Source organism: Aquila chrysaetos, chromosome 18 (assembly GCF_900496995.4).
Source record: "Aquila chrysaetos chrysaetos chromosome 18, bAquChr1.4, whole genome shotgun sequence".
Classification (NCBI taxonomy): Eukaryota; Metazoa; Chordata; class Aves; order Accipitriformes; family Accipitridae; genus Aquila; species Aquila chrysaetos.
The window spans coordinates 25743294-25873033 of record NC_044021.1 but is presented as its reverse complement, the minus strand read 5'-3'; the positions used below and the strand labels follow the sequence as shown (position 1 = coordinate 25873033).

General features: G+C 40.2%; 2 protein-coding genes and 1 long non-coding RNA gene across 11 annotated transcripts; 1 reads left to right on the top strand and 2 right to left on the bottom strand.

Annotated features, from left to right (window-relative positions):
• Positions 1-20237: 20237 nt before the first annotated feature.
• Positions 20238-26038, bottom strand: LOC115353151. 2 transcript variants are annotated; one of them, XR_003927449.1, is made up of 3 exons: positions 25667-26038; positions 24823-24933; positions 20238-23537 (listed from the first exon to the last, which is right to left on the bottom strand). It is a non-coding gene; the product is annotated as an uncharacterized LOC115353151 (long non-coding RNA). The 2 variants fall into 2 exon arrangements; XR_003927448.1 differs by having other exon boundaries at positions 20238-21575.
• Positions 26039-26434: 396 nt separating this feature from the next.
• On the top strand, positions 26435-90407 carry RECK (reversion inducing cysteine rich protein with kazal motifs). 3 transcript variants are annotated; one of them, XM_030041599.2, is made up of 22 exons: positions 26435-26603; positions 30321-30379; positions 38018-38092; positions 41534-41570; positions 50162-50247; positions 52612-52659; positions 53678-53719; positions 62485-62518; positions 63442-63639; positions 64042-64309; positions 65719-65898; positions 66849-67061; positions 67818-67954; positions 70203-70343; positions 72991-73179; positions 78278-78400; positions 78924-79095; positions 81128-81320; positions 83532-83742; positions 85096-85169; positions 86819-86974; positions 89155-90407. In XM_030041599.2, exons 1-22 carry the CDS (start codon positions 26525-26527, stop codon positions 89368-89370), a joined length of 2931 nt encoding a protein of 976 aa, XP_029897459.1. In that variant the 5' UTR covers positions 26435-26524; the 3' UTR covers positions 89371-90407. The 3 variants fall into 3 exon arrangements, with proteins under 3 accessions (XP_029897459.1, XP_029897457.1, XP_029897458.1); XM_030041597.2 differs by lacking the exon at positions 53678-53719; XM_030041598.2 differs by lacking the exons at positions 26435-26603; positions 53678-53719 and adding an exon at positions 31334-31367 and having other exon boundaries at positions 30320-30379.
• Positions 90408-107896: 17489 nt separating this feature from the next.
• On the bottom strand, positions 107897-129528 carry ADNP2 (ADNP homeobox 2). Of its 6 annotated transcripts, none has more exons than XM_030041589.2 (6): positions 129475-129498; positions 123639-123813; positions 123305-123465; positions 121613-121732; positions 117384-117473; positions 107897-113449 (listed from the first exon to the last, which is right to left on the bottom strand). In XM_030041589.2, the coding sequence occupies exons 4-6, from the start codon at positions 121718-121720 to the stop codon at positions 110270-110272; spliced, it is 3378 nt and encodes a 1125-aa protein (XP_029897449.1). In that variant the 5' UTR covers positions 121721-121732; positions 123305-123465; positions 123639-123813; positions 129475-129498; the 3' UTR covers positions 107897-110269. The 6 variants fall into 6 exon arrangements, with proteins under 6 accessions (XP_029897449.1, XP_040974213.1, XP_040974212.1 ...); XM_041118279.1 differs by lacking the exon at positions 129475-129498 and adding an exon at positions 115279-115328 and having other exon boundaries at positions 123639-125242; XM_041118278.1 differs by lacking the exon at positions 129475-129498 and having other exon boundaries at positions 107897-112143; positions 112177-113449; positions 123639-125241.
• Positions 129529-129740: the final 212 nt, after the last annotated feature.

The window sequence follows — 129740 nt, the reverse complement described above, 5'->3', positions numbered from 1 at the left end:
CAGTTACCTCAAGTAACTTGGATGTGAGGATGTTTTAAGACCATTTTAGAGGAGATGTGAATTCAGGAGGTCTGCATGCTAGTTTGGATTACAAGTCAGTGTAAAGAGTGGCAGACTCTCAGCTGGTAGGTTTTGCCTGATAGAAATTGTTTTTTTAAAGTGGGGTTTTAAAGTGTTGAAATAGGTTCTTTTTAATATCTGCTGCACCGAAGTAATGAGTATTTTGTGTAGGCGCAGCATAACTAAAGAGTGTATAAACAAACCACTTTTATGCAGTACCAAGTAAGAATTGCAGTCTTCTTTTTATGAATTTTTGTCAAGTGGGTAACTGCTGTACAGGAATGTATCAGGTAATTCTAGTACAGCGTAAGGGTGGTCCTGGTAGAAAATAGATTCCTTTTAAATAGGAAATTAAAAATTCCAAAGTTCTTATTCAATGCTCTTACTAGCTTGCTTTATCTATCAAGGCGTGATGTTTTAACTGGTATTAACAGCAGGGAAGCGCATGGGCACGGGCAGGTTTTGTAGGGGAACGCTCTACAGCATCGCTCTGTTACAGATGTCTGGGTGACCGCTTGTGTGGTGGGATTCTGCGGGAGGGCTCCTGGTGAGCGACAGGGCTTCGGTCTTTCATCGGTTGAGAGACGTGTGGAAGGTACGTCGGTTTGTTTGCACTGCTTGGAGAATGTTTTTGTCTGAGAATTTGTGTAAGTGTTCATCATTTCATTGGAGAAGAGTTAACTAAAATCTTACCCTGCAGATCCCCTTGCTGACGTGATGGACTGCTGTGGTTTTATGAGTCTCGTAATTCTGGCTTGGAGCGGCTGGAGTTGTTCCCAAGTCCCCCAGGTTGGAAAAAAAATGTAGGCGCAGCATTTCCTTTGTTAAGTTGACTAGACTGCAAATAAAGTGTCCAGAAGTCCCTGGGAAACCCACAGCCTTGAGTCTTCCTGAGAGTTTCTTAAAAATAAGATTTAAATCCCTAGTCTCTGAGATGTAATGGTACCTGAAATCAGTACCTCCCTTTTGAAGAGAAAAAAGCCAGAGCAAGCTGTGCTGATAGGGTCCTGTGCAGAATTGCAGTGTTTATGGGAATTAAAATAGGTATATGGAGATGAAGATTCAACATCCTTGAGATGTGTTTCTGATCAGCTCAATTATGAAACTGAAAAGAGCTCTGCAATTGCCAGTGGCTGGAAGTTTGTGGAAGCTGTTGAAGAATTGGGCACATAAGTTGATATTCATTTTTAATTTTACATAATATCAAATACATTTGTGTAGGTTTTTAAATGAGGGGAGAAGGGGTTGGAAATACGCCTTTCAGTCCGAGGAGGGTGCAGGACTTACGGGATGTGTAGGGGAGGAGCGAAGGGTGGGGAAGGGGAGAGGTTCGAGTGATCGGGAGAGGAGCGAGGGTGGGAAAATAGAGGGATAACGGGATAAAAAGGGTCGGTCGCGTGTAAGCGGAGTTGGCCGGTCAGCGTGCCGTTCTGGCCGTCTTCCCTTACCTTCTTTTTAAATCCCTTTCTGCATCTTCCCCCGAGGGAGGGACTCGGTTCTGGGGACGCGGGGGTGTCCGAGGGCAGCGGCTGGAGCCGGACCACGGGCAGGGGTCCCGCGTGTCCGTGGTGCGGCGACGGGAGAGACCGGGGTCAGCAGACCCGAGCGCCGGCAGCTGGAGCGGGACCGGGGGTCCAGGGGGGGGGTCTGCATCCCTAGCGCCAGTGACCGGAGCCAGCGCGGCTCTGGCTGCCGGCAGCTGGAGTGGGACTGCGGCCCCAAGCACCAGCGACTGGGGAGACTGGGATTCCGGGGCAGCTACTGGGCGGACTGTGTCCGAGGCCAGCTGCGGGGGGGACGCTCCCCGTACATACGTGTTCCCACCGACCGACCTCCATCCTGCTCAGCCGGACACAGGAGGAGGAGGAGGATGAGGCCGCTGGCTCCTACGGGTGCTCTGGGTGGCCAGCCGCGTACACGCATGCGTGTGTTGCGTACGTGTCCTCTGGGCGTATGCCTACTGGGAGTACGTTTTCAGCCTCGGTACTCGTTTTAAGGAAAACGCTCTTCACCAGGAGGGCGCTTAAGCACAGGAGTAGGTTGCTCAGAGCAATTCTGGACTGTTCACCCTTGGGGACTTTCAAAATTTGACTGAATGAGATTCTGAGCAATGTGGTTTCGTTGGGTTACTCATAGAGGGCATGGGGGATGGACAGAGAGGTGTCAGGCTCTGTTGGCCACCAAAAATTGTTTGGCGTACTGCTGGTGCGAGTATAGGCTCTCGGTCTCCTTGAAGAACCTGGTGAAGACATAGCAGAGCGCGTGCTAGTCCGCGTCTGAAACTTTTTGTGACTGTTGCCAGTTATCCCACGTCTTAAAGATCAGCGTGTTGCCACCAGCCTGAGTTCATCTAGCGTACTGAGAGTCTGTGGTCGGCCAAGGGCAAAGCAGTCACTGGGATGAGACACCGAAAGTCATGACACCGAGAAAACCACGTGGCGTGTTGTCCTTGTCAGACACAAAGTCTGGGTCAGGGTTAGTTCACATGTGGTGTTCTGCTCGGGTGGCGGCTGCAAGTACCGAGCCTAAGGTCCTCTCATCCCCATCACGTTGCCCTTCGTTGGCTGGTGACCATGCTTGGAGTTGATAGATTATTCATACGGCAGGTGCCACCTGTAACAAGTGTTAACAGCAATTAACCTGCTGTTAACAAATTAACCTGCTGGTGTAGACTTACTCACAGTTATTTGTTTTGCATGAGTATTAGTGGCCCAGTGCAGTTCTTGAGATTACATGCCTGCCTTTTGTAGCTTGGGCAATAGAAGCTTGTACTTCCAGAACTGGAGGTTGCTATTTTGATTCTTGGCATTGGTCATCTGCCCACAGGGACTAACATACTTAGAAAACATCTACTTTATTGTGTTTTTAAGTTAAACATCTAAAATCTACAAGACAGAAGCAGTAACAGTCTTAAGAAAAGATGAGGTAAAGGGAAAATTGGTGATAAATTCCAAGTTGACTTGGAGTTGTTACAGCTTACCTATTGCTCTGGACATCCCCACTTTAAAATTTGTATTCATGCATTTTTCCACAAGTCATATATTCCCATTCCCTTCTACACTGTGGGCCTGGGAAACTCATGAGTATAGTCCCAGCGGTCAAATTCTTTATCGGTTCAGGAACAGAGTAAGGAATGGCAACATAAGAAGTCTTTGATACCACAGTTGCTGCCTAATTCTTACATATTTCCAAAGAGTGGAATCCAGCTGTGCTTTCTTCCATTAATGCCCCACTGTGGCATGGGCTCTCTGACCTACATCTCCTTCCTAAAGAGAAGCTTTTTGAAGCTTTGTTATCTTCTTTCTTATTCCACGAAGATTGACTTTTGACGCTATTTGACAATAGCTTCTGGTGAAGGGTCAGTGAGATTCAGTCCCTGAACCTCTCTAGGCAATTCTTCATGAAAGTGAACTGCCTTTTTCATACCTTTTTTCAGGAAACTGCTTTGCCTATGCTTGTTTTGCAAAGACACTGCTTCCCACGCTAGATGTTAGAAGGCTTTGTGGTTTTGTATTGGCAGACCTGAGCCCTTACAGAGAACCTCATTTCCATCTACCCAGGTCTGAAAGATCCATGGACTGTTAGTCTCTTCACTGCAATAATATTGTCAAACTGCTGATTTCAGTTTCTTACAAAGGCTCCTTCTGCTAAGGCTCACGTGATCGCAGTGCCTTACAGCCTCTTCGGGGCTGCTCTGCACGTCGTAGCTGGTGCCGTAGATAAGCACTCCCCAGTTCTTAAAACACTCGGAATAGTATTGAACTTGAAGAAGGAGGGGGAATATTGTGAAAAAGAAAGTTTTACAACATTTCTTTGTTAACTTCATCAGGTGGCGTTGTCGGTACGTGCGGTATGCTCGCAGCCCTCTCTTCTAAAGTCCAAATCTTCTGGTTCTGTGGTGAAGAGGATTCTCCAGAAGGGGAAGTGGGTGCTTTGCTCCCTTTATTGTTGCCACAGTTGCACGTAGGAAGCTTGAAGTACAATACTGAGGGAACTTGTATGGTAAAATTTATCTGAGTGCTTGCTTACAGATAATCTCAGTGTAACAGTACAAACAGGTAACACATTTTGGAGAAAAGTTCCAGGTAAGTAACCTGGCTTTGTTCATCGTTCTACTAGTCTTTGGGTTCTAATGCAAATGAAAAATGATATAGTTTAGGCTCTTAATGATTTCTTCCTCCGTAACGATGTGTGGCTGCAGCCATTTTTCCAGTTTCCTGTAGCCAGATGTATGTTTCGTTGTTTCCTCTTCCGAAGATGTTGCATTCTGGAGCTGAAAATAATTTCAAATTGTTTTAAAAAGAAAGAATTTATGCTAAAGGCAGTATATTCAATACATTTATTTTAAATTAGAAACAGATGGTTTCTTTAGACCATTTGAAACCTGGCTCAAGTTAAAGAAACTTCTTTAATATGCAGTTCAACTGATAAATGTTTAAGTACTACTGTTTTTCATGTCACATCACTCTCATTTTTAGAAGGTGAATGGCAGCTTGGGTCTTTTTTCATCCATCTTCCCAGCAGGATCTTCTCTGCTGGGAATAATTAAATTGGTGTTTCTGTGTTGTGTTTTGAGTGTATTTAGTGTTGTAGTATGAAGAAAGACAATTCCAGCTCTTATCTTGCTTGTTTCCCCCCTCTTTTTTAGTTAATGCAAAATTCTGCTTGCTAGCGTGCGTGTCGAGTCACTCGTGCTCGGCTCGCTCCCTGTCTCCCCGCAGAAGAGACGGCACCGGTTGCATTTCCTGCTCCGTGTGAGAAATCCGCTTGGAAAGTTGGGGGACAGTTGGATTGGTTTAGTTCACTTGAAAAGGTAATCTTTCTCTGCAATTTCTTGAGCAACTCTCTTGCTTTTCTGCCAGTCTGGCTCTTGGAGACTTTCTTCATAAGTAACCTTTAGTGAGAAGCTTTATCCCAGCAGTAGGTCTCCCTCTCCCTGCAGTCCTCCCTTCAGTGTTGATCGGTTTTGACTGGCATCAGCAGCTGCATTGTAAAAGGACTTTGGCCCCTTGGCATAAAAAAAAATGTGGGTTTTTTTTTTAAATAGAATGTAATTTTTAAAAGCAAATCCTCCCAGTCCCAGCTATTTTTCTCCAGGCCTTTTCAACCCAAAGGAAATGTCAGGCTGCGCTTTCCAGCTGCCGTGCGTCTAACTGCTGCTTGCGCTGTTGGACATTTGGTTGAGAACAGGTAATGTCATCAAGAGTTGCCACTGCCCGGCATCCGTTTCAGGAGCAAATCTGTCTTCGTGTATGACAGCCCTCTAAAAATACGCTATACTGCCTTGGTGACAGTGGTAAAGCGATGAAGGAGGGTTGTAAGTGGGAGCGCCTGTCAGGCCGGAGGGCTTCCCATCCATCCCCTTGGATGCGGGGGGGAGAATTTTCATGCACCATTCGTGACATGAGCTCTCTCACTTGTGCACCCCTTCACACAGAACACTTCACAGGCGATTTTTGCTTTGGCAAAAGTAGACTTTTGTAATGGTTTATGATATCACCCTCGGAAGTATCTAAACACTAGCTAGATATAATTTCTTTACTGAAATGGCTTGGGAGAAAAAGGAAGGAGGGTTACAAGACTAGGCTCCTTCAGTGTTATCTTGAGTAAAAACAATCATTATCATGTCATCCCTTTTTTAACTGTAAAAAGACTAAAGCCTTTCTGGTTGGATTTCTTAAAATCTATTCTTTAAAGAATACCTTCTTTACAGCAGCCCTTAAGAAAGCCAAAAAGATAAAAAAATAATCAAATCCAAAGACAAGTGATGGCACTTTGACGTATTAGCTCATTACCTTCAATACACATCAACATGAGTTTCCTTCAGTGTCCATCTGTTGGACTTGATTAAGAAGGCAGCTGTGCCCTGAGGTAAATATAAAACCTATGAGATACTGTAATCTTTCTAGATCTAAATTAGTTTGAGTTTCTCATTTCGAGGTTGATGCAGTCCTGGGTTACAATAATACTTACACATGAAGACTGAGCTCCTGCAGATTCCATATTTGATCAGAAAGCCAGGAGATTTAGAAGAAGCTGGGAGATTATTTTTTTTTTTCCTGCACTCCTGAGGGTTTTAGCTGCATCCATATGCCTTACCTAAGCGGTATTGCAAAAATTAGCTGCTCTGCCCAAGGCATAGACAGACATGCACTTGTGAAGCAGCAGTAGCGTTTAAGGAGCTTCCAGGAGTAGCTCTATGTTACTGATTCCTTTCCGAAGACATAACTGCTCAGCAGTGGTCTAGTCACGGGGGTTTTCATGTGTTTTGGTGTGTTTTGTTTTTCCTTTATAGTCTTAAGCACTGTTGAAGGTGATTTATATAGGCCACACAGTTCAGGAAGCTGTCGTCTCTTGAGATCATCTGTTTACCATGTCTAAGCTGGAGTACCGTAACTTCATAAATGATTACAGATGTTTTACATACGAGTGACTGATTAGGTTATGAATCAGTCCCTCAAATACAGACTCGTGTGCTTTTTCTGGCAGCCCCTTTCAAACTGTCTCCGTAGGTGAATCCCGACACTCGGGAAGCAGGAGCTCCACGTCCTCGCAGTGTACGTGATCGTGGGCCTGAAAGAGGTGGCGAGGCTGAAGGGACATCGGCTCATCCAGTATTCACAAAGGAAATACTTTGAAGAATCGATGGAAGAAATCAAAGCTTGATTATCGAGCAAAGTTGTTTGTGCCAGGCCCTACTCAAAGAAACGCATTGGAAAATTTCCATAAAAGCAAGGAAAGGGTATTTAAAATCAGAGATGATCATGGAGAGGAAAGGAGGTGAGATAGCTGGCCGTCACTTGGTGTTGCGTAGGCACAATTTAGTATGGCCTGATGGCTTTTTACCCAGGCAAGTATCTCCAATACCCTATTCAAAACAGCCCTGAGACGGTGACACACAGACTGAGAAATGAAGTCGTCTTCCTTCAGGAAGGCTTGGGAGTCACCTGACAAGCTAAAAATAATTATGGAAAGAAAAGCATCATAGCAAGGAACATGATGCAGGTATTTTTGAAGCTCTCGATAAAGAAATGGCTGTGCAAGACCACAAACGTGGTCTTATGCAATAAAAATTCAAAAGATGTGAAAATGATAAATTAAATCAAGGATGAAAAATCAAGGCTAAGAAAGTGAGAAAGAAAGAAACCAAGCTGTATCGCTAGCAGTTCTCATGCCATCTGTGCATATTGAGGAGGTGCTAGACAGGATTTTGCTGATGCATCCTATTTTGAAGGCGATGTCAAAGATAACGCAAGTATTGCATTGTCTGTAGTGTTATTTTTGTTCTTTCATACAGAAAATCATCCCAGAATCAGTTTGTTTTCATATGGGCTTTAAACAACAACAACCAAAAGACCCCAAAACATGGACTGTTGTAGTCTAAGCAGCTAGAACACCGAGATACAGAGAAAGCACAGCTGTCCAGTGGAGAAAAGAGTAGTGAAACGATAACCACTGAAGGAAAACACGCTCCTTATCTAGGAGGAAAACCATGATTCTTTTTATGTGTCAGCCATCTCCAGCATAGTGAAAGGACATAAAGCAAGCTGGAAAATACTGATGTAGTCGATCATGTTTCTGCTGTGAATGTAGGGGATAAGTTATCCCTGATTATTCCATTCTGCAAAGGTCATCTTGCTGATGGCTTAAGGGAGCGAGAAAAAGCAGTGAGCTTTGGCGTCCTAGTCTGTTGTGATGAGGCTTCTTCTCTTGCTTTCACAGAAAAGCAACCGATAGCTTTATCTTGTAGCAAGTACTACTACCGGACAGCTCTAACCTTTCTGTTAGCAGACACAGTCCATGTTTTAGTCTCCCACTGCGCGCTTCGATTCGCCCCGCAGTTACTTAGAAAAGGACCACCGTTAATTCATCTGGTACAAATACACAGCGCAAGTAGTTTATCAGGCAATGTGAAGACTGTATCCGTAGGTAGCACAGAGATTCACTGCAGTCGGGAAAATTCCAGCATTGCTAGTGTTTCCAGACTGCCCACCCTAACAGATTTACCTTCCTGACTTGAAAAAGTAGGTTTTCCATTCAAGTGTGGTTTTATGCATGTGCAGTCATGTCACGCTGCAGTTAGCAAAGCTACGCTTGGATCTCTTGGGAAGGAGGAGCTTTTTCTGCCAGAAGCTCTACAATTACTGGTGTTTCCCTAGGTTTACAGCAGGTTACTTTCCCGTCTTGTTCCAAGAGTCCAGGAATGATGATGCATTGAGAAATGGAAGTTTGTTTATTTTTCAGAAACGCTTGTATTTTACTCATCGTCCCCTAGGTTCAGCTGCGGGCATGCCTGATACTTCTCGCACGTTTTTGCTCTTGTCCTCAAAGTCACCATTTTGTAAACAGCATGGACATTCGGGATATTTTAATATATTCAAGTTCATTACTGAAGCGATCTTCAAAAGCTAACTCTGGTGTTTCACTGTGACAGGAGAGTGTCTGGATTCTCCTTCCACTTTCAGGCATTCATTTTCCACTGTTTTATATAGTTTGAGTCCACTTACAGAATTTAAGTACCTAAGTTATACACCTAGAGTAGGTTCAGTAGCCTAAACAAAGGCTTCAACTGCCGTAACGACGTCCTGGGGTATCTCACGCGTTTACTGAGCAGGCTGGTACAACACAAAGGCAACGGAGACGCGCATCTTGCTGCAGTGACAGCTGGCGTGCCCCAGAGCGTCTAAAATGGCATTACCAGTTGTGTTTAGACTGAAAGCTGTCCTTAGAGTGGGATGATGTGAAAGTGTGTATGTATGAGATTACAGTCTTCCGATATCTACGTGTATAAAGGGAGCAACTGGCCTTCTGGTAATTGCAATAGAAATTTATCAATTTTGGTTTTAGTTATTGTTTTGTTTGCTTCATAGGTGCCTTCCCCCCCCCCGCCCCCCCGTTTGAGGAAACGCCTAAAATGAGCCAAATATCGTCATTATTCTGTATGCTTGCTTGATAATGTCAATTCCTGTTCATGACAACAAGAAATCACCCTATAATGCTGATCTTTTCTGATCTGCTGTTCTGTATGTTACCTACCTTTGATTGTATGCTGCTCTATGGGTTTACTCCTTAAGTTGAAACAAAAATAGTAGGCTGTGGGATATCTTTTTTTAATAAAGATTAACTCTGGGGGCTCTTTCAGCTTCATTTAAATAATAATTTTTAAATATTCTCTGCTTTGAAGATCAGTGTTGGACAGACGTGACTGATCAGAATCAAGGCAGCAGGAAGAAAAACGTTCTGTTTCCTTTACGAGAAAAGGGAATGCACTTCCACGGATGAACTGAACAGAATGACCTTTTGAATTAAGACTTCTGTCCGAAACAGTAGGCCCGTCCTGTGGGGAGAGCAAATCTACAGATCGGAAATTACTTTCATCTTACTTGTGGTTAGACTGACGCTGGTACTTTAAGTTGCTCTTGTGCAGGGAAGAGCTTCTGATGTTGGATGCAAATAACTTATATACTCAATATAAGAAGGACATCAAACCGTTGGAGTGTGTCCAGAGGAGGGTGACCAAGATGGTGAAGGGTCTTGAGGGCAAGACTTGAGGAGAGGCTGAGGTCACTTGGCTTGTTCAGCTTAGAGAAGAGAAGGCTGAGGGGTGACCTCATCGCTGAGGGGTGACCTCATCGCAGCCTACAACTTCCTCAAGGGGGCCATCAGAGGGGGAGGTGCTGATCTCCTCTCTCTGGTGACCAGCGATAGGACACGAGGAAACGGAATGAAGCTGCGTCAGGGGAAGTTCAGGCTGGACATTAGGAAAAGGTTCCACTTGAGAGGGTGGTCGGCCCCTGGAACAGGCTGCCCAGGGAAGTGGGGACGATGCTCTTAGTCGTATGGTTTAGTTTTAGGTAATCCTGCGAGGAGCCAGGAGTTGGACTCGGTGATCCTTATGGGTCCCTTCCAACTGGAGGTATTCTATGATTCTACTTGTGGCACCCTTTTTGAAGCATGAGCACAAAAACAGACCAGTGAGGAGTGAGGTTAAAGACCCTCTGTGCTCCCATAGCTCACAAATATCTATAGTGTTCTAATTCAGTTTTCATTTTGTAGTGAGAACTAAGTTTTTAATAGAATATGCAAGGGAAAACCCATTTGTAATTTAATCAGTCTGTCCAAACTCTGCTGGTGTATAGCTAGATATTTCCCGCTGGTATAAAGGTAGATATTTTTGCTTATAAAAACTTGATATGCATTTTTTTCTACAGCTGAAGCTGTTAAATCCATGCTGTTTGAATGCATTTGTGAGGTGAGTTCATGTTGTTGTCAGAATTGCTGCTTGGTTCAGCAGTATTTTGTTTCAGTGATCCTGAACGGCGACGCATATGTTTTCCAGAAAAGATGTCTTACTGTTTTGGAATATGGAGAAATGACACGGAGGCCTGCATCCTCGGAAAGTGAGGTTGTTGCACGTTGTTATGGAAATCTCCGTAATTGGAAGATGGGTGAAAAGCCATTACTTCCAAGGTACGAGGGCTTTAGTTTCTGTTATTTTGGTTAATGTATTTAATAAACAGATTAGTAAATATGAAACTACTTTTCATGTTTATTGTGTAATTACTAATCTATCTGGATACAGCAAGCATTTTGACATGGTTACTATATGATTTATTGCTTTCATGCTGGTTTTTGGTATTTGGATTCTGGTTTTGTTGCAACTGACGGTGCTATTCAGATCAAAATGGGACACTTCCTTGCCAAAAAACCTTATCTGCAAAGACGAAGAACTATTCTACGCAGGGGATCACAAGCATTCAGTTCTTGTAAAGTATTTTTATTAGTCTCAGTCTAATTCTTCATTGCACTACGCAGGCTTTAAGTTTGGCATTTCTTCCACTCAGTTTTGTTTGTGTCTTATTTACTGACATATTAAAAAAAAGTTTACAGAGAAGGAGGAGTCACTTAACTGACCAAGGAATCAGGTTGTGGCTAAAAACGTTTTTCCTTTCTTTTCCTTTTTTTTTTTTTTTTTAAATGCCTTTATTCTCCTCGCTGCGATACCTGCAATTTTCTTTTCTGTCAATGTGCTTAATAAAAAATTGGAACAATTTACATTTTCTTCTTTGACTGCCATGTTCAGACAACACGTGTTTGTTGCCTCTGTTCTGTTTTTTCTGTTTCCTTAGTCTCAAAGGCATGAGCTTGACAGTCACGTAGGTAGATTGATTTGGTACCTGGAAGGAATGAGACAGGCTGCTATGTAATGATGTCTGCCTCTGTTTTATGCAGCTACTTCATGTTAAAGTGCAATTAATCAGAGGCAATTAATTTCTTTGCAATAAGTTGTAAAGCTTCTACAAACTGTAATACCTCTATGGACTTGGCAGAAAATCTGAGTTAGGTGAAGTAAAAGCAGGTATGAAAACTGGTCATAAGGTTTCTTTTTTTCAGTATCTGATGCAATACAATTCAGTACAGATACTTTTCTTGTTTGTCATAAGCCCTGTTGTAGTGCTGCTACTTCTGTCATTTTCGGCTATCACAGCCTGTCACAAAATTGGTCAGACCCAAATGCATCAGTTATATGTGCACGTTGATGCTGAGCATGTAAAATAAAATATTACTTTTCCAAATATTGCATTTAACACTCATTGCAAAATCTAATTGATTTGGAAAATAAGGTTTTCTTAATACTGAGGGCGGAGGAGGGGGCAATTGTAAGTGATGCCAGTCAAGAATTCTGAAACTCTTTACAAAAGCTGCTCTTCATTTCTATGATTTCTTGATTTTAACTGAAAAAAAATCTCCCCCGTGTTTAGGAATTGCTGGATTATTCTTGCACCTCAGGAAGTGGCTCAGCACTGCTGTTGTTACTGCAAAACGCTAGTACATGTAGGTAGGTCAAGAGTTAAGCGTGACTTACAGCAAAAATGTAAAAGCACCAAATCAAAACTCATTGTCAAAACTTACATTGTACTTGTGAATCATTCACATCTGAATTTAAAACCTTTACAAGTCTTGTTACATAAGATTATTCTACCTTTCAGTAATTTGATACACATTTTCTTCATTGGAAGGAAGGTCGGATTTGATAGTTACTCAGCTGGTTTTAGTGATCTGCCTACGTATGGTACCAAAACAACCGTGCTATTTCACATTTAAAGGTGATGAATTGGAAAGTTATAATAATGATTGTTTGCCTGCCTTCCATATTCTATGCATCTATACCGCAGGTGAAGTAAAACTGTAATTTAGTGTTAGAAACCATCTCTGTTTCTCAAGTCATCTTCTAATTTTAAAGTATGCAGTGGTGTATCGCTGTAGATACACTGGAGGCAATTACTAAAATTGCAATACATTGCGTGATTGAGTTGTATTTAGTTCATTGAGGTAGAAGGTGGAGCTAGTCTGGGTGACCGATGAAAGAATTTTTCTGTTGGGCTTTTGGCTGGCTTGTTTATTTTTCTCATCAACAAATGATGCATGTCGTTTTTTCATTCTTCTGAGTCTGGTTAGGGAACCACTCCACTCCTTTAGCTTCCCATTTGGACCTATGAGAATAAGAATATATTTGCTGGAACCTCAATTAATTATTGTTCTGCTGCAATGGAATTAAAGATTTTGGGAAAGATCGGCACTGTTGGAAGAGGGAGAATGAGAAAGAACAGTTGTCAGCTCTGCTTTCCCTACTGAAGATCAAAGACACAAGATAGCACTAAATCTTTTAACTGAGAGTGGAAGTCTACTATCTTTATTCTTCCCCCAAACTTAACATTTTTGCTTTAAGCATCAGAGAGACATCATTTCTTAAGAACTGAACAGCAGTGAATTTGTTTGCAAAAATCTATTGCAATGTTGCAGCTAGATGGTCTGCTACCCAGAAGACTCACTGCACCACTTCAAAATCCTGAGACTATCTCCCATCTTTAATCTTCTTATAAATGCTAAAAAGCTGCAGAGAATAACAACCAAAGTCCTTAATACACACCTACTTAAACTGTGTCCAGTTCTGAAAAGAAGTATGTATTGTTATTCAACGACTTGATTTTTTTTTTTTATTTTTTTTTTTTTTATTTTTTTTTTTTTTTTTTTTTTATTTTTTTTTTTTTTTTTTTTTTTTTTTTTTTTTTTTTTTTTTTTTTTTTTTTTTTTAAGAAAAGGCCACACTGGAGAAGTCTGGAAAGCTCAGTGGTAAGGAGAGAATGTTGCTTTTTTCTTACAAGCCTGTAATTTTGCAGATAGTTATCTCTCTGGTTTTGTTTGCTGTTTCTTAAAGAGAGGTTAGAAAAGAGCATGATCTATATGTTACAGAAGCTTTTAATTTCCTTTTTTTTAAACTAAATTAATAAAACATTCAGGCTCCCTTATATGTTATGGGACTGGAGAAAAGTGTCCATTACAAATCTGTCTAAAATTATCGTTTTCATAGTTTATTCATCTACTTAAATCCTGATCAAAACCAATTTTACTTAAGTTGGTGAAACAGAAAAGTAGTCTTTAGAATAAGATCTAGGAGGAATTGATCTCCCTTAATAGAATACAATTCTTACTGATCAGTGAGTTCACAGTCATTGGCACAAAAAAGGTGGTTTGATAAGAAAAGGGGATTGTGTTTTGATTTTTTTCTTTTCTTAAAAAAAAAAACCAAACCAACTGGAGTTAATTAGTAGCTCTACTGATAGATTTACTGATCCGGTCCCACCATATCAATTTTCAAATGCAAGCATAATAACACAAGTTAATGAGAAGAATTTCCTTTTTGTTTTAGGGTTCATTGCATCAGATATGACATCAAGAAATTCCAGTAGAAATTCAGCCTTGCTACCACAAACATGAGTCACTGTATAACTACCTGCAGTGACACACTCTCAGGACTGTCAGCCTGCAGCTGATAATTTATTGTTGTTTAGATTTTATACTTTTTGTTGCAAGTGGTCTTGTATATCTATACATTAAAATATTTGGGTCAGAATGTAAACCAGCAACAGCACATAGGCATTAAAAAGTAAAAATATCTTTGTTAAGGATTGTGATGCTGCATTGCTGATCTCAGTAAAGAATTTTCAAATAACCTCTTTTATAACAAATTCTGGATTAAAAATAACCTGTTCTCCTTGTCATTAGTAGATCTGCCACGTGGTTGAATGAGGAAAATGTAGCATTTATTGGACAATAAATGTGTTGCATACAAAACACTGTATAATATTTAGTCTCAGGAATATCAATCTGATCAGAAGTCCTACTCTGTTAATCCTCACAATTGATAACGTGTGGTTCATGATTTATTCACTTGTACACAGAAAATGTTAGATAGGATAGAAAGACTGTGATGAAAAATATGTAGTGTCTGTTTGGTTGCATTGTACTTCACAAAAGAATGTTATGTCTTTTAATTACCAGTGCTGATAGTTGAGGTGATTATAAAATCAATGATCCAGAAGCCAGGCATAAACCTAGCAAGGATAACTTCTCAATAAATTATAAATATTACTAGAAAGGATTCTTAATCTAAACTCCCTTTATTCTAACATTTTTTCGAAGCCTTCCTGATTTTTGCCACTTGACATTTAAGTTTAAATAATAAAATAATTGAACAATCGTCTTAACAGTTAATTTAAATAATAAGTATTTTAATACTTTTGTAATGATTAGTAGAAATATTCAATAAAATATTATTTAATTTTGTAATATCCTACATTAAAAAGTATAAACTAGTGCACATCTATTCATAAGTGTGCAAAACTAATTCTTTTATATCTTTTGGGATCCAGGTCATTTTATTTAGCTATGTATTTTCTGCACTGTGCTTTCTCAGATAGACCCGTGCTGTATGTTCTTCTGGAGAAAATAGTTCTATAACTATATTTAAGCACAGATTTTGCCAAGATTTACTGTTGTCAGTCATACACTCAAGCATCTGCAGTAGCAATAGAGAAAGGAAGGTATATATAACTAATTTTCTTGGAATTAATTCTGCAGGGTTATTTCTTTCTTCTGTCACAGTATCTAGAACTCCTTTGGACAGACTGTTTTTATCAGCTTTTTTCCCAAACCCCTTGTATTCTGGAGCAGGGAGCAGCGGCGTTAAGAGGCTGCTGCAGTGGCTGGCGGTGAACACAGCGCGGCAGCGTGAGAGGGCTCGCGCCCAGGGAAAGCCGGTCGCGGGAACTTCCAGTGACTGTTGAATGAGCTTTTTACAAAATTTAAGTTGACTTGATGAGATCTACCAATTAATTTCACAAGAGCAAACAGAACTTCTCCTAGATCTACATAATAAGTGAAGTAAAAAGACCCCCTCGTTTTCCGTCTCCTTTGAAGCATTTGAGGCCACAACTCCGATGATGTGTTATCCCAGTTTGCTTCTACCATATCTTAAAATATAGGAATGTGTCACACAGAAAATGGATCGAACAGGCATGCAATGGGGAGTTTGAACTTCGTGCTAGAAAGAGGTGAAATCCGGGAGGTTTTGAATGCGGGAGATGAGTCTTGACATTTAGAAAACGTTCTCAAATGCAGTGTTTCCTAGAGCTGACACATTTTGTTTGTTGCTGTCTGTTGGGGTGAACAGGTCTTATTCTGAGGTTGAAAACGTCACTTTTGGTTTTTAATCCCCAGAAAGGCTGAAAAATTTTCGACAGCTTCCTTCGCTAGGTTTCTCTTCTAGAGCACGCTTACAGGCAGTGGCTCGCAAAGGTCCAGCCCGAACAAGGGTGCTTGCAGCTCCTTCGCGTTTGGTTTTGAGCACCTTCAGGTCTGCCCTTTGCAGCCAAAAGCCCTTTCCAGCAGTCTCTGCCCTGCTAGTGAAGGCCCCCTTCATTTCTGAGACATAGCCTGGAGGTCCACGTGAAGAATCGGAGAAAAATAGGCCCAAAAAAGATTCTGGAAATCATCAAACCTTTCACATTCCTCCAAAGCGAGATAAACCATATCCACGTGCTTGGCAAACATTTGCCTAGGCTATTTCTGAAAGATTTGCCGGGCTGTTTCTGGTGCATATGCTACAACTTCCCTAGGCAGTACATTTCATTACTTCACTAGCCTTATCTTTAGAAAGCTTTTTTTGATGCCCAACTTGAATTTTCCTTGCTTCAGTTGCTGGGAAGGGAAATAAGATACGTTTGCCACAACTTGTCCATAACAAAATGCGTGTTGACTCTTGCTTGTTGTCATGGTGGTACTCAAAAATAATGTTGGATGATTCATTCCAGGTGTGTTTTTTTTTCCCAAACAATCAAACCAAAATTGACTGGTATATAATTTCTTATCTCTTTTCTTTGTCCTTCTTCAGAAGAATCACTGCCCACTATCCCAACCTTTCCATACATTCCCAATCCTTCACAAGCTGTCAAAGTAACACCAAGTCCCAACATTGCTTCAGCTCTTTCTTTAAACTCCTGTAACGAGTAAACCACCTCGAACTAATTTGAAGGCAATATTCTACCTGTGTTCACTTTTTCTCACTAAGTGATATAGTCAGCTAGCTCGCAACTTCCAGTAATTTCAGGGTTTAATTAGCATAGATGAAATAATCTGCCGCTTCCTAGTAGAGAAGTTCTGCTTTGCTGTAGCGCTTCAGCTTTTCCACACACCTGATTTGGTATTAAATAGATAATAACGATTAATGAAATGTGATAATGCTAACTTCAAATCTATATGAACCAAACTTTTATTTTGAAGTGTATTTTATCTTCATTTTAGGCTTTGCAGTAACGCGTTTCTGGACAAAGAACTGATCAGATGTTGGAAACAATCCTAGGCTTGGCATAAAATGGTGTATACATGGTACCAGAACTTCTTGATGACTCAATTTGGGTTGATGGCTTTGATGCCCATAAGCAGATTGACATGTGGGCATTTGTTCTTGTTCTATAGGCAATGACAAGAAGAACGTTCAGTAATGCAAAGTCAAAAAAAAAAAAAAAAAATTAAATAATATTAAATACTAATGACTAGTGACTAATTAGCAGTATTAGAATTGCACTACTAATATAAAATCTGTTCTGTAGCAACAACAAACACAGGAAAAATAACGAATGTTAACTTAGCCAGCTAGAAAATCAATACGCCAGTATGCTCTTTTCCCTTACCTGCAATGCCTTTGGAAGCACGCCCTCGATGCTTTCTAGAAAGAATGAGTTTGCTCTCTCTGTTGCATACCCCCTTTTTCGGAGCAAGGTGGAGTCTTTAGGCATTTTGTAGAAATGGTACCTTCAAAATTGTACGTTGCTGTTTAAGATGGCGTGTTTTGCTCATACTTAAGGTATTCAGAAGCTGCAGCATGCTTTACAGGGATACATAAACGATAATATGCTTCTCTGGGAAAAAGGAACGTACAACTCCTGCAATAGTGTACTAGCTCTAGACATGCGGTCTGTTTTCAGCTGTTGTTTTTTCCTTTCACTGGTTTTTTTTTTCAACGTGTTTGACTTCCATTGTTGCGTATTTTCTTCAATTTCTATTCTGAGTGACTTTTAATAGGCATTGTAATTTATTTGTTCCCCATTTTGGTTTCCTAGCGTAACTGTAAAATCCTTCACGTCCTTTTCAAGGGAGAGGATCTCAAGCTGGTTATCCTAAGGCTAGGGATCCAGAGACAGCGAGCTGATGACGAGTCCTGGTTTTCTTTGGTTTGCGGGTAACACATTGAGAGACCTAAAAGTGGATTGGATTATTTGGTTCAATGTCGGTTTATGTGACGAACAGCTCGTCCCCACAAACACGAGGCAGCGCAGGGGCACAGCGGCGGTGGGGGAAGGAACCCCTACAGCCCAGTAAGAGGAATGGAGACCCTGTCCCAGCCCGTCCCAGTGCTGTACTGGGAGAGTCTTACGCCGTCCAGCCGTGAGACCCAGATGAACCTGCTGGAGAGGCTCCCGGGATCTGGGTTGTGCTGGACTTGCCATGGCAGGGCTACGGGGGGAACCAAGGGTGGGGAAAGGGAGGGCTCGAGGTGGTTTCGGGAGGAACGAGCACGGAAAAGAGAGGGAAAAGGGGAAAAGAGGGGCTGGTTGTGTATAAACCGGTGGCCGGTCGTTACACTTAAGGTCATTATGCTTCGGCCGTTACATTAAGGCTGCACCCTGTGCCGTACCAGCACGTTCTGTCCTGCCATCTCATGAAACTCCATTTCTAACTATTTTCTCGGGCAAGGGACAGCGTCTTCTGTGTGCAGCGAGCAAGCGGAGCTGGGCCACAGGTCTGCCCTGTGGCGGCTGGAGCAAGGCACGCGTGTGCCTTTCTGCAGGTGGGGCTGCTGGAGGGACCATAAGGTACGGGGGTGACTGGGAGACCAGTTGGTATGTGTGTGCCTGCGCGGGAGGCAACTGGGGAGAGAGAGGATGCAGGACCAGCTACCAGTTGCTCTGCGTGCCTAAGCCCAGTTACTGGAGCCTGCAGCAGCCTCGCCGCTGTCGGGCTGCCGCATTCTGCAGATCCCCAACGTGGTGTTCTCATGAGATTTTTTTAATGTTTTTCTTGGCTTTCAGCAAAATGACCATATTCGCATTTTGCAGGCTTCCCTTCTGTTATTAATGCTATAGTTATGATGTTAATTTAAGTTCAGTTGTTGGCTTAGCAATCTGTTCTTAGTATTGCTGGATAGGTGTAGTCATAGTTGTTGAGTAAATAAGAAAATAAACTTTCATTTAAAAATAGCTTTTTCTTTAGGAATTGCAGAAGAATTTAAAGTACCATTTCAGGATTGCGTTCCACTGTTTTTCTCTTATCTTCAAAGCTAGGATGTACAGAACAGCCAAAACCATACCAGATGACTTTCAGACCCTGTAAGTATTTTAAAGATATAATTTTGGTTCTGTTTTTTAAAATACTCTTGCACCTCCAAATGTGCATGAGGTATAATAAAATGCAGCTTGATAAAGTTCACTGACAGTTCCCCCTTCCCCAGCTTTCATCTCATTATTGTGTCTTCCTTGTTTGCTATTATTTACTGAGTTAAAATGTAATTAGTGAGTAGTGTATGTAAGGTATATAGGTTCGCATAAAGGGCATCACTTCTATCATTTAATTTGTGACATCACTAAAGTATTACTTGATTGACATTGTGGGCACTAGTAAGAACATTTTTAAACCAAGCTACTTCTTTGTGTTCTCCTTTTAAGATGCTATGCCTAGGACTTAATTACATTTTTGAAAGGTTATTTTATTCTCAGGCTTTCCCTGAGAAGCGTGTAGGCACCCAGAAAGGTGAGGGGCTCGTGGCGTTTGTCTTGGACGTCGATACCCAGATCCTGCCTCTGTTCCACTGGAGGAGCTGAGATTTGGAGGACGGCAATCCACCAGGACAGCTGAGGATTTAGGAAGAAGCAGGCGCCGAAGGAACCCAGGAAGCTGAAGCACGAAGCATATACGATATTTACATGCTTCCAAGCAGTCAATGTATTTTTTCCCATTTCAGTTTTAGTTTTATGTATCTTCAGTCTTGATTTAGGTCACTAAATTTTACTTGGATCTTGCCAGGTTTTGTGTACGTGTATATATATGCACACACACACACACACACACACACACACACACACACACACACAAATTGGTTATCAGTTATGAGAGAGATCAGGTGCTTAGTGATTTTTAAGGTCTGGTTTAGTTTCAGGACCCAAGAAAAGTAAATATGAGCATTTTAAAGAGAAACAGTAACTCCTCTTATTTTCAGTCTTAGTTATCAAAGACAGTAAGAATTTACCTATGAATTTTTGAATATATGGTGGGGGAGCTTTAAAATTATTCTTTAGGATCTGAATTCTTATCTACTGTACACAATTTCAAAAGTACCAAGTTATTTTGCTATAGCGTATATTATTTAAAGCTGCCTAACCGAAGAAGCTTCAGTTGATCCTCGTGTCCCCGTGTCGTGACGGTGAGGAGAGGACTACTGCACACAGAGGACCCGGTCACCCACGTCACAGCGTGCCTGAGCAGGTACGGGCTGGGCTGGACTGGGCTGGACTGGACTGCACGAGGCCCTTGGCCACGGGATAAACTCCGCCAGCTCACCGCAACACAGCACTTGCTCCCGCTGCCTCGTCCCACTGCGCTACGCCTTGTTCTCATCAAAAAACCTCAGTCCCTCTCTCCGTTCTTCTCAGACGTGCGTGGTTTTTCCTTTCCTCGCAAAGACATCGGAGTTCTCTAATAAACATCCTTCACTGTTAAACTTACTATGTAAATTACGCATATGTATTCTTATTACAAAAAGTTACAGACATTAGAATAAATAAAGTACCTCTTGACATTTTTATTAAGGTATTTTGAGAAGTATTCAGGATTAATGCATACTAGCAAAGTTCTACCCTAATTCACTCGTGTCACTCAAGTGTAGGAACCAATAGGAATAGGCATTGATCTCTAGTTCACATAAAGTCATCTTGACAGAACTTGCTAGCTAGTGTATGGAAGAGCAAGAATAAATAATTTTATTTTAGCTAAAACTGATTAGCTTTAGCTAGTTTAACTGAAACTGATTTAAATAGCATGACACAATCTGGTTGCAAAAAATGGAATGTTATTCCTTCCCCTTTCTTTTTTATTTTATCTGCCAGTCTACATTGATTTTTTTTTTCTGTTTGAAACTAGAAGCAACTGCATAATTGTCAATTAGCAGCATAAACGATTTCATACCGCCCACACCCCTTTTTGCAAAGCTTGCAGACTGTGTTCATACGGAAATGTACATATAGCAGTGAATGAATCACAGTTCTTCAAAGATTACTAATTGAGAGAGTATTATAATTGCTAAAACGTGGAGGAAAATGTATAAAGCTCTTTGGGTGCTTTAAAATATCTCACTGTAGGTGCAGGTTATGATGTAATTTTTCACACAATTCCATAGTACAGCAAAACATAAAAATAGCCTTTGGAAAATATTCCAGCAGCAATCTGGTCCTTAAACACCATATGGAGAAGTAACTAATCCTATACACGACTAGGTGATTCAGTGGGATAATCCACAGAAGAATTTCCATATGGCATTCTCAATGTTCTTCAACACATCCTTTTCTATCTCCAACCCATACTTATGACATGCTGGCAGATGCACTGCTGATACTGAAGCCTGAGTTGAAAAGCAAAATGAATATCCATTTTATCTGTATTCAAAGACATAGATGTGTCATCACTTGCTAAATGCTGTTATTTGTCCTCTTGAATGGTGAGCCAAGGCCAGAAAGAAGATAGGATTTTGACTGGCACAAGCACGGCCCGTCTCTACTGTGGTTACCGGTGTGGCAGCCTGTAGATTTAGACACTTGATTTTAGATTCAGATGTAGATCAGCAGGATGGTTGAATGATTCCACTGGACTGAACACAATTCCATTTGAAATATTCTTTTTCCATATTTTGAAGGGATCAACTTTCTACTCCCCAAGCTCCAGAATCTTCCAGTATAGTTTCCCTCATTTCCAATTTCTCGAACTGAATAACACTTTTTTCTTTTATCGATCCCTTAATGTTATTCCAGAAATCAAATTGAAATTCTCTTCTGTCACATCAGAGAGCCTTTTACATGAAGGTGCTCCACACACTTGCTAGCAACACTGGCTTACACATAGTAGTCCTGAAGGCAGCAGATTGATACAGTTACATTAATACATAACTCCATTACAGAAAGTATACAGTACAAAGACTATAGAGCACACAAAGCAGTACAGAGAGTAAAAAGCATCTGACCAAATAGCATAAATGTATCTTGGTGACATTTTTTTAGGCACTTTTTTTTAGCAGCACCTTCTTTAACACAGAAGGACATGGTAATTAGGCTTTACTGATGCAGTTTTTCTATGTCAAAGAGAATGGCCTTGATGCTTCCATCAGTCTACAACCTGTTTTTAAATTATCCATTTCATAGGCTCTGTTACCAAGGAGTATATTTTACTTCACTCAGCATTCTCATTTGAGGAGAAGCAGACATGTCTCTAATCCCATAACTTATTTCAGGGGTTTAAAATTTAGACTGACAGATTACTTTAGTTTCAGATCATTTGCTGTGTTGAGAAAAGTTACGCAATGTAAAGCAGAGCCCAATTTTCTTTTACGGTATGTTTTATGAACATCAGAACTGCCTCTTTCAGTGAACATGAGATCTATTTCAAATTCTTTTCCAAAACAATAAAATAGTTTCTTAACTTATGCTCACTGACAGTGCCAGAATCTTGTTTACTAGTTTATTACCTTCATAGCAACTTGTAATTAATTATATACTCCACATTTAATCGCTTTCAGTTGGCTATCCTTCCAGACTTGATGTATGCAACATTAATTATTTGCCTATGGCGAGATTTTATGAACTCTAATATGCACCACATGTTCAACTTGCTTAAAATTAATTGCAGACATTGTATTTAGCATTAATGTATATCTTTATTGGCTTTAATTTCACATCTGTATTGCTTTATATACAACTTTTTTTATCAGTGTAACTGCACACTGTTTCTGATGTGTGTAATGGCAGCCACCAAACCTTGCTTTTGTATTCGTGTTTTGCCTTTTAATATAATTCTAGTTTTCTGGTTTTAAAAAAAGTGAAGTAATTGGAAAACAAATTAATCTTTCTTATTCATTATTTGGGAAAGTCAGCTGTAAAATGCCGCCTAAGATCTAATGGAGAAAAAATTAAGTAGCTAAGGCTTGCCTGAATGAAAACGTTTGCCTGTTTAAGAACAAAATCTCTTGGAAAGAGGCTTTGTTGTGGCAATCCATCCTTAGCCTGAAGAAAGAGGCAACAGCCTCGCTTACTAGCTAGCAGCTTGCTAGGGACAGCACCACAACTGGTCCCACAATTCCTACCGGTTTGCACACAGACGCATTTGAGGTAGCCATAAAGCCCTACCCAGTTCCAACAGAGAGATGCAGCAGAACAAGCCTCAGCACAGGAAAGCTATTCAACATGCGCGAAAAATCTGGCACTGGCTTATCATGCAGGTATCTAGTTGTTGATACGCAGATTAGACAAATTAATGCTAATTAGGCTAAGGCTACAGATGTTTGAAGTACCTTTCCAATTGTAAGGTGTAGGTATCCTAAGAATTACAGCAAAGCAATTTTTTAAAATATTCATAGCTAAAATAAAATGGTTTTAGAAATTACCAAGACGGAAAATGCTGCTGGCTTCCAGTAATGAGATAAACATAGAAACAGAAAGTATACAAGGTGAAAACGACCTTTTGCCTGATAAAGTACTCGGTTGAGAGGGTTAGCTCTGTATATTGGTTCTTGAAGGTCTTAAAAGGTTGGGAAGCCAATTGTTAGAGTGCACAGAATTTATGTACATCTCAAAACAGATACAATATCTTAAATTCAAATATAGGAGAGTATATTTTCAGTCCAGAAAGTACTCTGCTGAAACGTGTCGAGATATGCCACATTGACAATACGGTGCTCTGGATTTAAGAGAAATGTGGCATCATTTTACTTTCTGGGGGGATCCCGATCAGGTCAGATCTCTCTCAGTAACATGTATGTCTGGACCAGTAATTCAGACCATGGCTACATCAGAATCTTCACCTATTGCCGAGGGAGACTTCAACATAAAATATAGATTAATGTTCAAACCTTTTAACATTTCAGCAGTTTTTATGATAAGGAAGCAGGATCAAACGCTACTCAGAACAAAATATAATGAACTAACTATTCAAGCTAATACAAAGAGTGTAGCTGAATAAGCAGATTTTATTATAGCCTAAGCAACAAGAAATACAGCACATAGAATAAAGTATTCTTTTTCCCTTAGCAGTTGACAGGAGCAGCAAAAAACAAGATGCATTTGCAGAAGGGTTTCTGTCTTATCACCAGACTTAAAAAAAGTATGCCGTTAGTGTATTTCTAGCAAACTGCTTTACACCAAGGTATTTAATTATTTCAAGGCCCAAAATTCCACTTCTCATTGTTAAACATTGGGTACGAATCAGTTTCAAATGGGTTCTGTTTTAAAAAGGCCGATATGCATGGTTTAACTGGAAAACAGTAGTCTGCAGACTCAACATCCAAACTCCCAAGGAACACAAGTCTTTGCTTTCTAGAACAATTCGGTTAGAATTTATACTGGCCTGACTGAAAGCCAAATTTTAAAGCTTGTATTATTTCAAAGTTCAGTTTGCTTCTTTGAAGTGAAGGAAATACTTTCAGCGGTCTCAGTTATTTCTTCTGGAACTGAAGCGGTGACTTGGAGTGACAATGCAGAGCCTTTAAATTACCAGACATTCTAGCACCTTTGCTCTGCCTATTCGCTTGTGGGGTCAATTATTGTTGCTAATGACTTTGCACATAAATGGCATTCAGGGGAAGCAGGCTGCACAGCAGTTCACCCTCATCCAAAAATCAAACCAAATTAAACCATTTAGCATAAGTGGGGGAAAAAACGCATCGAATCAGTTCAGGGCCCTTGTATTTTCAGGGGAACTAAACCAGCCCGCAAATTTGGCCATCTGGTTAATTTTGCTTTTGGATCTGCTGCCACCTCGTGGACTCAGGATGAAGTTTAAGTCCCGAGATAGCAGGCAGGCAGAAAATTAACAAAAGTTAACCCTGGGTGTGGGGGGAAAAGCCCAGCTATTTGACTGACATGTAAGCCCACTTACATATAATCATTTCTCTCCTGGTGGGAAAAGTTTTTTTTTTATAATCAGGTAACATTTGCCACTTTTCAGTTTCTTGAATTCACAATTACAGCAACAACTTTAATTTGTTAGACTTCAAATTAAAATACAACTAAATGTACTGTTATTTCTTATGGCTCTGCTCCATAAAGTAGTAGTACAACTTAATCACTCTATACTGGTGTATAGGCAGACAGAGGAGATACAAACCTTTTTCATCTCATTGAAGTGTTCTCCTGTATTACCTTGGAGTTTTTTCTGGACCATTTCTGAATTTGATACTGGAATTAAAGAGCACTGGGTTCCTACAGGTTCTCCAGGCTGTAAAAGACCACGGAGTCATTAATAGCTTTGGCAGCTTGTTAGACTGTCTTTGGAGGAGGAGTTCATTGGGATGAGAGATTGGAAAAAGGATATAAGCGGTCTGTGGGACACCGAATTTTCTGGGTTCTTAAAAGTTTTCCTGTGTTACTATTGGCAGAAAATCTGATAATGGGATGCTAGGGTGCTCATCCAAGAAGCCCGGAGCTGTCAGAAGCTGATCCATTCGCCTTGGAATGGCCAGACTTTGAGGCAAAATAGTCACTACCTACGAAAGGAGCAGTAACTTCAGTTTGCTTTGACTTTGTTGGATAGCTTACATTTAATTGCTCTTGAATTCTAAATAAAAACCGGATACTTTGATCTCTACAGGGAGAAGAAACTGAAGCGGTGGCCCTACTGTACAGAGGTTTCTTCAGTCACAGACTCTTTCTAACCATCTACACTGTGGACCGAACCTCCACAGACCAAATTGCCTTCCTGCGGCCAGGGAACGGAACGTCTCGCCGCTGACCCAGCCCGCGGCGTAGACCCAGAAAATGGACAACCACCACGCAACCCGAACGCAAGGTTCAAGAAGCGCAAAAGCGGCAGCAGCCCGGCCGAGCGTTCCAGGTTCCCTTCCCAAACCGAACGAAGCCCATCATAGGGAACACCGCCAGCGAACGGCGGGAACGGCACGGGCGGCGAGAAGGCACGCTGTCCCCGGGAAGGCTGAGGCGAGCTTCCCTACCTGTCACGTTCCCCCCGGAGGCGAGCCATCGTTTCTGGTAGCTCGACCTGGAGCGAGCGGTGAGAGCTGAGGAGTCGTCAACGAGTTGCGGCCATGACGGCCCCCTCACCTCTGTACTCGGGGCGGGGGGAGGATGTCCCCCCAGCCTCAGGTGTCGTTCCCGCTCATTCTGCCGTTGCGTTCGTTTCTCCCGCGCGGTCCCTGGATGGGCAAAGTCACTTACAGGCAGAAAAGAGCGTTCTCCGGCAGGCTTACAACCAACCCTCTGAAAAAGAAACGTGTAGAACTGTATTAATAAGGCAAATGGCATGCAAACAGAGACCAGCTCATTCAGCGGAGGTCTCTGCCCCCTTCACCAAACCTTTCCCCTCAGCACCGTTCACCTCTCTCATCCGCCCGCTTTTAAGCCACACCCGCCCGAGCCCTCCCTGCGGGGCACGCCCCTGCTTGCTCCGTGGAACCGGGAGGGAAGGCGGGGAGGCTGCGGGGTACCGAGGCCGACCCGGGCACCACAGAACCGGCGTCCCCGGGCAGCGCCGGCCGGGCCTGGGAGGACCGAGCGCGGGACCGGCCTCTCCTGCCCGCCGCCTGTCACCGCCGGGGCGGGGCGGGGCCGGGGGCGGGGCCGGGGGCGGGGCTCCCCCGCGGCGGCGGCGGCGGCTCTCGCCCGCTGGAATGTCCGCGGCGACCAAGCGGGGGTGGGGGCGGGGCCTGGCTGGAGAGCGGCAGCCAATGGGAGCGCGGCGGGAGGCAGAGCCGGGGCCGGGAGCGGGCGCTGCCGGCGTCAGAGCCCGTCCGTCTGGCGGGCGGGGGTCGTGAGGCGGGGCCGGGCGGCGGCGGCGGGTTCGCGACCGGGTCATGGCGGTAACGGCCGCTCGGTGGCCCTGGGCCCTGCTCTGCCTGGCGGCGGCTCCGCTGCTCTTCCCCGGGGCGGCCGGTGAGTAGCGAGCCGCGGAGCGGGGCGGTGGGGGGGGGGGGGGGGGGCGAGGCGGCGGCGGCGGCGGCGGCTCGGCGGGTCCCTCTTCGACAACATGGCGCAGGGGCGAGGCCGCCCGCGGGGTGCCGAAGCCTTGAGGCGGCGGCGGCGGCGGCGGTGTCGTCGCCCGCGGGAAGCGGGGAGCGGCCCGGCCCCGCGGGTCTCTCCCGTCTCGCCGTAGCTGAGGGCGGAATGCCCGCAGCCGGGGCGGAGGGGGAACGGCAGCCGCCGCCGGCCGCACCTGCCCCGCGGGAGCGGGAGGCCGGTGGGCGCCGGGCCGCAGCAGGTGAGGGTCGGGGACGGCTCCCCGGTGTCGATCCCCTGCCCCTGGGAAGGGCCGGCCCGAAACCCTGACGAGAAGCCTCGGTTGCCGTACGGAAACGCCAGAACAGCCCTCGTATGCCGGGGCTCGTAGTCCTTGTGGTTTGGCTAAGGTTTTCAGGAGGAAGAACGGTGTTGAACAAGGTGTTGAACCTTTAAAAACGCGGAGGCGAGGCGTTTAATAGAGGGAAGGGTCGTGGTAAAATAGTTTCCTGCAGTAAAGTTGTGACAGCAGCTATCTTCCTGATGGGGCCGAAAAAAAGAGAAATGAAAAAAGAAGGCGGCATAAGCACAGATATTGGCAAATAGCTTTTAATGAATGGGTCGTGTTGGTAGTGCTGTCACGGAAATGGAAATCACAAAATATGTAGTACTTTGAAGCAGAAGACTGCAATCATTGAGGCATTTGTGGGCATTTTCATTGTTGTTTTATAGTTCTGCTGCCTAGTGAGGCACGGTTTTAGGAGGAAGGCAGTGAAAAGCTAGTGGAATGACATATGACATACTGTAGCCCAACTTTCCCGTGATAAACCTACTTGCGTTGCTGTGATAGCAGATCTTACCAAAGAAGAAAGCGTAGGTGTTTCGTAGTTGGGCATGAATAAAATTTTGAAATGAAACCTGGAAATTTTTTTGTAAAACTAGAGAAAGTGGGAATGAGAGAGTAAGGACTGACTGAAAGAGATATCATAAGACACTTCAGAAGAGGTTAACTGGAAAGAGAACTGAGGAATTGTGTTTGGAATGCATATCGTTAACAACTTCCATTTCTCACTTAAACCCTAAAGATCACTCTGGGCCCTTTTAATTTGCTGCTAATTTAAGACACCATCAATTGATTAGGATTTCGTGTAAAAGGAATTAAATGACCATAAAGTTCAGTATATTGTTACTTCATTGTTACACTCTTTGGTATAATTGATAATGACTTGAAACTCACCAGTGGAAGTGATTGAGAACTATCCTGGATGTGTGTTAGTTCGTCATAGGAGGGTTGAGAGCCACTGAAAACTAATGGATAAAAGGCCACAGACTGTTAAATAATCTACATGAAGGAGCGTTTAATAAAATGTTGCCTGAGAGATTCATGAACTCAAATCATAATGACATAGGTAGTTAAACATATGCATTGTCACCTAAGCCAATGTAAATTCCCTTTGTAGGTTGGGAACTCTGAATTCCTGGGTCTCTTAAATGTAGCAGTTACTCTCAATAAAAATTTATATAATGAAAAATTTCTGGGACTTACAGTGAAACAAAACAGCAAAACCGTGATTGAGTAGCCAATATTTCTGTTTGTAAGTAAAGCCTATGTTTAAGTACGTTTGGTTGGATTTTTTTACTTATGCCAATTAATTTGCTGGATATCTTTCCATTGTGAACCTGAATGTTTTGTCCAGCACTGTGTTAATGTGTTTGCACTCTGATTGCATAGGCACTGAAATCCAAAAACGTTTCTGAAAATAAGTGCAACTCTTGCCTTAAGAAAAACTGTCTGTTCTTAAAAGTTAATGGTTTTTATAGTTGTTCCATATTTCTAATACCATGGCTTTATAACAGGAATAAGAAAGTGTAAAGCAAAGATTTTCAGTTAAGTGAAATAATAACTGAAGTTTGAACATGGTGGAGCCTGCTAGTGATGGAGCAGATTCTTGGCACGGATCGGCTTACTGAACATAGTGCAGGAAGACCTGCAAGATCCCACGTGTAGCTCTCAGATCAGAAAGATATTTAAGCCATCTGTGTCATATCTCAATCCTTTTCTGTGATGGTAGAAAATTGGCAAAAAACATTAAAGTCAATTTTACAATTTCCTCCTTTCATTTCATCATGTTGTAAGCAGGATTGTGGTGCTGTCCTCATTTATTACAGGCGTTTTGCTGTGCTGTTCCTAATTATTAATTAAAACATTCACCAGTTAAAAGTCCTACTTTGGTTTCTCTTCTTTCCTCTTCAGGAATGGTAGATTTCTGCATTAAAATATAGCTCAATCCTCTAGTAGCCGTTTTAAATTGTGACTGTTACAGACAACCTTTTCTGGGATTTTTCATTTTTCTCCCTCCCTCCCTCCCAGTTCCTTGACATTTTCAAGCTGAAATTTTCTTTTCTTTTTTAATGTCATTTCAACATTGGAGAATTTTGGGTTTGGCGGTGGTGGATTCTTTTGCTTTTTAAATTGGATATCTTCTTGTAACAGCTGTAAGCTTTCAGTTGAAAACACTTGTAAGCTGTGAAATTATCAAGGAATTCATGCTTAAGATCCTTCTTATTGGTTTGGTCAAAATCTGTTTAGTAACTAGGTATTGTGAAATACAACTTTATATGTGTGGTATCATTGTACAGTATTGCTTTATTATGTTGTATCGGTGTGATACGTAGCTCAGATACAGTTGAGCAGAAATCTGGAATCATTAAATGATCCTGTGTGTGAAGACAGGCGTGGAAGTAAAAGCTTTTGAATGAAACCTCTGTCTATCTGTTTTCTGATACAATGCTCTAAACACTGGGCAGCGAGGATGAAAATGAATATCAAGGAGTTGTGCAATTCATTTTGTATTGGCCAAGCTTAACTCTGACTGAAGGAAATATTTGGATGGTGGGGGAACAAAGCACAACAAAGTACAATGTTAAAAATGCGGCTTTAAACCGTGGTGTTTAATGACTTCTCAGTGCTTTGGTTCTCATTTGTTTTCCTGTTGATCTGTTCACATCTGTGTTTGCTCTATGACTTCCATCTAGTCAGGCAAAACCACTCTTAATCATCCATCACTAGTGAAACAATTCACCATTTTGTTCCAAGTTTTTAAGAAGCCAGAGTTCAATGAGCAGCTGTGTTCACCTCTGTGTAGAAAGGGGATCCTGCTCTGATTTCCTTTTCCACCTGTTCCTAACTGGTTCTTGCACCTTTCAGATTCTGTGAGGTGATTCCATTTACAAAAGCATATAGTCTCTCTGGAGTTTTTTGGTGGGGTTTTTGTTCACTTTTTATTCTTTTTTTTTTTTTTTTTTTTTTTTCCTGGGTTAATAAATTGAATTGCCTCATGAAGGAATTTGGCAGGTGCCAAGCTAGTGGAGGTTAAGCAGCAGAAATGTGGCTAGAAGCAGAAGGAAGGGGAGTGAGATCTCCTTTTGGTGGCATTGAGTGTTCAGGGGTAGTTCTGTGAGACTCGATAAGCAGATCTGCCTCAGCTTCGGAACAAAAATTTCTCCTGTTCTTTTTTGCCTTCTGGGAAGGAAAATTTCTCATGGTCATGTGTGGACCAGACAGGCCATCAAGTGGGTGCTTCTGTTCAGAAGTGATAATTATGTGCTTCATGTCATTTAAAAATCTTTTTCCCTCCTCCTGCTTTTCCATAGGCTTGTCTTGTTGTTACCACGCAAAGGACAACTTAATGTGCCGTGACGTCTGTGAACAGGTAAGCTTGTTTTAAATTTGGTTTATCCCTCAGGGTTAAAATCATGCCTTTAGGCAATGATGTAGCAAGATTAGGGTTACAAGCAAATGATTTTCTGTGTGAATACTATGTGTGAATCATGAGATGTAATATCGTTGTTATTTAAATGAGACCTTAAATGAGTTCTAAAGTTTAAAACCGTAGCCATCTTTCCTTTCATAGTGGAAAGCAGGCTCTGCTGAAGTTGAGGAGAAGTAGAGATACAAATCTGGGGTCAGGATTCGGTCAAGAAGTGATAAGCATGTTAGGAAATGGGAGGGGTGAAGGTATTTTATACCCAGTTTCTGAATCTTGTGTATTTCCAGGTTTGGGGGAATTTAAAATGAAGAACAAGATGTTGGTACTGTTCTTTCTTCCTGCCAGTTCTTGTTTCTTAGTTAGGCATCTGAGATACTCCTTATGATATATGGCTTTGTGAATCCAGCAAAAATCTGCTTACTTAGCCTGTTCATAAGGTAATAACAAAGAGCTGTTTGTGCTAAATACAAGCTTGGGAAATACTTTTGCACAACTTGTGTTTAGATTTGTACCTTTGGATAGTATGTTGTACAGCTTTGTGTGCATGTATTTATATAAATGTATATACATAAAAATTTTACATCAGTAAAGCATACATACACATATACACAGTTTTTATATTAAAAAGGTGTCCTTACATCATGCCTGCCCACTTTTCTTGTCTTCATTATCTGCTTTGGGGCTGTTCAAGCACTAAACCTGGTTATGATTAAGTTTATATTTATCTGTCATTGTACTAACAGAACTTTTAGTTTAAATTGCATTTTTCCCTCCCTGATATTGTTATAGAATGCAACCAATCCCCTTTCAGCTTCCCTATTGTTAGGCAAAACAAGGAAAAGTCTTACAGTCTCTTTGCATAAGATATTCTCTCAATTCCTATAATTATTCTTGCAGCCCTTCCAGCATAAGTTTATCTCTTTGAATGCAGGTAAGCAAAACTGTACATGGTATTGTAAACAAAAGTATAGCACTCAGTCTTTAAAATTGTGTTAAAACTTATGTGTAAGTAAGAGAAAGATATCCATTCCTGTATATAATCAAATTTAATTGGCAGGTTTAGTAGATTCATTGAGAGGGCATTTGGAATAATCTGTCCAATTCTTTCTTCTGTTCCACTGGTTTGAAGTGCCCAGTTTATCATGGGAATTCCTGTTAGCTCTTCATGAAAGGCCTTGAGCTTTTTACTGTCAAATTTCATCCCATTTCTGTTAATACCAGTTCTAATTATTGTGTAGAGGTTTTGGGGGTTTTTGTAAGATATTCTAATCTTGCCTCATCTGGATGATCTCTCTCTTCTCAGATAATCAGCATATTCAGAGTCTTTGTGGTGAGAGGTCTAGAACAAGTCAAAAGCAAGACTGATGCCCCTCAAATTTTTCTATAAGGAGCTGTCTTAGTTACCTCACATCAGGCTGGTAGCATCGTTTTCTGAATGATCCTTTGATATAGGCCAGCAGACTGGCTGAAGGGGCTGTCTACTATTTTTCTACTGATTTTCATGTTCTGTAAGTTAACCATTTTGTGCAGCACAATTCAAATGCTTTGTCTTTGAATCCATTTTGGAATGTATTATTTGATACTTACCCCCTTGGCTTAAACAAAATTTGTAGGATGGAGGTTTGCTTATGTGGGGGGTGACTGTCAGGGAATAGAGTTGGTTGAATGATTTGCCTTTTTCCGTCTTTCCAAATGCCTTTTCTAAAATATTTGCCATGCACTTGTTGCCTTGTCTGTACCACCACACTGTACTGTACTGTCCTGACATGATAATTTATTTAATAATAAAACCAAAAATGTTTTCCTCCTAGACTTGGTAGTTTGAGCCATAAAACGTTCAAGTTGCTTGCCAGGGATGTCAGGGAAAGAGAGCAGGCTTGTGTCCCATATTTGTATTTAAGTAATGCTTAGGGAATGCCAGTGACCAGGGTGCACAGACAGGAATTTGGGCGTTAACACAGTCGATTCTTCTTCGATGTGGAGAGGGCCAGCAGGAGGTACAGATGTACTGCTTGGGACTGCGTGCATCTCTTCTGTCTAACAGGACAGTCACCGGCGCTGGCTGGGCCAACCACTTGTGACATGTTGGAGGTCTTGACCCGGAGGGAGCTCTTGAGGAAGAATGTGTCCATCCAAGTCTTGGGCTGCAGGGAAAGGATGGTGTCTCTCCTACAGTCAGTGGCACTGGAACTGTGGGAGTCATGCTCTGGTCAGCTTCCTGAACTATCAGATAAAGAAGCTGAGAAGAAGCATTGCCTTGATGTAAACGGGAGCTAGTCAAGCTTTTTGCAGAGAACCTGCAAGGGCAATAGCCTGAACGATGCATTGCATGGAAAGAAGGATGGCCAGAGGCTACGCTTAGTGGAGACGGAAAGTTCGTGACTCCTGACAGCCGGAAGGAGTTTCTTGGCCTGTCTTTGGATATGCACTTGCAGAAGAGATTTGGGGCCTTGGAACAGGCGAGGAGGAACACACTCCATCAGGGAGCCATCTTGGCCTCATCAGCTGGTTGTAAACAGTGCCACCAGGAGAAGGACTCCCTTCTGCAGGGGATGGAGGCACTCATCTGCAGATGAGACTTGCTGTCTAGGGTGGTTTGGTTCAGGGGCTCGGATCTAGGATGCTACAGAAATTGCAAGGGGTTTTTGACCCATTGGCTGCTCATCTACACGGACACCAGCGATACTACTGCAGGAGGCCCTCCATGGGTAAAAGGTAACTACAACCCAGGGGCTAGGGTGAAGGGCACAGGAGACCTGGTGGTGTTCTCCTTGATCCTGCCAGTTAAGGAAAAGGCTTGATTAACAGTAAGGAATTCTGCTAACTAGTAATACAGCTACTTTAAGTGAGCCCTTTGAAAAAGAAAACTTGGATTACAGATTTGTTTGTCAACTAACATGATTCAAACATCTAATTATTTTGCATTCTTAGTAAGTATTATTCCAAGCTTAGTTTTAGTATCATCATCTTTCTGTGATTATTTGATTAAGTCTGTCAGATACTGTAGCAAGAAATAAGTGGGCCTGTGTTTATTTAATTGACATTTTTTTCCTAAGTTTTTTTCTGGGAAGTTTCACAATGATAAGGTTTCTGGCAGCATTCATCTCTGTACCTCTCCAGAGATCTCTATCCAGATCCTCCTCCAAGCATAAGAACAGTCCATCCCAGTCCTCAGGAAAACATGTTAATGTTTCAAGAGGCTGGTGTGGCTAAACAGAGAAGTCATGAACAAGCTTCAATGCAGAAAGGCAGTATAGAGAAGGTAGAAGCAGGGAAGGGTTATAAAAGAGGAATTTAGAAAGTTTGCCCAGGCATGTAAGGTTATATTGGGAAAGACAAAGCTCAGCTGGAGCTGAGACCTGCAGAGGATGTCAAGGGCAACAAGACAAGCTATGGAAGTAGTTAAAGGCTGAAGAAGGAAGAATGTGTGACTGTTGCTGAATGCAGCGTGTGATTTAGTGTCAGCAAACACAGATAAGGCAGAGGTACTGAATGCCGCCTTTCCTGAGTCTTCGTTACCAAGGTCTGCCAGTCCTCTGAGCAACAGGAACAGGGTTCAAGGAGGAATACTACTGCTAATAGGTCATGTTGAGTGGGGAATTACTTGAGAAAATTTGACCCATACAAGACCATGGGACTAGATAGACTGCATCTGAGGGCGCTGAGAGAGCTGGCTGGTGTCACTGCAAGGTTGCTCTCTATCATCTTTGAAAGGTTGTGGAGCTTGGGGGAGGTCCCCAGTGACTGAAGGACTAACAATGTATCCATCTTACAAAAAAAAAAAAAAAAAAAAAAAGGACAGTTCCCAAGCCAGCAAACTACAGAGTAGTCATCTTCTCTTCTCTTAAGTCTGTGGTAAAATCATGAACAGAGTCCTCTCAGAACACATTCTTGAGCATTTGAGGGGTAAATCATGCCTGACAAACCTGATTGCCTTTGATAATAAGTCTGGATTTCTGGATGAGGAGAAAGGAGTAGATGTCATTTGTGTTGACTTTAGCAAGACTTTCAACACTGCCTCCCTCAATATTTTTGTATCCATTTTAGGATAATATGGTTTTGATGGATGGACAACTAGATGAGTAAAAAACTGGTTGGATAATCAGGCTCAGAGATAGAGGTTAGTGGATCCTAGTCTGCCTGCAGGCTAGTAAGAAGTGGAATACCAAAGGGGTCTGTGCTGGGACCTGTCCTGTTTAACATCTTTATTAATGACATGGAGGAGGTGACAGATTCCACTCTTGTTGAGTTTTCAGGCAATACCAAGCTGGAAGGAAGAGCTGATAATGGCAGGACTGTCATGCAGAGGTACCTGGACAGGTGGAAAGAATTGGCCAACAGGAACTTTATGAAATTCAACAAGAACAAATGCAAAGTCCTGCACCTGGGAAGAAAGAATCACCTGCAACAAGCATTGGAGATTGATTCCCTAGGGAGCAGATTTGCTGAAAAAGGACCCGGGGTACTGGTATACAGACAGCAAGCTGAACATGAGCCAGCAGTGTGCCCCAACAATAAAGAAGGGATCGTGGGCTATGTTAACAGGAGCATAGCCAGTAGGTCTAGAGAAATGATTCTCCCCATTTAGTCAGCACTTGCTGACCACATTTAGAATACTGTGTCCACTTTTGTCCCCCCTCTTACAAGGAAGACATCGGTGAACTGGAACAAGTTCGCAGAGAGTCAGCAAGGTGATCAGGAGGCTGGAGCACATGCCCTCTCTGGAGAGGCTGTGGGGATTACCTTTAGCTGGGGAAAGAAGGGGCACCTCAGAGCAGCCTTCCGATAGCTGTAATAAAATTGCTTAGAAGACAGAGCCAGGCTCTTCACAGTGGTACTTAGTGGGAGGACAAGAGAAAGCAGTCATAAATTGAAACTAGAGAGTTCCAGCTGGTTATAAGGAGGAACTTTTATACCACAAAAACAGAGACTGTACAGGGACCCCAAATACTACTGCAGTTCTTTCTTGCTCTTATTTCTGAAACCAGTACTATCCTTCTCTTGTTTTGCTTTCCGTGAGTTTATTGTGTTGCAAATTTACAGTAGAACTGTAATGTATTTCTCCTTCTGAAAGATCTGAAGTGCACTCATGTTTCAGTTATTCCTGTAATTTCCAGTTTCATATCCCACATTAATAGGTCTGTTTCCATCCCTTTTGTTGTCCAGTTTCTTGTTTTAATTTGTGTTTTACTTAATTGGACTGCTAAAGGACCAAGAACTAAAAACATGATTAATGTGGGACTGGAAGATAATTTTAAAATGTGCTGAGAGCTCAACTTACGTTAACACTTCATGAAACTTTAAAAAACAAAAACAAAACAACAACAAAAACAGCACCCAAAAGATTGATGAGGTAAAGGCATCTTGTAATAAACTGAAATTATTGCTCCTGTTCTAAGGAAATGAGATGAACGACACTACAAAATGGTCTGAAAGACACCTGGGGGAAAAAAAGATAAATTTACATGATTCGGAATTGTGTATGAAAGTCAATGAGTTAAGGTAAGAATTCTTCCCAAGTATAGCTGTGCAAAATAATATAAGTTGGAAGAGTCATTTTGTCTAACCTCCTGCTCAGAGAGGTGCTAGCTTCAGAATTAAATCAAGTTGATCAGGATCTTGTTAGTCAAGTTTTGAATATCCTCAAGGATGGGCTTTCCACAGCCTCTCTGGGGAATCTGTTCCAGCACTTAACTACTGTCATGGTGAAGATTTTTTTTTTTTTTTTTTTCCCCCCCTTTCATCCAGTCAGAATTTCTCTTGCTGCAACTTGTTACTCTTGCAGCTCATCCTTCCACTGTGCAACCCTGAGAACAGTCTGACTTGTCTTTTCTATAGCCCATCTTCAGGTACTGCAAGACAGGAATTTAGATCCCCCCTGCTCCCTCTTAACCCTTCTTCAGTTTGAACAGAATCTTTCACCTTGGCCTGTCTTGGTATGTCGTGAAGTCCAGCATATTTTATGGCCTTCTACTGGACTCTGCGGTTCATTGATAACATACCTTGCGCAGGGGTGGCACAAGACTGGGTTTGGTATTACAGATGTGGACTCATTAGTGCCTAATAGAAGAGTCATCTTCCTTTAACCTGCTGGCAGTGCTGTTGCTAATGAAGTGCAGTATGCGGTTAGCTTTCAGTGCTGCATCGGTGCACTGCTGACCCATGTCCAACTTACCCACCAGGACCCAACGCCCTTTTCTGTAAAGCTGGTTTCTAGCCAGCGAGCACCCAGCCTGTACTGTTACATGGGGTTATTCCATTTCAGCTGCAAGATGCTGTGTTTGCCTTTGTTGAACTGCTTGAGTTTCCTGTCAGCCCATTGCTACGGCCTGTTGAAACCCATCCAAGTGGCAGCTCCACCCTCCAGTATATTGATGACAGCTCCCAGTTTAGGATCATCTGCGTACCTGCTGAGAATTTTTTCTGTCCCATTGTCCAGCTCGCTAGTAAAGCCATTTACGATACTGGTTTGACTCCTACATGATACCGCTTCTAAGTGGCCAACACGTAGACTTTGAATGCTGACTGCTAATCTTAGAGCCCTACTGTCCAGGCAGTTTGTCGCCTACCTTGTAGCCCACTCATCTCATCCATGTTTCACCAGTTTGGCTCTAAAATCAGTGGGAGACCATGCAAAAACCTTTTATAAAGTCAAGGTAGACAACATAACACTGTTCTTCACTTTTTTACTAAACCAGTCTTTTTGTTACAGAAAGCTAAATTTGCCCTTGGTAGGCCTATGCTGATTGTTCCCAGTCATCTTCTTATCCTTCATGTGCCCTGGCATGGCTTCTGCGAGGATTTGTTCTGCAGTCTTCCTGTAGGGTGAGGTTAGGCTGAACAGCCTGTAATTCCCCAGGTTATCTTTCTTGCCTTTCTAATGGATATGATTTTTGTCTTTTTTCAGTCATCAGGAACCTCATCCAATTGCCATGGTCTTTCAAAAATGGTAGCAAAGCTGCCTTGCAATGACAGTAGCTAGCTTCTCAACATCCTCAGTTGCATCCCATCCACTCTCGTGAACTTCTGGATGTTCAGTTTGCTTAGGTGGTGCTTAACTTGATCTTGCTCTGCTCTGGGTAGTGTTCATTCCCATGTTAGTTTTGATAGTCTCTTTAAGTAGTCCAGGTTTTGTTCATTTTTGTTCCACAAAAATTATTTGTTTCAGGGTTTTTTTGGAAGGAGTTTAGTTACCTCAGGTCATGTAACATGTAGCAGAAGGTTAATTAAGTAGAGTTGTATAATATTTTGATATGTGGGGCAGAAATCCTCTATGTTTTTCACACTGCCTATTCAATAGAAGTTTTTTGATTGGAGTGTTTGAGGAAGAAATTTTCATTCACTTCTAAATACAAAAATTCCTTCTTCATAAAAAGTGCAACGTATTTGAAAGACTATCTATTTTATATATCTATAGATATATAAAAGCAAATCATAACTTTGCATTGTTTACATATTAACTGTTAGCCAAAGTTGTCAAAGGGTAGATAGTAGTGAAACTAAAAATGATTAAATCAGTTGAAAAAAGTATCCAATCTGTAGTTATTCTATATGTTTTAAGGTGTGTTTTGTTTCTAACAGATTTTGTCTTCTAAGAGTGATTCCCGTTTGAAGCACTTACTGCAGCGAGCACCTGAGTATTGTCCAGAATCAATGGTAAGGCTTGCTAGCTTTTAATTAAAGAAAACAAAACAACTAATCTTATATTAACAAAGTTTTGCTTGCAAAAATAAGGTATTAAAATTACTAGTATTTAATTTACTCACTGAGTTTTGAGCTGGTAGAACATGTGTGTTTGTCTTCAAACCTTCTCTTCCTTGTTATGAGGACTAGAAAAATTCTTACAATGAGAGCTGATCCTCAAAGTAGGATTTTTATTTTTTTTCATATATTATGCTACTTGCAATGAGATGGGACTTGACTTGACAGTTTTGCTAGGTGTCGTGGTTGTATAAGCTATGAAATGCAATGAAAATCTGACCTGTGTTGTAAAAAATTGTGCTGGGTGATTGCCACTTGGATGTTGATGGCAGCGACTTAAATTAGATTATGTGTTCCTGCTTGTGTGTGGGACAAAGCTGTAAGGTCTTGGTTGGGCTAAGGCAACAAGACTCTGATAGCTGCTCTGAATGGTTTATGGCCATATCTGACAAACTGAAGTAATGCTTTTATTGGATAAGTAAGTTTATGGTTTCCTAAAAGTTCTCACTAAAAAAATGAAGGATGTAGTCTGCTCCCTGTCTTTAGAGATGTTCTAACTGGCGAAGAGATAAGCACTATCATTCAGATTGTAAATTCTGGAGTCTTATCTCTTGGCAACTTAGAATATCTCAGCACATTTGCTGTCAGAAAGGTCTGCATTATTCTTGTAATTTTTGTTACTTCTAAACAGTATCAATCATGTTTCCAGCTAGCCTAAAACATATACTCAGCTCAAATGGGCAACGTGTAGGAGTAGTAAATCTGAGAATGACATTTTATAAGCAACTTTGCAAGAGTGTGTTTGCTTATAGATCCTTTCCTCCTGTGTGTCAAAAGTATTGCAGATCCATTGCAACTTTACAAAGTCATTAATTCCTGTGATGACAGAATTACTGCATGACAATATGGGTTGCTCTTTAAGTGTGATTAAACTTTTTGTTTTGTTTTAAAGAACATGTTCAGTACTCTTTCATTTAAAGCCCCGTGTGGTGGGTTGACCCTGGCTGGAGGCCAGGTGCCCACCAAAGCCACTCTATCATTCCCCCTTCCTCAAGTGGACAGAGGGAGAGAAAATATAATGAAAGGCTCGCGAGTCAAGATAAGGACAAGGAGAGATCACTCACTGATTGCCGTCACAGGCAAAACAGACTCAAGTCAGGGAAATTAATTTAATTTATTGCCAATTAAACAGAGTAGGATAATGAGAAATAAGAACAAATCTAGAAACACCTTCCCCCCACCCCTCCCTTCTTCTTGGGCTCAACTTTACTCCTGACTTCCCTACCTCCTTCCCCCCAGCGGTGCAGGGGGATGGGGAATGAGGGTTACGATCAGTTCATCACACATTGTCTCTCCCACTCCTTCCTCCTCAGGGGGAGGACTCCTCACTCTTCCCCTGCTCCAGCATGGGGTCCCTCCCATGGGAGACTGTCCTCCATGAACTTCTCCGGCGTGGGTCCTTCCCATGGGCTGCAGTTCTTCACGAACTGCTCCAGCATGGGTCCCTTCCACGGGCTGCAGTCCTTCAGGCACAGACTGCTCCAGCGTGGGTCCCCCACGGGGTCACAAGTCCTGCCAGAAAACCTGCTCCAGCGTGGGGTCCTCTCCACAGATCTGCAGGTCCTGCCAGGAGCCTGCTCCAGCGTGGGCTTCCCACGGGGTCACAGCCTCCTTCGGGCATCCCCCTGCTCCGGCGTGGGGTCCTCTCTCCCCGGGCTGCAGGTGGAGATCTGCTCCACCGTGGACCTCCCTAGGCTGCAGGGGGACAGCCTGCCTCATCGTGGTCTTCCCCACGGGCTGCAGGGGAATCTCTGCTCCGGCGCCTGGAGCATCTCCTTCCCCTCCTTCTGCACTGACCTGGGGGTCTGCAGGGCTGTTTCTCTTACATATTCTCTCTCTTCTCTCCCAGTTGCTGTTGCACAGCAGTTTTTACCGTTTCTTAAATGTGTTATCACAGAGGTGCTACTAACATCACTGATGGGCTCAGCCTTGGCTAGCAGCAGGTTCATCTTGGAGCTGGCTGGAACTGGCTCTGTTGGACATGGGGGCAGCTTCTGGCATCTTCTCGGAGAAGCCACCCCTGCAACTCCCCCTCTCTTCAAAAACCTTGCCACGTAAACCCAATACACCCCTTAAGACTTGTCACTTGCCTTCTTACTCTCTGCAGAATTTTCCTCTGATTTAATCTAATTAAGGTTTTCCTAGTGCTTGCTTAAAAAATACTGAATTCAGTAACATTGTACTAAAATCCATGTAATCCTTCAAGGCTTTTCTATACTCTTGTCATTTTAAGTACTATGCTGTGATCATATTGTCAAAGTGTTGTAAGACTCCAGTTGTAGGATGTTAAACGTCTAGCATACGGTGTATTGCAACTCCCATAGCTTTTAATTCTTCAGGCTTCTAACACAAGTGCGCCCACTGTAACTGCGATATGTAGTTGTTTCTGACAGTTGAACTAAAATTCTTACCTTAGACAGAATTCTTCCTCTGCTGCCTAGACCTCCTTCTTCCAGGCTATTTGTAACTTTTATTGGGTGGGTAACATAAGTACCTGTGGCAGACCAGTGTCTGACCTGACATTTCTTTTATACTAGCCCCAGTGTAAAGAACACCCCGTAGTCAGCTTGGTTAGTAGTCTTGGTAATAACAGTAATGAGATAGGGACAGCAACTCTTTGGTAAGCTCTTCACCTGCTTGGGTTTTTTCTGCCAAAAAAAGAGAAACATTTACAGAATTCTTCTGCCTAATACCACCAGCCACTTAGGTCATTTAGCAGGACCTGTGCTTGGGACCAGAAGTGCTTTGCAGTTGGGGTGAATCCAACAGATCCCTATCGTAACTTTCCATGTTTGTAAACTTCACTTACACAACTCTTTCTTCCATGTATCTATCTTTCCCTGAAGCTACATTTCTCTGGTCTCTGGAGTACCTTAAAACCTCTTTCTTTTGTTTTGTGTGCGGTTATACGTGTTGTTGGTGTGCGGGGGGGGTAAGCTAGTGGAAAAGAGTGCTAGGACAATAAGTTCTCCACAGGTCTTGGTCCTAGATAAATCTTTTGTGTGTGTATGTCTAAACAGTTGCTACTTAGTTCTCTAAACACTGGTGGAGAAAGTTGACTAGCTAGTATATTCCAAGTAATCACAGTATGTTCTGGACCTACAAAAAAACTGCTGCTATTGATTCCACACTCTGTAGATGGCAGCCTTCTTGTCAAAGCAAGTGGTACTCAGCTTACATAATGTAGAACTTCTTCAAAAGATGTTTCAGACATAAGGATTCTTCAATAGGATATTTAAAACCCAGGGCAAAAATGCTGAAAATGCTGTTTTGTGTCTGCTAGAAACAATCTTACTCTGTAGATTTACTTTTGCTTAATTGCATTTTACTTTTCAGGGAGAAGTGTGGGGTTGTATAAATTCTTCTTTGCCAGGTAAGAAGTACTAGTTTACTATTGAATCGTGTTGCTTTTTCACCATAGGCATTTTTTTGATGTTGTCTACCACCTGCACCTATAGATTTCATGATAATTTAACTTCCATTATGCTTCCATTATAAACTGTATTTAGTGTCTAGTTTCCTTTAGTCTAAACTGGTTACCTGTGCATTTTTCTTAACACTTCTTTTCCTGGTTAGAAAATGCTTAACATGTTTGTATGATTAAACATGCATGCTTCTGTGACACATCCAAGAATAATCAAAAGTTTCTTTCCTTTAAAGGTTTTCTATTATTTTTAGTTTCAGTATACCTTAGCATTAGCCTGATCTATAAAATCATGGATTATTGCAACTTTGCTCTAGATGCAGTATAATTTGGAAAAAAAGTTAGTAACGGGGGAAATAGAACTAGACAAACAATTTAAGAAGTGCAGAGGCTCAGATCAAGAACCAAACTGCTTGCTACAGGTGGATTTAGAAAGTTAAAGCATAAATCACAAGACAGGACTGTTATGTTAAAAGGAGAGATCAGAAATAGATGAAATTGGAACTTAACTAGTACTATTGTATCATATGTCATTTCTAAAAGACTGAGTGAAATTAGCATGCTATGGTTGAAAAAGTGGTAGTGAGGAAAGAGGAGGCTGTAACAGTTTTATGGCATCTGCTCAGAATGACCCCACACACACACACAGCTTCAGAGGCAAAATGTTGATTCCAGTGCGTGCAAAGAGATTTGCTGTCTTATATTTTGCTAGTTTTACTTAACCAATATTATCTTTTGGAGTTGCAGTGCTTCTGTCTCATCTAAAACCTGATAAATTGTTAGTTGGAGACAATACCTAATCTTCATTAGCTATATACAAGCTCAGTAGCTATATACAAATGGATGGCAATGCTTTTACTGGAAGTGAGAAATACATATTGGATTTTGAATGTTAGGTTTGTGTAAGCAAGTGAAAAAGCATTGGAAGTCTTTGTTAATGAACCACTCCCAAATTGTCTTCCTGTACTTTCTAAACTGGTGTGAGGCCTCTTCCGTGCCTTTGTGGTAGGAATCTATTATCCTCTGATCTATGGAAAAAATGTCACTTCTTCAATGGTGATGTAAACCATAGTTTAGTCCTGTGTGATAAAAGTTAAATCTTCCTGTAGTATCCTGAGCGGGTATCCTGAACTTTGTACCTGCACAAAGCCAGTCACTTTTCCTTCTTCTTGCATGTGAAGTTACGTTACTTTTTTCTTCTTCTTTAACTTGAGCCACTTCTAAAATTCTTTTAAGTATTCTCCAGTGAGAACTGTAGGATTTTGTAAATTAATGGTGTGTATATGAGACAGCATTATAGGGGAAGCTGGTATTCCCTTTCTGGGTTATCAGTAGAACTGAGCGCCTCTGTGAGGTGCCTGTACACCAGCACACGCAGCGTGGGGAGCAAACAGGCGGAGTTAGAAGTCTGTGCGCGGTTACAGGGCTATGATTTTATTGGGGTCACAGAGACATAGGAGGAAGGCTCCCAGAGCAGGAGTGCTGTGATGGACAGGCCAGGAAGGTGAGGAGGGGGAGCTGCCCTTTATGTGAGAGTGTAACTGCCATGCATGGAGCTCTGCCTGGGGATGGATGATGAGCCAGATGAGAACAGCACATGGGCATATGAGTGGCATAGTATGGGCATATCAACATATTAGTGAGCAGCCCAATATGGGTGATGTTGTGGGTGTCAGCTACAGACTGCCTGATCAGGAAAAAGTAGTCAGCGCAGGCTTTCCCCTGGAGTCCCGGCCATTTTGGGCGGCCTCCGCTCCCCCGCTCCCCTCCACGGGCTGGGGGGGACAGCCTGCCGCCTCACCGCGTCCTCCCCCGCTCCTCCTCCTTCCCTGACCTCGGTATCCGCAGAGGGGTTCCTCTCACATCCCACTCCTCTCTCCGTGGCAGGTTTCCCAGCAGGTGGGTTTTCTTTGTTTTTTTTTTCCCTTCTGAAATCTGCTCTCCCAGAGGCGCAACCGCCGTCGTTGAGGGACTCAGCCTTGGCCAGTGGTGGGTCCGACTCGGAGCCGGGGAAGCTTCAAGCAGCTCCTCACAGGAGCCAGCCCTGCAGCCCCCTCCCCTGCTACCAAAACCCTGCCACACAAACCCAAAACAAACTGGAAGAAGTCTCATGTTCACAGGCCGTGATGCTCATGAGCAACTATAATTACTCTGGTACCTTTTGAAGAGAACACAGGAGAGCACAGGCAATCTACTTAGAAGAATCCCATAGGATACGGCCCTGGAGAGAAGAGGGGTCCAAGAGAGCTGGTTGATGTTCAACGATCACCTTATCCAAGCTCCAGTTAGAAAAGCCAGAGCCTATCTGGAGTTAATCCTGGTGAGGTATGTGAAGGACAGCCAGAAAGCTACCCTGTTTCTTTAACTACATCAGCAGCAAAAGGAAAACCAGGGAAAATGAGGGCTTGCTGCTGAATGGGGCAGGAAACCTGGTGACAAATGACACTAAAAAGGCCATGGCTGCCTTTGCCTCAGTCTTTACTGGTAAGATGAGCCTTCAGGAATGCCACATCCCTGAGATCAGTGGTAAAGTCCAGAGCAAGGAAGGCTTGCACTTGATGGAGGATGATCAGGTTGGGTAATATTTAAGCAAATTGAACATAAGTCTGTGGGATCTGATGGATACCCTTACAAGTGCTGAGGGAGTTGACTAATGTCATTGCAAGGTTACTCTCAATAATCTTTGAAAGGTCATGGCTATTGAGAGAGGATGATGAGGACTGGAAGAAAGCGAATCTCACTCCTGCCTGTAGAAAGGGCAAGGAGGACCTGGGGAACTACGGGCTGGTCAGTCTCACCTCAAACCCCGGGAAAGCTCCTGCGAACCATTTCCAAACACATAAAGGGCAAGAGAGTGATTGGTTATAGTCAGCATGGATTTATGAAGGAGAAATCATACTTAACCAACCTGATAACCCTCTATGATGAGGTGACTGTCTTGTTAGATGAGGGGAGAGTAGTGGATGTTGTCTATCTCAACTCTAGTAAGGCCTTCAGCACTGTTTTTTGTAACATCCTTGTAGACAAACTGATGAAGCGTGGGCTGGATAAGTGGACAGTGGAGGTGAATTGAAAACTGGCTGAAGTGCTGGGCTCAAAGGTTTGTGATCAGTGGCACAGAGTCCAGCTAGAGGCCAGTATCCCAGGGGTTGATGCTGGGTCTAGTCCTATTTAACATCTTCATTAATGATGGGACAGAGTGCACCCTCAGTGTATTTGCAGATGATATAAAACTGGGAGGAGAGGTTGCTAGACCAGGTAGTTGTGCTGCCATTCAGAGGGATGTTGACAAGCCAGAGAAATAGGCAGACAGGAACCTCATGAAGTTCCAGAAAAGGAAATGCAAAGTCCTGCACCTGGTGAAAGCCCCAGGCTCCACAGCACACAGAAGGCTGACCAGCTGGAAAGCAGCTTTGTAGAAACATACCTCAGGATCCTGGTGGACAGCAAGTGGAATACAATTCAGCAATGTGCCCTTGCAGCAAAGAAGGTCAACAGCACCCAGGCTGCATTAGGGAGAATGTTGCCAGAAGATTAAGGGAGGTGATCCTTCCCCTCTACTCAGCATTGATGAGACCACATCAGGGATACTGCGTCCAGTTCTGGGCATCTCGGTACAAGAAAGATATGAACACACTGGAGCAAGCCCAGCAAAGAGCCATTTTAAGATGATTAAGGGACTGGAACATATGTGAGGACAAGCTGAGAGAGCTGGGATTGGTTACTGTTGTCAAGAAGAGAAATCTGAGGGAGGTAAAGAAGGTGGAACCATACTCTTCGCAGTGGCAGGACAAGAGGCACTGAACACAGACTGAATAATGGTAACTTCCATTTAAATATAGGAAAAAACTTTTTTATTGTTAAGGATGATTGAACAGTGGAAAAGGTTACTCAGAGAGGTTTTGGAGTCTCCATCTGTGGAGGTAACCTTATTGGGCATGGTCCTGGGCAGTCTGCTCTAGCTGACCTTGCTTTGAGCAGGGAGGTTGGACTAAACAATCTCCAGAGGTTCCTTCCAACCTCAGTGATTCTGTGGTTTTCTTTCTGGTTTTTCTCCCCTTCAGCTGCCCTCAGTACAGAAAGTATTTCATAACAGAGTTTAGAATGAGGCCACAAACTGAGTTTTGATTGGATCAGCATCTCTGATTTTTTCTTAATACAGGATCCACAAAGTGTTTTCACACACACACACACACACACACGAAACTGTATACAGCCCTCCCAACATCGGTGTTGTCATGGACAATTGCAGAATATTGACTGGATAAACAGATGACTTTGGTAGTTATTTTCTTTCTTAACAGCTGTATGACATGCCTGGCAGTTTAGTTAAGAATGCAGGTGGAAACCTGCTTTGCATATGGGTTTCAATGGTATCCTGTCATAACACAACATATATGCTAAGTAATTTGGGACTCTGCCTTATAATTTGCTGCTTGATATGTCCTTTGTGTATTTTCATTATAGTTTGTGTTTTCTCCTGTCCCATTCCTTCCCCACTGCAACTTGATATTAATGATCTGTGTTAAAATTTTGAAATTGTTTGATTTACCAGTAACTTCATTATGATAGTTACCTTAAAATATTAATATTCTCACAGCTACCACTTGAGCTACCATTTTCTTTCACATTTGTTTCCACTTCTTTAAACCCATCATAATGGTCTTCTATTAACTTTCTTTTATGGCTCATCCTCACAAAACAACGCTGTAAGTCATGTTTTATTGTCCTTGCCAAGACAGTGTTGTAAGCCTTAAATACTTAAGACTAGGTATTCAGGAATGTAAGTATTCTCTGAAAGAAAATTATTTTTCCATGTTTTCTGAAAGCAAGTATCATTAGTTTGTCAATGTTTATTTATTAAATCCAGTAGGCCTACAGAACATGGATTATTTTGGGGGACTTGTCTGGGAAATTATGTTTCTTTATGACCATACACACATGATGCTGTTAAAGAAACTGCTTACAAAAGATGATCGAGGGATCGCCAGCTGGAGAGGGGGAGGGAGAGGAGAGCAAACCCAGCAACCTAAAATTCTACATGATAAACTGTGTTCTGATTTTTTTAAGCCTTATCATTTTCTTTAAGCAAACTGTAGAAGACTTCAAAGAGACAAAAAAATTCTGACTTGGGCTTTCTTGCACCCTTCTTGACACATGCAACAATTGAACATGAAAGCCTAATTAATTTTCTTTTTTTTCCATCTTCCTTTTTTTTTTTCTCCTCAGTTTCCTTGGTATCATGGTGATCCAGCATTTCTTAGATATTTTCAGAATGTAGAATGTTTCTCTCATCACAAAATAAATGTATCAGAGATGACATTCTAATTTTTCATGTTTATGCAGCTTTTTACCTTTGTTTCTGACTTCAATACTCTTGTGGAGACTGCAGTAAAATGTTTATAATAAGGAAGAAAAACGTGTGTGTGTTGTAAGTCATCTCAATAATGTGATGTGGCTTCTGGAAACTTTTGGAGGAGATGTAGGACAAGAGCCTGTGTTATGCAACTAGATGATCTTTTATAGTTCAAGGATCTGTATTGTACTTGAATCGGTTAATTTGGTGAATAATCAGAACCATGGACTTTAGTCAATTAATTGTGCACTGAAGGTATATATTCATCTAGAAATACATGCATTTTAATTACCTTGACTACAAAATTAATTTTTAAGCTGCTGTATTAAAATTGCAGTTCAGTGTTTTTTGAAGATGGGACATCAATTTTTTTCTCCGCAAGCTTGTCTGCTACTCGTAAACATCCTGGGGAGAGGGCCACTTGCCAAGAAAATACTAACTATGGCTGAAACTTATCAGCGTTATTAATTTGGCATGTATTTGTAGCTTGCTTCATTCTTTTAGCACCATTTAGTTTCAGTAGAAGTATGTCTGAAAGCCACACACTCTGTAGTGCACAAAATATGGATGCTTGATTATTCAGTGGTGATTCACTGGTGACTCTTCAATGGTGACATTGCCCCTAAAGCTGCACAGCTGTTTTTATCATGCGTTTCTTCTGGATATAGCTGGTTATTGCAGCAGAGACTTCTGGAAGTCTTGTTTTCATATTGCACATGGTATTTCTTTTATGTTTTTAAGATTGCTTATACCTTACAATATCAGTCCTACTAATAAACATTCTACCAAATATTACTGTTTTGATTGAAAGGAGTTCTGTGTATAGCTCCACATATGAAAGTTATGCAGAAACAACTGCAATGTTATTTTAGGCTTAAAATAGAAACATAGTGATTAGTTGATTTGGCAATTAACTGTACATATGTTGTTAAACATATGTGCATGACTTCCATGTAGACATGCATTTACTTTTGGAATTAGTTTAAAACAATGCATGAAATTCTGAATTTTTGAATGTTGATTACAAACTACTACTGATGTGTGCACAACAGCCATCTCTTTAACACTTTCAAAAAGATGCTCAGTTTCCGAAAAACTAATTCCATACCCCGATTATGGAAGTGGAAGGTGAGGTGAATTAGCAGGTGTTTGTGGCCTTCACAGATGCTTTGAACTAGTTTGAATTGGAATGGTGAGACAATGCTCTGCATAGAAGTAAAGAGGATTTGGACAGTCTCCAAAAAGACCGGTAAATCACTGGCCTACAGTGCTTCCAGAAGGTCTGGACTGTTCAGGTGGTACACAGCCACTTCAGACTGACAAAATGCAGGCTGTAACCAAAAGCTGTTCTTCACCTTTGCCTCTCTGCTCCCTCCATCTGCTATGCAATCCTGCTACCTTATTTGTGTCGAGCATTAAGGTTTCAATTTGCATTTTAATAAATGTAATTAATATTTTAATTTGCTGGGGAAATATGTTAATTTAGCTAAAGATTTTGCTCCTCCTTTATAAATTTACTATTAGTGTGTTTTCTTAATTTGCCCATCAGAATGTCATGAAAGACCGATACTGGTAAGACTTTCTATGCAACCTGTGTTTGTAAAGCAAACAAAGTGTATTTTAAAGGCAGTTTTGTTCATGATAAATACTTACTGGTGATTGTTTTCCATTGACTGCAATGATTTTTTAATTACTGTTTTCCCAGTATTTTTCTTAGCATTTGAATTTAAGCTCACTGGTCTCACTCCTAGCTTTTCACTTCCCTTTTTTTAAAGCTGGACAACCCATGTGACTTTTCTGAATAGACATTTCTACTAGGCTTAAGGGCATTTTTTTAAATTAAGTGGTTGATTCTTTTACTTCATACTTCATATTTCTACATGAAGGATATGATTTTTGCATGTCCTAAAATACTGCTTTATTTTTAAAATACTCATAACAAAAATGAGTGGTTCATTTGAGCTAAATAATTCCACTCCCCACCCTAAGAAAAGAGAGTGTAACAAATTTGCCACAGCTGCTGGGCAGCTGCATAGGTTAAACCTTTCCTTTAATTATTTGTGTCTTTAAAGTTACATGAGAAATAAATAAGGAATGCATTCATCTTTTATTTGATTTCTGATGTCTTGAAAACACCAGAAGATCTGTACTTGTGAATAGATTAAGAGGATGAAACAACTTGTGGCAGCAATTTACTTTTCTATTAGCTTTATAGTAAGAAATTAGGATAATAGTGAAATAAATGGAAAAAGAGAGACAAGGAGATGGGAAACTTTTATTGAAGATAATTCTGGCTATGAAACCATGTTGTTGGAGGGGATAAACTACAGAGGAAGTGTTGTGGTTTAACCCCTGTAAGCAGCTAAGCCTCACACAGCCGCTCGCTCATTCTTCCCCTGGCGTGATGGGGGAGAGAATCGGAAAAGTAAAAGTGAGAAAACTTGTGGGCTGAGATAAAGACGGTTTAATAGGGAAAGCAAAAGCTGCGTGTACAGGCAAAGCAAAACAAGGAATTCATTCCCCACTTCCCATGGGCAGGCAGGTGTTCAGCCACCTCCAGGACAGCAGGGCTCCATCACACCTAACAGTGACTTGGGAAGACAAACACCATCACTCTGAATGTCCCCCCCTTCCTTCTTCCCCCGGGTTTATATGCTGAGCAAGACGTCCCATGGTCTGGAATATTCCTCTGGCCAGTTTGGGTCAGCTGTCCCAGCTGCATCCCCTCCCAGCTTCTTGTGCCCCTCCAGCCTTCTTGCTGGCTGGGCATGAGAAGCTGAAAAATCCTTGACTTGGTATAAACACTACTTAGCAACCACTGAAAACATCAGTGTGTTATCAACATTCTTCTCATACTGAACCCCAAACATAACACTATACCAGATACTAGAAAGAAAATTAACTCTATCCCAGCCAAAACCAGTACAGGAAGTTTGAAGTAAGAAACATACTCTGTGTTGACAAAGTTGGTAGAAAAATATGCTATTGAAACCAACAGGAGGGTGTGTCTGTAGGAGACAGCAGTGTTAATTTTAATGAGGTTTTTGATTTTTTTTTTTTTTTTTTTTTAATGAGAACAGGATTATCAAATTTGGAAAGTAACTGACTCATGGGGAGGGAAGGGAAAATGATGGCAAGGTTTCTCTTTCTACTTGTAATATGTGCTGTCATCTTATTTTCAAAGGAGTTTTGAAGAAGTCTGACGGGTGGGTTGGTTTAGGTTGCTGTGAGCTAGCTATTGCTGTGGAATGTCGGCAAGCATGTAAACAGGTAAGGCTTTCTAATTGTTTTTCTGTGGTTAATGTCAGGTGGCACCATGTTGAATTCATTTATGTATTACTTCTTATGAACTTCAGGTTTAATGCATTTTTTTACATCAAAATTAAATTATCACATAAACGCTTTTTAAAATTGCAAAATATGACTAGATACTTCCCAGGAAGTAGTCATAAATGCCAGCAACCAAATTCCAAAAACCAAAACATATAATTTACGTTTTTAAAGTGAATTTTCAGTAAAAAAGTACAAGTTCAAGTCTACTGAGATGAAAACCTAGTTTAAAAAAAAGTGGTGGGTTCGGCGGGGGGGGGATTTTGGGGGGGTATGTATTTTTAACTGTGCAGTAAGACTAGGCTGCTTGCAATGACTTGATGAGCCTGAAGAAGAAATTTTAAGACCTTAGGCTGTGCCTTTTTTGTACATTCTGATGCCACATTTAATTGCTCAGTAATGAAGACACAGTTAAGATGAAATCTAACCATGTTTATAACTTTGACACAACAGAAGTTCTGGTGTGAGAGCCGGTGAGCTGGCTGCAGGCATGTCCTAGCACCACTGCACTTGGGAAATGGAGCTAATCCACTTAGTTTTGCTTTGCATACAGTAGGTGTGTGATTATTGCTGATGTGCTCTAGTTTGTTACTTCATAGTAATTTATTGTCATAGTAATTTATTGACTGAATGCATAAAGATTCTGAAGCTCTCTTTGCTTATGCTAAACTTAGTTTCTTGAATTTTTTTGTCACAATCTCTACATGAAAGTTGTCATTTTAAAATAATGCTGAGTAGAAGGCAATGTGTGGCTGTTTCTAAGCTCTCTTTTTTTGTAGTGTAATGTTTAGTGATGCAATGTTGTGGTTACAGCCCCAAGTTTTTGTGCCTCTTCAAAGAAGTTTTTGTTCATCAGATGGAAGAAAGTTGGTTCTGGTATTACTGTATCACTGTTTTTGTCAAGTGACAATGTTAAGCATAATACATAAATTTAGCTATGACCTTTTTATTAAAAATCTGTGAAGCATTTTGTGATCCCCCCCCCCCCCCCGCCCCGAATATATGCTTCTGACCTTAAAAAAAAATCTTCAAATATAATTATGTATTGTCATCCTTGTAACTCAGTTCTGGAGCACAGGTGTACTTAATATTCAGTGTAGTGTCTTGCATATTACCTGTGTAATCTTAATCTTGGACCAGCAGCCTACTGCAAATTGTTGTCATGCAAAAAAAAAAGATGCTACCTTCACCCAAAAGCATATAGTTTAAACAACTTTACAAGAGATGACCAGTGAGTACACAAACTGAATAGTGTGGGAAAGAGATGACGAGTGAGTAAACAATCTGGGTACTTTTGATCTTCTGAAAAAGAAGATACATGTATCTGTTCCCGGATGCATTTCTTAGAAAAGTTTTCTAATTTATCCTAATGTTGAAGTGTTTTCCAGACCTGATAAAAACACTTCTGGTTATTGCAGTGTCCTATGAAATTCTGTTAATTTAATCTTACGATTGTTATATCATTTCTCATTATTCTCAGTCAGATGCTGTATTGTTTGCAGACTCTGCTGTCCCAGAATCTTGGCCATATTTTGTACTTTAGCTGACTCTGGTTGATTTTCACTTAAACTAAAATACAGATATTTGCCAAACATTAGGGATAATGGGAGATACTTGGATTTTAATTTTGATTCGTGAAAGTTGATGGGGTTTTGGAGGCATTTTGAAGAAGGAAATATGATAGTCCATATTTATCATATATGATAAAGTCCAAGGTCAGACTTTATCCTGGTATTTTAAATTACTGGAGGGGGAAATAACTAATAGTAGTAGTAGTAATAATTTTTAATACCTGTCATATGAAAAATGAGCAAGAGGTACTCTACAGAAGAAACTAATCTGCAGTTTGAAGGGAGGATTTCTGCAACTCAGTTTGACAATAGGAACTGTAGGCTGTACATAAAAGAGGGAGGAGACGGGAAAGAGGCACATAAGTGGTACTGAGCATGCAAAATGGAGAGATTTTTATGCTCAAGTTCTTCCATTTCCTAAATGTTTCCTGTGTTCTGCTCTATCTGATAAACCTTTCACAAAAACGAAGTTGCTTTGTGTGCTTCTGGTATCAACTAACTTCGTGCAGAAATATGAGGGTTTGGGTTTTAATCAAACATAGTATTGACAGTCATGGTTTCTGCTTTTTTTCTTAAAGTTTTACATGGATTCTTTAGGTTCTTAAAAAGGAACATTTAAATAGATCATGAATCCATGGTTAACACAGTTAATGTAAAGGTCGAATCATCTTTATTTTGCAACATGATTTTTATTTTTTTCTACTACAAATGGATAAATTTATCTGTCTTTCAGGCTTCTGCAAAGAATGATGTTTTAAAGGTCTGCAGGAAGGAATATGAGGTATGTGTATATGTGTCTGGATATATCTTACTAAAAATCAACTGTTTTATAAATTCTGTAAAAAGTATCCTGTAGAAGAGGGAAGTCCAGTCGTCTTACAGTTGTATTTCTGGATATACCCATTTTCATCCAAATGTAAATTACCTCTCTCTACAGTTTCTGTAGAAGTATAATCGTTTTCTGTAAAAACGTCTTGCCTTTTTTCAGACTTGCATATATCTTAATTTGAATGAAAAAGATGCAACTTTCAAAATGGAGACATGGATTCCAAAAGTTTTTGTTTCATAGAATTTTTGATGAAAGTCGGCATTCATTGTGAGCATTCATTCGGTCAGAAACATTTCAGCTTCTATAGTGGGAGAGTCAGCTTAAAAGTGACCTAAAGAAATAAACTCAGGAGAGAATAACCTTTTAAGTATCCTATCCTAATGTAAATCATTTCAAGTGAATAATTTTTTGTAACATCAGTGAAAATATAAGTGTTTGCAATTATTTTTACTGTTCTGCTTTTAAAATTAATCATCAGGATATTTTCAGAAATCTGCCTTTACCTGTGTTCTTTTTAACACAGTTTGTAGAAATGCTGGTCTGCTAGGACTTCTTTTCTTTCAACCTGTTTCTTAATTAAAAGCCAGATTCCTCCTCGCCCCTTTCATCTCATTTCTTCCTGCCCTGAATTAGGTAGTCCTGCATAAATTCTGCTCATAATCAGCAGTTCAGGATATCAGACATTCTCTGTTCTCTTGATTTGGGCAGAAGTAAAGCAGGTTTCCTGTTTTTCCAGGAAACGTTAAATTCCTCACCCCCCCCTTTGGTCCTTTTATAATCTACAGAGTATTTTCCTAGACTCTTCACTGTTGAAGTTACCATAGCTTGTTCTCGTAAAAATGAATTTTCATTGTAAGTAGTTCTGTCTCCTCTCGTGCTATGATATGCTATACTGTCAACATCTGTAAGCTTCTCCTCTGTTATGCTGGTCTGTTTCCTTCTTTTTTTCTGGATTTCTGCATTGCTGTAGGAGGTTGGCCAATATGGGTTGAAGGAGAACGGGAGAGGAAAGGTAAGAGATTAAAGAATGACTACAAAATGGTGATAGTCATCTTATTTACTTTTCCTAGTTCTTCTTTTTCCAGTTTTTATCTGGAATTTTGGAAAGTGGGTACCTTAGTCTTATTCAAGAGTGATCTTCCTGTTATTGTACAGAAAACCTTAACTCTTTCTATCTGTGCAACACAAAGAGAAGCAGAAGGAGAAAAATTATGGAAGAAGGAATCATTCTGGTTGGTGAAGAAGGAAAAAGACCTTTTTTAATGAGCATTAGGAGTAGTAGATACAGATACTGTGTTAGGGACAGAAATTAAGTATCTGACGTGGTAGATCTTCAGTTACTACAGAATTTTGTGTGACAATGGGTTTTCCTACGTATCTAGGCTTATAGGTACTCATGAAAAATAGTACTTGCAATGCTCTCAAGAGACCCCTCGGTTATATAAATTTAAAGGAAGTTTTGCCTGATAGGAGATTCCAAAAACTACTTCTGGAGGGAACCTGCAGTTTTTCACACCCTAGTCATTCTTTCTCCTTTTTAAAAAAAAAAAAAAAATTCTTGGTGCCTTGGTGAATGTGTCCTGCTCCCTCTGTACTCTGTGAGTAGCTTCTGTGTCTGTGACCAGTACCATACTTTGTACTCAGTTGGGTTGGCTGGGGAAGAAGCTGAGCAACTGGGAAGGGAGTGACTAGTTAAAACTGAAAGAGGTAACATCAGAAACAGCCTGTGAGTCACATAAATGCAATGTTGTCCATACTGTGTTTGCCTTTGTGTTTAAGAATTCATACTTCATTCACTAAAAATGAGGATCCAATTTAAGAATTAGTTTACAATAAAGATCATATTGCTTGTTCATCAGCTCTCAAGTCTGTTACTGAAGTATTGAATATATAAGTACATGACATGTAAGTAAACACTGGGTGAAATAAGAATATAAAAGTATAATTCCCTTTTTGCAAACACTCTCATAGCTTACCAACTTTAATAGCTTACTTATATACTCTTGTAAGGATTTCCCAGAGGATTTTCACAAACTTCTTACAATAGTTGACTGAACTGTGCATAGTACTTTTCTGTAGTCTTTTGAGATTAGGGAAGCAACTTCATGAGTTACCACAGCTTCCCACTAAGCTAGTGAGCATGAAGAATGAGGTAAGCCTTCAAGGGTAGGGCATAGGGTTCAGAGCAGTGAAAAAAAAAAAAACCAAACTCCAAGCAGTAGGTGTCACAAAGTTTGAAGTTGCAAAGCAGTCTTAGGTTGTGCAGTAGCAGAATCACTTTAGCATTGATGTGCCAGCTTTTGTAAGATTAATTGAAGATGCTTTTTCTGCTGATTGTATGTTTCTGGATGACTTTTACTGTAAATATTTATGGAGCTTGTGATTCTTCTAATTTGGAGACTTTACACATTTTAGAAATGAATCATGTTGTAATAAACTATTAATTTTTTGATCAGTGCATTGGAGATTACATGGCCTATTAAACATTTTTCATTTTCAAGTAGCGCTGCATACAGAAATTAAAAAATTTAACGCAACTTGCTGAATATTTTTGAGTGTTACTGAAATGTACTTTATTTGCCTTCTTCTGAAAGATTGTATTCTGCTAGTCCTTTTTTCCATCTTCTGCTTCTCAGATACTCATTTTGTCATCTTCATTTTTTTTCTCTAGTTCTATGTGTCTCAACTCTCTATCTTTCACTGCTTTCTTCCAGCTTTCTGCTATCCTGTTCATCTTCCTCTAAAAAGAAGGTAGGTAATAGTCAAAGGAACAAGAAAATTTCCATTAGATTGCAGTTCTTGAGTCTCTACACTGCATACTGTGAGTTCACCTCTCTGCCCATTAAGAACTCCAGTTCTTATTTCATGTGTACTAAATACGAAATTCAAACTTCTCTAGTTAATTGGCATTATGAGAGCTTTGCTGCAGCTGAGCACTATTAACATCTGCATGCGGTCGAAATCTAATTGGAAATGTTGCCCATTATTTAGCTTCTGCTCTTAAAACTGTTTCTGACACATAGTAAGCACTTCTGATATTCCTGGACTGTTAAAGGTATTTTTGCTCTCAGATTTGAGCACTGTTTAGTTTAATCTGACTTTGTTTTCGTACAGTTTTTATATACAGAAACTTCAAATGCAGTGCCTGCAGCTTCAAGTGCTGTAGTAGGGATTCAGAAAAGTATTCACTGTGCTACAGTATTGGGTTGTTGTATCTTCTAGGGTCATATGATCCTGTTTTATCCTGAGGTTTTAGTGAATGCTGGCTACCAATTACCCCTTCTGACAAATGCAGTCAGCAGTTTTTATCTAATTGTTTGTGCTGTTTACTCAGAGACAATAGATTATAACTCAAGGAACTGTTTAGGACATCAGTTAGGAAAAGGTTCCAAAACAGTTTTGATGAACTGCTAAGGCACATGGCTGTGTGTGACCTCTGGAAGTACTACGTAAGGAATTCAGGGTGGACTCTGATCATATACTACACATTGTAGCCAATATTATTGTCATCATATCTGCTGGTTCTTTTTGTCTCTGTTCTCTACTGTTCAAAGAAGGTTGATAAAACACTCAATGGTCTTGCCAAAATACAAATTCCAGTCATTTTGTTCTACCTTACTGTGCAAGTGTTCTCACTTCTTTACTGGTTTACATAATTGAGGAAAATCTTGGCCTTACGTGTTTAATTACTGCAGGTTTTTAAAGTTCTTAACAGATGTGCACCATCATTGAAACTTCAGCTGACTCCACTAAACCTTAGTACATTACCTTCTGACTTTATCTTCTGTTGATAAATTCAAAGATTAAATGAAGTCAAGGAGAGATTAACAGGACTTTCATTGCTGTTCTCATAGAGTGAAGCATTTTGTTTCCTAGTGCATTTGTTAACTGTAGGTAATACTTCTAAATTAAGATGGCCTTAATTGGATAGGATCCATATTCAAATATTTAACATGGTTAGGTTGCCCAGGACAACAGTACTAAACTTATTTTTCTGCCAGAGTTAGTAAATATAGATAACATGATAATTTTTAGGGAGGAAAAAAATCTTTGACTTTTAGTAAAATACTCTTGATTTCTGGTATTAAGGAACACCTTCGCTGTTGCTTTTCATTCAAGACACAAGAGGCAGCTGTTTAGAAAAAATGCGCTTATAATATAAAAGCATGCCTTACAATACAGAAGTCTTCTTCCTTTAGCAAAATGTTCTGCTGTATTTGTGTTTGTGTGCATGCATTTTGGTTTTTGAGCCGTTACCTGCAGCTGATGAGCTCCAAAAAGAGCGAAACCAGTTAGGTCCTGCAGTACTGGCTAAAATCTTTCTTCAAGGAGCTTCTGGTGAGGAAGATGGGACAATGTTCTCTGCTGGATAAACTTCAATTGCCTTTTTCAATTTCCATAACACCAAAAGGTCTTTGAGACTGTTTTCTTTAAGGCATACGCGGCTGTGTTGCCTGTGTCTGCCTGCCACTTTCCATTCCTTCTGCTTGTAGTCTCAATGGCTTTAATTACCAGTTTCAGCAACATTCGGTTTTAAAAAAAGAGAAGTCTGAAAGATGAGATTAATGCACAAGTAAAACAAATCATTATGTTTGTTTTTTATAAATTTCAATATTGCCATTTTTGTTCACTTAATATTTTATTCACAAGTTGAAAATGGAGTATCAGACTTCGTGTGTGTACACAGTATTGCCTTTTTATCCTCATTTTCCCAGATCTTGATGTCTTAGTTCTTCCTTTAAAGAGAACATCCTTTTCCGCTGTTTTGGGTTTTTGTGGGGTTTTTTTATTTTGTTTTTCCTTTACCTATATCTCTGTTTTATCTTTTGCTTTGTTTTCTCTGTCTTTCTCTTCTGCCAGCTCACTAGCAGATTCAGAATGAAGCTTGAATGGGCAGAAAAGCTGCTGATTTCTTAAATGAGTGCTACTTTACTAGAGATGGGCATTAACCCTGTGTTCTGTAATGAAGTTATGGTTAGTAATTCAAATCAGACTGACTGTCTAATGCTGTTACCAGCTTTACTTACGAGCAGGTGACTTCACACTAATTTATTTATTTTTTAAGATTCTCTCGTGTCTGTATAGCTACGCTCCCCACACGTGTACCTGTACTTTCTGGGAAACTGAACAATTGTCCAGACCTACACAAAGAGCAAAGTCAGCACCCAAATTAGCACTGTATTCTGTGGTGGCTACAGGCACTACCGTTTCATGAAATACGGTGAGTTGTTTAACAACTCAGTGCAGATGCAGTTCTTCCTTCTTCCAACTGCCCTTTGTCCACACATTCCCTCCTACTGCTAGCCATACAAATATAGTTCTCCTTACCTTACTCTGCCCCTGGCATCTGGCAGGTCCTTCTAAAAGATGATATCTAAAAGATATCTCTATTCTATATATTCTATATATCTACTCTGTTCTAACTTAGTATTACATCTGTTGAAATCGCTGATTTAAATTCCTGGGAGATGAGAAAAAGGAGTTTTCAATAGGGTTACTGGGAAAAATCAGGTCATGAGAAGATGATTACTGCCAGAGCTGGTGTAAAGGCATATAAAAGAGGGAACAGGGAGAGAAGAGTTGAAAACAAGGTGGAAAAGAGAAGTAAGACCACCTCCTCTTAACAGAAATATGAGCATTATTACAGTGATTAAGCAGCCTGTAGAACTATAGTTTCAAAGTACAGAAAGAAGAAGATTTATTATCTGGTTAGGGCATCCTGCCTGTACAAAATTGGTGTGTAAAATTGCTGTAAGAAGATAATTTTGTCTCAACTTGATCCCTTCTTTAGAGGAGGAGCATTGGTAGACACCATAATCTTTTCAACATTCCTCTCTGGTTTGTGTGTGGTTATAAACTGCAATCTGAGCTAACAGGGCTAGTGACACTAAAAAGCAGGCCTGAACTGCTTTTTAATAATTTTTTTTGGTAACATTCAACTTTTAAATAACATGACAACTTTTAGCTGGGTTTATAGCAGCATTACATCATGGTTTTAAGTATTGTTTGTGCTAACAGTATGGTCAAGTACTTGGGTATAACCATGACAGACAGACTGACTTTAGCCTTTTCAGGAGCCTCTACCATCCTAATGCATTAATTAATAAAGTTACAGTGGTGCTTTCTACCTAGCTGGTTTGTATGCAGCCTCTCAGTGCTTGATACAGGGTGGGTGTGGAGAAGTCTAATTTCAGCAGCTTCTGAGGACAGTCAGTTTTGGGTCAGAGTGATGTTGTGTATGGCAGTTCCTATCTGACAGTCGTTTCTTTCTTCATACATGGAAGTTCCCAAAGAAACCAGGTGGGCACAGTGAAACAGTGACTTTCTGATAACCATTTTCTGGCATCCATAGAGAAGGATTTATGGTGCTATAAAAATGACATGAGCCTTTAGGCAACAGTATAAATCAGTTCTTTACAGATGTAGGATGGTGACTCTGTCTACATGTTCTGTTTCCATGAGTTCTATTGTCCCTCGTCCGTGTTAGAGATGAACAGGTGACAGGATTTGCTTTGTGGGTAGTAAAGAGGAAAGATCTGAAGTGAATCAGATGAAAACTTGCTGCTGGAATGAAGAATGTTGCTGCGAATTCATTCTCAGTCTCAGAGAAATTGTGCAGTATCTGTGCTCTTGGGAGAAAAGAGCTAAAATTTGGTAGGGGATATTTGAAGAATGAAAATAGAATGTCTTAATTGTTACTTTGTGAGGGTTTGGGTGTTGTTTTTATGTAAGGCAGACTCTTGAATTTTTATGTGAGGTGTTCTCAATAGACCTGTGCTTTTATTCATGATCGCTAAATTTACAAGTAGTTGGTGTTCATGGAAAACTAACTTACATTTTGAAGTTAGATTTGTGTTTATTCTCTTATGGTCATTATTTCAGTGCCACGTCTGCCATGGTTTACCCGTGATTTAAATTTATTTCTGACTGTAAATAGAAGAAAGTGATGCTGCTTATTACAGTATTGGGACTGTCCTCTTTAAAATCTTGTGTTTGACTGTTAACATATTTCACTATCCAAAAATATATTATCCAAAAGATTATATAATTGTGAGACTGTAGAAAACAGGATTGTGGCACTATGATTTACATGACATAAAGAGTAATTGGCAAGTTGGAACATGTGATTTAATTTACAGCATAAAATAAAATCATTAATCGTGCGATACAAACTGAAACATCAAGGCTTGAGGCTTTTCAAATCCAGCTTAAAATGTGAGTCTTCTATCTTCTGGTACAGTAAGTAATGCTTTTGGCTCTTCGGATTTTCATCAGAACTGTCTATGCAGGAATGTTAATTCATTTGAATGCTAATTCACGCATAGAGAGCCAATGTGTGATCTGAAGTGCTTACTCTTAAATGAACAACAGAAAAGAGGATGAAGATAGCTATGAAAATGAAGCACAACATTTAAAAAAGAATCATGTTTTTACTTGGGTACTTACAAAACTTTCATGAGGGGAAAAAAAATTTTACAAAAGGGAAAGTGGGATTGTAGGATTCTCCGGTTCTCTAGTGGAATACATGTGCTTAATGAGTAGCACTTCAATGAAATAAGAAGTTGAGACTCTATAATATTTACTGATTCTGGTGTCAGGATTTAAGATGTCTGAAGGTGAGTAGGTAAGAGAAAGGGTGCAAAAAGTGTGGGTTGTATACTGGAGCCGTCTAGTAGAGATGAGACTGCCTGTTTGTGCCACTCCTGTGAACAGTGGTATGTTCTGCGTTTACCCTTCCCTGTTCGGCATAACTGAACGTGAGCAAGCTGCTTGAGAGGAAATCCTCAGCATTCAGATGTTGTAGTTACTGGTATTTTTATGAGTTACTGGGAGATTTGATTACATTGATATTTACTTTGCTTTTCTCTGTACTCCTACCTAGACGGTAGTGGGGGAAATAAGGATGCTGCCGAAACAGATTAATTGATTCAAATGATCTCTGAGAAGAAAGCAAGTAGAGAATATGAATTGAAAAACAAACTGCACTCTAAACAATCTCTAAGACAAAAAAAAAAAATCAAGATGATTCCTAACACGTTTGTATTTCCTTCACAAATTTTCACAAAAATACCCCAAAGATTACTGGGGATACCCACTTCTCTGCAATGCAGTAAATACTAATTACTAACGTGGATGAAGAATCTGGTGAACTACTGATCTTAAGTTAGGTCTGCATTTTGAGGTCTCTTTCTTTTCTTAGGTAGAGGTAGTGGCACAACTGATATTTTGCTGTACTGGAGCAAGATTTTAATCCCACGTTATGTTTGTGGATCAGTATGACAGTCTTTCTGTTTTCTTCTCTAGATGCTGTGTAAAATACAAATTTGTTTAATGATGGGGATAGGGGAAATGAAGGAGATCAGGAACTTTATGAAGATGGGGATTGTGTTTTCTCACTATGTTAATGTATTTGATCACTTTTTATAATCTGGTGTTCTGACGAGCGTGGAGGTCAGGTGTGCAGGGGGTTCAAATTTCTTTTTCACAATCATACAATTTTAAAGTCTTTGATAATTGGCAGCTACATTTCGGAATTTCAACCTCATGATGGAGTTCTGGAAAGCTTATATACGGTATCTGGTTTTTTTAAGAAGAAATATGCTTTTTTAGTGTGGGGAAGACTGTGGTTGTTTTGGGCAAGAGTGCAGTAGTCTTGAGGGAGGGGATTCTGCTCCGATCGGGGGAGAGCCCGCCAGCGGTACTGCGTCCAGATCTGGGGTCCTCGGCGCAGGAGAGACGCGGACCTGTTGGAGCGGGTCCAGAGGGGGGCCACAAAAATGATCAGGGGGATGGAACACCTCTCCTACGAGGACAGGCTGAGAGAGCTGGGGTTGGAGAGTTAGAGGAGAGAAGGCTCCGGGGAGACCTTATTGCCGCCTTTCAGTACTTATAAGAAAGATGGGGACAAACTTTTTAGCAGGGCCTGTAGCAATAGGACAAGGGTAATGGTTTTAAACTAAAAGAGAGGAGATTCAGACTAGATGTAAGGAAGAAATTTTTTACGCTGAGGGTGGTGAGGCACTGGCACAGGTTGCCCGGAGAGGTGGTCAGCGCCCCATCGCTGGAAACATTCCAGGTCGGGTTGGACGGGGCTCTGAGCAACCTGATCCAGTTGTGGATGTCCCTGCTCATTGCAGGGGGGTTGGACTGGGTGACCTTTAAAGGTCCCTTCCAACCCAAACCATTCTATGATCCTGTGATTGCTCTGTGGATTAGAGTCCTCTGAAACAAAACAGCAGGGTGTATGTGTTTTCCTTCTTCTGTTATTTAACATGTTGTATATCCTGCAGCTTTACCTTTTGGTTGCAGTTTGAGGGAGTCGGTGGCATGCTTTAGCTTTTGAGGTATATTGTTGAGTTAGTTTGTTGAGATTTTATATTTGCATGTGTGCATCTGTTCAGAGTTTTGGGGGTTTTTGGTGGTTTTTTTTTTTTCCACATAGAAACTTTAAAATTAGTGTCATTAAAAAAAAACCAAAAACATTTGGGGACACCCTATTATAGCATGCTGTTTCTAAGTTAGTCCAGGGAAGCCTTCCTATTTACTTGCTTGAATATTTAACTATTTTATTACGAGTGCACACAGAGCTAAGGTGACCCCTGATCTTTTAATTTCCTACTTTCAGTGGTTTTGTATAGTGTCTTTGTTTTAATCCAATCTAATTGGAACAAATAATAACAAAGTTAGATTTATTAGCTCATTATAAGAAATGACTGGACACTTAAATATTTGTTTGAACTTTTCCGTCTTGTAACGCTATTTTTGTTTTGATTTCAGAATGCTCTCTTTAGTTGTATTAACAGAAATGAAAGTAAGTATGTAATGAATAGTTTGTCTTTTTTGTTTTTCTTTTATACTGTTCTATCCTTTTTTCTCTAAAATGTAGGAAATTCTGTGGGTGTACATATACACAGATCACATGGATTCAGTTCCATAGAAAGACAAACCACATGCATAAATTGTCTTGGTCAAGTGATAAGGGGATTGGGCTGTTCATATAATTTGTATCAGTTCTTAATTTGTGTATCTGTGTTTGTTTTTTCTGTCCTGTTTTGATTATTGCTTAGAAGCTCATTTATTTCCTTCTGCTTTGCTCATTTAATGAGTGTTAAGTAACAAAATTAAATGCATAGGTGAAATCTGGTACCATGCAAGTGTTTTGTTGTCTGATGTCTGTCTATATATAGAATGAAATCAGTGTTTCAGGAGTAATTCTTGCAAAAGTAATTCTCAAGAACTGTATATTTAATAACATATCAAAAATGGCTGAATCACGATACCATCTATCTATTTTCTTGAATGAGTTTTAGGATACTACTCATTTATTTGTTTACTATTAATATTTGTCTAATAATTCAATTATAAGACAAGTCTGGTTACCTTAAATAAGAACAGAATAGCTGATGGTAAAATTCAGCTGGCTTGATGGTGTCTTGAACTTGAGTTCAAGATGGCTTTAGGGACTTTTTCTCCAGCCATACAAATAAATGTAATTTGGCTCATTATAGATATTCCCAGTCATTCTGTAGACTGATTATTTTAATAGAGCATAGAAGAATTTCATCTTGTTGTGGTTTTGTGGGTTTTTTGGGGGGTTTGGGGGGCTTTTTTGGGTTTTTTTTCCAGTAATACCTTGAGCATCGTTGAGTGTGGTACAGACATGCTCATTTATTCATTTCTCTGTGTAGGAACCCATAGATTTTCTGTTGTTTGTGTGTGTGTTTGTTTCCCCAGTGGGGTCAGTCTGTTGCAGTTATGCAGGTCATCATACAAACTGTCGGGAATATTGTCAAGCAATTTTTCGGACAGACTCTTCTCCTGGTCCTTCACAAATTAAAGCAGTTGAAAATTACTGTGCATCTATTAGCCCTCAGCTAATACACTGTGTGAACAACTATACACAGTCATATCCAATGAGAAATCCTACAGATAGTAAGTATAAAAAAATCTTTCTTTACTGAAAGTTATAAAAAATACTGAAAACAGTTGAGGATTGTATGCACTTTTTATGTAAAATGTGTTATTGTATAAGTCTATTGTCTAAATTGTATTAATGTATTTCTATAGTATAATTGTCATTATATGAATTTATATAATGATAAGGTTTGTTTGTAGGTGCATTATGAATTTTATTTTTTTTTATGCTACATATTGGTGTTGGGTTTTTTCCAGAGTTGAATCTGTTTGCATTTAAAAGAAGCAATGTTGTTTGAAATTATTGGCGGGGCGGGTAGGGAAGCCTTCTTATAGCACTCTTTCTCTGAGGGCTATTATGTCATGCATCTTGGTGGTTGTTGTATGCTTGATCATTAACTATCTTTAATTTTTTGACAGGTTTGTATTGCTGTGATAGAGCAGAAGACTATGCGTGTCAGACTGCTTGTAAAAGAATTCTAATGTCAATGAAAACAGAGCTTGAAATTGTTGATGGACTTATAGAAGGCTGTAAAACAATGCCTCTCCCTCAGGATCCACTTTGGCAATGTTTTCTGGAGAGTTCAAGATCTGTTCACCCCGGAGTCACCGTGCACCCTCCACCTTCAACAGGCCTCGATGGAGCTAAGCTCCATTGCTGTTCTAAAGCAAATTCTTCCACGTGTAGGTCAGTATCTCTCTACCCTCATTTCCAGTTGTGGAAATATTTCAGAATTTGTCTCGTATCAGGCTTTTGCCCGAATCTTGCTCGGTACATCAGATAAAGAGTTCTGTGAATTCTTAGAAAAAATACAGGTTTAAGTAATCAGATGGGTGTCACGTTCTGGCCAATACTTACTTTGTATTTCAAGAAATACTATTCTATAAGAGGAATCACACTTTTCTCATATTTAGCACTGGGTCATTATAGCAGACACACTAAGTTACTGAAACCTATACCTTACTTGTGGTCATAATAGCCAATATTGCAACAAGATGAAGAGGCCTTAACCAGATGCTAAAGAGAGCCAAGGGGACAATGAACTGCACAAACTCCCAAGTAGTTTGTTGCTGCATGTTTAAACCTTAGCAGTATTCCTTACTAGATGCTATTCAGATTTTTGTCAATTAAAAATAACTTAGGTTATTTAATAATTAAGTAATGGAACTAACTATTCCGACATTTTAAAAAAAAAAAAAAGGTTTTCAGCAAATAGTTGCACGCTTGCAAATAAGTGTAACTGGAGCATTTTTAGTTTAGAGTGGTTATCTGTCCACTTTAAAAATAGATCATTATTGCATTTTAAATGCATCAACATGTCAGAATAAGTTGCAAACATTGATTTTTGAGCTGTTGCTTCCTTTGATATCAAAGTTTCCAGTAACAAAACAACAGATCCTGAATGCAGCAGGATCTTACAATGAGTTTAGCAGTAGAGCCCTGGAGTTATGTTATTTCTTAGAACGTTGTAGCACAGGGCAGTTGATGCAATATTTTTTAGTTGCTTGCTTTGACAATGAGTTCTAAAAATTGATTGTTCCCTCACGTTTTCAATATGCAGACTGTAATAGTACAGTGAAAGTTCCATAACTTCAGTTGGGATGGGAACAGTTGTATTTCGTAGGGTGTCACTGGGAACAAAGTGGCTTGGGTATTGCTGACACCAGGAAACATCCCAAACACAAGCAATAAATGGTACACCTGTTTCAAACATCAGGGCAAAAGAAGAAATGTATTTTGCTTGCCAGTCACTTCTGCAGGAGGAGAAGGTGTGATATGAAGTTGAAGGATGGGATTGCAAGTTGTTCATTATCATGTCAACCTAGATTTATTACAAGTAAAATCAGCTGGGATAGTTCTCACCTCAAAGTCATTAGTTCAGGTTTCCAGCTATTACATTTTTATTGGATATTGCAGCTTTATATTCTGAAGTCTTTCAGTCTTACTAGCTTAAAGATTTGCTAGCATTCTTAAGCAAAACTGGAAAACTTAGTGAAGTGGGTGTTGTGATCAGCAAAGAAATGATAGGCTCTGCTATATCTGAACAACTGCTGTTGTTTTAATTTTATTTTCTTTGTCTTTTTTTTTTTTTTCAGAGAGCTCTGCACTAAACTTTATAGCACGAGCTGGGGCAATTCACAGAGCTGGCAAGAATTTGATCGCTTTTGTGAGTATAATGCAGTTGAAGTTTCCATGTTGACCTGTTTAGCAGATGTACGAGAACCTTGTCAGCTGGGCTGTAGAAATCTTACTTACTGCACTAATTTTAATAACAGGTAGGAGAGAGACACTGAATATTTTCTAAAGGAATTCCTGTGCTTTGATTGAAAAAATAAAATAAAATGTTTTTCAGGCTTATTATGAGATTGTATGTAGCTGTCTTTCTGCAAATATTTTTTTAGATAATTTAAAAATAAATAGTTTTTCTTTAGAATAAATTTTTGGAAATGTATTTAACAACAGGCATAACAAAACTTACAAGAATAAAAGCTAACCCATGAACTTGTAAAATGTCATTCATGTATTAGCGGCATAATCCCCTGTCTTACTGTATAGGCAAGTAAGCCATGATTACTGGAATGTTGTGTATTATAAATAAGGTAAAAATGCTTGTTAAATTTACATGTTACTCTTTTTCAAAATTCCTTTTCTTTCAGAGATATTCCTGTGGTTTTATACTCTATAGGGCAAAATGCATGATTTAAAAGTGGTGTCTGAATTAGTAACTGCAAGGTTACAAATTAAATAGTTTGAGTTTCAAAAAAAACATTTAAAATTTTGTTAGCTATTAGAGATCTCTGGCTTTTCTTTGAAATAGTATACAGTGACATGTGTATTATATGAGTGGTAGAATCACGTATGTGATAGATGCAGCCTGAGCAAATATAAATGATAAATCAACTTGCATTAGTGATTCACCAGGAAACATTCACACAGATATTTAGGATATCTATGATTCTTGCTTTTAAGTCAACTTTCTTCAGGTGATTTAGGTGATTCAGAAAAATTTAGGTAATATTTGATCCAAGAGGTAGAAGTGAGAGAGTTTATTTTCCTTAAAGGCAGAATTCAAATTGATTTTACCTGGCTTATCTGTGGAAGGGATTAATTTCTTTTATACCAAAAAAAGCAAGCCGTATCAAGGTTGTAGAATTCATATGGTGAAAGGTAAAATGTGTGGTGTTTTTTCTTGTATACATGCCATATCTTAACTTCTTCTTTTAAGACCAACAGAACTCTTTAGGAGCTGCAATACTCAGTCAGACCAGGGAGCCATGAATGACATGAAGCTATGGGAAAAGGGGAGTATTAAGATGCCCTTTATAAATATTCCCGTGCTTGATATTAAAAAATGCCAACCAGAAATGTGGAAGGCAATTGCCTGCTCACTGCAGATTAAACCTTGCCACAGCAAATCTAGAGGAAGTATTATCTGCAAGTAAGTACTGTGGGGGAAAAAAACAGTTTAGAGGTTCTGCTAAGGATTTTAATGAGAATGAAGAAGCTACTGTAAGACTGTTTGACTTATGTTAGGAAGACATGGCAAGGCAAACGCAGAAGGAATATGAGCTTGCATAGTTGCCATCGCTTGAATCTCCATCACTGTGAATGGAAGATGCTTGCCTGTTAATGAGATGGATGCATATGCTTCTTTTGTAAAGTTTATTTATTGTTGGGGTTTTTGGCTCTCTGTGGTGTCTATAAAACCTTTCGTCTTTATTGGTTTTGGGACCTACTGGTGATTTTCAGCTGACAGAAAGGTCTGAAAAAAATGAAGTTTATTTTTAAAAAAAAAAAATTTTTTTGAAAGTAGGTGATTGGGTAGAAAAGAGACCAGTTAATAGTACAGGTAGTGAGGTAGAGTTCAACCCATATTAGTCATTAGTAAATCAAGGAAATGCTTGGTCTTGAAAGATACGTGCATATGATGCCATAGAAAATAAAGATCACCAAGCCCAAAGTAGAGGAAGAGTAGTGCAAGCAGTAGTTCCTGTCTTTGTGTCACAAATTTGTTCCTCCCCCTGTATGTAAGATGTAGCATATACATACGTATATAAAAACACTCTGTTGTGAGGCAGCAGGGGAAAGTTGTGGATTCGGGGAAGGGAAGATTGTGGAAAGAAATCTTTTTCGAACAAGACCGTTTTTTCTTCAAGTACTGTTCATGAAGTTCTGTTTCTTTCTTTATCTGAAGATCAGATTGTGTGGAAATACTGAAGAAATGTGGAGATCATAATAAATTCCCTGAAGGCCACTCAGCTGAGAGTATTTGTGAGCTCTTATCTCCAACAGATGACTTGGAGAACTGTATCCCATTGGATACATACCTGAGTAAGTATCAACATACCTATGCAACAAAATTAGAAACCAAGATACTTTGAATGCTTATCATTACTTTTAGTAATTTTCATTATTTCTTTTAAAGAAAATTTTATTGAATTTGAGACATTTTATTTAGCGTATTAGAGAAAATGGGATTTTTCAAATTGCCATAGCTCATTACATTTATTCCTTCTTGTATTGGGTGTATGTGGCAAGGTTGTTTTCGTAGCAGTGGAGGCTGCAGGGGCTGGGGCTGTGTGGGAAGAGAAGATGTCAGGGACTGCACCGTGTCACACACGGCCAGCTCGGCAGTGGGCCCACTATAGGCCAAAGCAGAGCCGCTTCACAAAGTTTGTGGTGCCTCTGTGAAAACACGTTTAAGAAAGGGCAAAAAGTGCCAGAAAGGTGGAGGAGAAGGGAACAGAAGAGTGAGAAACAACAGAGGTAGCACCGAGGTCAGAGGAGCAGGAGGAGAGGAGCAGATCCCGAGAAGGCAGCCTGGGGAGGACACCACGCCACAGCAGGCGGGTATACCCTGAAAGAAGCTGCAGCCCGTGGAGAGCCCGTGCTGGAGCAGAGGAAAGGTGTGAGGAGGAATGAGCGGCAGAGAGAAACTGCTGTGAGCTGATCATGGTCACCATCATAGCCCCCTTCCCAATCCCCGCTGCGTCACTTGGGGCAGGGGCAGAGAAATCTGGAGGGAAGGGGAGCCTGGGAAAGTGAGGAAGAAAGGATTCGCTTTAATTTTTGTCTTTTTGTTCCCCTTACCTGAATCTGTAATTAGATGTTTATTTTAATTGGCAATAAATTTAGTTAACTTTCCCTAAGTCGGGTCAGTTTTGTCCGCAGTGGTAATTCTTACACAATCTCCCTGTCTTTATCTCAGCCCATGAACTTTTCTGTTCCTGTTCTACCTGTTTTCTACCCCCATCCCATTTGGGGTGGGGGGACTGGGTGGGAGTTTGGCTGTTAGCCAAGGCTAACCCACCACACTTCTCTTTTGGGGACTTCGTATATTCAGTGCAAGTATGCTAACCTGTATCATCTAATAATCTGGCTTGTTGAATTTCAATGATTTTTACCTACTTGAAAATAGACTAATTAATCTTACTTTAAGAAAACTCTGTTCTTCAAGAAGTCATCTCACATGCCAAAAAAGTACTATAATAATAAAACCACTAGCACTATTTACAGGAAAAAAGCTGGATCATGCTTGGGGGGACTTATCTCAAATAAATGTCACTTGAACAATAGCATGATTTAGAGCACAACTTCTTGATGTATAAAATTACACTTTTCCCTGATGCAGAAACTCTGTTCTTTAACTATGCAATTGGAATAACCAAAAACCAAACTAACTCTTGGGCCAATAGAACATGAGTTTAGTAGGTATAAGGAAGACTTAAGGTTTTGTGATTCTGTTTTCTTCTAGCAAGTCTTATCTCTCAGTGTGGAACACAATTGTATTGGTAAAATTTTGGTTTGGTTCTAGATTTCATTTAAATGCATCTTTTTACATAATTTTCCAAATCTGTTCTACCCTATTACTACTTCCTGTTGCATATTTGTCTCTGTAGGATTTAGACCTTTTTAGCTTTATAGGATTTATCCATTTTAGACCTTCCAAATTAAATTTTGATATTTCTTTCTCAGAATCCCAGGAACTTTGAAAGTAGTAAAATTTTGGTTAGGAAGAGCTGCAACTGAACGCATGCCTCAACAAAGACATTGTTCCCAGAAAGACAATGTATTGAACCTTTGGGTGGTTCTTTCCATTTAGCTGCTGCTTTTCCATGCTGTCTTCCCATTTCTTAATCTTATAACAGGAGAACATTACTAGTGAGTTAGAGGGAAAACAGAAACAAAAGTTCATCAATGATAGCAAACTTGGTTAAACATCAAGCGTACTTTAAACCTCCAAATTGCTTGTCACTGACTATGGGACTTCTCTTGATTAAAGTGGTGGTCACTGTCAATTTGTATTTTTGTCATATAGAGAAAATTATTGGAGAAACAAGACAGAGGAAATGTATTTTGCTTGTGAAGAATCATCTGGGTCAGTATTTCCAGGATTGAGGACTAAACTTTTGAAATGAGCTAACTACCTTTTCATGTCGAGCTTCTACCAGTATAGTTAAAAAATATTTCACGAAATTGTCAAAAATACAATTTTACTGAATATAAGTAATGCCGTGCTTTACTGAAATAAAATAAACCTCATTTAAATCAGTATAGATCCTATACATTCTGTTTTCAGGCCCAAGTTCTTTAGGTAACATTGTAGAAGATGTTACACATCCATGTAATCCGAATCCATGTGCAGCTAATCAGTTATGTGAAGTAAATAGAAAAGGATGTCAATCTGGAGAACTGTGTCTTCCGTATTTGTGTGTGCCAGGTAAGTGGTTTTGGACTTCTGTTTATACCTGAATTTTGCTGATAAACATATGTTACTGAAATTTTGTTGAAAGTTTTAAAGTGAATTGCTGATATCCCAAAAGAACTATTATCACAATTATCTTGTGTTTTCAAAAGCTATAGTCTGCCTTCTAGCTCTTTTCATTTCTCGATGTGTTTCTATTTTTATTGTCCCCTGAAACATAATGTCTTATTAGAAGATATATTACTTATTTTGCTTCAGAAGAAATAAATGTCCATATATAGTCTCTAAGCAGCCTGCCTGCTGTTTAAAATTATAAGCATGCAAATACTGCAAATACAGCGCAGCTCACCGCTTCTGCAGACACCATGACATGTATTGCCCCGTATTTCCATACATTATTACCCATATCCACATTATTTTCCGTACTGGTGAAATAAATGGACATTATGTCTTGCCTTGAAATTAATGAAAATGAGGCTGTCAGTCTTGGGAGGACATTTTGAGAGCTCTGAGAATCTGATCAAATGCAAGGTGCCCTGGGATGACATTTGTATTGGCAGCAATTCCGGTGTTATATTAAAGTTCAAGATGGTATCTTACATGGAATTGTTCCAAGTGCTTCTTCATAGGCCAGGTCAACTTCTCAGAATCTCTCCAGCAGCTCATGGGTAACTAGTTCTGGTCTGAGTAAATTAATACCCAGACTTTTTTTTAAGAGCTTCATTGTTGCTGCTTCCCTGGATTCAGAGTGCCCAGGTTTAGGGCTTGGGAAGGAAGGGACATGGCACATAGTTTATTTGCCTCTCCTTTCTTCTGTCTACTACTTGAGCTTGCAGCACTGATGCAGCATCTCTGCACTTCATCTTTAATGACTGACAGCTCTGTGAGTTCATTGATGGGAGAAAAAGGCAGAACTGCAAGGCAGATTAGCTCTGAGTCCCTCCCAAATTTGTATGTAGACTTATAGTTTGGAGGGGAATGACACTGACTTTGGGAAACAACAAAAATATGTAGAATGGATCTTGTGCTGCCTTGTCCTTCCACGAGACCCACGGTACCGCTTCTTGTTAAAGATGATGTCTGGGGATGCAGTAGTACACACCTGACTGCGTTTCTGCCACTCCTCCATGGATACTTTTAATGTAGGTGCACCTCTCTAGAAAGGCATTAGTGGTCATTTAGGAACTACTTTTTTAGAACATAGGTGGTGTCTTAACTTCTGCGCCATGCATAGATGTGAGCTGACTGGGGAGAGAGCCTCCTGTAGATTGAGTTTCAGCTGTCTAACTTTGAAATCACAGGCTTGGATGCTGTTGATAACAAGGGTCAAATCTACAAAAGGAGGTGGGCGACTGTACGATGTCCAACTTCTACAGCCCTTTCATTGTTCTACCTTAGACACCAGTAGTGCTTGCCATCATTTTCCCCCTTCCTTTAAAGCAAAAAGTATCATTCAGTGATGTTGAGGGATCACCTATGGTTCTTGAAGCAAAGAGGAAAGCTTGCATTTGGTGATCGCTCAAATGCATGTGTTGAGACTGAGCGAGTGAGAGCAATGCTGATTTTTAAACTGAATCGCATGAAGCAGCCTCCTCTCTAGAGGAAGTGATAGAGAACATTGCTGTAATGTCTTGCATCAGTTCCCTGAGCCTCTTTTTGTTCCAGCAGTTCTGTGGCTGATCAGCAGTTTCTCCAGTGATTTTTAATTACAGAGAGGAAAACTGGGTTTTGCTTCACTCACTCGTACATCTGCTATGCTTGTGTTCTTCTAGAAGTGAGGACAGACTTCAGTTCATTCTTTTTGTAAGCCTTAGGGACATTGTTTTGGTTATGTTTCTATGACCCTTACAAAATATTTTTCTTTTTCTAAAAAGCTGAGCATTATTACTACAGAGGTTGTATTGTCTTCACTTGCTGCAAAAGTCATTCAAAGTGATCTAAAAACAAGCTCATCCAGAGCTTTTGAAGAGGCAGTTTACTTCCTCTAAATGTTGGAAGGTGACTTTTATGTTTTAATTCAGTATTTTTAATTGGTTTAAAGTTTCAGGAGATTTGTTGCAGTTCATCACTTCCAGGGTAATTTTAATCTACTATTTCTTTTATTACTTTTTCCTTACAATTTTTAAAACCTTTTTTCTTTTCCATTTTTTTTTTTTAATCCAGTTTTCCTGCTTTTTCTCCCTTTCTCCACATCTACCTGTAAGAGTCCTTCAGTGTTCACATAAGAGTTACATGTAAGGAAGGAAGACACAATAAAATACATGAGAGAGGGAAAATGACTGGGCTTTGCTTGTGACATCCTTCAATTCAGATTCTGTATTGGAGAGAGGGAAGCGTATGTGGTATTTGTCATATCACATACGTTTCATACTACTACAGAACTGTGGAAAATGAAATTACTTGAGAATTTTTGGAATTACCAGTCTTTTTCTCTGAAGTGACACTTTTACAGGTACTTCAGAACATTGTCTCAAGCAAGTTATCTTCTATTTCTACTACTTGTTGCCTCTATGAAATGAGTGAATTTGTCTGAAGGGTGAGAGCCGGACTGCTTTAGGAACACCTTAGCTTTTTCACAAGTCAAAGAGCAGTAGTTCTTTTTGGTAGTGGCAGTTGACAAAGTATTTACTAAATATGAGCTAAAATTTCTCCTTGAATATAGGTTGCAAACTGGGAGAAGCCTCAGATTTTATTGTCCGTCAAGGTACACTTATTCAGGTTCCATCCTCAGCTGGTGATGTTGGTTGTTACAAGATTTGTACCTGTGGACACAGTGGATTGCTAGAAAACTGCATGGAAATGCGCTGTGTTGACCTCCAAAAATCATGCATTGTTGGAGGACAAAGAAAAAGTAAGTAGTAGAACAGTAATTTTATCTTTATACAGCACCTGCTTAAGTAATGAATTTTGAGGTACATATGAAGATCCAGAGGATGTGAATGCAGAGTTTATCAGAAAATACAAAAGTTAATGTTTGCATCGCTATATATAATACTTGTTTCATTCTTACATGTGCTGGAGGTTTCTGTTATTTAAATCAATACTGAACTGTGTCTGTGTCAGCCAGTGAAAGTCCTGTGTGAAGCGTGTTCTTAGTACGCCATTTTTCAACCAAAAGGTCACTGACTTGCCTCACATCCCCTGTATTTTGTGGTGCCTGATAATGGGTAGCTTCCTTTCTGGTAGAACTTGGTGGGAGCTCTGGGGATTGAGGACAGAAAAAGTTCTGAGAAGAGCCAGTAGGCAGCAGGGATAAAGCAACAACAGCAAACCAAATTGATGTCCTTTAAGCATGCCATAGTTCTGAGGTTTAAGCACAGTATAACTGACTATAAACTGCTGCCCATTTCCTGGATTCCCACTTTGCGGGTACTCAGTCTACTTTTAACAGCATTGGATATCCAGTGACCAACAGAGGTGTCTTGGGCAGAGTATGAGAAAAGGCAGAGAGGATTTAATCATACTTTCCATGAATATTCTCCCAGAATCTGTTCTGTGCTTCAGACCACAGACCCCTTGAGCAGGGGGTGGTTTCTCTACTAGCTCCAAATGTTTTTGGGGGTTTTGGTTTTGGTTTGGTTTTGTTGTTTGGTTTGTTTTCTTCTATGGATTTTAAATATGTGTTAAAAAAAAGTCAGAAACTTTTTTCATGAGCTATAACCTCTGGCAAGAAGTTCCGCATGTTAAGATACATGCGCCTAAAAACCCTCCTTTTTTTTTTTTTTTTTTTTTTTTTTGGTGGGGTTTGCAAGGGACTTCTTTTAATTTGAGCCTAGGTAGTTTGCTTCATCTGGTTCTTAGTTCATGAGATTCATCCTAATTCTTGTATTGAAAAAGCTGATGAATTATTGTTACCTATTTGCCTCCTCTTTCATACCTCTGTGATATTTCCCTCAGTTTTCTGAGTTTTTCTCCAAGCCAGTTCCTATTCTATTTAATAATTCCTTATATGAAAACAGCTGTATACTTTTGATCATATTCATTACCCTACTGTGTACCTTTTTCTAGTTCTTATATTTTCTTTTGAAATGGGAACTGGAACTTCATGCACCATTCACAATGCAAGTGCCCAATCAAGTGTATATAATAGCAAAATGATGTTCCTTTCATAATTATGCTGAACGTTATTTTTTTTTTGGCTACTAATTATTCTATTGAGGTCATGCTTTCACAGAGCAGTCTATTGTAACACCATGGTCCAGTTCTTAAGTGGAAATGGTCAGCTCATAGCTCATTGTGTGAATTGTAGAAAATTACTTTATGTTCACTACAATGAATTTCCTCTGATATATCCTTTCCTAGATGCTGAGTGTGGTGAGGTTTTTCTTGCTGTTCTTCATTATTTGGTCCTTTGTACCTTAATGTTATTGATATACTTTGTCATGTAAATACTTGCAGTTTTTTGGATTACATAAAAATATGTTGAACAGAACAGCCACTGCATAGATCATGGAGACTCCTCAGGTGACCTCCCTTCATTGTACGTTTATTCTGTTTCACAGTTATTTATCCATGTGAGCGCCTTTTTTTTCCTATATCTACTTTTTTTTCTTGAAAGCCTGTGTTAAAGAGCTATTATATGTCTGTTGGGTATTAAAGTGTATCAACCTGATTTTCTGTTGTTGACATGCTTATTGACTCCTTCAGATAATCCTAAAAGATTTGTTTCCTGACTTGCACAAAAACTGATATTCCTTCCCCCAATGTATCATATTTAGGCATGTGTCCACTGATGCAAACTTTTATACTTTTACCACATTTGTTGCACAAACTTAAGTTTACCTATCTTTATCATCCACAGAACCTTTTTTTTAAAAAAAAAAGTATCTATTTTAGCCACTTGCATTGGTATTTTAACAATAAAAGAATGCTAATTTTCTCTTTCTTGGCTTAGATTTAAATTATTAATTTTCTAAAATAACTTTACTGTTACTTTTCAGAGATTAAATTGGCGTGGGTAACAGGTGTTAATTGGGTTCTACCTAATCTGACAGTCAAAGTAGTTGAAAGAGACGTGACAAGTGATGCTTCTTAAAAGATGATATTGATTTATTTTCAGATTTATTCATTGCTTGAGAGCTTTAAAGGTATATTTTTGTCATGCAAACAGGCACTGTGCTCTTTGGGGAGGAAAAAAAAAAAAAAAATAAATAAAAAGCTACTACTAAGATAGGGAAAAATCTTCCAAAATGTCTTGAATATAAAATGGAGTCTGTGCTGAGCTGTAAACTGTCTGAAGCTGATGTCTTTGAATCAGTCGGCAAGCAAGAGATGTTCTGCTAGTGAACAGTTAGATTTGAGCACTGGACATTGTTTAGTGTCTGTAAATCAGCCCTTTTAAAACATTGTCAGACTGAAGTCCAAGCATAACTAAAGAAAGTCAAAGATACCTGATAAGTCCAAAATAAGAGTCACTTTTTTTTTACCATGTAATAAAAACTATTTTCACATTAAGTAAATCTTAAGAAGCAAAGCACTTGTTGTAGTTACATTTGTCACAAACATAATTTTCAGATTGTATCCAAACCCTGAAATCATGAAAGAGTAGCTAATTGGGATATTTCTTTCTCTTAAAAGATACCAAGCAGAGCTAAATAATCAATCGTACAATTATTTTCATCACTCAGGAAAGTCTGCCTGCAATGTTCCATGCTTTTGCAGCTTGTAATGGTTTGGTTTGGGGGGGGGGGGGGTTGGTTCATTCAAAGAGGATAAAAGTCAGCCAAACTTAATTAAAACTTTTTTTTTTTAATTGCCAAATTGGTACTATTTGTTCATGCAAGCAGAACACTGAAAACATCTTAACCTTAATGATATATTTGATGGGTAGTTACAGAAAGTTTCTGGTGAAAGTAGATGCTTTTAAAATACAGTCATTAGCAAATATATTATTTAAATGGTGACTGAAACTTTTTATGGACCATTCTGTCCAAAGAAACCTGCACTTTTTCAGATTATTGGTGAAAATAATCACAAAAATTTCTGAAGCTGTATTTGCGTTTTGTTTGCACAGTGTACAGCTGTCACTTGTTGTGGTAACTAACAACAATATATGTAGCTGGTAGGTATTCAGCAAGTGTAGTCCTTTTAAAAAACAAACAAACAAACAAACAAACAAAAACCAAACGAACCACCACAAAACCAAAACCAGACAGCTTTCTCTCTTTTGCCATAATTACTCATTAAATGTGTGTGGTGATTAAGACTCTAGGTATTATATAATGAAAGATAGAAATTACTACATTCCAAATTCATTAGATGATGTATTGAAAACAAATAATTAAAAATTTATGGTCACCATATGGACTTTTTGTAGTGACTATATTTAATTGGCTTATATGTTGGTTGCAAACAGCCAGGGTTTAGTCATAAAATCAGAACTGTGGATTTTAAAACCATTCTCTATAAACCAAACAACCCTGAATGCTTTATCAAATGCTGGGTTTTTGTGTTGTGAATTGACTCCAGTTAATGAAATGACTGCTGATGAAGAGGACGGTTCGCTGTGTGCACTCTTTGATAGTGAAAGCCAATAGTCTTGCAAAGTTTTTGAGTGGATCCTAAGTCGGTTACTATTTACTCTGAAGAATCACCTAAGAGATCTTGTGTTTGGCATTACCTTCAAACCTTGGAAACTTTTCTTCTTCCTTGCTGACAAATTCCTTCTTCCTTGAGTAGTACTGTCGTTGAAACGGAGCTTTCTGTGCTACAGAGGCTTTCTCTCCCATCCCCTCTTGTTCTGCCATCATTTGGCTAGGAGTACCTCTTCCAAACTGCTCAAATGCTGAGGATTTTCCTTGTGCCCCTGTAATATTTTTCAAAAATTCTAATCCTTAATTTCAACCCTTTGAAAAGAGATTAGAGAGAATTGCCTTATTTCGTAAGGCAGTTACTCTTATGTGAGGAGCTGTGTATTTGTTGGTAGTCTTTAATAACCAATTTGGTATGGATAGATTGGCTGTCACCAACATGAATTGATTTGACATAAAACATACAACACAGTGAAGGGCAGTCATATGGACAGTTCACAAAACCAAACTGAAATTGCTAAATTGAAGAGAAATTCCTGAAGTTTGCGGTTTGGTTCTTAGATTCAGGTGTGAAAAAGTTACTGACTTATAAAATGCAAAAATTAGGCAGGTTGCTCCATCCTTAAAAAGCTGCTGTGATGGTGTCAGTTGCATTACTAAGGGCTCCTTTCTGAAAACCAGTGGGTGAACATAGACCCCTGTATTTGTGTGTGTGTCTTACGCTGAATCTAGATCTGGGTTTCTGTTCAGCTTTGCTACAATCTTTCTTGTTCCCTGCTTTGGACAAAGCTGCATTGTAACTTGTACTGCTTGTTGAGGCTGAAATTATGACTATAATGGATATTGCAAAACAATAAAGACTGGAGTGAAGCATTGGCACTTTTTCCCTCTTGACAAAAAGTACACACAAAGGAATGAAATGAGCACTACAGAGGAGTTTTGCATTATGTATGAGGCTGAAAGTTTAGCAGTCTTACATAAAATTAATTTAGGACGAGAATGTGTCTATACAAAAGCTTTACCCTTGAAAAAATATTGAGCTTGCTAGCCAGAATTTATTTACCACTTCTTCAGTTTTCTGAGTGTATTTCTTTTTGCAGCTTTAAATTGTTCTTGGGGGGAAGAAAAAAAAGGAAGAAAAAAGAAAACCTAACTTATACAGGCTTTGAAAGGATAAAGTGCTTGCTTCCTTGTTTAACTAAATAATCAAAACCACATGTGAACAGACTTTAAATGAATAAAGTAAAACCTGAGATCTAAAAAAAGATAGAAATTTCAGTGGGAAAATAAGCTGAATAAGGGAAATTACAGGAACAATTAATAATGAAAATGTAGTGTCTATGTAATACATATGAGTATATAGTCTTCTGATATATTTGCATTAATTGTATCCATTCACCTAATTTCTTTTATTTTAAGGCCATGGAACGTCCTTCAATATAGATTGTAATGTCTGTTCATGTTTTGCTGGAAACTTGATATGTTCTACGCGTCAGTGTCTAACTGAGCATAGTTCAGAAGATGAACGTCGGAAGTTTACAGGTAACTTTCTGAACTATGGAAACCATAAGCTTCATATTCTTAGAGCAAGGATTATCTTCTAAATTCTTTCTACAGTATTAATGCACAATACCTGATAATTTGTTATTAATATGTTCTTTTAACTATTTATTTTTCTCATGTCCAATCTGCACTTCAGAAAAAACACACACCTTTAAAAAAAAAAAACACATGGTACTGAAAAATAAAACCTCAGGTGATATGTAAAAATGGGTAGAGACAGGGTAATGCCACTGAGGACAAGAGATAAGGAGTTTGGGGAAAAAATGGAGAAAGCTGAGTAGAATTAGCCAGGAGTCAGGGCACAAACTTCCCTTCCTACTACTTTTAAGTGCATATGTGCTACGGCATTGCTAAATTGCAGGAGGGAGGAAGTGGCTGAAGATATGGCACTTTGCATTTACTGAAAGGCAAAAATATCTTAGTGACCCCTTGTGTATCTTCCGTCATAGAAAATAAGTCTGCACCAAATTCCTGTTTTGTGTGTTGCTTTTTGCTTTTACAGGTTTACCATGTAACTGTGTAGATCAGTTTGTACCAGTATGCGGTCAAAATGGACGCACGTATCCAAGTGCATGTATAGCTCGTTGTGTTGGGCTCCAGGACAATCAATTTGAATTTGGATCATGTATTTCCAAGGATCCTTGTAACCCTAACCCTTGTAATAAAAATCAGAGGTAAAAGCAGAATATGTTTTTAAGTTTTTCTTTGGCATCTTCTACTTGTAAAGCAGATTTATTTTTATTTTGAATGTCTTGTATGTTGTAGTAACGTTCTACTTTGGGGATACTCCAATAAAAATAACTGTTTGAAATAGCTACTTTTTATTTATCATAGTTAGTAATGGACTGTAATAACTGCCAGTTCTTTGTTCTGTTTATGTAGTGCTATATTGTTTAAATTCATTATGTGGATCTTGGTTTTAGCAGTAAAAGGGATTTATGTATACTTTCAAAAGTGAGAGGATCACCTTTTGTTGAAATGGCTATAAGTTTCATTTTACTACTTTGTTTCACACCTTCTTCTAGTAGTTTAAAAAAAACCCCACACCTGTATTCAAGACTTGGAGTCAGTCTTGCTTATTCAGTCAATAATCTGTGCTTTTTATCTCTAAAATAGGAAAATATTGATCACTCTGAAACACAAGTTAATTAGCTTGATATCTTGTGAAAACTATGTCTCTACAGTCTCTGTTTTTTCAATGTCGGAAAAAGCAAAATCTGTATAGACAAACATATTAAAACAAAAATATGCTCTGTACTAGTGTCAGGAGAAAAGAAAATCTGACCTTTCTTACAGAAATCAAAGTCTGTAGCTCATAATATTGGCCCCTGTCTTCAATTTTCTCAGTGTTGTGCAATACTGCAGTCTCCTTTGAATTTGTACATTTTTCTGTTTTGAAAGAAAGCCACCATAAGAAGTTGTGTAATACTGTGCTTTCATGAAAACTGATTATAGCAATTTTGGGTTTTATCTTTTTCAGCACTTTAAATGCCTTGGTGCTATAATAACCATTATGGCATTGAAAATTGGAATTTCAAAGCTGCATTGTGGATATACACTTTTTACCTCATATTTTTAATTTGGAAAGTATAGAGAGGTTTTTCAGTTTTACAGAATAATCATTATGCTTAGAACCTCAACTTGTAGTTTCAGTAAAGGACTGTACACAATATGGTTTTCTGGGTCAGTTTGATAATGTAGCGTAAACTAAACATGCTCATTTTAAAACATCTCTGAAGCACTTAGTATCTATTTAAGATCTTACATTCCACTGTAAAGTGTTTAAATCTCAGAATTTCCAAGTCTTCCCTAATATAAAAGGAAAATGTGGACACCAGCACTCAGAAAGAATAAGGACATATTGTACACAATCCAGTGGTAGCATTGTTGTCATTTATAGAAAGAGGAGATTGTTAACAAAGCCATTTGACCTTTCATCAGTTTATTCATGAAACTCTATCGGCTGGCATTTCTCTAGCGGAGGGATGTCTTGCAGGGCGTATGGCAAATGTTTTGCAGATAAGACCATGGAAGGTACGTATTTAACATAAAGGGGAAAGAATTTCTGCGGTTTATTGCTCTTTACTTATCTGTGAAAGCTTGAGAGGGATGACATGCCAAAAAAGGTAATTGTGTTACTACTAGATTTTTCCATTTGTTTGCAGTCATCCCCAAGGTTGGATGTGATAGAATATCCTGAACCTACAAAGCTAGATATTTGTAACTGAAACCATATAATCTTGTAAGTCTTGTTTTCACTACCTTCTCAAGGAAGGGTGAGGCTAGACCTCTGCAGTATAATCTTTTTCTCTTGCAGTTCACTGTTTTCATGTTTTCCCTAGTTTTCCTTAAATATGCATTTACAAAATGAAGCTTGGCAGTAGGTGAGAAGTTTATGGAAGCCTTTTTTGAAAATCCATTGAAAAATACTTGGTAAAAGATAAATTTTAGTGGAAACTGAAACTGTAGTTGTGTTCACATACATTGACTGAACATGGTGTGAAGCAGTTCCAGGTTTGTGATGAGACCTGCAATTGGCTATTCAGAATATTTTATCACTTGTATTTCCTGCAGCTCTGCTGAAACATAGTTAGCTCTAAAGCACTGGAGAAGATTTCACTGAAAATACTTTCCCTGAATATTTTGAGACTTAAAAAAAAAAAAAAATCCTATGACGTGATATGAAATTATTACTACTTTATGCAGGTGCATACCAAAGAAACAAGTTTGCCTGACTAGTTTTGGAAAGTTCGAATGTAGCCAGCATGAATGTGTGCCAAGGCAGTTAAATTGTGACCAGACACGGGATCCTGTTTGTGACACAGACAATGTGGAATACAGTAACCTGTGTACTTTGTACCAAAAAGGAAAAAGTTTAGCATACCGAGGAACCTGCCAGGTAGGAAGTGGTTCTAGCATTAAATATCAAATCATCTTTGTTCTTTAATGTTCAACTTTGCAATATTCTGGGTTTTTGCAATATTCTGGGTTTTTGCAATATTCTGGTTTTTATAGCTTACAAAATGTTTTCATTGACAGGAATCCTTTAAAAGCGTAATTTTAACTAGTATAAAAAATACTCTCACAAAATTATATTCAGAATTTTGTCAAGTGTTTCTCTGCTTTATTTAACAGTTGTCTCAAAACCAATCAAAAGCTTTACTTACGCTTTCTTGGGGATATTGCTCTGATATTTATATTAAGTCTTCCTATATTTTTCACTATTAAAGCTTGCACTGAGGTGTGTTTGCAGTAATTAGTGCAGTTCCTTGGTTAGTCAAACACTGGTTTTTATCAATTTGAACTTGTTTTAAATAAAAATTAATGCCCAGTCATAGAAAGTCTTTAGCATTTTGTGTGATAGTGCCCCAGGTTTACCAAATTCATTGTTCAGGATCTATTTACACTTAAGTTTTGTTGGAGACTGGGCAGTCTGTCGTATTTTCTTTAGTTAGTCTGGATTGGAGTACTTCATACTAATCCCTAAGAAGGATTAGGATTAGGTTTAGTTCTTCCATCCCACCGCTCCCTATAGTGTTTGTAGACAACCTATTTCTATCGCTTCACAAGAAAAGCCAGGAACTACTCTTTTCAAAGTTGCTGGCTTTACCTTACCGTTGATAGACTTCATCTCCAGGTTTTTCTCAAATGATGAAGATTAATTTGAGACCTCCTTTTGGTCTCAACTGATGGATGTTCTTAGAAGTACAGAACATTTTTTCAGGTTTTTTCTGTATTATAGATGCTATTGCTCTTTTAACCCACTTAATTTCTGCCTTTCTGTCTTTATACCTTCTTTTTCTTGCCCTTTTTCAGCAACTTCGTTAAGTACAGATAATTCTTCTCATTGCACATCAGATATCTCATGAGATACTCAGAGAATGTTCAGCCCTTGAACAGTAAGAATCAAAGGAATATTGCATGGCTGGTTTTTTTCTCCAGCAGTTATATGTCTAGTTGTATCCATGTTCACGAAGTTTTTGACACTGGTAGCTTTACGCTTTCCTTCTCGCTTTTATAGGGGAGATGACTGCAAGATACGAAACTATTTGGGGTGCTCACATTTACTTGTCCTCTATGTGTGGTGTTGTTTGCTTAGGTGTGTAACGCAGAAACTGTAGTTGTCTTGCTATTTAGGGGATATACAGTGATCATATAGCTATGGTCACTTACTTGAAATACTAGTTAGTTTAATAAAATACTTACACCTTAGCAAGAAATTAAGGAATGAGTTGTGTCATTTCACAAGACTTTGGACACAAGTATTAGTCATACCTTGTCTGCAAAGAGTCAGCAGTTCCGTTTGCTTCTGTCCATGGTCAAAAGCTTAAGTTTATTGGCATTTGACGTCTTGAGTGTGTTGGACTAATATACGTGCCCAGGTGGGATAGGAAGAAACTACATGACAATTTTCTTTGATTTTTATATGTGCTTGAATCAAGTGACACACTAGATGTGTCCTTTTTCCTCTCAGAAAATCATGATAAACATATTTTTACAGATGTAAAGGTCTCAACAATAAATATATTTTTGACAGAGGTGTCTAGTAGTGGGTTTTACTCTTTTGGAGTAAACGTATACATTTAACTTCTCAAATAATGTGTTAGAAGTACATGCGCGCACACTGAATTTTAAGAACACAAAACCACAGAGATGAATAAATCATTAATGTCATTGAAATATCAATAAATACTGCAATAGCAAATATTTATAAAATAATTTTATTAATAAAATCATAGTTTGTTTATTACATAATAAAATTATAGTAATAGTAAATTTATTAGCTTTAAGAAATAAGTTAATTTAAATGACATGGTCATTTTATTTAAGCATTAGCACAGAACAGAAATTGTTTCCCAAAACATGTCTTATTGTACGTTTCTGATTCCAACTTACATTTTTCTGTCATCTTCTTTAAGTACTTACTCTTTGCATTTATTACCCATTCGTAAACTGTCAGGTTATTTACTCTAGATTTCCTGCTTTTTTGAATGTTTGACAGTATTAGCAGCAAATTCCCACTTAACTTTGGTTTTCCTAATGTTAAAACTACTCTGAACCTTCTGTAGCACGAATAAATTGATCCTTGAAACATTTCTGTGTGTTTCAGCCATTTTGCAAATCAGTGGAACCTGTATGTGGACATAACGGAGAAACCTACAGCAGCGTCTGTGCTGCCTATTCCGACCGTGTGGCTGTTGACTATTACGGACACTGTCAGGCTGTAGGTGTTCTCTCAGACTACGGTTTTCATTCAGAGTGTGCCTTTGTTAAGTGTCCCCAGCTTTCCACCACTGGCTGCAAACCGGTTATTGCACCAGGTATGTTAATTTGTTGGAGTTTACTGCGGATAGGAGAGAGTCTCTCCAGGCTGTGTGTACAAATCGGTCTATATTTGGAACAAAACTTATGCTTTAAAACATTATATTCCATAATGTCTTTGAGCCTTCTAAGAGAAAGGATGAAGTAGAGATCTTAGGGCTAGAACAAGCCAGTATCAGGACTCAGCCAACTAATTCTGAAGCGGAAAGGCCTTGGCTTGAGGAGTCACGCTCCTTCGGTCTTCAGAAACTTGCAGCTGTCCCCATAGGACTGGTTTGGGAGAAAGGAATGAGGTCTGTGGTGTCTAGGGTAGAATGTCACTGGGAATCGGGTGACTAATTTTTCGGAAGTGGCAGCACAGATACCACACTGGAATGCCAAACTGTCGTCAGAGTTCCCAGAAGAACAAAGATGATATTTAATTAGAAGACAGAGTGAGATACCGTATGTATTTATAGTACTGTGAAAGAGGAAGACAGTAGGAATAGTTTTGCAGTTGTGCTGTTTTGAACTGTTTTTTTATTGTTTTCACAAATCCTTGCTTTATGAAACAGTAACTAATCACAGGTAATACACAGAGCAAGGAAAGCTCAGTTTTTAAGAAGAAACAGTTTTATGCATTTTTCTCATTCACAGGTTTGAAAAAGGGTCTTTGTGCTTTGGTATTACATGTAATATTGTAGAAGTCACTCTGTGAACGTGAATTATATATAATAAGTTGGGGGGGTGAATTAAATATACAGTCATGGGTGGAAAGTTGAAATACTAGCTCTGGTTTCCGAGATGGTGAGGAAAAACAGTAGAAGAAACATGACATGCTTCTGTGTTAAACACGAAATCTGTCAGGCAAGTCCTTTCCCCCCCTTATATAAAGATTCTAAGCTCCAACATGGTATAACTGCATAAATTAATGTTTGTTGTGCATAACTGCTTCTGTCACATCCTAGCTATTTCAGCTCTTGAAATTCTTCATTTCTATAGTTGTACATGCATGCATCCATACAAAATCTTGGCTTGTGGTACACAAAGTGCCTGTGGTTTTTAGCTTTCAGTAATGCATCATCTTGAAACAAATGAAAATTCATGTTGTTGCTTCATGTTGATAGTAGTAAATGTGTGTTGAAAGGTGACTGCTTTTGCATTATAAATGTTTTCAACATTAAACAATCTTAGAAATTGTGCAATTCTGCTATCAAATTGAAACATTTACTTTGCTTTGGTAGTTTTGCTATTTTCATTCTTAGTTAATGTTCAACTTTTGACCTCTGCTTACTTAAAAGTGAAAAGACTATTTGCTTTTATTTCTGAGATTTATTTTTTTTTTTTTTTTTTTTTTTTTGTTATTCACATAGGAGCCTGCTGTCCGTTATGTGCTGGAATGCTGAGAATCTTATATGACAAAGACAAGCTGGATACTTTTGCAAGGGTAAACAGCTTAATCATGCCTTATGTTAAATGGTACACGGAAAAGTCAAGTTACTGTATACTCTCTCCTGAAAAGTTAACACATTATAGAACCAATTATTTTCAGTTTGTAGTGTGTTTTGTTTTTTTTTTCCTTTATACTGTTTATACTTTCCTCTATTTCTTAATATCAGGTGTAGAAATTGAATTACAATGCAAAGCAAAACAGAATTAGAGTAGGTACAAAGCAGCACATCCAGGTTTGCAGTTTAAATTACTTGTAATAGTAAAGACAAATGATGCGGGATCTGCATCTATCTCATAGTAGTAATACAGTGTATATTTGTTTTTATGGCCTTTTTGCTAAGATTATTCTGGTAGCTCACTATTTCCTAATGTAGGTAACTTAGTTCTGACATTGTCTTATGTTTAAATTGGATGTTTTTACACTCTTTGGGTTATGTAGATAGTTGTCACTGATTTTGTTGCTCGTCAGCCAAAATGTTGGATTTTAATTTAATATCTCTGTAAGCTAGACACCAGCATCCTTCATTGCTGCTCTTTGAAAACCTCCAGTGTAAGATGGATCTTCTCATGTTGATTGTCTGTCACTGAACACAACATACTAGGCCTAGACTCCCCATGTGGTGTATAAAAGGATTGCACTTTATTGACTCCTGCTTTTATGCTTCGGTATATGGAACAGAGCAGAATGCTTGACTTTTGGCACAACATCACAACAAAATAGAGTAGTATGACAATCATACCTGGTGAAGCAAAACAATTCATGTTTGCATCTGCATGTGATTTTCATTTTTTAAATATCAAGACGACAGAACTTTGCCAAAACAGTATAAACTTACATTAACCTGTTTATATGTTTAGAAGAAGAGATAATTAGCTATTATTGTAAAAACACAGGAAAATTTAGCTTGAACGTGACCCATGGAGATCGTCTAGTCCAACCCCCTCAACTCAACTCCAAGCAGGATTAACTCCAGTTAGATCAGCTTGGCCAGCTGGGTTTTTAAAACCTCCAGGAGTGGAGGTTCTGCAAGCTGAATGCCGCTGGACTCTCCCCAGTTCATCAGTGTGGCCTGGGGAAGGGGGCAGGGTGTAAATAAAGGGGGTCGATGATTTCTGCTGGCTCTTCTTGCTGTTGCAGCCCTGTCTTCACAAAGCCATAGCTCTTCGTTTCTGGTGGCTCTTGGAACAGGTTCTGTGATAGTAAAGGAGTGCCAGCTGGTAGGGCTGCCCTGCCTCTTGTTTCCCAGCATGGGACTACAAGCCACTGTAACAGATAACCATTTACGTTATTTTGAGGTACATGATACATATATACATTAACCATGAAGGTGGACAACACCACATATCAAAACCGTGGTTAATTTAAAAAGTAAATAATTTTTTCCCCTTCTTCCTTTCACTTTTTTAATGGTTTTTGGGGGGTTGGTTTGGGGGTTTTTTTAAATCATAAAATCATTTTTTAGAATTATGTTTTAGAATGATAGAATCATTGAATTGTTTAGGTTTATTGCTAGAGATTAGAACTGAGTAATTTAATGGCTGAAACAAATTTTCTGGCATGACATCAAGTTATTAAAACTGAAGAGGAGAAATGTAATTTTGCATAATACCACATCATCCACAAAGTTCTTTGTTTTCTTCCAGGTAACAAATAAAAAGCCTATAACAGTACTTGACATACTTGAGAAAATCCGCCTACATGTCTCAGTGCCACAGTGTGATGTGTTTGGATACTTAAGCATAGAATCCGAAATTGTGATTCTCATCATTCCTGTGGATCAGAACCCCAAACCATTGCAGGTAGACTATGTATTATGTATGGACTATGTATTATGGATAGTAAGATGTGTCTTGAGACTCCTGCTTTTCTGGTAAGAGGCTTTTGAGTGTGGGTAGTTAGAGGGGGGAGGTGAAGGGGGGCCAAGGATAGAGTAGTATGACTTTTGTTTTAAAATTAATAAATGCAGAACCCTCAACTTTCTATGGCTAAAATAACAGAAAATATAAACTGATGAAAATAAATAAATTACTGAATGACCTCTTAAATTAATTGTATATTAAATGCATACTAGCATATGAAATGGTACTCCTTTGTCTCCAGTGTCAGGGTTAAAAGTAGATTGAAGTATACATGATAGTAGGCTGAAGCACATCATACATATTGATATCATATTAATCCATTGCACGCGTCTTGATGTTAAGCAGTAGCTCATACCAAAGAGGATCTGTTGAGACTATTCTGAGACCATCCTGGTTTTGATATTCCTTTTTACCTTATGGTAAAAAGTGCTGGGAGATCCCAGTTAAAAAGGAAATCATATTCCAATAAGCTGCCCAACTTGCTGTGTCATAGTTAGTTCATGCTAGCAAACAAGACCCTAATGCTCACAGTGCTAAACTCTAAAGGTAAACCAACAAATGCAGCTCAAAGTTCTTACAGTATTTTCTTAGGAGCAGTTCAGAGCAATAGAAGTAAGGCTTTGGCTATGTATTGCATTATTATTGTCTTGGAGCTGTTGCTTCATTTTTACTTTCTGCTTGTTAACCTTTGCAAGACCAGTGAGGGCGTTTTCTTCCTATTAAAAGGAACATAATTCCTTGCCATTTTTATAGTTGTTTCTAATAGTCTTGCCTGGCCCTGCTGACAGCACTCTATAATGAAGTCCCTCTGCACATTAGGTGCTCTGACTGGTCCATTCTGTTACCTGACATCTTGATGCGTACTAGCGCAAAATGAAGGATTTAGCTTTGATAAGGAAGGGGAGAGAAAACCCACCCACAATCTCTCTTATCTTTGACAATACAAACAGAATTCAGGCAGGTTCATTTCCTTGTTTTTTATTTTATATTGATGGCTGCTTCCCATTTCCATATTACTTCTACAGTCTTAATTTTGCATGCTCAGTATTGCTTCTGGGACTGGCTAAAGTTACGGTATAGTGTGAGGGGATAGAATCACTGCCATAAACTTGGTCAAGCTGCAGTATGTAATAGGGTAGTTGTTTCTCAGGCAGATATATTGTGTGTATTCTGCTTGCCCATGCTACTAGAGCAAGTCTGTTATGTCCAGCTCAGCTCCACCTTACGTCTCCACCTTTAGCAGACATAGCCCAAAATGTTACCAGGATTTAGGAAGCAAAGTCTTGAGCCTTGCCAGTGTGGTCAGCTCTCACCCCATCTGCAGCAGGTGCTGTCAGACTCCTGGGGAGGGATGGACCCTCTGGAAGCAGAGAGGCCACCTGAAACCAGGGAGAGCTGCTCATCTCACTGGTGACACCCGTTACGGAGTTAGAAGTTCCTCAACTTTCAAAGCTTTGGGCCTCCTGATACTAAATTTGTCAAGTTAAAACTTCACCAGAGGAGCTTCCAAAGCTGTTAAGGAGACGTAGTGCTCAATTGATTTCTGGGTTGCAGTAGAAGGTGGAAAAGTGGATTTTCTAACATAAATTCATAATTATCATCAAGTCATGGGGGAATGGAAACCTGGAAACCTGGGTTTTCTCATGTTTTCCTATTACTTCCATTCTTCTCTTCCCATAAAAGAAATCAGTTTTCCCTGATTTGGAAGAAAAAGCCCAGTAAGTAGAAAATCCTGATTTCTCCACTGTTGCAGACTTCAAGGCAGTATCTTGGTCAATCAGGAAGGAAGTCCTCAGTTTTAGAGGTACTTACTTTAGTTATCATTTACTGTGAGCTTTTTGGCATCAGTGTTCAAAACACATCACCCACGGTAACTTTTATGTAGCTTCCTTCCTTCCCTTTTGCTACTACTCAGGGCTTCCACAGTACTTCTCATAGTACCAAAGTCTATGATAAGAGCTCCAACGTTTTCTAAGAAATACTCCCAAAAATTATATAAATCTTACATGCTGATGGGAATAACTCAGATTTTCTTTCCTGAATTTTGCCATCTAGCAACATTTTTGTATTGGCGTTTTACATGGCAAGAAGAGAAATAAAACTTTTTTTTTTTCCCTTAGATTGAAGCCTGCAATAAAGAAGCAGAAAAGATAGAGTCACTGATAAATTCAGACAGTCCAACATTAGCATCACATGTGCCGCTGTCAGCTCTAATTGCATCTCAAGTACAAGTGTCGTTTAGCATTTCTTCTCCTTCTGTTAAAGTGGTGCCTGTTCTGCACTCCCTGTTCATAAGCCTTTTATTCACCTTGTCAGCGTTAATATATTATATATAACTGCTTAGAAAATATGCATGAGTATTGCGGTGTTTTATATTGTGAAGGACATTCAGAATTGTTGATCACTGAACCAGAAAAAAAAAATTGTAGAAGATTTGATGAACTAATATTTTTTTCAATGAAGAACTAAAAGTATTTGGAATAATGTGAAAAGATTATTCTTTTATTCACTACTAGTCAGATGACTGTTTCAGCACAGTTAGATTGTTTTCCATTGATCTTGGAAACATAAAATACTCTGGAAGGTTCTGACGTTATGCCTGTATGATTTTTGCAAGAAGGGATCGCATAGGGGTTTTTTTCGGCAATGAACAAAACAGTGTTTGGAGTTCATTGAAGAATCTTAATTTTATATTATTCAGATGCATATCAGTGACAATGAAAAGCACGCACCTATTTTAAACATCATTTTTGGAAGAAACTAATTGCTGCTACTTAATTACCTTACCAAAAATTTAAGACTTTATTCTCATGTAAATATGCTTTCATATTTTATTATGAAGAAAACTAACTAGCCCTGGGCCTATTTCAGTAGACGTCTTTACTTGGACTAGTGAAGATTTGCAGGACATTGGGCTCAATGCTTGTAAAATGACAATCAAGCTCTATACTAGGACCTGACTTCAGTGAAGAAATATGTTCTTTTTATAGTTTTGTACATTTCAGAATCTCATATTGGATGCAAAATTATAAAGAATCTCAGTATCTATATTTAAGTGCCATTTAAAATATTGCAGTATTTGCATGTTATCTAATGAAATTTATACTTTAAATGTTTATACAAACAGTATGTTTTATTACTTATTGTATTTTATGCACCTGACCTTAGTCTACATGAAGTATTTTATATCAGTATTATGATAGCCAACTCTTGAAGTATATACAGAAAAACTTATTTTTGCCAAAATGCTGAACTTCGAAAGAAAGCACTGAAAACTTTTTGAACATGTATGTTGTTGTAGCATGTTTGTAGCGATTATTTTCTGCTAAATCTTTTAAATACAAAAGTATTAAAGCTTTTTATTTTAATAAAACACTTTGTCATGTGTCCTTGTATACGAATGCATGTGATTTTATAGAATTTTGCAATACAGCATATATTTTTCTTTCTCTCTCAAATCAACACTTAAAACTAACTGCAATTGCATACATTCATGACTCACACAGCTTACTGTTTCCAAATAAAGTACATTTCAAGGGGACTTTGGGGGCTCTGGTTTTTTGGGTTTGTTGGGGGGGGGTGTTGGGTTTTAGTTTTGTTTGTTGGGGTTTTTTTTGTTTTTTTTACCAAATCTGTGTCACATGCATGTAATTTATGCTATGAGTGTCAGACTCGATTAAGTATAGAAGAATGTAGATGTCTTTATGGGACCCTCTTGGGTAAGGTTACAGTCATCCTCAGTTTGGATTTGGAAAAGACCTCTCTCGCCTACAGCTGGAAGCCTGCACAAACGTTCAGGACAGAATTGGTACCTTATTTGTACCCAAACTTTAAGGCTCAACCTCCTCCAAAGCAAACGGAGTGACTAGATGCAAGCCGACAGAGTGAGTTTCTTTGAAACCTCCATCCGTTGCTTTTCTAAGCATATCTCTGTTGTTTGTTGTCCCTTAATGAGTGAAGAGCACTTTTCTGTTTTAAGGGCAGTTGTACTCTGTATATAGTTTCTGAGTACTTTTGGTAGAGGAGTACAAATGCAGATAATCTTTGGAAGTGTTCTTGCCAAATAACTCCACAAAGGCTCATGCACATAATCATCGAAGTCTAGGTACAAAAAACTTGTTGAATATGTTTATAATCCGTTTCTGAAATTTCTTCTGTGGGTTCTTTAGAAACTTGGACACAAGAGTAAAATGAATGCATTTGAAAAGCTTTTTGAACTGAAGTGGCTTAGGTGGTCTCCCCAGAAACTGCAAGCAATTCAGATGGTTTATTGAATTCCTTATTTCTCAAAATCATTAGCAAGTATCTCTTCGACATGTGTAGTCTGTTAACTTGCTTAGCATTTAGCTGAAGCAATCTGATGCCTACTACAATGAAAGGAATTATAAATGTCTTAAGAAAATATATAAGTACATGTATACATATATGCCACACGGGAAAAATTAGTTAAGAGCTTAAAAACATACCTTTTGTGAAACAGAACATATAGTGTTTGGGGGGTTGTTTTGTTTTGTTTTGTTTTTTACACCTGTGAAGATTTTCTTCAATGAAAGATAATACAAAAAAAGTTGCCTCAGTTTGTATGATGAATCTGGAAAAAGCAGAATTTAAGCCCAGAGATTTTTGAATTCACATGTGAGTGTCCAGTACTTGCTAGAAAAGAGTGAATATTTTGAGTGCTTATGTTAAATATTTACAGAAGCAATGAGATTTCATATAACCCTAAATTCTTGAACTTAAGTCCAGCACCCAAAGTGTACAGGGCTTAGGTTCTTTTTGCCAGATGAACAAAAGTACTTAAGTGTTTTCTAGGTTTTCTCAAGGCCTTGGACTACCTCAAAGGAATGAAGAAACTGTTTACTGACGGGTTTTGAATTCAATTGAACTAGGAGAAAAGATGAAAGAAACCAAGCCCGGTTTTACTTGCAAGTTATGAAATTTGAACCGAATGGGGACGAATTGGATACAGGTTTCAGATGAGTTTTCCATGTAAGCGCTCGTGATGTTCTGTCACCATCTGTGTGGAAATCTGGGTTCACTTAAGAAGCCACGGAGACAGCACAAGCCAGTTTGTTGCTTTTGCGACAGCACCCAGCTGAAACATTTACAAAACATTATTTTCTTGTCTGCTGAAAACCAGAGTTAACGGCAATGATTGGGTCCGGCGAGGTGCTTCAGTTCTGTTTCGGTTTGGCTTTTCTCAACAGGGCGGCAGCGAAGCGGAGGTGCCGGCAGCGCCTGCTTGTTTGTACACCCCTCGGAGCGGATCGGCCGCGAGGGCGAATATCAGAGCAAACAAGAGCAAGAGGTTTCTGGCTTACGCTTTCTGCTGAGTTCTGAGTCCAGCAGGAGCTGGGATCCCTGAATTTGAGAGAAGGCAATAGTCAGTTCTGTGAGAGGGCACGAAATCGGCACTTAGAACCGCAGGGCCGCTTCCCAGCCCCGCTCTTCGTTCGTGCGCTACTTTTATGCTACTTTACCCAGTGTTATAACTTGGAGATTTGCATGTATGTATCTTGATAAAGCGTTATTTATACATCCTTACTGAGTTGTATGGCACTTCTCCAGCTCAAGGTATATTTCAAAGCTTTTCGGCAGCATCACTATTTCTAGGAAGCCCTGGGAGCGTTTACGTGAGCAAATATAAGTACGTGAGTGCTTTGTAAGATTGGACGTTTCGTATTTGAAGTCTGGACTGTAAGGTGACCCTCTGGTCAAATGAATCCCAAAAAGAAAAAAGTAGCATTGGGGAAAAAAAGATGTCTGTGCCACAGTTGCGCTAGACCTGACTGCAACTTCCCGCGCATTCTTTGAACTGGTGCTTTTACGCGATGAGACCAGGAGCTCCAGCTCTTCCACGTGGAGTACAAATGGAGGTAAGAACCGCCGGTAACAACCTCACCTCCTAGCAGTGCTGCGCCTACCGCTTTTTTACCACAAGCGCTGCTTGTTGTGCTCTTTCTCCCACTCCTCTCTGGGCTACAAGCTTTTGCAGAGCCCATTGCATAAGCCAAATTGACGCTGAGCTTAAAAAGACCCAAAAACCCTCTTTGAGAAAAATGTTTCCAAGGCCTAGCAGGTTTGTCCTAAGTTATCACACTGCAGTGGAAAGGATACACTTTTAGCATGAAGTAGGACATCAACTTTTGCTAATTAATACCATGAAGCTGAAGGTTTGGGTTACTACATCTGAAACTGATCAATCCTATACAAATTCAATGTTATCAACATTTGCATTATCGCAGGCTGACTGTGTAGGACCAATACAGTATTTAAAGCAAAGGTGATTACTTTGAAAATTGAGGAAACATCCATTGTCCAAAACCTTTCTTAATTTTACTGGGCTTTATACATACACTGCGAAATGGAAAAAAGTATGTGCATTTCATTTCTGTGTCAGAAAGCAATTTTTTACAGTGAGAACAATCAATCGCTAGAACAACCTCCCCAGGGACGCAGGGGAGTCCCCACAACGGGAGGTTTCCAAAGTGCGACGGGACACAGTGCTAGGTAAAGCACCGAAAGGTTGGACCAGATGATCTTCTGAGGTCCCTTCCAACCTGGGCTGTTCTGTGATTAAAGAAATACTTTCAGTTGCAATACATGGAAATTTTTGGCTTATTAAATTATTTTGAGATCTTATGAACACTGTTAGGATTCATTCATTATTGCTTTCAAAATAACATATAAAAGAACTAATATTTCCCACTTCAGACAGCCTTTTTCACAATATATACATTAAAGCTGTAGAATATATTTAAATACTTTACACTGATGTAAGTTTTATTTAAATTATGAATGATAAAATAGACTTCTGCAAGCATAACATAGCAACAGCTTTTATGATCAATAAGTTCTTTATTTCTCCAGTGCTATTGGGGAGGAAGAACAATCAAACCATTCCATTAGTCCATTAGCCTCAAGCTACTGGCTACTGTTATTTAGAAATAGATCCGTGTATTTTAAGCACATCTAGTTGTAGCACATCACTGCTACAAAATCCTGTGGGCTGACACCCCAGCTTCTGCGTTCTTCAACGTGAACAAAGTTATGGTCAAAACCATATTCATGCTAGGCATTTTGAAGGAGACTTACCCAAAGGGCAACAGGAAAAGGTTTAAAAGGTAAAAGCTCTCGCAAAAGGGTGGGTTTTTTCCTTGTAGTTCCTAGGACATAAAGGAGAATACAAAATAAAGGATAATCTTTCCCAAGGATGCAAGAACTTGTGAAATAATGCAGTAACCTTATCATCACTTATATAAAGAAAGATTGTTAACCCTATGTTTTTCATTAGAGGATCAGAACTGTGGTCTTCAACATATATATGAGTACTCTGACAGTACTTAATAATCCTATAGATTCTTGCCGTAAAGAGCCACCCTTGTGTTTTGGTAAATGCTCTCTGTTGTATTTGGCGAGGTTTCTCAGTTGACTTCTCTGTGCTTGGATCTCAGCATCAGCTACAATACACGCAAAGATTTTTAATCTGTTTTTTCAGTTCTGATTCTCCTTCTAAGCTAGCATTCTTCTAAAGCACTTCTGAATGATCCTAGAGGGTTAAATGATTTAATTAGCAGGTTGGGATATACAGTGGAACCGGAGGGGTTTTTGGTTTTTTTTTTTGCAAAGCTTTCTCACCAGTGCTAGTGTGGCAGGTTTCAAATTAAAGCCTGCTCTTCAACTTGGTGATCTGCAATTCTGCGCTGTTCACTGACAGTGGAATGAGTGGATTACCTGTTATTGCTACTTGGTGTATAAATTTACTTTTTAATCAATTTTTGAACAGCAGCAGCAGCAGGAGTACCATCAGTAAATATATATAAAGATAGATACATTCACATGCACGTATATACACATATGCATGTGCATATAAATATATTTATCTCTCAGTGCCCTGTATCAGGCTCTTCAGGAAGAGCACATTTGGCCATTGTAGAGAACATCATAGCAATTTATTTTAGTAAAGAATCCAGATTTTTGGGCGTTCATTAATACTTTTAAATTTGGATTTCGAGTACAAATGGCAATCAAAGATGCAGGATCAAACTGTTTGATTTGTTATGTAATTTACAGACGGTGTTGTCTAGCTGTAAGTGTGCAAAAAGGTGAAAAAGATGTCTCTGGATTGTTGCGCTCTCAAGCGCACCCACCAGCAGCAGTTCGGTTTCCTCCGAGTTCGCAACCCTCCGGTCCCGGCAATAAGAAGAGCAGCTTCTGACTACGAGCGCAAGCGCTGAGATTAGTCAGGAGCAGCGATCAACCGCCGACCGCCAGCAGAAGTTCAGTTCCTCTGGCATAAGAAAGTAAGTTTAAATATTTGCAGCCATTAATTCCTTGCAGAAGCCGGGCTGCTGCCAGCAAGGCTGTGGTTGTATTGGCATTCGCGATGGCTGCGTGCGCTACCAGCTCTTCTGCGTGCTAACTTCGTCCAGATCAGAAGCAGGCACGTGATTTGGCCAGAATACAAGAGACAGTGAGCAGCCTGTCTGGTTTTTATGCTGGAAAACAAATGCTGTCATAAACATTCTCCGTGCATGTGTTAAAGCTGTCAGGTGGTGCATTTTGGGGTGGTTTGTTTTTTTTTTTTTTTTTTAACATATTTGCAGTGGCAATGTAAACTCTGGATCAGCATCTCACGGCTGTAGGGTTTTCCTAAGTGCTGCCCATGGCTTTACTGTGCCCCTGAACGACAGCTTTAAAGGCTCACTCAAGACCCAGATGAAGCAAAAAAGATGATGTGAGAAATGCAAATACACATTTCAAAAACTAGGGAAAAAAAAAAAAAAGCTATGGTATTTTTAACTCGGTTCTAGCTAAGTGTCCTGGTTTTGGCTGGGACAGAGTTAATTTTCTTCCTAGTAGCTGGTCCAGTGCTATGTCTTGGGTTCAGTATGAGAAGAACGTTGATAACACACTGATGTTCTCAGTGGTTGCTGAGTCGTGTTTAGACCAAGTCAAGGGTTCTGCCCAGCCAGCAAGAAGGCTGGAGGGGCACAAGGAGTTGGGAGGGGACACAGCCAGGGCAGCTGACCCAAACTGGCCAAAGGAGTATTCCATACCATGGGACATCATGCCCAGTATATAAACTGGGGGGAGTTGGCCCAGGGGCGATCGCTGCTCGGGAACTAACTGGGCATCGGTCAGCAAGTGGTGAGCAACTGCATTGTGCATCACTCGTTCTGTATATTCCAATCCTTTTATTAGTATTGTCATTATTAGTTTCCTTCTTTCTGTTCTATTAAACTGATCTTACCTCTGCCCACGAGTTTTACCTTTTTTTTTTTTTTTTTCCAGATTCTCTCCCCCATCCCACCGGGTGGAAGTGAGTGAGCGGCTGCGTGGTGCTTAGCTGCTGGCCTGGGTTAAACCACGACACTAAGTCAGGTCAGAACAGTCATGAAGACAAAGTAACTTAGTTTTAACTTTCCCAAATAATATGGAGAGGATGTGTGTCTTCTTTGAATGCTTCTAGTGCAGTCTGAGACAACGGGGATCCTTAATTCCAGGCTGGGCTACACAGGAACTGCACCCTCTGCAGTTCTCAGCATGGAACTTGTCAGGGTCTGGTCAAGTAACTATGGTTCTGGAGCGAATACTGTATTTAAAAAAATTTAGTGTTGGATAGAATATTATATTTTAAAAAATTAACAGACGTGGCCTTCTCTGTGCAATGGAAAACCAGTAGGTTTAGCTTCCTTGTTTTCATAAATCTCATTTGATTGAAACTTGATTTTCCTAAAGGGACAGCATACCACCACAAAACCCTAAGTTGGCATTTACAAGGCTTTTATAACTGAATTTTTCTAGGGTAGTTCGTTTTGGGCTTTTTACTCCCCAAAAGAAAAATGTTATTTGGAATTGCTGATTATTTCTTGAGCTTATGATTAACACAGAATTATGCACTTGGCACTACGTAAATTATATGCCATGTCCCTTAATCGCTCCTCCTTGTTGCTGTGTGCTTTGTTGCAGCATAGCGAAGACTATGGGCACAGCTGGAAAAGTTTGGAGAGTTGTTCACAGGGTTCATTATAGTCATTTTAAGAATATGAAAATAGATAGGTATCTCTTTTTCCCTATTCTTGGAAGCTTTCCACAATTTCTATCATCACATAGCTCCCCACCATCATTTCCAGCTTATTTTTGTTTTTTCCATTAGTTGCAGTAGCTGTGACTTGAACATTTACTTGCCAGTACAAAGGAACCTTTCTTACACAGCACTTTAAAAAAATGACAAAAAACTTTGGCTATGTGGTTTTTATAGCAATTTAGAAAAACCTGTTCTTTAAAAACAGAAATAAGTTTTTGATCTCCTCTTCGGCAGGGTGCACTCCTCTGATGAAATACAACTGTGTGCTCCATGATTTTCTCTTACATGAGTTAACTAACCTGATGTTACAGTATAAATAACGGATATCCCCTATGCATCTGGCATGTATGAGCACTGCCTTTTTAATTGGGTACACACTGGCATGTATAGAAATGTTTTATTAACACAGCAGCTCTTTTCTTGTGTCCCATTAAATTAATTAGAAAATTGCAGAATATTTAACTAAAATACCTAGCTTACCTCCAAACTGCAATGTACGCTTGCGTGTTCGCATTGCTAGTGTATCCGTGGTTGCATGGCACGGCATATTCTGCTGTTGAATCCCACATGGCAAGTCACAAATTAATCTCTCCAAGTCTTTTTTTTTTTTTTTTTTTTTTTTTTTCTTTTTTTTTCTTCCAAACAAAACAACTGCCATGGTTTCACAACTTTCTGTTTGAATTCTGATGCCAGATGTAGACTTCCCCTGCTTATGATACACTGTAAAAAAAAACAAAGGAATTCAGTTAGCTATCCCAACTCTCTTCCAGTGTTTATCTCAACCCAGCTAGCAATTCGTAATGTATTATTTAAAACATGGTATCGCAGTAAGCGATACCTACTCCTGTGCAGTACAAGGTTTGCTCTCCTTATTTCACAACTAATGACCACCACGGTATTATCATCAGGGTATAGGGAGTTGTGACTCTAAGCACCCCAGTCACAATCATCTCACCCGTGTTTAGCTCTTCAGTCAAAGCCGGTGAAATTATGGTCTCTAATCATATCGTGAAATGTATTAATTATGAAATATTGCCTTTGTAGCTTTAGAAGACTGCAGCAGGAGAAACTGTACAGGCAGAGTCAGAGGAATGAAACCGTGTAACGGAACGCTTGTTACAAAGGCTAACAGAAAAGAGAGATGGAAACTATTTCCATCCGCACGTGATGCGGTGGGGACGTGCCGTCAGCAGCGAGCTCAAGCACGGACTTCTACAGCCCCGCTCGGGCAGACGGAGGAGCACGGCAGCACTGGCGGCACCCGCAGAAGTCCGCAGCGTCGGTAACGGGGCAGGCAAGGTGTGGTGCGCGATGGGGGGCGAGTTACGAGTCTCCCGAGTCGGTTGTTAGTTGTGATGCCGAAACAGCTAACGCCGTCCTGATGGTAACAATACTGAATTGTGTTCCTCCGCTATTTCGTCGTTACTTTTCTTTCCTAACGGTTGCCATTCTGCAAGTCCGGGGTGAACTTCTCCTTTAATCATCAAATGCTTTCCAGTAGCACAGCTGAACCTGAAGGTGGGTTAACCTGCCTACCGGTTAGCTGTTCAAGCCCTAGAGGTCTGCAGCTGAACTAGCCACCAGCTACGGTTCCTATATTGCCCACGGAACGAAATAAGCACTTTCAGGATGAGTCATCTGATGTATTTTGCGTTGTAGGTAAGAAAGATCGCACTGTGGGAACGCCTGGCTGGTCAGAGGAGAGCTGCTCTCCCTGACCTAAGGAACAGTGCACGGGGTATCTCCTCGACAGTCGTACACGTAACCACGCGGCATTTCATTATTCTTGGAATGGCTTTTAGTCAGGTTTAAGCACACTCAAAAATATGCAAGGGCCTGATTACGGTCCAGTAATATGCATCCGTCATGTTCATGGGGAGAAGTTTCTCTTGGCAAGTGTTTAAAAAACTTCAGAGGCAAACAACATGGGTGTGGGCAAGGGGCAGAGGCTCAGAAATTCTCTTTGAACTTCTCACATCATTGTTATTGCATCAAGGATATGTGTAGCACAGGAACACTGCCTGAAGCACAAAATGTTACCATTACTGCGGCTCTTCTTGCTCTGATGGTGTAACTCAGGATCCATTACACCTCGTATTCATTTTCTGTTATGCAGTTAGAAGAAGCACACTCACACTTGCACTCAACAAGTACATAAAATAAATTAGAAAATACCCACATTAACAAGCAGACTGAGTTAACATCACTGGAACAAACTCTGGAAATGAACTAGTTATTCAGTACTTGTTCTCAATGCCATAATAAAAGTTCCAAACCTGAACAAAGGGAACTTAACAAAAAGGACATTTGAACTTTTTGTTCAAACCTGAACAAAGGGAAGCCGGGAACGCTCAGCCCGGAGCGGGGGGGGTCACGTCAACGGGAATGGATGCCCGACGGGAGGGAACGGAGAAGCGGGAGCCGGGCTCGTCCCGGCGGAGCCTGCTGGCAGGACAAGAGGCAACGGGCACAAATGAGAAACCTCAAATTCCATCTGAACGCAAGAAGAACGCTTTTACCGCGAGATTGGTGAAACGCGGGCGCGGGTTGCCCGGCGAGGCTGAATCTCTTCCACCCTTGAGGACATCCAGCACGTGACGGGACGGAGCCCTGCGCTCTACGTGGCTTCGAGCAGGGCTTGGGTTAGATGATGGGAAGGGGTCTCTGCCCACCTCAACCGCTCCACGATCCTGCAATACTGCTCCGAGTAGCTGAAAAGTACCACTATACGTGCGCACCATTTTGCTGCTCTCCTCGCTTATTTTGCATTTTTAAAACGTGGCTACCTCCAGTATTCGAAGCTCTGACCCATGCCGTATTTTCTCTTTGCACGTTAATTCCAGATCAACAATTCCATTGCAGCAACACGCATCACATAACAAATACCAAATATCTTTGAAATATTTTACTTTTTGTGCATCCAACCCACCTGTAGCCATTCCACAGCGCTGTGCTGCATCCACCAGGCACGTACCTGACACCTTAGAAAAAAAAATGGCACTGACTCAGCAAGAAGGTTGCATTTGTCCAGTCCCTACCTGTCAGAATAAAAGTGGCTAAACGTCCAGCAGCCCCCCTGACCTGAAGAAAAGCTCCGTGTATTACCTGGGGAAGGCAAGCCACAATTTAGGAACAATAGTGCTGTGGTTGAAAAGAGTCAAGTGAGTTGAAAAGGTATTGTATACATACTACATATTTCTCAAAGCTACATATTTTTCCTCATATATTATGGCCTTTCCTGCATTGTGAAATGAAAGGTCTTGCCCAAAATTCACGGGTTAGTGAAAGACTCACAGCCATAAACCAGATGTCTCTACTTTGAACGTTTAACATCCAGATCACTTGTCTAGGGTTTAGGATGGTCACTTTGGACTATTTGCGCTAAAGCTTTGGATTTATTTTTTAAAGTCTGTATTTATTTATGGCTTCAAAATGCTAATCTTTTAATACAGAAATCCTCTATTTCCCAAAACATTTATCAATTTCACAGGTTCAAAAATCACTGCTGTTATGTCTTCAGTAACTCAAAAGATTTTTCATAGATTGTATTATTACTTTGATGATTTTTATTTTTTTTACAAGACAGATCTAGTATGTGCTAAGGGTTTTTTTTAGAAATGCTTCTGTGGACTGTAAGAGGAACTGGAAGCCGTTCCTAAGTTGTATGAGGTGTTTGGCTCAGGTTTGTATTTGCTGAAGGCAGTATACCAAAGTTTCTGAGAAGGAATACAACTTTCCTTAAATTAAATACAGAAATAGCTAGGTACAGTGTGGGAAACATTTATTTTGATAGACTCAGGGGGACATCATGCTCTTGTGGTTTTAAAACAAAACTTCAACCCTAAGATTAAAAATATAAACACTGTGGCCAGGGTTGTGTTCCCCACAGAAATCCCATAGGTGGCATCACAGCATAAGTTTAATTACATTCCAGCTGCTTTTAATTTAGAAGGAATGCAGCTGGTTTGGGACTTTTTTTCCTTTTTTTTTTTTTTTTTTTTTTAAAGATAGTGCTTTTCTACAGCTTCAGCTCTATCTTCTGTGCCACTTTATTCTCAAAATCAAATCTGCACAGGCCTCGTAAGTCTCTCTTGCTTTACATAAACTTACTTTCTCCTGCAGATGCCCGTCGGGAAGTATTCAGGACTGCCCCAAGAATGTAATTTTCTGGTATTTAAACTGGCATGTCACTTTTGAATGGTTTTTGAGACGCATACCTGATATCACGGACATGTATGGATGTATTAAATTGCTGGCATGGAACTGAGCCAAATCCCTAACCACAATTTTTTTGTCACTAGCAATCTACAAAGTTCATTTAACTGGGCATTTCAAGAGGCTAATCAGACATAGACCCCCACACACACACACACACTCAAGGTTTCAACCCTTGAGAACAAAGAAGTGAATATTTCTAAGATTTTTTTTAAGAAACCCCCAGTTGTTGAAGGCACTCGTGTGCACAGACATGAAAATATCACAAATTACAGTAAACTCAGCATCTGTTGGTGGATTAACCCTGGCTGGGCAACAGGTGCCCACCAAAGCTGTTCTATCACTTCCCCCCCTCCTCAGCTGGACAGGGGAGAGAAAATATAACGAAGGGCTCGTGGGTTGAGATAAGGACAGGAGAGATCACTCACCAATTACCGTCACAGGCAAAACAGACTCCACTTAGGGAAAATTAATTTAATATATTACCAATCAAAATCAGAGTAGGGTAATGAGAAATAAAACCAGATCTCAAAACACCTTCCACCCACCCCTCCCCTCCTCCCGGGCACAACTTCACTCCTGGATTCTCTACCTACCCCAGACAGCGGCGCAGCGGTCAGGAGCCTGCTCCAGCGAGGGCTTCCCACGGGGTCACAGCCTCCTTCGGGCATCCCCCTGCTCCAGCGTGGGGTCCTCTCTCCCCGGGCTGGAGGTGGAGATCTGCTCCACCGTGGACCTCCCTGGGCTGCAGGGGGACAGCCTGCCTCACCATGGTCTTCCCCACGGGCTGCAGGGGAATCTCTGCTCCGGCGCCTGGAGCATCTCCTCCTCCTCCTTCTGCACTGGCCTGGGGGTCTGCAGGGCTGTTTCTCTTACATATTCTCACTCCTCTCTCCGGCTGCCGTTTCTGTGCCCCAGCAGCTTTTTTTTCCTTCTTAAATATGTTCTCCCAGAGGCGCTACCACTGTCGCTGATGGGCTCAGCCTTGGCCAGCGGCGGTTCCCTCTTGGAGCCGGCTGGTGTTGGCTCTGTCGGACACAGGGGAAGCTTCCAGCAGCTTCTCACAGAAGCCACCCCTGTAGTCGCCGGCTACCAAAACCTTGCCACACAAACCCAGTACAGCATCATTGCCTTAATTCAGAAGAGGGAAAACCAGCAAATGAAGAAACCCAAGTTACAGCTGGAGATGCCACCGGAGACGACCAGAAAGGACAAGAGAAGCTAAACCTTCCACAGCAGGTTTGGCGATGTCGGGAGCTGCTGGACCGTTTTGCCCATCATTCAGAAAGGACATTATGTACGACTAGTACGTTAACATCTGAATAATAACCAGCAGATGTCAGCACCATTTTTTTTTGTCTGATATTGGGGGCCTCCGCAAGGGGAGGACTGGGAAGATGGGCGATGAGCCAAGGTGCACAAGATCCGGCCCCAGTTCACGGAGCGAACATCCCACCCCTCGCTCCAGTTGCGGCAACGTTGAATTGTTTGATGTGCCACCACCTGGGCACAGTGTCTATCGTCCGCTGTTGAAAAGAAAAAAGGATGCCAGTTGAGGCACGGACATCCCCGGGCTGAGCCTGACCCGACCCTCTGCTTCTCCCTTGCAGCTCTCCGTGTGATTCCTGGGGCTCCCCGCACTGGTTGCAGCACCGGTGGGTTGTGCTTGCTCTGAGCCCCCCCGGGCACATGCACATTGAGCCTCAGATTAAAAGAGCCCCCAGTATTGCTCCCACCCACCCTTCAGGTGCGTTCCCCAGAGACGTTCTCTCCTCTCGGGGACCTCCGACCCAACCTCTGGAGGTCTCAGACCGCACACCTCCAGTGTTGGGGACCGCAGCTCAGACCCCTCACGGACATGGGGTAGGTGAGGGGAAGCTGACTTGTTACACAAGGAAAAAAAATCACATATTTTTATTTAGCGGTATGGAGGAAAGGAGGAAAAAAAAAAAAAAAATTACCCTTGCAGGGTTTCTCGCCCTGCTCAGGGCTCGTCACCAACACAGTATTTCCAGCACAGCTTACCCCTCCTATCTCAGCTGGGTCTGCTTGTAGGGTTTGTGAATTCCTTTGTCTAAAACTGTGTCGATCTTTGCCCTTCTAATTCCTTTAAAAAACCACCTCCTTCCACCCACAGAGAGGGAACAGGGCTGGCCCCAGCAGCTAAACATCTTCTAATAGCAACATCACTGTAATCAAAAGTTTTTACGGCTGCAGATTTCCCAAAGGGAAATCTGTATTTCTCAGCATGATGCAAACACTCCATCTACAGCATGGAAATCTGGCCAGCAAAAACACAAGTAGATCTAACAGTGTTTGGTCACAAAGCAGTACGAAGAAAAAAACTTTACGCAAATAAGAGAGATCTGGTGGACAGTTACCACTTCTCTTCCACCTACTCCAAAACCAGACAGCAAGTAGATCGAAAGTGTGAAACCCACATCGGCCCTTGCAGGTATTTCTATGAGCAGTTGACCTCATTGCCCCAGAGGTACATGCGGTTTAGGGCAACAGAGAGAGTAGGAAGCACACAGAAGCATCTGCTCTGAGAAAATGTTTGGTTTTTTTTTTTTTTTTTTAAAATGCATCTTTTTGCTAAGTTCTGTTCCCCCGGGAGCCTTGGACTATTAAGAGCTTTTTATTGCTGTTGCTGTTCTGGGTCATCCCCGCCTCCCCCAAACTAAAGCATTCAGAATTGCATGTGCAATTTTTTGAATAATTTTTATTAGAGTATTTTAAGTTTTATATATATTTTACATTTCTTAGAAGAATAATATTTTGGAATAATTTTTATTAGAAAGCCTCTGGTCCGAGCTTTCTAACACACCTGATAACGAACAGAAACGGTATCAGAAGAATCCGGTGGCGGAGGTCTCGCCCGCAAGAAGGACCTTTGCTCAGCCCGAGGAGACGTGGTCCTCCGGCGGCCCCAGGACCCTTCGGCACGGCGGCACCGGCCACCTCGACCTCGCGCCTCAGAGGGGCTCCGGAGGAGCAATCCCCAGGGCGCTGCCCGCTCCCGCGGACCCCCCCGGCGCTCGGGGACCCCAGCTCCTCTTCGCCCTTCTCCCTTCTGCAGGGACCTCCTCGAACCCGCCTCCGCGGCTAAACCTTCAGGCACGCGCGTTTATAAACCGCGATGACGTTGTATTAAGTCCCAGCACCCAAGCTCTTCAAACGTGATACTGGCTCTTCTCTACACCAGCGCTGCCTGACAGCTTTTTCTTCCATTAACAGGTTTGGTTAGTAGACTTGCACTTTTACACATCGTTAATAACATTAAGATCAGTCCCAACAGCTACCTTAAAACGAGCTCTTACTCTAAAATAACCAAGCCAAGACAGACTCGATTCAGCAGTACTGCTCACGCTCGGCCTTCCACCTCCGCTACACGCAGGACGGTTGCTGACCAGCCCCCCCTTACGCTTTTAGCTCCGTCGAGGATCCCGTGCAGCCACCGCAGCGTTAATCAGAACCTGATCACGCGCACGGCCACGCGTACAGCAGACCGCCAATGCTTGCAAAGGTAACTGCCCGTTTTGGGGTAAGTAATGCCCCTGCAATCCTAATTCTCTGCCCAGCTCAGGAGAGGAGACTGTCCTGAGAGCTCCGAAAAACTTCTAATTCAGTCCTCGGTCTCTAGCGTAGCACGTGATGCCAGTCCTGTGGCAGGTGGATGACGTTGTATTTGCTATGCAAAATGATTTAATAAATGAAATTAAGGGCACTTGTCCTTCACAACCTGGAAATGATTTCACAATGTGTGTTCCAGAACTAGGTCCTTACGAGCCAAAGAGCATCTCACAGAGGCTCCAGCAGCGTCCTTTCTGCATCACCTTTTCTAAAAGGTGACGCTGCTGGCAGACCGCGAGCGTGACAGCACAGCTAACAAGCCCAGTCCGTAAGAGACAGCCTTCCACATCTCAGTGGAGACTGGAAACTGCCAGGGGAACTTCCCACCCCTTTCACTGTTTTTCTCCAAAGAACAACTAAAAATCTACAGTGCCTCTCTATAATCTCTCTTCTGCTACTCATTTATTAATACTACTTGACTCTGCTTGAGTTGGTGTCTTGGCGTTTTTCCACCCATCCGTAACTGTGCATTCTTCTTCGGTTATTCACACAACGGCCGGTTAGATGCAGGCCAGGCGAGAAACAGCGAGCAGCAAAGACTACAGCAATCACAGCAGGACACATCCCAAATCTCGCTGTAGCCCTTTCAGTCACTATAGATCTATGCACTACGCCACGCTCGGCACAGCCGAGTTACCGAAGGCCACAGAGGTCTTCCTGAGCAAGCCTGTCTCATACGCATGCAGCAGATGCATAGCAACACTGCTTTATAGACTTCTCGCTTTGTTCAAAATTTAGTATCTTTTTCACTTCCAAACGGATTGTAAGCCAAAATGACACTGACTCTGATAATACAATTAATCAGATCTTTCTCCAGAAATGTCTGTGCCCAATGGCTTTCAATCACACATACGGACCATCAGCTGTTCCATACTCAGCTGACTTGGTGCAGGTCGATGCATAAAATACCCACCAGTCTCAGGAAGATACTCGCCCACATTATATGCTAGGATGGCAAGAACTGCTATTGCTCCCACTGAACGGACGAGCAGCCAAAATAAAATAAGAACTATATTTGCAAAGACACTTGAGGCCTCTACATTCCCCTGATTTTATTATAAGGTGCTCTTCAACATCCTACTAGGTCAAACGCTGTGTTAATAAACAGTAGTTTATGTGGAATTAGAAGACGAGCACCCAGCCCGTTTGTGTTCCTGATACCTGCAGGCCTACACTCTTCTCAAACACACAGGGCAGTACTGTAAGCACACATCCCCTCTAACTCGGTATGTTAAACTCGGACAGATTCAAAGCAAAAAAACCTGTCGTACATGTTTCGGGAGCTGGTACCTAAGTAAAAAGAGAGAAACGGTCACACCTGTGGCTTGCCTGTCAAAAGTCAGAACAGCTGAAATGAGAGATGAGATATGTAGGCACTCAAGCAAGGTGTTAAGACTTTAAATGCAGCACCACAATGTTCTGTTTCATTCATGAATACCCTCAATTTGTCCTTTTCATGTACATTTTGCAGAGGAAGGAGTGAAAATTCCTCTGACCTTTAAAGCAAGCCAGGCACATTTTCTGAGGTTTTATTTGGTCTTTTTTCCCCTTGCTCTTAGGCTGCAGCTTTTTTCTCCATGTATCTGTACTTTGCTACTTAGCATCAAGTATCTTTCCTAGAAAAATGTGCCCACAGCTAAGCGTGACAAATGTATGTTTGAAAATGGCACAGGCAGCTGCAGTAGAATTACAGTTTTATAGAGAAATTTATTGGGAATTGCACACCCAAAATTATATTGAACAGCTACTTAAATAAGCCCCTAAGCTTTCCTGAACAACTTAAAACCATGAAGGGAAAAAAAGTCTGATGCAATGGTGAACTGTAGTATTCTATCCAAGAATACAGTACTGAAAACCAATCACAAGGGCGTTTTGGTTTCTGTCCCCTTCCACAACGTCAGTTTACCAAACAGTGTTAACTGAACTCCCAGCAATATGAACATATACAGAAAAAAGATGACCAAGTCACATTATAATAATAATCCTCCCTACTATGTATTCAAATAATAGGTTATCACACTATCTCACAAGCACAATTGTTCTGCTTATAAAGCACAATTTTTCTGCTTATAAATTCAAGACACCACAACAAAGTATTTCTCAAACACAGAGACTTCTCCAGACCAATACATTTCAGAAGCAGAATGCATGGCAGGTATTTTTTTTTTGTTCCCATAAGGAACGAAGTACTTGCTACAATCATCCTGCAAACCGACCAGTATTCTTCCCAACTGGACTTCTTTTACTGTGGACCAGAGCTTCATCCGCGTGCTTTAAGGACTTGCATTCAGAAAGTCTGCTGCAGAGGGCAGCTCCGTTCCTAGATTTCTCTTCCCCAACAGCATCCACCAGGAGCGCTGGGCTCTGCCCCTAGAAAAGCACCAGAGGCATTTACATTACTGCCCGCACATCGCCCTAGACAGGGGCAGCAGTATCTTTCCAGACTAACACTTTCTAACGAAATGACTTCACAGGTGAGAAGCCTACAGCAAAAGCCTAATTTATTTAAAGCCGCTGATTTAACTTGGCTGTTTTCAGGCTCCTTGGCTTTTCTGAAAACCATGACCATACTGTGTCTCAGTCACTGCTTTTACATTTCAAAATTCACCTGGTTTTTGTTTGTTTCTACAGTCCTCTTTTAATGAGAGCAGGGGCATTTAGTGATAGCAAATTAGTACCAAGACTTAAGAACATCAGTCTCTAGGAAAATATGCAGCTCTCAGTATTTGAGATAATAGAAGATATTACTATAATGCACTAAGGTCTACCTAAAGCACCTGGATCTAAGTTCTAGGTCTTAATTTCCTTTTGTGTCTTTTAATAGCTATTTTGCACCATAAGAAATTTTCACATCAAGTTCCCTGAATATATTAAAAAGGGCAGGGAGGGGGGAGATAGGCAATCATTTGCACACACACCTAAGAGAAAGTTAGAAAGCTGGTTTATTTGAAACTGTGAAATCAAAGTCCAATAAATAAAATGCTCAACATCAACACTGGACACTATGTAGGAAAACTCTGGTAAGACTGGACTGCTCCCTTGGTGCCCCAAGCATGGATGAACCCTGAAATGACTTCCCAGCTCCCCACTCCGAGCCATGCTGTTATCTCAAGAACAATCTTTAACCGTTCATGGCAAGCCTTCCCCAGGTGCACGCTGCCAAATTCCTCCCTGCTGGAGTTTCACCAATACCAGCAGAACTACCCCAGAGATGACAGGGCTCACAGTATCGAGGTTTTAAGAGTGAAAATGAGTGCCTAGATTTCAGAACTTCTATAGAGCATCCCTCTTGCCCACTCAGAGCCCTTCCAACTGGTTCATGAACTGTGCTATGCCCAAATATCATTTTTTTTATTTTTAATGAGCTATTATTAGGCCATAAGAACACACTGCTTCTTACTGTCACTCTTTGGGGTGGGGCGTGCAGACAATCCCATAAATGGTACTTATCTTTGTTCAACACTGCTATTAAATGACTAGGTTTTTCCAAATAGCAGATTCTCTCAGTTTAAGTAACTGTATGTTACATATACATTAAAATTCTTTGAAGTGATCAATATGAAAATATCAAGATTGTATCCAAAATAGAATTTCAAACAGCTTACAGAACCTCAGGTGGACAGTCACCAAATTCTGCTAAAAACGTCACGCCCTTTTAGAAACGGCACAAAAAACATTCTGTATCTGCTTTAAAAACTATTGCACAAGGCAAAAGTATGCTTACTACCTAAAAAAATAGAAATAAGCTTGGGCATATCACCCTTTCCTTGTAACACTGGCACAAGTGAACTGACAGAAGAGCCTGCTCTTTTTTTTTTTTTATTTCTGGGAAAGAAGGGTGGGGAGAGGGGGATGAAGAGGAGGAAGAAAAAATAATGCATATTATAGGTTATTTATTATATAGCTGGCTATTAATGAATATCAGAGGCACTGTTTGACAAGCCAGATGAAACAAAGCATATCCAGAAAGGACGGACAGTACTAAACAGGGCCTCAATGTGGCCACCAGTACTATAGTTTGTTCAACTCGGTGAACTTTCCCAACAGCTTTTCTGTAATCTGTAATAGAGATGCTAGCTCATATTGAACCAGATAGTCTACTTGGGTTTTATAATATTCTTATGCTCTCTATAGGACAATTAAAAACAATCACTACATGAGTATCATTGGTTCAGGTACTCAACAGTTTAAAGTCTTGATGTTACCAATTCATCCAGTTTCAGCCTGTACAATTTCTGACTCAAAGGACTTCAAGCCATGTATCTAATTTGCTGGGGAGGAGGCGCTGCTCAGTTACTACCTCACCCAACAGCAATTTAAAATAAAGATCAGATTTTTTACCAAACTTGGGTGATATTTGGATAGGGCTTCTACAGATAAGTGATGTGCACAGAAGTCATATACTCCATGTATCAAAACAATCTGACACTCTCCAAAGCAGTTTTGCTTTTTGAAAAAGAAACCAGAAGCTGCTACCAAGCTTTTAACAACAGGTATTTAAACAACCAGGCTTCAACACCAACAAAAAGAGTAAACACTTCTGGTTAGCAAGATCTATTTAACAGGTAATAACACAACCATTTGAAGTCAGTTAATTGTAACACTTCAATAGGCACCCCAAGCCCCTCAATCCCCACCATGTTAACACTAGTTAGATACTACAAGTCACCAGAGTTAACTGGCACAGGTATTTTGACTAAGAAAAAAAAAAAAAGAGATTGCCATGTATTTTATTGCTACCAGTGCATTGGGAATTTGAAGGGGCGATGGCTGTAAAGGCTACAATCACTTCTTGAGTAGATAGAACAAAAATAGGTTAAAAAAATTAGGAGGACTTAAAAACACAAATAATCAAATAGATGTTTTTCACGTAGTTTACCTCAGTATTTTAACCAATATTACACATTTTATTGTTTAGAAAAGATGATGACATTGCAGAAAAATAAAATAAAATTTGGTTTTAACAGGACAAATGTTTTCCATGGTGGTATAAAAAGTGTAATGGGAGCCTGGAGGGGAAGAAAGGGAAACGGAACAAAAAAACCCAAAAAACCCCACTACTCCAGAAAAAGTAAAAAGCTAAAACAAATTCCAGATGTGTAAGTCTGAAGGTTTTAGCTTTTTCAAATACACAACTATGTGTGCCTTTCACAATAACAGTCACAACTGAACGAGACTTTTTGTACTACTGCACCCTTCAACAGGCCAGTCTGCAAGTTAAAACAAGTAATACAATAAACTGCTAAATCGATAAGTATGCAATTATGGATTGCTTTCAGCTGTTATAAAAAGCTTGTTTACATATCTAATGGTTCATCTTTTATATTCAAACTGTGCTTAATATTTTTTAGTTCAGACATACTGAAACCCAGCAGCACAGATGGTTTGTGACTATTTATCGCCTTTAAGCATATATTCCTCCTTTTTCCAAAGAATGTTGCAACATCAATTTTCCACGCATATAGCAGCGAAGAAAGTAATTCCATCTCTTTTTTAGAAGGATATGGCCTCTCGTGAAAGTAGTCTGTCAAAAACTGTTTTTGAGCCTCATACGAATTGTGATCATACTGTTTAGGATCTACTGCTAGAATGCGAAGATCCTCACTCGAAGGAAGCTTCTTCATCTCAGTTCTAGTATTAATCTTTTGTCGTTTGAAAGGCACTACCCCTGAATTCACTTCTTTTTCTGGAGCTAGAGCTATGCCAGTACTTAAGCTCAGAGGCTGCTGTTCCTTATTCCTTTGGTCTTCTGCAACAAAGCAGGAATCCGATTGCTTTCTTTTCAGTAACACAGAGTCATGCTTTTCACCATTCACAAACAGTAGCTCTTTCTTCTCAGTACGCTCAAGCTGCATCTTCACGCTTGAGTTGCTGTCTTTGGGAGCACTTCTACAACGGAGCAAATGTACAGCAATAGCTGTTAGAGTCATATTTCCAGTGTACACACCACAACAGTGGATGCACTTGAAAGCAGGAGACTTTAAAATTGTATGTACAGTTGGCATTATATGATGCCGCTCTTTCAAATGCATTTCATAGATTTCTTTACTAACAAACGTACCAAAGCAAAAGGGACAGGTTAACACTTTTTTGTTGCACCTATTGTTCACTTCTGCTGTCTGAGGTTTCACTTTGATGTAAACAGGCACAAGTGTCCTTGAATTTAGTCCAGCAAGCACTGCCAAATGTACTTCTCTTTCACCGATGTCTTCTTTTGGTAACGCTGTACTGAAATCAAAGTGTGGAAATACAAGGTCACCCTGAGCATCATTACCTAGTTGAAATCCTCTGTTGCTATAATCCGCATGTAACTGCTTTTTCCCATTGTGTGTAGTTTTATTGTGCTCCACGAGGCTTTTTAAGTCATGGAAAGTAACTGTGCAAAACAAGCAAGCTAAGCCATGCATCAAGAGATGTTTCATGAGCTCTTCCTCACAGAGAAAACATTTACAGGAGAAACACCGGACCGTCTTTTCTGTCATCCACCTTAGAAAGGGTGCGCAAGCTGCAAGTTTGTCAGGTTCCAGCGCTTCCTCCATTTTTACTTCACCATGTTTGTGGGCCACCTCCATGTGCACCTGGTAGACATTTGACGGGAAAAGCTCATTGCAAACAGGGCAAGTCTTCCACTGCTTAGCCTGCCTGATAGCCTGACTCGTTTCGGGACCAGGCGGGGAGGCTTGTAATGCTATATTCTGAGACGTTAAAACCACTGGAGGAGAGGGTGCGCTAGCCGGTGACTGCGACAACTGAGTTACTGTCCCAGGCTGCATTAGTTGGATGGGCACGTGTGGTGGCGTAACGGTTGCTACTCCACCACCAGGAGGTACAGGCAGAGTAACTGAAACTGGGGCAAGCGTGTACGTAGGTATCCCATTAACCTGCTTACCGGTTGGAATCAACTGCCTAAGTATAGAACCCGCAGTCAAAAAAGTTGTGTTTTGAGAAACTGCAGGTTGAACTGGCTGATTTACCGGGATAACTGCTGGGGCAACAGGTTGATTAAACTGAAGAAAGCCCGGTCTGACAGGCTGTCTGACAGGAACAACCCCCGAGGCAACAGGCTGGTTAAACTGGAGAACGCCCGACGCAACTGTCTGCGCCACAGGAAGGACCCTGGGACCAATGGGTCTAGTCACATTCCCAAGCGACTGGCTGACGGAAAGAACTCCTGGCGCAACCGGTCGATTCACAGGGAGGACTCCTGGTGCAACCGGTCGATTCACAGGGCTGACAGGTTGAGTTACAGGTAGCGTTGCAGCTGCAACTGGACCACTTATAGTACCAATGGGTTGATTAATAGGAAAGAGCCCAGGCCTGACAGGTTGATTAAGAGGAAGAACTGCAGGGGCCACAGTTCTGTTTATGGTCCCAACAGAATGATTAAGAGGAATAGCTCCAGCCCTCACAGGCTGATTAAGGGGGAGCCTGTGGGAAACAATGATAGGCTGGGAAGGTGATGGCTGAATATTAAGGTTATTCTGACCTACAGGAAGATTACTAGATACCAGAGTAACATGCGATGGGGTAACAACCGGAGCAGAAGTTGCATATGGAAGGCTACCAGAGGCACTTGGAACAGTCAGTGATCTGACTGTATTTTGAACTGCTGTTGGCTGCACAACACCCTGGGTTTGAACTCCTGTTGGCTGCACAACAGCCTGGTTTTGAACTCCTGTTGGCTGCACGACACCTGGCGTTTGAACTGCTGTTGACTGCCCAACACCCTGGGTTTGAACTGCTGTTGGCTGCCCAACACCCTGGGTTTGAACTGCTGTTGGCTGCACCGCACTCTGGGTTTGATTATTCTGTGGAAATGCAAGCTGGACGCAAGCTGGAGCTGTGACGGAACCTGCTGGGGCAGCGACAGGCCCTGCAGATGGAGCAGCCACTGCCACACCTTGGGGAGGCTTTGGAGCAATATGCATTTGTTTCACGAGTCCTGGTTTCTTAATATGTTCTGAAATCACAGACCTAAGTTTGTTCTCCAGGTCTCGGTGTGTTTCAGCTGTCAAGACATGATACATTAAAGAATCTTGGCTGTTTGCAGAAGCATTACATTTTTTACAGTAGTGCTCAATAGAATTCTCTTTACTTTCATGAGGTTTCTGGCCAAAATATATACTTATTAAGTTTTGAAAATGGTTCATCAGCACATGTTTCTTCATATTGTAATACAATGTGTCTGTAAAGTGACATTTTAGACATGTAAAGTTTATGATGTCACTCCTGAATTGTTTCATGCCATCCAAAATGCTGACTGTATAGTTCTGTATTCTTTTATTAGATGAATGAAACATCCGGATATGTTTTCCCACTATTTTGGGATCAGAAGCAAATGCACATTTTGGGCAAGGAACCACCAGCTCTTGGTCCATTTCATCCTCGTGGTAACGGTGCAAGTGATTCTTGAATGAAGTAAGCAATTTTGACGAGAACTTGCATAAGCTACAGCAGTACGGCTTTGTTCTGTATCTCTGCAAACAAAACAAAAACATCCACTTAGAAACTGCCAGTTCCTAAATCCCTGTCATCTGTTTGAAAGTAAGTCTGCACTATCACCTGTCAAAAATGCCTTCACTGGATGTATAGCATGTATCTTCTCAGTTTCTTCTGTTTTTGAAAAGCAGGCTTAAAGATGACATACTTAAAGGGAGAAAAATACTTTAACTGTATGAAAATAAACCTATCTTCAACAAAACTGTGGTTTGCTCCCCCAATTACATGTCACTTGACAGCATTACTTTTCCTATCCATGTCAACATTATTTGCTCTTTCCGAAAAACTGGTAGCCTCGTCAACCATTTTTTTCTTATCAACTTCCTATAGGAAGTTAACCCTGGCTCCTGCCAAAAACTACAGAATCAGTCACAGCAACATCCGGGTGACAAATCTGCACTCTCAAACATCTAGTGAACTTGTCTGTTCTGTCAGATGTGTTTTTCACCTTACTGACTTCTGCCCCTTATGAAACACCATCCAAACGGAACAAGCTGCTCCACCCAGCCTAGCTAGATCACCCACATACATGTCACAGACATGTTATGAAGAACTGTAGCAAAAATTTGTGCAGTTATTTTTTTGTCATCTCATATAGCCATGGAGGTGTCATCTGTTAACAGTACTAGAAGAGTCTCCTGATGGCAACCAAAATCTAACCTCCCAATTCAAAAGATTGGGTCAGATAAAGCCACTGGCTGGCTAAGGCTGCTGAAGAGCACACTGTGAAGTTATCAGTGAATTATCCTCTACTTACACTCTCTAGGTGTCTGGTCTCAACTGCTAGTAAACACTACTGCAGCAAATTAGGAGAGGCTTCGATCTTACTTTTAAAGCATACTGAGTAGAGAAAGGCCACTGACACTACTGAACTAATGAAGCATGCAGAGCATTATTAAAAGCTGCGCCTCGCTAGCCTTATTTCTGAAGAAGTCAGGTGACAGAGAGGCAACTGCTTATTTTTACTGGTTGTCCAAGGCTTAGAAAAGTTTATATGCCTTTAAATACTAGGCCCATACAACTCTTTACTCCTCCCCCGCCCCATTTCTGGTTTGGGTCTTTCTGTCCCCATAAACTTATACCATAGTGTAATACACAGTCAATATTTCCTTGCTGCCAAGCCTGAACAGTTGTTGTTAGATGCAGTGAGAACACTCTACAAGTTGTCCAAGTGCTGAATTAAGTTACTATTCCGTAGTAACAATGTTTTCATTTCTTACACAAACAAGCATTGGTACACCACTAAGAAACCACCCCAGTACCTGCACACTGGTAAGTCTAGGAAAGATAATGTTCCATGCCTTATTAGATATTTATTTTTTGATGGAGGTAAACATCATGAGACTTCAGCAAAAGAATAAAAAAGTTATGTTCCTCAAGTTCTATCAAATTAAGACAAATCTTTAAGTCCCACTACTTAGCTCAAAAAAACCCCAACAACAACAACAAATTAAAAAAAAAAAAATCTGTTTCAGTAGAACAGAAGTATGTGGAAGGCTGCTACTTTGCTATTTTCTGTATAAAACAGAGGTCTTCCACACAGATACCTTAGAAAATCATTTTGTCAGCATGTTTTCCTTGCACACACATCTAAGCTGCTTTTTATGTTCGCAAGTGCTACTACAGTCTACTAATGGCATCTCAGTTTTACAGAAAATTTGACAAAAATAAGAATTCTAAGCCATTTAGGAAAAATGAAGTGTCTTGAAGATTGACCAACACAATCCTTAACTGTACAAATGGAATCCAAAAAGGCTTATTACAGGCATTCAGGAAAACTTAATTAGTCCCACTCCAAAGAACATACCCCAGAATGCAGTAACACTTTCCGTTGTGTAGTCTCACATTCCCCACAACCTAGAGACAAGCAGAAAGACACGATAGCCTCCAAAACCCGAAGTTCTTCCAAATTATTAATGTCTCCCTAAAAATAGTACCAACAGTAGAAACCACCAACTCATTGAAATACACATCTTCTCCAGCCTTCTGAGCTTCCAATGTAACTCAAACAACTTATTTTCCCCTTATGGCAACAACTTTGGAATAGAACATCCTGAAGGACCAACTCCTTTTCTCCCAAATCTAGGCAGCATGATGCCAAGATACGTGAATGATATAGATCAAGGAACCATGGCTGTTTAAAGAAAAGTTTAGTATCCAAAAGACTTGGCTTGGCAAATCTGTTCCAAGGCAACACATTACAAACTCTACACTGAAGTTCATCACATCAGATTCCAATCTTGGTTTTTTGACAGATATAGATACTACTGGTTGTGCTGACTAGCTGAGTCAGGATCTGTATTTCTCCCTTCTGGTAAGGGATCAGGTCTCTCTGCAGACAATAGGGATGAAAGAAGATTACCTCTCTGGTGCATGATTTTTAGTTCTTTTCCATTTTCACTGAAATGGCTAATCATTTTTCCTAAAGGACTGTGGAAGAAAGACAGAAAAAAAAAAAAAACCCTTCATCTTAAGTTTTAGACAGGAAGCTTCACTTGCTCTGTCTTCATCCTCCTCTTCCCTGTTTCATGTCTGGGGAGGAGGGGGAACCTCCCCGTTCATCTAACACAGAAGATCTCCCAACACTGAATTTCTTTTTTTAGTCAGAAGGTACAGGAAAAGGCAAAAAAAGACAAAATCAGCAAGGCTAGAGCTCAGATAACGTGCTGACTGGAGCCAGGAGACCTGATAAAAGAAGTTTTCCACATGCATAAAGAACAAATAAAAAACGAGGAGGAAAAAAACCAACCACATCATCACCATGAACAGGATTTATTCCATTCGCCTAAACTAAAGGTAGTCTTGACTGAACGTAACTGTAAGCCTTACCTCAAGTGGCCACTAAGAGGCTAGATGCAATCTGTCTCTACAGACTTAGTCAAGTCACATTTGACTCTTTCATCCACAAATTCACATGAACAGATGAACCTCCAGCCTTAAACATGTGAACCCAAGTTCAGGAAAGGAGTCAAAGGTCCTGAAGGGCAAGAGGGGTCACTTTCTACTAAATGCCAGTTTGGCAAAGACTGCTGTGGCTTTGTTTGGTCAGCCTGCATGTTGAGGGTGTGTTAAAAAATGCAACTGTTGCACTTGGCAGCCTCAGTTTGTTTTAAAGATGGCAAAGGAAGATTAAAAAACCCTTGCAAACCAACACCACACTATTCTAAACCATTAACTTTTGTATTCAGGATGAAAAGAGCAGACCCACCGCTGTTTACATGCTGTTGACAGGCCTTCCTAATGGAAGCAATCAGAAGCCCTAAGACTCTTCAGCAGGACTAAAAAAAGACTACCTTTTCTTCTCGATATACTCCTATGCTCTACATAGTATCTTAGAAACTTGCTAGAATACAAAATTATAGAACTCCTTTGGTTTGTTTATCTCAACCGTGCCTTTCTTGTAGATTCTAGCTTCACACAAGATTCCAGCTATATAGAACTAAAAGCTGTTTCACATACACAAAGCTAACTGGAATATGTTTTCCACTGCAACCCTATCCCAAGATGCTAATGGTAATTTCAGCTTAATCCACTCGCATCTATGCTATCAGATTTCCACCCTTTCAATGAAACAAGAAGCATGTTGTATACAAGAGTGTGTTAAGACTACATATCAGATTAGGCTAAAAAGGCAGAATATTAGTGTGACATTTTAAATACTGATGTTCAAGGTTGTATCCTTAAAGACAGCAAACTGCATATATAGTCCTTATAACCAGCTGCACTATAGGCAAGAACACAGAGGAAAAGAAAGATTATTCCCTGACTAATAGTACTTAGAAAACAGATGTTAAAGCTATTTTTTTACCATAACAAAGGTGTATTTTAACTTCTACAAGACTTCTGAAAGTGATGAAATTCAGTGACTCCACATGCACATCTACTCAGAATTTCTAACAGAAACATACATACCTTCCTTTTGCCCACAGACTCCCAAGGAGAGACATCACTCCATGAAGTGTTACAAAAGTATTTTTCACCTGGGTCAAAACTTTTAAGATTCTAAAAGAAAAAAAAAAACAAGAAATAATCTCCTTTCGCAGTCTGTTCTGAATACAAAAACAGTCTCAATACAGAGCAACGGAAAAGAAAAAAGGAAAAACCAATCAAACAGAGGATGAATGGAAAGTCCATACAGTATTCAGGTACAGGTCTCAAAACTCAGTTCAAAGAAATTACTTTTTTGATCCCTCTTTGATTTATTTTACCTCAGATACTTGTTCATATGACTGCCTCGTAAAATAGTAGGAATTTTGAATACTTCATCGTTACTGAAAATAATATAGGAGTGAAAATATTACACTTTAATTCCATTGCTTCTAGCCAAGTTCACAGTGAACACCGAAATGTATTTTCTCCCTCTACCTTTCTCCTCCTAAATCTGTAATACTTCACTATTGACTTCCATTTATTAACTTACCACTATGGTTTACTTTGCAACAAGTTTTAGTATTAAATCTTCATAGCACTGCTATGCTTTTAACTTGGAAAAACAAAGACATTCCCAGAAGCTTATTTCAAAGAGCAGCAGTATTTTTCCTCAAGCTGTAAAAGCAACAATATTATCGTGTCCAGAACAACCATGACAGATTAAACAACTTCCCTTATAGCATTCTTCTAATCAATGCCATCAAAGCAGTTTATGTTCCTCAAGCCAAAGCCAGCTACTACTCTAAAAATCCTAAGTTCCTCTCTAATTTTCTGAGGTCCATGCGTACTCAAACACAAACTTAATGAAAAAAAAATAAATAGATACCTGTTTGCTAGGCATTTCTGAAGACCCTAGGCTAGCTTCAACAGCACACTAGAGTGTTTTAGATGAAACAGAGGCTAGAAATCCAGGCTTAACCCTCAGAAAACTAGCATCGCTTCTCCCCTCACATTCTCCTTTCCTTTCACAAACCCCTCTTCACTCAAAATTCTGCAAGATGCTTAGAGAGAGTAAGCTGTTTTCACCTCTGCACTAAACCTCATTGGAACAGCAGAAGCAGGTAATAAAGACCATTTAAGATTAGATCATCTTCCAAGAAAAGTTTTTTGACCAGTTTGTGGTGAAAAAAACAATGCAGTATTTATGTGAAATTTACAAGCAACACAGGATATACTGAGTAACAAAAAGAAACAAAGCCTCTAGCAGTCAAACAAATACACAATCCTACTTAATGCAGGCTCTGTCTGCACTAGGCTCCGCCCCATACCATGCAAATGTGAGCATCCCTGTATGTATAACAGATTACAGTGAGCCAGAAGGTCATGCCAGTGATAATTTGATTTAAATTAAATTATTCAAGAACTCAAAAAAACGTAGCTAAGTTTGCAATAAGCTTCCTACCTTTTTCAACCTTCAAGCTTCCCCAAGGAGAATCCTGAAGAACTCAGGGCAACAATAAACAAACCCCTTCCATCCTAATCAACATGTAGGCACTGGATGAGTCACCTATTTGCCCTTCAGCAAAACCTTCTTTAAAAAAAAACTTAGGAAGAACCATTGCATGGAACAAGAGAAATCCCACCACCTTAGAGAACACAATGGTCTTCTTACATATGTTTGATAGATAAGACAAAGAAACTCAAGATTTACTAACAATTCTTCAGCCAAACACACTGGAGTGAATTACACACTGTTAAAAGAGTTTTCTCTAAGTTTATGGCCTACCCCAAATATGTTCCGCTTTTGGTTTGAGTACTTTCCACCAAGAGAGGCTCCTAACCTTGAACACCAGATTCCCACCAGCCAGTGTGTGAGAATAAGTCTAGATAGTTTTGCTGAAATGGCAATTTCCTACAGCGAAGTACTCACTGATAAAAAAAGATAACCATTCTTATCACTACAATCAGTCAGTGCTACGAATGGCTATTCTGAACTCTTGCTTTAAACAGAGATCCACTCTGACATCCCAGAAGCAAATTTTGATTGGCTAACTTGTTATGCCTTTCCCACATTTCTCACTTTGAGAAGGGGAAGAAAACAGGAGAAGGGAAAGCTAACAAGGGAATAAAAACAGTCTGAGAAGCCTGATTAATCCTGATGTGTAGAGGGTATTTCTAAGTTTAAGAGAAAAACATTTTAAAACTAAGAACTGTTCTCCCCCCTGTATTAAAACCATCAGTGTCTTGCAGAACAAAAAGATAAAATGCTTAGAGTTTAAATGAAGACTTAAAGATCACAATATGTTAAAGAAGCTAAAATAGTTTACTAAACGAAAGCCTCTGATATTACAGTGTACTTAAAAGTACTACTTTGAGAATAAAACTAGTAATCTAGCTGAAAAAGCTCATGTATTCTTCCTAGCAGAGATCAATTAAGAACTTTCACCCTAAAAACTAAACCATTTGGTCTCCAAGCTACAGAGATACCAGTTACATGTGAAATTCCTTCACCTTCCTCACAAACTACTGTCCATTATCATGCCTTAGTAGAACAGTTTAAGACCAGTTTTAAGACCAGATGGCAGGTCAAGTTTGGATCACATCATTTCAGACTGTTTCCTAAATTGTCCAACCTCCTCACAAGGACAATGTCCAGAAATCAGTCTTAATAGCTGAGGAAAAAGGAAACAACCTTAAGCTACTTCTCACCTACTAAAACATCACACACCCTATTCTACCAAAAAGAAATGCCATAATCGTATGACCCAAGTGCAAATCAAGTTCTAAAAACCATTCTTATACCAAAACCAGCCCTAGATTACCCAGAAAAAAAACAAACTGAAGTTATGAACTTGGCCGAGGGAGAATTATTTGCAAAAAACTCAAATGGTATTTTTTTGGCCCACATGACACAGAGCTTTTTCCAGAATGGAAATGTTCGCTGCATTCCCCACCACCACCATTTATTAAAAATTAAGCAAAACAAAACAAACACACACCACCCCCCAAAAAACAACCAAACACAAAACACCTTATTCCTCATTCACCCTTAAACCCCATACTGCAATCAAAAAGTTAAGACTGCAATCAAAAAGTTAAGACTGCAATCAATTTCATAGCAAAAAAAAATACCACCAACAAAACATTTCTACTTCAAAGGGTCAAGACATAACAGCTTCTGACTTAGAGATTTAATTACAAAACAGTACACAACACAATAAAAACAGTAAGAAAATGGAAATTACTAGACAAATACACTTTTGCCTGAGCTCTTAGAACATTTATTTAGATGTATCAAACATCGTTCAACTGCAATACCAAGAATGTTCCAGAATTATTTATGCATGTACATCGTAAGCGGGTTTTTTTCCAGTCATTTACTTACACAGTTTCAGAAAAAACACCATAAAAGACACAGCAGCACCCCTACAGAGTTAACTTACTTTAGTACTAACATATAGAATTCATCCAAACTCTTGACTACAGCCAACATGAACTCACAAACATACTAAACAGCCAAAAAAACCTGTGTACCAGCTGGCTGAAAGCCACTAGTGTTTAGTCATTGAGTTGCATTACTGCATTTGTACTTTTTCTGATATTAAGGCTTGCCGATCTGATGGTGTGAATTCCTCCTGCTTGTTGCACAATACTTTCTCCTGAAAGTGGCAACAATGGTACTAAGTTCATCTTGATTGCCCAGTACATCTGCATATACTTTTTAAGATGCAGAACTGAACCCCAGCTCAGTAAGTTTGGTATTCTTCCCTGGACACAAAGTTTAAAGGTGTACAACAAGATTATTGGGTCTAATTGCTTGTCCATTTTCAGAAATACTGACAATTTGTATATCCTTCAGAGGCTTGCCCTTGATACGTGATGGGATGCCTTGAGTAGACTCAAGTCTTCATCCGCTTGTGATTTTAAAAGAATCACAAAAAAGTTGCTGTGTAGTACACAAATAACATTTCATTAGTCTGTGGTGTTTTTCCTAAAGCTGTACTGTTTCCTTTTGTTGAAATATTACTAGCAGAAAATATGCACCACCATCTATGACACATCCTGTTGAGAAACAGAGTTTCTTTCAATGTTATGTACTAAAATGCTAAATTTCACCCCTGGCATACGAGTAGTCAGTCATGAGTAATCCTCCCAGTAAAGACCCCGCCATGAAGATCTATGGCAGAGGAGTATCATATATACACTAAAAAGTGAAATATTTTTCAAGGGTTTATGTTTCAGATTCGTTTACATTATTTCAAATGCTTTACCTTCAACAATTCCCTGCAGCTGTCAAGCCCAAGATCCACAAGAATGCCCTTCACCTTTTTTCGAGCCTTCCTGATATTATCAAGATTTTGAACAGGAATTTGAAACATTTTGCACTTTTCCTGAAAAAGAAATACAAAAAAAGTGATGGAATACTTGAACACAGGCCCTTATATTTAACAGTATTAAACCAAACACTAAAGTCTGAAAAACACATTCTTAGATATTAAAACCCAAAAGCCTTAAGCCAAAGAACTGGTCTCATTAATACCTCCCAGTAGATCACTTGCTTTCTCTTAAAGGAAACAGAATCTGATTTTGGGGGGAAAAAAAAAAATCCTTTACATTTCTTTTCTCCTATCTAAACAAAATTCCAAGTTTTTCTTTCAGATCTCTTTGGGTCTATCTGGCAGCTATACTGTGTTTTGTGGGGGCTTTTGTGAAAGAATGTGAACACCAGAATTTTAGTAAGTTCTTTTCAGAAAATTACTATCATCTCATTTAGGAAGGAGAAATTCAACACCTTTCACCTTGAATTTTAGTGTCAAGATGAGAAGCCTCTTTGATAGTTTGGTTTGTTGTCATGTATGTACATGCTTAAAATATGATTGCTAGCAAAATCTAAATTTCCTGCAGAAGTTTCTGCTGCTGTAAGCTGATATGGATCTTGGCATAAAACAAGCTACTACAACATTAATGCAGTAGAAATAAAATGTAATTAATGTATGGCACTGATAACTAAATATACTGAAGTGGCACATATTTTTTAAAACCCATATGCTTTTAGGTCTCCTCCTCTGAAGAAGTGTATATAGCTTTATCACCTTCCCCTACTCCAAAATTTGGATTTATACCCTACCCTGCTCCCTCCAGCAAGCTGCGATAGCTGGAGTCCAACATACAGAGGAGGGTGACAACTAAAGCAGATTAACTGCTGCAGCTCATCTATTTAAAGGCTGTTGTGCAGCGTGGTTGCCCACCTGTCTAGAACATACCACCAGGAAGGGTCTAGTGCTTCCCCAACAGCTAGGATTTTATCAGTCCCCATGCAGCTGGGCTATGGATGCACCAGTTGCTTATCTTCAGCTCCCAGTACATCCTAAGGTATCCCCATGGGCTTAGCTTTAGAAGTTATGTGCCTTTATCACCTCCTCCCTAGATTACAGCAAATTGCAAGTTAGACTGAGATTCAAGAAACTTAAATGGGCACAAAATGCAACAGAACTACCCTGCACTGAAAAAGGTCACTGAAAGCTTCACAGGTATTTCTTTGTTCTTAAATAGCTGGCAGAGGACCCAATTCAGTTTAAAAGATCTCAGTCCTTATCACTAAACAATTCATCCAGAAGAAAAAAATTAAGAAAATCCCCAAACAGGACTTCAGCCTTGATGGTCCTGAATGTCTTGAAAAGCTGTACTTTGGAGGAAAAAAAAAAAAAATGGCAAGATCACTGTCAACATGAAATCTTTGCCTTGAAAGGTAAGACTTTCCTGTAAACAGCTGCAAAAATCCCTCCCACATAAGACAGAAGCTACAAGCTAAGCCTCACCAAAAGAAAAAAAAAAAAAACCAAAATCAAAAAACTTTTTCTACTCTGTATGTCATCACTCAAGATGACAAAAAAAAGAAACCTTAATTTATGTACAAAACATACAATCGAGGGTTTTTTTAATTAAAATTTCACACAACTCACATGCTATTCTCCTCTTCTTCTCCCCCCAAAGGAAAGGTGTGTAGAGAGAAATGGAGAGGGAGCCCCATTTGACAGATGCTAGTCTTGTTTTCTAATATTTTTTATCGGCAAGAAGTCTGGAAGACATTCTGATACCATTGGGGTGGGTGTGGAACAGGAACCTATACAGAATGGAATAAATAAAAGTAACTAGTCTGGCATTCTACCAAAATCCAAGGAGTAAAATCAAGACGTAAAACCCTCTTTTTAAAGTAAAGTCAACTGGGAATTTGTATAGTCTCTGCTTAAAGCTTTATGATCAGTCCCTCTATGATAGCAGGTTACGTGCACCAACCCCATGGTCCACTGCAGGTAACAACAGAGCTGACAGGATGTCACCACGCTCAGATCAGCCAGAAGATGTGGTTCAATACGTTAGGCTCCACTGGAAACAGTTCCTCCATCTCAGTCCTTTAACTGATACACTGATGCTACTGAAGAAGGTGAAGCAGACATTTCTTGAGGCATGTCTATCTCACAAAAAAGAAACATTAGTCTGCAAAGGTGGTATAGTATGTAACATCCATGTATCTCAAGAGTTTTCTTAACCAAGAACTTTACTGAAATAGAAGTCATTAATCCGGGAGTAAAAAAGAAAAACAAAACAAAAACAAAAAAAAGAAACCTGAATACAAACTACTTGGTTTTCAGTTGTCAAGTAGTTGGTCTTCAATCCAAAAAGATGTATATTTCTGTATCACGTGCAAGGTTATTCAGCTGATATTTAAACAAACCGCTTGGGAGTAAGGCTCTAAGTTACTCATCTAACGTTCTCTGTATTCATTAGACCAGCAGTGCCCCATGATAAAGGTCACAAAATTTCAACCTTCTAAGCTTATTCCCTCAAGCCCTCAGTTTAATTCCCTGATTACTATACAGGTTATTATGCATAGTCTTTTACTAATAATTTATTTCTCTTGTATTTTGGACATTTGTCACGCCTTAGCTTAAACTTTGTTTCCATGCATAACTATGTTCAATCTTTTGTTGGTACGCATCCCACGCTTAACCAGCAAATTCAACGTGAAAGCACTACAGTAAAATTAAACCTGAGTCACTCTAGCCCAAGGGTCTTGATCCTTTTACTGCATTGGCTACCTAAAAGACAAATGTATCTTAAACTACTTTTAATTGTAGTTTCCAAAAAAGTGATAATCCATTGAGTTTTCACAGACAGAACCTTTTCATAAACAGAATCAAGGCAAGTTTATAGCAAAATAAAAGAATCATTGTAGCAGCTGATGTCCCAAACTCAGTTCTAAAAAGGTCATTCAACTCTTACTCAGGCATTTTATCCATCAGTCTGCTCCTGGGTTTACTGTTCATTTAGATAACACCTCCATAACAATAGAGCAAACTGGAGTTTTATGCAACACTAAAGGTTCCCTTCATTTCTACAACATTTGTAATCAGGTATTATAACATCCAACTACTTTCGGCTTTTCAACAATCACCACAAATGCAACTCTTCCCTTCCAGTAGTACCGTAATATTTTAATACTAGTCTAAACAACAAGGTAACAGTCTGGATAGCATCTTGCTACTCAAAGACAAATACTACTAGTTTGCCAACTAACTATGCTTAACTACAATTTCCCTGTGTTAAAAAAAGCAAAAATACCAACATCTCACCTCTTCAAAGTGAGAATTCACCACAAAATGGAAAGTTCCTGTTTGCCTTCCTTTTAGTCTACTTCTTGGCACAATACTCATTCACCTTGGAAGGGACCTCAGTCGGACAACCCAGCCCAGCCTCCTATCCAAAGCAGGCTCAACAATGAACTGCAACTGGGGGCACTCTGCATCTTGGCCAGTCAAGTCTTGAAAACCTCCGTAGACAGAGGTTTGACAGCCTCTCTGGGCAACCTCTTGCAGCGATGGACTGTCCTGGTTTCAGCTGCAATAGAGTTAATTTTCCTCCTAGTAGCTGGTATAGTGTTATGTCTTGGGTTCAGTAGGAGAAGAATGTTGATAACACACTGATGCTGCCAAGTAGTGTTTAGACCAAGTCAAGGACTTTTCACCTTCTCCTGCCCAGCCAGCAAGAAGGCTGGAGGGGCACAAGAAGCTGGGAGGGGACACAGCCAGGGCAGCTGACCCAAACTGGCCAAAGGGGTATTCCATACCGTGTGACGTCAAGCCCAGTATATAAACTGGGGGGAGTTGGCCAGCGGTGGGGGGATCATTGCTTGGGGGCAATCGTTGCTCAGGAACTGACTGGGTATTGGTTGGCAAGTGGTGAGCAACTGCATTGTGCATCACTCGTTCTGTATATTCCAATCCTTTTATTAGTACTGTCATTATTAGTTTCCTCCTTTCTGTTCTATTAAACAGCTCTTATCTCAACCCATGAGTTTTACCTTTTTTTTTTTTTTTTTTTCCAGATTCTCTCCCCCATCCCACCAGGTGGAAGGGGGGAAGTAAGTGAGTAGCTGCGTGGTGCTTAGTTGCTGGCTGGGGTTAAACCACAACATGGACTCCGCTCACAGTGAAAGGTTTTTTCCTTACATCAAATCAGCACCATTTCCATTTGTGTTCCTAGGGAAACTAGGCATATGCAATCAAATTAAATACAAAGCTGGTACGGAGCTGGAGCAAGGAAGGTGCACAAACATGCCTTCCACATGCGTGCAAATATATCCAGCAAAATCCAACAGTAAACTAGATAATTGGGCATTTCTAGAGATTTCAGGCAGCTAGAGAGAAACCCTACAGAAGACCACAGAGAAAAAGGCTGCAATGTAACCCTTCTTAGACTTCGGATAATCTACACAGAAGCCAGATCTCCAGACATGTTCCTAGGAAGCTGGCCTTCACCAATCTCTGGCTCATAGAACCATTTATAGTAGGGAAATTACGAAAGGCTTGTGGAATTTTGTCCTTTCATATCTGCTTTGGAAATTCAATCACTCTTAGTTTTTATACCTTCTTATCTGGTAAACTGCAATTGTAACTGTGGGTTTTTATACAGACTTTCAGGTTTGTGGGTATTTGGGTGGGAAGTATTTTTGAAGGTTTGTTTACCAACTTATATTTCAGCAGTTACCAGAGTTGACAAGCACCAATAAAGAAATCTTTATTTTCATTTTCATAAACTCATTACAAATTGATAATCCAATATTAGTTGAGAAAACAATAAAAACTGCTTTATTCCTGAAAATGAAATGAGAGCATGTGATCTACTAATTCTCAGAATCTAAAGACCAGGAACACTGGATGGTAAAGACGGCAGCTAGGAGAACCGGCATGCTAAGAAACTGCCTAGAAGAACGCGAGTTCAGCTTGGCCATGCTGAATTTTACTCTCAGCAATTTTGTTTTGTTTCTGATAAGCTTACAAGCCCTCCAAGAAGCCATACCTGGATATCTGCTCAACTGCATATTACATGGACGGTTCCATTCCCTGGACTCTTATCTGTGCCTTCTGAGAGAGACCTAACCGGATTTAGGAGTACGTTGGCACCGTCAAAGCTTATCCAGCCTTTGGAGGGAGAGGGAAGAAATGCATATAGCTTCCTATCAACATCTCTAGGTGTTTTAACAGCTTTGAAAGATTTGATTCCTGGAAAGAAAAACAATCAGTTGATTACAATGGGTACTATTCTTGTTTATTATTTCATTTGTTGTAAATTAAACTAACTACAGAAAAAATAGATTAATAAAACTTACTAAGAGTAGTTCTGGTCAACATAACAACACTGCTTTATCTTCTTAAATTCCAATTTCTATCCAAGTGCAACTTGATAGAAATCTCCAGTAAAAAATTAAACACTTTTTTTTTTTTGTGCAACTAAATCAGAAACCTTTAGGGGTCTCAATTTATAGATCTCTTATTGTGACAGCAGTTTTGCTCTTTTCTTGGCTATAAATCACATACCTGCTAAAACAGGCATCTATTCCCACATAAAGATGGCCATCCTTCAATAGTTGCTAACACAGCAAAAAGCATTAAGGTACGTGATTACATAGATAAAGATACAGCACATCAACCTGCATCTTACCTAAAAAGTCAAATCAAAACAAATTTAGATCACTAACTTTAGCTACTGTGGTTTAAATAACTACTGTGATGCTTCACTGACACAGAATCAAGTCTCTGTTATCCAACACTAGTTAGAAGAGAAAAAGGGACTATACCATTCAAACTCACAGAGCCTTCCTAGAGCACTGTTGACTCGCACAGAGCTTGACTCCCTTGGGATCAGCATTAGCCAGAAATAGGACCCAAGCTCATTCTAGATGACTTGAGCATCTAGGTGGAGCCTACTCAAACCCCGCAGGACTCCTCAGCCCCATGTGTATGTGAGCAGAAGAGTCACACACTGAGCTCAGCTATTCTAGGAAGAAGTACAACTGCTTTTGTACTGCACTAGTCAGCCTGGTATGATTCAAAGACATTTCACGCAGATACACAGAACAGCCCACCACAGCACAGATAACCCACCATCTGAATAATTTAGCAGGGGGACAGAACTGAAAAAAATAAGGCTGTGCTACAGGTTTCAGTGGAAGAATCAAAGTGTTAAACACAAGCCAGCTCTACCAGCATTCAACAAAACTTAACCCAAATCAAGGTGCTCCCAGTGGTAAAACATACGGCATTATAAAACCGGGTCTGTGTGCTCTTCGTTGTGTCTGAAGATTTGCTACAATTTGGAGGGGGGGAGCTGTTTTTTTGTTTTTGTTTTGGTTTTTTTTTTTTAACTAAACTTTCATGAAATTAACTCTTAGAATTACAGGTCTTATTACAACTTATAGCATATTTATTACATACAGATTGTCTAAATACTGTTCTAAAGAAATTCCCTTGTTCAAAATTAAACTGAAAGTTTATTAGAAAGAGCACTGAGATTCCTAGACTATAGATTAGATTGGGGATCCCAAGAGTGAGTCTCTGTAAGTATTTCATTACAAGTCTTTAAAACTTTTAGGGGTTCAAACATGTTATTTTTGATGATAGGCAACTGTTAAGGATAACGGCCAATTCCCCCCCCCCCCAAGAGTTTACCTGTCAGAACTTAAGTATTTATCGGCTGAAACGGAGTTCATAACCTCGACAGTACAGAACTATGAACCGTTGCAGCAAAAGTCAAATACCTGTCTTTTATTCCATTTACAAATCAGGAGAAAAAGAACTTCCCACTACTTCCTCTCAAGCACAAGGCACACGTATTCAAATGGTTTTCACTATTTGCATTGTGTAGGTTCTGTTTGTTTACATTATTCATAAACTTTTTTATTTTTAAAAAAAAATGTACGCATTTCTGAAGTACCACGAGAATAGTTGATGTAGTTTTGCATTCCATTAATTTTGGTTCTAATTTTGCACGCGTACTATTCCCTTGCGCATTACGGTTTCCCACGCACTGTTTCAAACACCCATCTCGTCCAGAAGTAATTAAGACTTTTCATCGACAGACTCTGAGACGACTTGCTAAATCGGTTCCTTAGATACCCTATCGCTGAAGTATTGACAGAGATTGGGGAAAAAAGAAAAAAAAAGAAGCCAAAACAACCGCGGCCCTAATTAGCAGTGGCAAGTCAGGGAGTCTCCCCTCTGTTAAAATGCCTCATTAGCCTAATTTCTACTTCCGACCACGGGCAAACGCGGAAGTCCCTCCTGCGCTGCGGGCAGGGGGGATTGCCCCCAGGCAAGCCCACGAGGGCTGCCCGCCGGGAAGCTCGGCGGACATCGCGGCGGTCTAGCCGCTCCGCAGGACGCCGGCGGTCACAGCCGCCCCCGCCGGGAAGGCGGCAGGCACCCCGCAGCCCTGCCCCGTCCGCCGGCTTAGATCTCCGGCTCGGCTCCCACCGGCCGGCCACGGCGGGGGAGCCGACACCCTCGGGCCTGACAGGAGCCGTGTCTCCCGTCCGCCCCCCCCCCCCCCCCCCCCCCCGCAGCGAGGCCGGCGAGCCCTCGGCCAGGCGGGGGCTCCGGGGCTCCCAGCGCCCCGCCGAGGCAAAGCCAAGAACCCCCGTCCCCCGAGAGCGCGGCGTGCCGCCTCTCCCCCGCGGCCACATCGCCTCCGCCTGCGGAGAGCCGCCCTGCCCGCGCCGGGCACCTCCGCCCCCGCCTCCCCGCGCCCCTCGCTCGGGGCGGGCGCCGCCGGCGGCTCACCCCGCTGCACTTACCCGGCCGGGCTGCAGGGGGAGCCCGCCGCCGCCGCTCCGCCGCCTCGCCGCCGCCGCCTGCCGGGTCGCGGGCCCGCGCCGCAGCCTCCGCCTCCCGCTCCTCACAGCGCTGGCCCCGCCGCCGCCGCCTCCTCCTCCTCCTCCTCCTCGGCCGCCGCGCCCCTCCCGCGCCGTGCCGTGCCGTGCCCGCCGCCCCGCGGCTGCTCCTCCGCCTGCTGCCGCGCTCACTCCGCGCACCGCGAGGGCGGCGGTGGAGGCGACGGCGG

Bases quoted from the DNA above. Each gene is read 5' to 3' on its own strand.
- RECK (XM_030041599.2), top strand. From the start codon at position 26,525: ATGGCGGTAACGGCCGCTCGGTGGCCCTGGGCCCTGCTCTGCCTGGCG. The intron at 26,604-30,320 runs GTGAGTAGCGAG...GCTTTTCCATAG, and splicing joins GCTCTTCCCCGGGGCGGCCG to GCTTGTCTTGTTGTTACCAC. The intron at 30,380-38,017 runs GTAAGCTTGTTT...TGTTTCTAACAG, and splicing joins GCCGTGACGTCTGTGAACAG to ATTTTGTCTTCTAAGAGTGA.
- ADNP2 (XM_030041586.2), bottom strand. From the start codon at position 121,720: ATGTTTCAAATTCCTGTTCAAAATCTTGATAATATCAGGAAGGCTCGA. The intron at 117,474-121,612 runs GTAAAGCATTTG...TTTTTCTTTTAG, and splicing joins GCTGCAGGGAATTGTTGAAG to AATCTTAAAAGTTTTGACCC. The intron at 113,450-117,383 runs GTATGTATGTTT...TTTTGTTTGCAG, and splicing joins AGTCTGTGGGCAAAAGGAAG to AGATACAGAACAAAGCCGTA.